The sequence below is a fragment of the Diceros bicornis genome, chromosome 9 (genome assembly GCF_020826845.1).
Source record: "Diceros bicornis minor isolate mBicDic1 chromosome 9, mDicBic1.mat.cur, whole genome shotgun sequence".
NCBI classification, from domain to species: Eukaryota; Metazoa; Chordata; class Mammalia; order Perissodactyla; family Rhinocerotidae; genus Diceros; species Diceros bicornis.
In genome coordinates this window covers 86,314,375-86,458,553 of record NC_080748.1, presented here as the reverse complement: position 1 = coordinate 86,458,553, position 144,179 = coordinate 86,314,375, and the positions used below count along the sequence as shown (strand labels likewise).

At 41.9% G+C, this 144,179-nt stretch overlaps 1 protein-coding gene across 1 annotated transcript; it reads left to right on the top strand.

Annotated features, from left to right (window-relative positions):
* The first annotated feature begins 51,004 nt into the window (after positions 1-51,004).
* TUBGCP3 (tubulin gamma complex component 3) lies at positions 51,005-130,751 on the top strand. The gene is made up of 22 exons (XM_058548504.1): positions 51,005-51,212; positions 59,404-59,511; positions 60,564-60,631; positions 65,509-65,586; positions 66,506-66,723; positions 68,039-68,211; positions 70,358-70,476; positions 71,191-71,316; positions 74,537-74,605; positions 74,978-75,110; positions 76,843-77,009; positions 90,979-91,089; positions 91,429-91,537; positions 95,324-95,513; positions 98,898-99,033; positions 100,112-100,180; positions 104,175-104,310; positions 113,268-113,356; positions 113,488-113,619; positions 119,939-120,079; positions 127,102-127,218; positions 129,655-130,751. Exons 1-22 carry the CDS (start codon positions 51,137-51,139, stop codon positions 129,811-129,813), a joined length of 2,724 nt encoding a protein of 907 aa, XP_058404487.1. The 5' UTR covers positions 51,005-51,136; the 3' UTR covers positions 129,814-130,751.
* Positions 130,752-144,179: the final 13,428 nt, after the last annotated feature.

The window sequence follows — 144,179 nt, the reverse complement described above, 5'->3', positions numbered from 1 at the left end:
TTACCTGCTCAGAGGGTCAGCCTCAGGCTCCTCACGGGAACCCAGCAGAGGCCAGGGTCATCTGGTCTCCCTCGCTCTCCAAGGCTCCTCCAAGCCTCTTCACCGGCCGGGAGTTATCTCCAGGGGTGGCCTCCCTTCACTGTGTCGAATGAAGTGTTTCCGGCTCCTACAGAACTCCAGCGGTTTCCAGGGCGAGATGTTTTCTCCAGCTGAGCTGGCAGCAGAAGCCTCCTCCAGCAGAGGCAGCCAGTGGGTTGGAAGATTAAGGTGAGTGCACTGCGTTCAGGAGCCCAGGATTTAGCCAGCTCTCCAGAGACCCATCCCTGGGCCCTGGGGTTTCTCTGATTCCAGGGCGGGAAGGGCAAGGCCAGGGCCTCAGCTGCATCTCTCCCGTCTTCCCCAGCCTCTTGCTCTCTGGCCTCCTCCTGGTCCCAGGCCACGGGCTTTTCCGCAGCGTCTCACTGCGTCTCTGTTGCCAGGTGACAACAGCCCTAGAAGCAGGCAATGAATCATTGTGGTTGTTCTCCTTTGGCCTTTTCCTCCTTCCACCATCTTCTGACAAGGCGACGCTTCTCCCTGGATACAGTGTGGATTGAGAGGACCGCCTGTACGCTGAGTTCAGTGATAGAAACACGTCACAATTCTGGCCTGTCATAAACCTGCTTGGGCCCCAGCCTCACCCTAGAAGACAAAGGGGAGCTCTGGGCTCCTGAGAGATGGCCTCAAGGAGGAAGGGGCCTTGTGGGGCTGGAGGGCCCAGCTGGGCCCTTGTCATCGACAGCCCCAAACCATTTGCCTTTGGTCTCCTGGTGTCCCCGGGAGCAAACTGGGAACCAGGAGCAGAATCTGATAGAGCTCAAAAAACTGGTAGAAAACTGGCAGATGACAGTAACTGTGTGCCTGCCCTGTGCCCCACACGCTCGTGTGAACGATGGAAGCTGACAGCCACCTGGTGAGTACAGACAGTGGGATGAGGTGGGGTAGTCCAGGCCACTGGGGGCTTCACACCTGCTCTACCATCAACTCACTGGATGTTTCTGTGTTCCCAGTTTTCTCGTCTGTAACATGAGAATTAGTAATCGTTCACGCTCTGCAGGATTGTCGTAAGAACTACACGTGGGAACGTGTCTTGCACATGGTGACCACCCTATAAGCCTTAGCCGGTCTCATCCCCACTCTCCAGGGGAGGAAACTAGGCGCTGATGAAGCCGCTTGCTCAGCCCACAGCCACGGAGGGCCACGGCCATCCACTCCCCATCCCTGGCGTACCCACTGCAGGGAGCCTGGATTCTAGAGTGGGAGATGGAGAGAATTGCAAGTGTCTGTGGGTGAACCACCCAGCTCCCCAAGCCCACAGGGGATGTCTTCCCTCCCCTTGGCTGGGTTTCTGTTGGTTGCAGCTGAAAGCATTCTGACCCATACAGCTGCCTTTTCTTTGCACGCAGTCACAAGCTTAAAATAAAAAGGGAAACCCAGTTCCTCTAATTCTGGATTGGCAACTTAGTTAATTTGCATAACTAAATGACAGAATTTGAGCACTGGCTTGACAGAAACAGCTAGCAGAGTGCCTCAAATAGAAACGAGACAGAGAGAGAACCGTGGGGAAGGACAGTAATTTAAATGCTAAATTAAGGAAAATACAAGATCCGATCTTTGAAAGAGAGGTTGATTTTTTCCATCAGAAGAACATAAGGGCAGAGTATAATTTGGAATCCACCCTAAGTGAATAATCAGTATCAGCTAGATCAATTCTCATTTTAAACATGTGATTTCTTAAACATTTTTTTATTTTAAAAAAGTCACTCATGTTCTATTGTCATAATCCATAATGCTTCCAAGGCTTTCAATTTTTCCTTTGAAGATTTCCAAATTCTGAAGTAACTGGATTTAGCCCAGAGTTCAGATAACCTGGAATTACATAAATGTCACCTAAAAACTGGTCTTGGATGTTTTTATCTAGGACATCCCCACAGTTTATAAGAGAATACTATGAGAAATTATATGCCAACAAATTGGACAATCTAGAAGAAATGGATAAATTCTTAGACTCATACAACCTCCCAAAACTGAACCAAGAAGAAATGGAGACTCTGAATAGACCAATCACAAGTAAAGAGATTGAAATCGTAATCAAAAACCTCCCAAAAAATAAAAGTCCAGGACCAGATGGCTTCTCCAGTGAATTTTACCAAACATTCAAGGAAAATTTAATACCCATCCTTCTCAAACTATTCCAAAAAATAGAGGAAGATGGAACACTTCCTAAATCCTTCTACGAGGCCAACATCACCCTTATATCAAAGCCAGGCAAAGACAATACAAAGAAAGAAAATTACAGGCCAATATCGCTGATGAACATTGATGTAAAAATCCTCAAGAAAATATTGGCAAACCGAATACAACAATACATTGAAAAGATCATACACCATGATCAAGTGGGATTTATACCAGGGACACAGGAATGGTTCAACATCCGCAAATCAATCAACGTGATACATCACATCAACAAAACAAAGAACAAAAACCACATGATCATCTCAATAGACGCAGAGAAGGCATTTGACAAGATACAACATCCATTTATGATAAAAACTCTCAACAAAATGGGAATAGAAGGAAAGTACCTCAACATAATAAAGGCCATTTATGACAAACCCACAGCCAACATCATACTCAATGGGGAAAGCCTGAAAGACATTCCTCTGAGAACAGGAACGAGGCAGGGCTGCCCACTCTCACCACTCCTGTTCAACATAGTACTGGAGGTTTTGGCCAGAGCAATTAGGCAAGAAAAAGGAATAAAAGGAATCCAAATAGGTAACGAAGAAGTGAAAGTCTCACTATTTGCAGATGATGTGATTGTATACATAGAAAACCCTAAAGAATCTGTTGGAAAACTATTAGAAACAATCAACAACTACAGCAAAGTTGCAGGGTACAAAATCAATCTACAAAAATCAGTTGCATTTCTGTATGCTAATAATGAACTAACAGAAAGAGAGCTCAAAAAGATAATACCATTTACAATTGCATCAAAAAGAATAAAATATCTAGGAATAAATCTTACCAAGGAGGTGAAGGACCTATACAATGAGAACTACAAGACATTATTGAAAGAAATCCATGATGACATAAAGAAATGGAAAGACATCCCACGCACGTGGATTGGAAGAATAAACATAGTTAAAATATCTATATTACCTAAAGCAATCTACAGATTGAATGCAATCTCAATCAGAATCCCAATGACATTCTTCACAGAAATAGAAAAAAAAATACTAAAATTTACATGGTGCAACAAAAGACCCCGAATAGCTAAAGAAATTCTAAGAAAAAAGAACAAAGCAGGAGGCATCACAAGCCCTGACTTCAAAACATACTACAAAGCAATAGTAATCAAAACAGCATGGTACTGGTACAAAAACAGACACACAGATCAATGGAACAGAATTGAAAGCCCAGAAATAAAACCACACATATACGGACAGCTAATTTTCGACAAAGGTGCTAAGAACATACAATGGAGAAAGGAAAGTCTCTTCAATAAATGGTGTTGGGAAAACTGGACAGCCACATGCAAAAGAATGAAAGTGGACCATCTGCTATCGCCATTCACAAAAATTAACTCAAAATGGATCAAAGACCTAAAGGTGAGACCTGAAACTATAAAACTCATAGAAGAAAATATAGGCAACACACTATTTGACATTGGTTATAAAGGAATCTTTTCAGATGACATGCCTACCCAGACTAGGGAAACTAAAGAAAAAACAAACAAGTGGGACTTTATCAGATTAAAGAGCTTCTATAAGACAAACGAAACTGGAATCAAGATGAACAGACAACCCACCAGCTGAGAGAGAATATTTGCAAAACATACATCTGACAAGGGGTTGATCTCCGTAATATGTAAAGAACTCACACAACTGAACAACAAAAAAACACACAATCCAGTCAAAAAATGGGCAGAGGAAATGAACAGACACTTCTCCAAAGAAGATATACAGATGGCCAATAGGCACATGAAAAGATGTTCAACATCACTAATCATCAGGGAAATGCAAATCAAAACAACACTAAGATACCACCTCACGCCCGTTGGAATGGCTATAATCACCAGGACAAAAAACAACAAGTGTTGGAGAGGCTGTGGAGAAACAGGAACCCTCATACACAGCTGGTGGGAATGCAAACGGGTGCAGCCTCTATGGAAAACGGTATGGATATTCCTCAAAGACTTAAAAATAGAGATGCCCTATGACCCAGCCATCCCACTACTGGGAATCTATCCAACGAACCTGAAATCAATAATCCAAAGAAGCTTATGCACCCCTATGTTCGTTGCAGCATTATTCACTACAGCCAAGAAGTGGAAGCAACCTAAGTGCCCCTCGACTGACGATTGGATTAAGAAAATGTGGTGTATATATACAATGGAATACTACTCAGCCATAAAAAGGACAAAATCTTCCCATTTGCAACAACATGGATGGGCCTGGAGCATATTATGTTAAGTGAAATAAGCCAGAAAGAGAAAGACAAACACTGTATGATCTCACTCATGTGTGGAATATAAACCAACACATGGACAGAGAAAACTGTACTGTGGTTACCAGGGGCAGTGGGGGTGGGGGGTGGAGGGTGGGCACAAGGGGTGAAGGGAGTCATATATATGTGATGGACAAACAAAAATGCACAACCCAAAATTTCACAATGTTAAAAACCATTAAAACATCAATAAAAAAAAAAAGTCACTCATGTTCTATTGTCATAATCCATAATGCTTCCAGGGCTTTCAATTTTTCTTTTGAATATTTCCAAATTCTGAAGTAATTGGATTTAGCCCAGAGTTCAGATAACTTGGAATTACATAAACGTCACCTAAAAACTGGTCTTGGATGTTTTTATCTAGGACACCCCTACAGTTCTGTCTGGCCCTTTCCAATAAGCCCGGAGTGGTGTCTGAACTCCGAGTCCCATCATCAGTGGCCGCAGGACACGGAGAACACGGGACGGTGGTGTGGGGCCGTCCAGCACTTCTCTGTCTGTGGACCCTTGGCTATCAGGAGCGACAGTGTCGAGCTGCCTCATCCGGGCCTGGGGTGGGGTTTGGTGTCCCTGAAGTCCTCTTTCTCTTCCTCGTACCCCTGTCCTTCCAGGGCAGAAAAGGAAGGCCACATGGAGGCCGTCCAGGGCCCACGAGGAGCCCTCTGCCTGCAGGCATTAGCCCAGCAGGAAATTCAGGAAAGAGTTAGGAGAGACCGGGCGAGGGCTGTTGATGCCCTGGGTTCTGCCTTGCTGGAGAGAGCGGGTGGCCCCTCAGCCCGCATGCATCCCACCCCAAAACCTCTGCGGCTTTGTGACAGCAGCTCTCCCTGTCCCGCCAGACAATAGCGCCAATGCCATAGACGCCTCCTTATTGTGCAGAAAGCAAACGCTCCGGTCGACGCTATAAAAGGCAGAGGAAGGCTGCGAGTGGGCCAGAATAAAGGAGAAAACCAGAAGCAGTGGATGACTCTGGAATAGATCCTGCTGTAGGAAAAAGTAGGATGAAGGACGTTATGGGGTCAGTGGTAAAACTGGCATTCAGGCGGTAGATTAGGTAAGAATAGTGTGTTGATGTTAAAGGTACTGAAATCGATAGCTGAGCTGTTATGTCAGAGAGTATCCTCATCTGAAGCAGCAACACGGAGACATTTAGAGGGGACATTAAGTATACAGAGGCTGTGATGTGTGCAATGTACTCTCCAGTAGTTCAGGGGAAGACGTACAGATATTTATATACGATTATAGACAGAGAGAGAGAGAGAGAGAACCCAAACACCGGAGCAAACCGGCAATGTGCTGACAAGGTGGATGCGGGCAAAGGACCCGTGGGTCTTCTCTGTACCATTCTCGCAAATCTTCTGTCAGCTTGCAAGTTTTCCACATAAAAAGTTTAGGATCTCGGGGCCGGCCCGGTGGCGCAAGCGGTTAAGTGCGTGCGCTCTGCTGCGGCGGCCCGGGGTTTGCCGGTTCGGATTTGGATCCTGGGTGTGCACCGACACATCGCTTGGCAAGCCAAGCTCCATATAAAGTGGAGGAAGATGGGCACGGATGTTAGCCCAGGGCCAGTCTTCCTCAGCAAAAAAAAGAGGAGGATTGGCAGATGTTAGCTCAGGGCCGATCCGCCTCACAAAAAGAAAAAAAAGTTTAGGATCTCTAGACGGAATTGTAATATCTCTGGGAGAAACCTCTCTCTGAGACACACCACACATGGCATCTTCTCTCTCACTTTTTTTCCTCCAAGTATCATTTCTCATATGTGACAAGGACGTGGTTTTTCACGACTCTGTTTTACCTGCAGAGTTGGTTTGCGAAGGTAGGCAGTTACACAGACGAAGCAAGAACGTGGCATATTTTCCTCCATTGGGTGACAGTTCAGTCTCTTTTGAGAAGTCTTTCATAATTTTATAAGTGACTTGGCTGAGGGAATTAGATAAGAACTTGTTGGAACTAAAGACTAATACTTTGCAGAACAGTCCATGACAGAGGGAGCATAAGGCAGGCAGCAGATCCAGTAGAAACGTGCTCTTAGCTCCTTAGGGACAATGACAACAAACAGGTGATCAATGAGGGCCCAGAGCAGGGTCCCTGGGCACTGCTGGGGGTCTCAGGCCAGTGCAGAGCTGACGTCTGACATCCCCAGTGTCCGCTTGGAGCTGCTGCTTTCCATGTTCCCATCACCAGTGCGTCCACAGCACTTGTGTGAGCCAGGCTGAAGACACACACCCACGAGGAAGGCCCCTGGTGTGGCCAGCAGGGTTGCTCGTTTATCTCAGTTCAGATGATATGGGAGCTCGGACAAAACCCTGATGCCCAGGCTCCACTCCAGACCAGTCCACCAGAACCGAGCTCACCGACCTTCCAGCCCAGCTCACACCTCTGACCGTGCCAGGCCCAACTGGAACCTTTGTGGCTGGACGATGCTTCTCCCACCGAGACGTCCCTGTTCTGACTCCTGGCAGCAGGACCTGCCCAGGTCTTGGCCGACTGCCTGGCTGTCTCACTTGGATTCCCAGCCTGAGACTTCGGGGAGGCTTTTGTGGGAGAAGCTTATCTGGAAGTGTGACTCCAGGGAGCAGGATGCAGGACAAGGGGAGAGAAGCTGAGAAGGATGGAGAGCCAACCCAAAGATGGGTGGTCTCATTGCTACTTATGTAAGAACTGGCTGCCTGACCCCCTGGGTCCTCTGGGGAATCCCTGTGAAGCACATTTCCAACATACGGACCAGGGGGAGAAAAGGGGAAGCCCCATATGATCGCCTCTCACTCCTGTCCCACAAGGGCTGCCCCTTGGGGTTTCATCCACCACACTTCAAGGGTGCTGAGCCAATGCCCGCAAGCGTGCAGGCCACGGCATCAGAGGAGCTGGGCAGGACGAGAGAAGTGCAAAGCCCAGGGGACACTCAGCTTGTACTGACTGCATGGGCACAGCCTGAGAAGAGCCCGTCACTGCCGCAGCAGCTGGAGGGGGTGAGCCCTGGGGACCCTGAGCGGTGTTTCTGACTCAGCCCCACCTAGAGCAGCACTCCGGGGGCTTCCATCCCAGTAGCCTGCATCTCCTTCTCCCCAGGGCTTGTTTCCACAACTGAGCTTGTGTCAGAGCAATGCTGTGTCAGAGCCCGCGTGCCCTTGGTGGGCAAGTGAGCTGACCAGTGTGCTTGTCCCTCGCCCGGGAGCTCGACCCCAGACTGCCCCCCGCCTCCTCTCGCTGCCCCGCGCTCTTCCCGGCCTCTGGTGCCAGAGCACTGACTCTGGGACCCTGGACCCTCTCACTCTGTTCCAGCTCTGGCAGCTCCCAGGACACTGCAGCCCCTCCCTCTCCTCTACCTCGGTGACCCATCCAGCCACCACAGCCTAGGCCCGGCCCTCCCTGACCAGCTGACCGTGCTCTTCCTCGTCTCTCGGTGTTTACTTGTGTACTGTCTGTCTGCCTCCTTGAAGGACAAGTTCGAGTAGCCATTGGCATGTATTGTATTGTGTTGTACTGTACTGTGTTGGGTTGTACTGTGCTGTGTTGTGTTGTATGGCATCCTACTGTATTGTCCTATACACAGTGCTGTATTGATCACCATTACTTAAAGCACCTGGCATGGTATCTGACACACTGTGGAGATCCAATACGCGGAACAAATGAAGAAACCACTGCCTAGTTCATTGTTGCCCGGGCCTCCCACCACCACACGTTTTCCTCTTGCATTGCTTTCCTCCTTCCTCTCTCCCTACTGAAACAATACTGAAAACTCCACTTTCTGCATGAAATTCCCTGGTCTTCAATGTCCATGGTGTTCTTCCCTCTTCTGAATGCCTGTAATGTGTACTGTGTGTTTCACTCGTGTGGCATGTATATCCTCTCCAGTGGCTGCGACGTGAGGGCATCCTGTTTTCACTCCGAACACACAACAGCAAGCATTCCATCTTTTCTCACTCAGACACCCCTGATCTCACTAGCCTGTAGCTGTAAGTGGACAGATATTAACAGCAAGGACTCAATTTTGCTCATTCAACAGTTTCCACATCCACTTCCACATAACTTGCCCGTCACACAACTCCCCTTCCTCATAACTTCCCTCCACATAACCCCCTGCCACATCACTCCCCTTCCACATAACTCCCCTTCTATGTAACTTCTACTTCCACGTAACCTCCACGTCCACCTGGCTTCCCTTCCACACAGCTGTGAGACTCCCCAGGCTCCACGTAAACCAGAGGTCCAGACAGGCGCTGAGCAGGAGAGCGGGAGGAAGGAACGTGTTGTCCAGCTTCATTCACCACGTGTGTCTATCTGAGCCACAAAGCTGGGGGCGTGGTCCTCCAAGATAGTGCTCTTGTCTTAGTCAGCTTGGGCTGCCATGACATAATGCCACAGACTGGGTGGATGAGACAACAGACGTTTATTATCTCAGTGTTCTGAAGGCTGGAAGTCCGAGACCAAGGTGTTGGCAGGGTTGGTTTCTCCTGAGGCCTCTCTCCTTGCTTTGCCGATGGCCACCTTCTTGCTGTGTCCTCACATGGCCCTTCCTCTGGTGCATCCCCCGTGTCTCTTCCTCTTCTTATAAGGACGTCAGTCCTGTGGGATTAGGGCCCCCTCTTATGACTTCATTTACTCTTAATTACTTCCCAAAGGTCCCATCTCCAAATACAGTCACATTGGGGGTTATCACTTCAGCAGATGAATTTGAGGGGGACACAATTCAGCCCATAGCAGCTCTTAACTGACACTTCTCCTTAATTGACGGTGAACTGACCACTGCTGGGGTCTTTGCTAATCACCTCATGGCAGCACTTAAAGGCACAGCTGATCCTGTGTTCCCGTTTTGGCCACTGAGGAGCAGCATCCAGCCATCCCGGGGACAGGTGCCCCTGCCTGTGTTACTGGCGCACACCCTGGAAGCCTTTCCACTCAGGCACTGCCCCTCGGGGTTGTGGATTGGGGCCATGCATGAGGGAGCCCCAGAGCGCAGTGTTAGCTCTGGAAACAGGATGAAATAGAGGGTCTTCCACATGCATTGCTGTCTTTCAACTCCAGACTTTATTTGCATTTCGTCAGTTTTTTTACGGTCATTCTCTTTTTATTCCAGAATCCCATGCAGGTTACCACACTGCATTTAGTTGTCATATTTCTTTAGTGTCCTCTGGTCTGTGACAATTCCTGTCTTTTTTGTCTTTCCTGACCTTGGCAGTTTTGAGGACTGCTGGTCATATATTGAGAAGAATTTTCCTCATTTTGTGTTCATCTGTTAAGTACTCATAATTGGATTGGGGTTATGGGTCTTGGGGAAGAACGCCACAAAGGTAGATGTGCCTTCCATCACTGCATATCATGGGGCACCTAATATCACATGACGTCCTGGGGGTGTGGACCCTCCTCACCGATTAGGGTGGTGTCTGCAGAATTCTCCCCCGTAGAGCAGCCACATTTCCCTTTCCAGACCCCGGTCTTTGGAAGTGGTCACTAAGTTCAGCCCACACTCCTGGAGGGGGAGCGTCTACACAGCCATCTGGATTCTTCTGTAAGGAAGAGTCGTCTCTTCTCCTGTTTCTTTATTGTGTGATCATTTATTTACGTTGGTGTGGACTCACGCGTCTTGACTCTGCACCTTGAGTGACGACCCCATACTACGTTATTTGTTGCTCAAATTGCCCTGGCTCTGGCTGTTGACGCTCTTTCAGGTTGGCTCCTGTGTCCCTTTCACAGGCCCCATCCTTTTGTTTTTCGAGCAGTTTTTTATCTTTGGCTACTACAAGATGCTCATCTGGTATTTTTTCCTGCCCCAACTTGGAGAATCAGCCATTTCTCCAAGGAGCCCTTGTTCCTTTTATTGGAGAATGGGATCAGAAACCAAGATCTGGGCTCCGGGGTGTCACCGCTCCTAGGCCCTCTCAGCCGACAGAGCAAGAGGACATGTACGCGTGTGTGCTGACCCACGTGTACACACGCTATCTCTAGTTGTGTCTGTATCTACCCACCTGCACACATGTTAAGCCAAGCGAGAGCTCACACTGATGTTTCTGACTCATCCAGAACCACATGGGGCGCTCCAGCCTTCCCTTCTTGGTTGTCTGTAACTTCCAGCAGTGAGCAACCGGCTCCCCCAGCCCCCACCCACTTGCTGTCTCTTCAGCCTGAGTTCACATGCGAACCAGTTTCAGAATTGTTGACTCATCCTCTGTGAGAACAAATTTATCAACTAGAGTACAGTGCTTATGTACGGTTCCTATGTCTTTAGCTTTACAGTTTCCAGACGAAACAGTCTTCCAAAGCTTTTCAGTCAGCTCCTTTGCCTGCCGCCTGTACGTGCTGTCAGGTCATTTTTAATACGGTTAGATTAGTTTCTGACAGCCTGCATTCCAGCCTGGGGGCCCCACATCCCGGCTAAGCCTCCCCCTTGGTTTCGTATCCTTGTGATGCTGTTGGTTTCCGGAGCACACAAAACTCAGCTCCGTACCTCCAACACCTTCTCCACAATTCCCACCTTGGGCGGGATGAGGTAGTGGCGTTCTCATTTTGCACGTGGTGTTGGAAAGGGACACGGTGCGCCCAGGGTCCCGCTGGAAGGGAGCGGCCTAGCTAGGGTTTGGGCCCAGTTCTTCTGCTTTTCCTGAACGCTGTCCTGCTATTTAGTGTCATCCTTCACGTGTTTGATGGCCCAGGACAAAGCGGAGATCCTAAGTACAGCGCAGAACGCATGACATGTACACCACACAGGCAACAACTGTCCTTTCTCGGAAAGAACCATCCTTCTCTCAATACCTTTCCTGATAATTTGGGGTTAAATGACCTTTCTACGACAGACTGATGATAAAAGTAAATTGTAGTATTTTTAAATGTTACTTTTTTTGCAAAATAAATAATTGGCAACCTTATGTTGATCCCCCAGATTATTTTACATTTAATGATCCACGTGATCCAACATTTGAGAATCCTTGCACTCTATTACGCTGCCTCGCCAACTGTCTACGAACTGGGAAATTCCTGAGAGAAATGAGACCCCAGAGGAGGATGGGGGCGCCTGCCAGCCCCGTGTGATACTGTGATGTGTAACGAGAAATATATACTTGATCTCTGTCCCTGTTCCTGGCACAGAGCTCCTAAAACCCTTGAATTTCCAAAGTAATGAGCAATAAAGGTGTCTTTTGTTATTCGTAACAATCTCCTTCAACCACATCTGAGTTCCTGTTAATGAGATGATTTGGGAGCTGGTTGCCAAGGGAATAGACCATGTGAGTAGAGGATTGGAACTTTCAGTCCCCCCCGCCCCCCACAGCTGGGGAGTGGAGAGGGGCCGGAGAATGGCCAGTGATTTCGTCAAGCACGCCTGTGATGAAGCCTTCGTAAAACCTGGAGAGGACAGGGTCTGGAGAACTTCCGGGAGGGCATTGAACCTCGGCGCCCTTTCCCACATAGCTTGCCCTGTGCATCTCTTCCCTCTGCTGTTCCTGAGTGATATCCTTTTATAATAAGCCTGTGATCTAGTAAGTAAAATGTTTTCCTGAGTTCTGTGAGGAGCTCCAGCAAATTGATTGAACCCAAGGAGAAGGTCGTGGGAACCTCTGATTTATAGTCCAGGTCAGAAGCACAGGGGACAACCTGGGCTTTGGACTGGTGTCTGAAGTGGGAGTGGGGCAGTCTTGTGGGACGGAGCCCTTTACCTGTGGGGTCTGAGGCCATCTCCAGGTAGATAGTGTCAGGATTGAATCAAATTGTGGGACATTCAGCTGGTGTTAGAGAAGCTGAGAAATTCCTCCCCATACACACACATTTGGTGAGCAGAAGTGTCAGAGAGAAGCACTGAGAGCAGGGGAGACACATGGGTGTGTTTGCACTCCATCACCATCACGACCATATCTCCATATGGGTGAAACTGAGTGATCTTCCACACAAAGCTCTTCTGTCCAAGGATAATTTTTTGTTTTTTAGGGTTTAAAAAACCCTGACTTATGTTTATTTCTTCTTCTTATGCTGCCAGACACCTGGCATTCTCTGCCCCCTCCCCCTCCCCAGTTCCTCCCATCCCCAAAGCCAAGTTACCAGTCTTTCCCACTGACACCCCTACGGACACCTAACTTGCAGATGGTTCTCCATCTGTGCCCGCTGAGCCCATCCTCAGGCCCCGAATATCCTGCTTCTCTCAGAATTGTTCCCAAGCCCATTAACGGAATCATCAATCACAGAAGGTTCAGAAAGTGGCCAAAGGGGATGTTTACCTAGCACGTGCCCTGGCTGGCGCTGTGCAGCACACTATCTACTGATCGAGATATAGATGTTCTCGTATCCATCCAGTAGACACTGAAGCTCAGAGAGCATTGACGTCCTCGGACACCTTACCTGGGGCAGGTGAGAACCAGGACTCCTGCTCTGCCCGAGACGCTCTCCACTGTGCCCTGCCTTGGACTCGTTTCTGTTCAGGGAGCGTCCGGTTTGGGGGCTCAGACTTTTCTTTGAAAAGGCTTTCCTCTGTGAAGGTGACGTGTTGGCTGTCCCTGGACACACCTGACAAGAGATTCTCACATATTGAGGCAGATGGGGTAACTATTCGGGTTCAAAACCGATTCAGCTTGAACTAAAAAGCCTGACTATGGCCTATCAAACACACATTGTACTTCTGCTTAACCACTAAAGTAAAGAATGCACTCTCTCAAGATAAGAATGCATACTTTCCCTCCCGCACCCTATTGGTAACGCCCAGATCGCTCTCCTGACAACACGGTCACGTTGACCTGCTAATTTGCAACTGAATACCTCTTTGAAGTTTTGATGAAAATGAATCCTGGGTGTGTTTAATGTATGTTCTTTGTTCCAAAAAGATATAAGACTGTCCTGAAAACCATGCTTCTCCGGAATGCTTTCTAAGGGCTTCCTGGGTCATAATCCTTGCTCTGGCTCAAGTCAACTCCCCTTATTTCTCTTATCTGTAGAATGGTCGTTGGTGATTTTGCCTTGACACACCCTCCCTGCTTCCCCCACCCCAACTGTGTCCTTTCCGTCCTAAGCAAGAGAAGTTCTCCAACCTTCTAAAAAGGGGGCAGTGCAGGGGTGGGGGTTAATTCTAGGCTGAGAGGAGGCCTGATGCCAAGAGACACTTTCCGCGACATTCCCCACGACCCTGATGCTGGGCGCAGCGCGGCGCCCCCCACAATGACACGTCCTGGCCCCTCAGGGCCTTTAGAAGATGGAGCTGGCACCACGCCAGGAAGTCTCTCTCCTGCCTCAGCTCTAGGCTGCAGCCGCAGCTCCACACGGAAAAGAAGGAACTCAACGGCGATTCGCACAGTCAACGGCAAGCTGTCCTGGTGCGTGGAGACCGGTCTCTCCTCCACGTCTCAGCCCCAGGACAGTCATTCACCTCCCGTGACTGTGGGAGTACAGAAGACAGTGGCGGTGCCTGCCAGCTTTCTCCTGCCAGCAGTTGGACGCGATTGAAACGAAGACGCTCCAGCACGAGTCTCTGCGTTTGCTGCAAAGCCCTGAAGAGTATTTTGGAACATTGTCTGCACTTTCTATGAGCAATTCTCATTCCAAATGAATGAAACATAGACCGGTGCTTCCACATATGGGAATTGTTCCATGGTGAGGCTTATCTGATCAATCAATAATGGCTCCTAGTGGAGGGGAATTAGGCTCATGGGTGCTGTTAAAAACTGAGGTCAGAGTGCAGGTGGTAAACATCTCTGTATTTCCCAGCTAGTGTTTTTTTTGGTTTGGTCTTGGGCTATTGTTCCTAGAACAGCAGTTCCAATCATCTGTCTTGGGAGCTTTTGGATGCCACAGGCAGTTCCTCGAACCCAGAATTTCACATACAATTATTCATGCTTCCCCCCTTTTAGCCTCTAATATTTCCAGTTATCTCTTCTTTCCCCAACACAAGAAAAATGGTATTGGTTGCATGCTTTTAAGTTATTGCTTTATAATTTCCATCCAGCATTTCACATCCTGTCTCTCAAAGGCCTGATCTTTTAGGTAATGACACCCCACATTCTGTCTTTACAGCTCTGGGAAAGTGGGAAAATAACTCGATTTGAATTCCTCATGACAAATGTTCCCATAAGATACTAGGAAACATTCCTTCTAATGCAGGTTGATAGTAAAAATCCTTTAAACTTGAATGCCCCCAAATCCATACTATTAAAGCAGTTTTCTTACAAATGAACTGGTTACCAAAAATTACCTCAAGGGATAATTTACTGTAACCTTTATCTTCATCAGAGCCGTGGTGACATTTCACTAGAATATATTTTTTCATAAAATTGTCTTGATCACACAGATCAACCACACTAGCGTGATTATGAAGTCCTGCTGCCTCCAGAAGAGATTTTAAAGCCAGAGGTGCCTGGCTCTGTGCAGGTGACAAACGCTCCCGGCCGAGGAAACAAGAGGCTTACTGAGAGACAGTGAGCCAGTGAGGAACAGGACCCCATGGGAGGCGTAGCCGCTCACCGCTGCAAAGCCCCCTCCTTCCCGGCTCAGACACCGAGGCTGGACGGAGGGGATGCTGTCGGCCAGGCCTCAGGTGCGTGAAGTTTCCTTCATGGCTGTGAATAGGTTTGTTCCTTTTTTCTGAGCAGTGCACAGGAAAACACACACGTATCAAATAAATGTAGGCAGAGAGTAGATAAGAGTATCATTGCTTTTTTACTGTCTTGGCTCTTTTCTAGTTATTTGTTGAAAAAGCTCCTGTGGCCACACGAAAGGTGACATGCTCAAATCAATGAATAAGAAATTACTATTTTTATTGGGTTGAAAACTTCTGAAAATATATTGTCTGTACAACTTATTTTAGAAATAAGTTCTCTCCTCCCCACCCTCCATTCAAAGTAGCTAGAGATCTTATTCCTTATGAAACTTAGATTCCTAAGTAAAAGGAATTTTCTCCTCTGTGCATTCACTCCTTCATCCCCTATTTATCGAGTGTCTCCCTGTCCCAGACGCTGTCCCAGGTCTGCCTGTCCCTGTACGAGGCGTGGGGGGTAGTGAGCCACAGACACGTCAGTGTTCAGAGAGCCAGAAAGGCGATTGGGAGGCCACCATGAAGTGAAGGCTATTGACCCCATCAGAGCAGTGGGGAAACTGAGACAGACGCGATTTCCAAGGTGGGCCTTTTCAGGCAGAGACACAGTCTCTGTGTTCCTTTAATTCTCCATCCTCCACTCTGCTCTCTGCCGAGTCCCAACATTTCTAGCCATTATTTCACACGGGTGGTGGGAAAACGACCTTTGAGTGATAAATAGGGCAGCCCCTTGGTGGATCACCCACAGTGTTCTGGCACCCACACTAGCGTGGGCGGGGTGGGATCCGTGGTCAGGTAGGTTAACCTGCTGGCTGTTTCCTGTTGGCCTCACAAGACGTTTGTGCTTGGTGAGTCATTAGGGCTTAATATGTGGTCTTCCCCTTTTCATAGTCAAGAAATCTAATAGTAGTTTATATTATAATTATAACACTAAATTTAATACTAGTTTATAGTACAATTATTTAAATATAATATTAGTTTATGCTAAGTTAATAACCTATCACCTTAACCTAGAACAAGGTGTGTAGACAGAATCTAGGCGCTGATTTCTGGGGATGGGACAGGTGCAGGACCCACCTGGAGCCCTCCAGCTCGGCAGGTGGGTGTGGCTAGCTTTCCCTGGGCATTTCTAAGATGTCCTGGTTAGCCTAGGGAACTTTCCTTTACCCATGTGGGCACGTTTTTTCCTCTAAAGAGCCAGGATTGGTCACCTAGAATAAGAGAGCCCTTTCTTCCACAGTGTTGAATAGACGCTGGTAATTTTCTAGCATTCCGTATTCCAGATAAAACCCTAAGGCTGTCGCTTCTCTTCCGCCCAAGCTCCTAGAATGCGTAATATCCGGCAGGATATATGAACTCAAAGCCAGGCGCCTCTTCCTGGGAAAGTCAGAGAGTCACTGGGCCTGCATGGGTTCGTTCTGGCTCAGGGGTGAGTCTTACTGGACCTCAGAGATCAGGACCAAGAGAAAAAGACAGAGAAGACAACGGCTGGGAAACATAGGCTTAGCTTCAGGACCAGCCCTGGAGGCCGGGTTAGCTCCAAACTCAGGCCAAGTTTGTAGGAATCAGGGCTGAGTCTGGGAACGAGCTAGACCTGGCCCAGGGGTGGCAGGGCCAGGAGCCATATTGGAAGGAAGGCATCCTTGAAGGAAGATGGAGGGGCCTGTGACTGCACAAAAGTGTGACGGAGGGGCTGTAGCCCCCTGACTCCCTGCCTTTTCCTCCTGCAGCTGGAGAAGGGGGTGCTGGTGGGCAGGTAGCGTCCGTCTGGGTGGAGCTGGGGGGTTGACCTCAGCTTTGGGAAGAAAACCAACTTGGTACATAAGGAAGACAACTTTCCAAGTCGTGTCCTCACTGTGCTGACGGAGCGAGCGAGTGGTGGACAGGCCTGGGTTCAAGCCTCAGTCGGCCTCCTGTGGGACATCTCAGCTGGGCAGCTCCTTACCAAGCTGAGGCTTAATTTCTTCATTCACAAACGGGAAATCGGATATCGACCTCACAGGTGATGTGAGGATTAGAAATAACACAGGTAAAGCATCCAGCACGGTCTGCAGAGCACAGCAGGTGTGCAATGAACGACAGCGGTCTTGAGCTGCTTCTTGTGGAAAATGAACCGTGGGAGAACAGGAGAGAACCACAGCCAGGGTCTTCACTTGAGCCCTTTGGTGAGTAAAATGTTGTTTAAATATTTTTATCCCTGCGAAACTTTTCACGATTTATATCTTATTTTCCTGATAAGATCATATACTCTTGGAGTCATAACAACAGTAGAGCACGTACCCTGTGTCAGATGTGGACCCTTTGCCTTATTTCATTGGATTTAATGCGCACAACAACCTCATCAGGTAAAAACTATTGTCATTCGGTTTGCAGATTAGGTGAGTGCGGCAGACTCTTCGTCTCTGCGTCTTTTGTCCTTTCTCCCTTCTCCCTCTTGAAGGTTTTCAATACTCGTTATTAAATCCTCAGTTAAGCATCGACTTTGCTGGGAAGGATTCTTTGAACAAGCCGAGCTAGTAACACCTTATTCTTGGCACAGCTGATGGCACCTGCACATACCTGAGATATTCAGTGACTGTGTGTCATATTGCCTGGCTTGTGAACGCCTTGAGGACAGACACTGTCATTTACTTCTTTTTAGATTCCTGGCACCAGCACAGCGCCTGGCCTATTGTGGGTACTAAATAAACCTTTTGAATGAGTGGATGGATGAACGGGGGTCTAGCAATGGAGGTGGAAAGGAAAGGGTGGGTTTGGAAGGAAGAATGGATAAATCTGGTGACCAGAAGTGGGAAGGAGGAGTCAAGATGAGCTCAGGATTTCTGGGCTGAGTGACAGGAAGGACAAAGGTACCAACGCAGGAAGGCAGGCGGGAGAGATGATGAGGCTGCTTTGCAGATGGTGGGGTTTGAGGTTAAGAGAAGCATTCGACTGAAATATTCCAGGCCAGGCAGATGAGATCGAAACCCAGCATACTGCTGTGGTCAACAAAACAGTAACAGAATATTGCTGTGCATCACCGGGACGGATGCTGGAAACAGAGCAGAAAATAACCTCCTACCAATTTCTGCACCTGAAAATCTATATGTTCTTTTGGTTGCCAAACTTGAGAAATAAATAATAAAGCTTGTAAAAGTCCAGAAAGCTGTTAATCTTCTCAAGCACACAGAGATTTTCATAAAAAGACTGATGGAGGAAAATGTTTTACTTTATAGTTTGAAAATAAACAAAAGAAAAGATATCTCTTAGGAAAATGTAATGATCAATAGATTAAGCAAATTCTTGCTGATCTAATTTCAGAACAGGAAGAGTGGGGAGCATGCCTGAAGGCTGTAAGAGGTTCAGTTCCATATGAATGAGTTTAATGAAAAAATATATCCATGTACACACGGAGAGCTCACATTACGCCACGACTCCATGGAGCACTTTCACATCCATCATGAAATTAAGTGCTCACAACCTCCCTGTGACACTGGCATTACTGTCTCAATACCACCCACGAGGAGATGGCATCCTAGCAAATTAGGTTGTGTTAGTCACCACATCATGGCAGGTGGGACTTATGTAATGAAATAAGTATTACTTAATACATCCAGCAATAAAGCATTTGAAATTTGTCAATCCCAAGAGATAGATTAGAGCCAACATTTCAAACATTTATAGATATATAATGCAATATAAATGTAAACTATCTTATGTTACTTTCTTTCAAACGAGAAATATATGGCTCTTGCTTGAAAGAAAAAAATAGTGTGGTTCCACAGTTTCACCAAAGTATTTTTTAATTATGTTATTACTTAAATATCTACGGGTATAAAATTATGTATGAACTCCTTATATTTATAGCAAATTAAGGAAGAGAAAACTGTAGAATGAATAAAATCCCGATTAAGAACATCTCTTTGTAATAGGTGAGTTGTTTTGGTTTGTCTAAAATACTGATCAATTTGCATGTTTTGTGCTTCACTGGCCCAACTAATTCTTTTGATTGTGAGCATAATACACCATCATTGAGTCATTGTGATTATATTTTTCTTTTTCCCCAACAAATCCATTTAACCACTGATTCATTATTTAGATGAGCTAATCATTTAACAATGTGCCATCAAAACACAATGCTGAAAAATAAAAATAACAGCTTTTATGAATGTTAGTACAAGCAAAAAAATCCACACAAGACATCTACTTGCAAAATGAATGTTACAGAAACCAAGATGCACCTTTTTAAACTTTTGCTATTCCTGTCTTTTTGTTACATAAAATAAGTCAATTCTTTATCAAATTCCTGTGAAACCATACTCCATGTAGTAACCATGAATCTTTTGGCCTTTACTGGGGGTTATTGCATTTGTACATTCAGTTTTATCTCTGTTCTGTTTTCTTGTCCCTCAGCATTTGAGGAGGTGTACTGTTCTCTCATACAGTGGCGTCTTCCTCGTGTCACGAACTGAGAAGACCAAGTCTTATTCTAAGAAAGTGTCTTTTATAATTTTATTTATTTATTTTTCCCCCAAAGCCCCAGTAGATAGTTGTATGTCATAGCTGCACATCCTTCTAGTTGCTGTATGTGGGACGCGGCCTCAGCATGGCCAGAGAAGTGGTGCGTCGGTGCGCAGCGGGATCCGAACCCGGGCCGCCAGCAGTGGAGCACACGCACTTAACCGCTAAGCCACGGCGCCAGCCCCAGAAAGTGTCTTTTAATAGCAAAAAATAAGTTTTGACTTTCTAACTCGTCCAGGGTTTTAACACAAGCACGGTGAGTATGGGATCATCATTGTTTTGAATTTAGGACAGTCAAGTCTAAGGTGGAAAGACACGCTTAGTCCACACAAGCAAGTAGCACTGTCTCTGGGATGTTCCTGCTGTGACCTGACCGTGAGCCGACAGTGAGGAGGGTGCAGGACTCCAGCAACGCTTGTTTCTAAGGCGGCTGTACAGATGGTCCCCATGTACTGAACATTTTCAGATTAATGTTGAAAAGAAGCACAACACCATGTAATGGATCTCTTGGACTCTGCAAAACAGAGCGCAATCCCTCTCATCCATCTGTCCAGAACATTCACAAAGGATTTAGAGAACCTTATTGGAATGGACCCACAATTCCAAGAAAGAGCCTTAATTCCCACATAGGAAGGCACTCATTTCTACCGTGGAGTCAGAGCCAGCCTGCCGGCCTGGACGCTCTCCAGCCGTCTGATTTTGGGCACTCTGTCAGCTTCTTGTGCCTCAGTTACCTCATCTTTAAGACGGAGATGATAACAGTACTTATCTCACAGGGCTGTTGTGAGGATTAAATAAGTTAATGTCTGTAAAGCATTTAGAACCGTGCTTGGTACAGACGACATGCCTAGTTGTTAGGCATTCTCTAAATTGTAAGAGAGTCTTTGATCTTTACTTTACAGCAATAAAGAATACAGAATCATTGAAGCAAATATATTCCTTAAAATGACTCTCATAAAAATGTGGAATGACAGAGAGCCATATTTATTTTACTGTTGTCATATAATTCAATTAATCCCAGCTGTTTTATAAAGCAGCCAGTCCAATAACCATAAACCCTGAAGGTTTAGGAAATCCAAGGCTGCCAGTGCAGACGTGCCCAGAAGGACAATCCCAGCATTCAGCCTAAACTGGCACATCCACGGGCTACCATGAGTGTCAGAACGAATCTTTGGAAGGATAACAGTAGAAACCATCAGAATTTGTCACCACCCTGTGACATCAAACTCTAGAGTTGAGGACATAGTTCACGGAGACACGTAATTCACCTGGGACCAGGCGACTAGAAAATAGTGGACCTGGACTTCAGAGAACTGCACGCCTGGCCCCAAGCCCCTGTTCATTCATTACCAAGCTGCCTCGGAGACCAAGGATGGGGAGGGACAGACCATGGGCTTGTTCTGGGGGCTGTGCCCCCTCGTCTCCTTTGCCGAGGCCAACTTGAGGCTCTGGGGCAGCTTTGGAGGCCACCCAGGAGGGCACATGGGGAAACACTTGGAGCTCTGAGGGGGTCTGCTGACGCGCTCTGTGCTGGGCTGGGTTTCTCATGATGCCTGGGTGAACGTGGGGTGGGAACTCAGTCATTACTTCTTGGCTGATTCGCATCATAGTAGGGACACGAGTAGGGAGTGTGCGACAAGCCCTGTTTGTCTCGAGGGTAAAGAGGAGCGTGTGTTGGGAGATGAACTCATTGAGCTGCGGTCACCAGGGATTCCACTCTAGCACTGTGCTGCCGTGAGACGGTCCTTTTGCACTTGCTGTGGGAGAAGGTCTGTCCGTGGAGTGTCTCCAGTGTGGAAGGTGAGGCTCTGAGATGGTTGCATCTGGAGACGGCAGCCAGCAGGCAGCTGAGTGAAGCCTCGGGGCTGCATCTTCGCTCGGGGGTGTGGGCTGTCTCCTGACTTGAGGCTCGCCTTCTCCATTACCCGGCCCTGAGCTCGCACATGTGGAGTCCGAGGGTCTGATGCTGTCTATCTTATAGCAGAGTCTGGGCTCCCACAGGCAGCTCCACCGCCACCTGGCCGGGCTGGGTCTTCTGCTCGTTGCTCTCCTCCATCTGCCTCCTGCTCTAGGAGGGGTCACAGAAGGTCGCAGAGTAAGGGGCAGGCGCCCCAGGTCCCTCTGTTTCTGCCTGAATCTCAAGGCCTGAGAGTGGGGCACGCACTGGAGTGGGAGTGGTGTGCGCACAGTGAGCTCTGGGTACATTCCAACAAAGACAACGAAGGCAGTTGGAATCTGGCCAACAACATCAACTTCCAGCTACGGGGCTTGATCAAGCCACCTCACCCAGACAGTGGGAGGGAGCGCTCTGCACCTCGACTTGGCAAAGGATAGGGGAAATAAACACGTGGATTCAGGGTATAGTTGGGGAGAAGTTTCCTGGCAGAAACAATTCCTCAAGATGGGCTTGATGTATCCAGGCTGCACGAAGGAGATGTTCCAGTAAGAACTGATTGCTGGAGGATGTGGAATCACCTTCTCTGAAGGCTTGTAAAGTTGGATGCATTTCCCCCTGTCTGCAGAGGGTTAAATAGGTCCTTCTGGAGGGAAGAGAATGAGTCAGAGTGATAGTCAAAGTCCTTCCTTGCCCTGCGATTCTGTAGCTTCTCTACCACTGGAAATAGAGGAAGGTTCAACTCTAAATGCATGTTGGAAACCTGAAAAGTCTGGATGGGCTTTGCCAGGTCTGGTATGTGACCTGTTTGTATATGTGGTGGAAGGTAATTCAGATGATAGAAAATACTCTGTATTTGGTCTCTTCCAAACACCAGTTTATGGGTACAGTGAGTACAGCAAAATGCCTTAGGTCAGCCAAAGAGGTCTTAAAGATAAATGCAACACTTCCGCTTACTCTAGGACAAGCCGCGTAAGTCCACTTCAGAAATGTAGAAGTTCCAGACACTCTGCCTCCAGGCACAGAGGAAGCGAGAGGAATATTGAGGGAAGACCACTGCAATAGTCACTTCTTGGAAAAGAGTTGCCTAGAAAGAGTTATCCGTCTGGAGATAGGAAGCCTTCATGGGCAGGGCTGAATTCTGTAAAACCATGAAGATCAGAGGTAGAGAGAACAGACTGAGTGCTAAACCCAGGATCCCAGAATTTGGGGGAAATTTCCTTTAATTTGGAAGAAGCAAATTTACTACTTTTCAAAGAAGGCATTAGTTTTCCACAATAAATATATTCATGGAACTCCTTATTCTATAATCAGCAATAGGGAGATTTAAAGGGCCTGAAATGAGTTGGTGGTTGAGACACAAAATACCTTGAAGGGAAGTGCGGATTTTTAACCATCACGTCAGCAGTGAGAACAATTGTGCCGCCCACAATGCGCTGTCCTGTACGTTATCGTGAGAACTCAAGCCCTGGCTGGAGGACCTTGGGTCGCCACCACGATGACTTAAGAGACCTCGAAAAGACAGGCTGCCTCCATCTCCAAGGAAGCTGCATGCATTTAAGGCGGATTGAGGTCCTGGTCAATTCGAAGAAATAACCATGTTCAAGTTATTGGTTTTATGCCAAATGAATGTCACACATCACTTGTTTTATTTCACGAGGCCAAAATTCGGAAGGAAAGTGCCTTTTCTGAGCCTTGTAAAGTGCTTAAGTGTGCTTTGGCCCTTCCTCCAAGTATTTATGATTCACGAATGGTCTTTCCCCTAAGTGCCTTTTGAGTCATATTTAATCAGCATTCATTTATTTATTCATAGCAAACCCTTATTGAATGGCAGTGCATTGATATTGGGACACAGATATTAATAAAACGTGGCCTCTGCCCCCCAGGAGCTCACAGTCAAGTGCATAAATCATATGACGAGTGGGGAGGGTGCTGTGCAGAGGGTGCTCCCAGCCTGGCCCCATTCCAGCACTGGCCGTTCCTGGGCACCTGAGACCCCTTCCCAAGGTTGATAAAAGAAGCAAGCACTGGAGGAAACAAAAACAATGATGAACTGGTTTCACAGAACCAGAAAAGAATGGTGTTCCCGATACCAAGAAAAGAGTTTTCAGAGTGGCCGTGGTCCAGTCTGGGGAGAGCTCCAGTGGGAGGAGAACTCAATACAGGCTTCTGATCTGGGTAACTGGGATCACGGTGACCTGGCCAATGCCAGCACAGTGGCTGTCTGAAGGGATGAGGACAGGATGAGAGTTGGGAAAGTATCGCCCACATGGACCTTTCCCTTACAAAGCTTGCTGGGAGGTCTGTCTGTTGGAGTGAGTGCTACAACTCAATTATTCAGCGTCTTAGCGTCACAAAAACATTGTGCGTTTACTGTACTGTGTGCTCATCACAGCCCAGGAGGTAGACAGGGCAGCTATCTTCATCCCCAGTTTCCACAGAGGTGGTCCACCAGAAAAGAGAGTGCCGAGTTTAAAAAAAAACATTGCTAACTATCATTTTAGTTGCATTTGCATTTGTTTTCCCGGTTAAATATCAATGACCTGCCCAAACATTTAAGGATGAGCTGGTACAGCGTTTGAGATTTGCCTCATGGTCGTCGTGGGGAGGGTGGGGGCCTCAGAGGGAGGGCGGACAGGGGAGGGCACACCCTGGGGCCAGGGCGGAGAAGCAGGGTGTCAGTGCTACAGGGCTCAGGGGTGACGTCTAGGGACACTGCACAGCAGGTGCATGTGGACCAGAGTGTGCAGGCTCTTCTTTAGTGAAACGTGAGACGGAGACAGAAAGAAGAACCGAAGCCCTGAGGCAGGTAAGAGCCGAGCCCGCGAGGAGGAGACGCCGCGGGAGGAGGAGAGCCCGGGCTGGGCCAGGCTGAGGGCTGGGGTGGCTCTGGGCTCCCCCGGGATGAGGCCCTGGCTGCACGTTAAAATCACTTGGGGAGATTTTAGAAACACTCATCCTGGCCCAAGCTCCAGGGATCCTGTTGGTATTTGAAAGAAGTCTTCAGGCAATCGTGCAGCCAGGATTGGGAACCGAGGCTGGCATGTTCTCAGAGATTGCTTCGAGGATACTTTATGTGAAGTACCTGGCGCTTAGTGGGCACACAATAAATTTTGGTTTCCTCTCCATCTCTTTTACCTCCTCCTACATTATTTAAATAGATGACCACAGCTTTTTTTTTCAACCATCTCCCGTATATCCTCTTACAAGCCTCGCAAGAAGTGTGTCCTTGATAACAGTGTTGTGACCTATGAGATCACTGCAAAAGAAAACCATTTTTTTAACCATCATTTTATTTATTTTGCCAAAATTGCACTTTTGAGTGTATTGTTGGCAGAGACTGCAGCAGCATTTTTAAGCATTATCGCATAGTCGACATTGGCATTGAGGAAACCTGATATAAAACACTCTTTCTATCCTGCTTTGATATCGATTTAATATCAGAGGACCATTTTCTCTTCATCTCAACCAGATGCTAAAAGGAACTTGGGGTAGGTGGGAAGGACACTTCCTGAGCAAGACATTTCTTATCTAACCCAAAATAAAAGACAATTTTGTTCTTTCATTTGAAAGATCTTGTTGCATTTTTTATATCTAGATAGGAGCATGTAACTCTGTCTTAGGTGACAGCAGGATTCTAAATGATAAAAATAAATCTGAAGACGCATTTTGCCTATTTAATCGATGTGTATCCTTCATTTTTCCAGTTTTATTGTGACATAATTGATAAATAATAGTGTGTAAGTTTAAGGTGTACAATGTGATGATTTGATATACATGTATACAGTGAAATGATCACCACATTAATGTTAGTTAACACATCCATCACCTCACACAGTTACCAGTTTTCGTGTATGTTTGGCAAGAACATTTAAGGTCTACTGTCATAGCAAATTTCAAGTACGCAATACAGTATTGTTAATTATAATCACCATGCTGTATGTTAGATCCCCAGAACTTATTCATCTCATAACTGGAAGTTTGTACCCTTTGACCCACATCTCCCCATTTCCCTCACACCCCAGACCCTGGAAACCACCAATTGACCCTCTGTTTCTATGAGTTGGACTTTTTTAGATTCCACAAATAAGTGAGATCATGCAATGTTTGTCTTTCTCTGTCTGACTTATTTCACTTATCATAATGACCTCAAGGTCCATCCATGTTGTCGCAAATGGCAGGATTTCCTTCTTTCTCATGACTGAATAATATTCCGTTGTATATATATACTACATCTTCTTCGTCCATTCATCCACTGATGGGCACTTAGGTTGTTTCCATGTCTTGGCTATTGTGAATAATGCTGCAGTGAACAGGGGGTGCAGATATCTCTTTGAGACAGTGATTTCATGTCCATTGGATATATACCCAGAAGTGGGATTGCAGGATCATATGGTAGTTTTATTTTTAATTTATTGAGGAACCTCCATACTGTTTTCCATAGTGGCTGCACCAATTTACATGCCCACCCACAGTGCACAAGCGTTCCTTTTTCTCCACATCCTCACCAACACTTGTTGTCTCTTGTCTTTTTGACAATAGCCATTCTAACAGGTGTGACGGGATAGCTCCTTGTGGTTTTGATTTGCGTTTCTCTGGTGATTAGTGATGTTGAGCACCTTTTCATGTATCTGTTGGCCATTTGTATGTCTTCTTTGGAAAAATGTCTATTCAAGTCCTTTGCCCATTCAAAAATTTTGTTTGTTTGTTTTGCTACTGAGTTGTATGAGTTCTTTATATATTTTGGATATTGTTTGTTATACTGGACTCACAAAATCTTTCCTTCTCTGCTGTTTTCTAGAAGCAATTGTGTAATTCTTCTTTAAATGTTTGGAGAAAGTTTTCAGTGAACACGTGTGGATCTGGCTATTTCTTTTTGAGGAAACTTTAATTGCAAGTTCAATTTTTAAAAAAGGTTATCTATTTAATCTTCGTTGAATTTTGGTTGTTTGTGGCTGGTTTTTGAGGAACTGGACCATTTCTTCTAAGTTGTCATATGTCTGAATATAAGTTGTTCGTGGTATTCTATTTTTATCTTTTAATGACCACAGGATCTCTTGACATATTTGTTGTTTTATACCTGATATTGGTGATTTGTGTATTCTATTTATCTTTCTTAATGTTTCTAGAAGTTTATTAACTTTTTCAAAGAACTAACTGCCTTTACGTTTCATCGATTTTCTCTATGTTTCTTTTTCTGTTTTCAATTGTATTGATTTCTGCTTTTATCATTATTATTTCCTTCATTTTTATTATTTTGGGCTTATTTTGGCCTTCTTTTTCTAGTTTCTTGAGTTGGGAACTTATATTACTGATTTGAAACTTTTCTTCTTTTCTGATGTAAGCAGAGCTATGAATTTCCTTGTGAGCACTGCTTTAGCTGCATCCCACACATTTTGATATGCTGTATGTTCATCTTCACACAGTTTTATGTATTTTCAAAATTTCTTTTGAGACTTCCTCTTTGGCTCATGGATTAGAAGTGTGTTGTTTAGTTTCCATATGTTGGAGATTTTCCTATTGTCTTCCTGTTATATCTAGTTTGATTCCATTATGGTCAGAGAACATAGTCTATATGATTTCATTTCTATTAAATTTGTGACCTAGGTTATTGTTTATGTTGATGATTTAAAATAGTGGTGCTTGAAAAGAATGTATATTTTGCTGTTGCTAGGTGCAGCATTCTAAAAATGTTAGTCAGATTCTGTTGGTCGATGGCGTTATTTAGTTCTTTTGTATCCTTACTGATTTTCTGTCTAGGGAGTTCTATCCATTTCATTGAGTAGGGTGTTGAAGTCTCCCGGGATCATTTTGGATTTGGCAATTTATCTTTTTAGCTCTGTCAGTTTTTGCTTAATGTTTGTTAAAATTGTTTTTTTGGTGTCTGCATATTTAGGATTATATATGTTCTTGATTGATTAATCCTTTTATCATTATGTAATGTCCCTTCTCTTCCTTGGTAATTTTCTTTGTTCTGATATCTACTTTATCTGATGCTAAAAGAGCCACTCCTGCTTTTTCAAAATTAATGTTTGCATGATATATCTTTTTCCATCCTATTCTTCCAATGTACCTATGTCATTATATTTGAAGTGAGTTTCCTATAGACAGCATATAGTTGACTTGTGTTTTTCATTTACTCTGATGATCTCTGTATTTTAATTGGTGTATTTAGTTCACTTACATTTAAGGTAATTATTGATATATTAAGGCTTTAGTCTGCCATTTTATTATTTCTGTCAGTTTGCTCCCTCTGTTTCTTGTTTCTTTCTCTTTTCTTGCTTTGGGTCACTTGAATAATTTTTAGAAATCCATTTTAATTTATTTTTAACATTTTTGGGTATATCACTTTGTAAAGTTTTTGTTTTTCTTTTTTTTTAAAGATTTTATTTATTTATTTATTTTTCCCCCAAAGCCCCAGTAGATAGTTGTGTGTCATAGCTGCACATCCTTCTAGTTGCTGTATGTGGGACGCGGCCTCAGCGTGGCCACAGAAGTGGTGTGTCGGTGCGTGCCCGGGATCCGAACCCGGGCCGCCAGCAGCAGAGCACGTGCACTTAACCGCTGAGCCACGGGGCCGGCCCTGTAAAGTTTTCTTAGCGGTTGCTCTAGCTGTTCCAGTATATGTTATAAGTTATCACAGGCTCCTGGCATTCAAGTCCTGGAATCTTGCTCCCATTTTACCCTCTCCACTCACCTGCTCCTGGCCTCCGTGGCTTCAGAGGAGAAATCTGCTGTCATTCAATCGGTGTCGCTTTGTAGGTTGTGCTTCGTCCCTCTCTGCCTGTTTGCAAGCTTTGCTCTGTCTTTCAACAGGGTTATTACGATGGGTCTTGAGCGGATTATTTGGGGTTTATCCTGATTGATGTTCACTTCCCTTCTTGAATCTGTAGGTTTACGTCTTTTGCCAAATTTGGGTAGTTTTCAGCTATAAGTTGTTTTTTAGAACTTCTCTTACAGGGCTCTGATGATATGAATGTCAGACCTTTTGTTATTCTCCCACAGGACCCTGAGGCTCTGTTCATGTTTTCAGCCTATTTCCTTTCCATTGTCCAGATTGTGTGAATGTTCTTGATCAGCCCTCAAGTTCACTGGTTCTGTGCTCTGTCATCTCCACTCTACTGCTGAGCTCATTCAGTACATTTTCACTTCTGTTATTCCTATTCCATTATTTCAATCCTGTCATTTCCACTTGGTCCTTTTCAATAACTTCTATTTCTTTGTTGAGATTTTCTATTTTTTCACGTTTCAACAGAGTTCATAATTGTTTGTTGAAGCATTTTTATTACGATTGCTTTAAAAACTTTGTCAGACAGTTTTATCTGATTGATTTTGGTGTTTATCGACTTTTCTTATCAAGTTGTGTTTTTCCTGCTTCTTGTCATGACAAGTGATCTTTGCTTGTGTCCTGTGCATTTTGTATATTTTGTTGAAAGACCCTTGATCCTATTCAAGTCTCTTATTTTATCAGGCAGTTGCTCTGGTTATGTTTATTATTTAGGGCCTGGCCTACTTTTGTGAGCTGTAATTCCAATGACAATTTAGTTTTGGGGCCATTTCAATGCTATTCTGGTAGGCTTCATATTTCAGCAAGGTTCCAAAGTTTAGTAAACATGTATTCACTTTGTAATTAAAAAAAAGAAAACTCAATATGGACGTGTATTTTATATCCCAGGTGTTAGCATGGAAGACACCAGGATCCAAGTGAACATCAGAGTCAAAGTAATGACCAAGACTCATGGCCAGGAAAAGAAGGAGCAAATAAGTGGTTCTGGGATCAAGGAAGGAGGGGGGCAGTCTGACTTAATCCCAGGTAGCAATAGTTTGCTGGTAGGGGGTTCTTTGTGCCCACTGGGTTAAGATGTGTCCATCTCAAATATACTCTCCAGCATCTGAGAGGTGTCTGCCCAGTGGACAGACTTAGATTCAAATTTAGGACTCCAGGCTCTGAAGCCGGAATGCTCTCTTTCAGAAAGCAAGATGCAGGACAACACAATCTTATTTAATTAATTAGTTAATTTTACTTGTTTAAGACATGGTTATAGAAAGTTTACCTAATCTATGTGATTATATGTGACTCACAGGTTTCAAGTGGACAGTGATGTTCTGGAGCGGGATTAGTGCATCATGTAGACAAAACCACCTTTGCTGCTGAGTCAGTGACTCTGCAGGCCAGGCCTTTGCTCATGGATTACGGCTACTGAAATAATTGTATATATTTAGGGTTTTTGCTACTTTTCAATTTATCTTTGATTAATTTTTAATACATGAAATAATACAATCTTCACGTAGGTGTAATGCTGAATTAGGTTTTATTTTTATTATTATTATTTTATTTTATTTTTTGTGTGTGAGGAAGATAAGCCCTGAGCTGACATCTGATGCCAATCCTCCTCTTTTTTTTTTTTTTTTTTTACTGAGGAAGATTGGCCCTGAGCTAACATGCCCATCTTCCTCCACTTTATATGGGACGCTGCCACAGCATGGCTTGACAAGTGGTGCGTCAGTATGTGCCCGGGATCCGAACCTGTGAAGCCTGGGCCGCTGAAGCAGAGCGCATGCACTTAACCACTTGCGTCACCAGGCCGGCTGCAGGTTTTATTTTTAAACAGATTCAGATAGATAAAATGAATCTCTCTGTTGGTCTTTTTATTTATTTATTTATTTTTTTGTGAGGAAGATCAGCCCTTAGCTAACATCCATGCTAATCCTCCTCTTTTTGCTGAGGAAGACCGGCTCTGAGCTAACATCTATTGCCAATCCTCCTCCTTTTTTTTTCCCCAAAGCCCCAGTAGATAGTTGTATGTCATAGTTGCACATCCTTCTAGTTGCTGTATGTGGGACGTGGCCTCAGCACGGCTGGAGAAGCGGTGCGTCGGTGCGCACCCAGGATCCAAACCCAGGCCACCAGTAGCGGAGTGTGGGCACTTAACTGCTAAGCTACGGGGCCGGCCCCCTGTTGGTCTTTTTAATGTAATTTCGAAAAAATTCAAATAGTGAAATCTATCAATGGACATTCTAGAATCTCTTTTACAGCTATGATATTCAGATGCTTTCCAGGTATTTTTAAAATTTTATTTATTTATTTATTTTCCCCCCCAAAGCCCCAGTAGATAGTTGTATGTCATAGTTGCACATCCTTCTAGTTGCTGTATGTGGGACACGGCCTCAGCATGGCCGGAGAAGCTGTGCATCTGTTTGCGCCTGGTATCCGAACCCCGGGCCGCCAGCAGCGGAGCAGTGCACTTAACCGCTAAGCCACAGGGCCGGCCCCCAGGTATTTTTTAAACATTAACTTGTTGAATCCTCTCAAAATCTTGCAAGGGATATATGTTCTATTTTAAGGCTTAGAAAACTGAGGTTCAAAAAATCACTTGCTGAGATTCACACAGCTAGTGGCAGGATTTGAACCCGAGGCTTTCTGAAGAACTTTTACTTTCTGAAGAACTTTGCAATACACTTGGCTGCCTCCTATTTTCTCTTACTGATGGCAGAGTGGAACAGTCCTATGCGCATTCTGAAAATGAGAGAGACTATTCCAATAATAGCTTTTCAGTAAGGCAAAGATGTGGACTAGTATAGAAGACACTTATTTGTAGAATTATGAGACTTCAATTAATGATATGATGCTTACTAGATTTATTCTCTAAAACCAGTTGGTACGATTAAGCTGCAGTTTCCATGTCTCAGGCTAGCAATTCAGCCACTCTGGCAGGCAGAGGGCAGCACTAGGCCAGCTCATGGAGGAGGGACCAGCGCAGTGGGGATGTCACCTGGCCTGTCTCCTAATTACCTGGGTGTAGTCTGTCTCAGTGCCCCCGGAGGAAACCAGTGGCCTGGCGCTATTAAGGTGTCAAAGGCCTAGTGGGCTCCAGGCGGAACAGGGGCGTCCTGTCTGGTCTTCTGCATGTTTACAGAATGGAGAAAAGAGTTGAGAAAATTCTGAACTCAAAACACGTTTTCTCAAGCCCCTATTCCATCCAGTGACCCCGTCAGTAATTGGGAGGGTGTTTTTTATGCATCAAATGCATTGAATGCTATCTTCAAAAATATTTCTGACTGTATGTCCTGCAGCAAGAATTCCAAATGATTTCCCAGGAGCTAGATAAAGAATTACAAAGAAGCTTAAATTTCCATGCAACACACCAGGAACTTTTTGAAAGGAAAAAGTGCTCACTGGGAAGAAAAAAAAATATGCTGCTTTACAAAGACATACAGAAATAGCAGCTTTGTGATATGGTAGAAGTCAACTGGTAAAGATTTTTTTTCGTAAGGAAGATTAGCCCTGAGCTAACGTCCGTTGCCAATCCTCCTCTTTTTTCCTGAGGAAGATTGACCCTGAGCTAACACCTGTGCCCATCTTCCTCTATTTTTGTAGTGGGACATCTGCCACAGCATGGCTTGATAAGCGGTGCATAGGTTTGTGCCCGGGATCCGAACCTGAGAACAAACCCTGGGCCGCTGAAGCAGAGTGTGAGAACTTAACCACTAAACCACGGGGCCAGCCCCGTAAAGATTTTTTTATATACAATTTTGCATTGCTTTTATCCCCTAATTTTTTAAGTGTTAAGATAAAAAGTATTAATGCATTTTGTAGACCATTATTATTCACAGAGATTTTAAAATTAAATTCCAATTGGTAACTTAAATTTCTATTACAAAGTTACTAGTAGGTAGTGAGCTAGTGAGCTACAGCAGACAGAGCATCCGCCTGGAAGAGATGTGAATTCTAGTCTCTGGCTCTTTACTGCTGTGTGAGTTTAGGCAAAGCACTCAACTTCTCTGAGCCTCAGTCTCCTTATTTCTAAGACAGAGATCATAACATCTGCATCAGGGAGCTTTGGTGAGGAAAATTGTCTCATCTCTAACTCTATGTTGAGAGTATAAATGTAATCATATGTGGATGCTCAGTGCTATTAAGAAGAGTTTAGTTTGTGCAACACTTTATCAGTACAGTTATCTTCCCAATGCACGTGCCAGCCGCTGTTCCGACCAGGAGGCCACCATTTCCAGTGTGTGCGTGCCTTTGCAATGCTCATACAGATGGCTGACGGCAGAGCTGGGGTCTAAAGCCCGGTTTCTGGCTCCAAATCCTGTTCCCTTTCTGCTTCATGGTGCTGCATGGTCAGATTTGTGAAGGGTTACGTGGAGACATAAAGACTAGAATTGTTCCCAAATCATTCCGACTTCTGACGCGATTGGCTCATGGAGAATTTCATCTTCAAGAAAATATTTTTGATAGAGCGATTGTGTACTCCAAATTCATGGCTTTACAAATGGACTTCGGCCGATGATTTGGGTCCAAAGCTATCTTTAGAATGTTTTTAGTGTTCTTTATATATAATGCTGAAAAACTTGAAAACAAACTGGATGTCCAAGATCGTGAAGAGGGAAATTACTCATGTAAATTGTGATATTTGCATAGGATGGAATATCATGCAGCCATTAGAAGTCAGGCTTTAACCTATTTGATGACATAGAAAAATATGAGATATAATATTGAGTGAAATGGGGGTTACAAATAGTGTGTGTAGTACAATTTTATGTACATGTTATATGCACACACCCCCAAAGGAAAAAGATTGAGTGTACAGATACTGAAACATGAATGGCGGCTATCTCTACAGGTGCGATTATGCCTGATTTTTATCGTTTACGTATTCTTTGTGGTTTCTCAATTTTTCAACGTACATTTGTTTTCTTGGGAGCAGAAAAAAAATTTTTTAAAGAATTATGTGTGTATAATATTGCCAATAAAATCAAAACAATTTCTCAGGTGAATTTCTGGAGATAGTTTCCCAAACTAAAAGATGCCAAAAGAAAACGTTAGAAATATAAAAAGAATGCATGAATTGAAAAGAAAAGCCCACGATGCCAAGATGTTAAGGAAAATGGAGTAAAACCTAATAAGACCTGGTAGAAATTAGAGTAAAGCATTTGAATTCGATTGGGTTCAGGAAAATGGAATCCTATTAGTTTATCTCTAAAATGCTTTTTGGAATTCTGGAAATAGAGAGAGCAGTGACATCTTTGCCTGGAAACCTGCTCTAGGGTCCCAGGGAGAAATGCTAACCCGAAGAGAGAAGGTCGGCGTTCATAGTCACAGTGAGCGAGTTGGAGCGTCCACCTGGAGCAGAGCAAGTGAAACAAAATCCCAACCCTGCTGAGCAGAACCCACGTCTCCCCTCCCCGCCTCCTCGCCTGCTCCGCGTTCCCGTCTCTCTGCACGTCCTGACTTGACCCCGTTCCATAAAGCAGAGAAGAAAGGTAAGTGTGATAAATTTGTGGCTGTTAATAACATTTAGGATTGTTATATTGAATTCTTAACAGCTTCTGAGTATAAAAACAAAGCAAAACAAATATACCAAATATAGAGAATTAGTAATTAAATACAATTATCAGGAGAGAACAAAGATTTATCCAGTTTTAGGGTGAGTAAATTCTGGAACGACTTACTTCCACCACAAAGACCACCTTGGAAACGGCAGAGAGCACCTAGCAGTTGTGGGCATGAGATCTGGGGTGCCTGATGGAGGAGCCTGACATGTAACAGCGAGATGGGGTCAAATTTCAGGGGACGTGATCCATTTGGTTCTTTCAACAAGAATCTGAAATTAATAAAATCTACCGTTTTTGTCTTTCATATTGGAAATGAGGCCAGAGGAAGTTAAATGATTTGCCCTTGCAGGCAGCAGAGCCACAAATAATCCCCATCTTCCATTTCAGTGTTCTTTCTGTACTTGGTTAAGTCTGTTGCTTTTAAACTGTAAATTGAGTTTGCAGGCAATGAGACTTTAGACTCAGAGCTTGCCTTGGGAATATCTATGGGGTAGTTTTATATTTGCATTATACACTGAATGTTAACAGTAGCGAGGAATTACCTAAGAATGTAATTTGTGTAAATTAAAGAGTTAATGGGGGCCGGCCCGGGCCCCGTGGCTTAGCAGTTAAGTGTGCGCGCTCCGCTACTGGCGGCCCGGGGTTCGGATCTCGGGTGCGCACCAACGCACCGCTTCTCCGGCCATGCTGAGGCCGCGTCCCACATACAGCAACTAGCAGGATGTGCAACTGTGACATACAACTATCTACTGGGGCTTTGGGGAAAAAAAAAGGGGAGGGTTGGAAATATTTGTTAGCTCAGAGCTGGTCTTCCTCAGCAAAAAGACGAGGATTGGCCTGGATGTTAGCTCAGGGCTGATCTTCCTCACCAAAAACAAAACAAAACAAAACAAAACAAAAAAACAGAGTTAATGTGTAAAACACAAGATAGGGAGATTTCCTTGGTTTTGATTCTGTATCTCCTATTGTATGGATTTCCCTTGTATATTCCAGCTGTATCTTTAAAAATACATTCAAGCTAATTTTATGTAAAACGAACAAGCAGTAGTTGTTGTGCATGAGAGGCCACTGGTCCCTTCCGTTGTTTTCCGAGGCACATCTAATATAAAACCGTGACACAGGACAAGCGTATTTCTCCACTATGCAGGGACGACTTGAATTCTGCCGCTGCCAAGGCAATTTATAATAGGTATTTATAGAAACAAATGAGCCACCCGGTCATTCATGCTTCAGATCAATCGCTGAGCATAGAGCTGGTGCAGAGGAGGAAGACCAACGCTCGAATGCCGGAGACCCAGGTGGCCTCCACCGCTCCTGGAGGAGCTCGCAGCAGAAGGTCTTGTGGTCGAAAGAGGCTCCCTAGCGCCACATTATTAGCTCGGGTGAAGTATTTGTTGAAGCAAAAGGGAAATAAGCACTCTAATCATCCGGAAAACTAATTAACTTCTTTTTTTTCAAAGGCATTATCAGATTTCTCCTTGGCAGCTCTCCCCGAATTCCGCAGCACTGAAGGGCTGAAGGCATTGGGGAGAGATTATCAACATGAAGCAACCGAAGATGTCTAGATGAGAGGCGCCTTTGCTGTGCTGAGGAGCACCGGTCTCCGGGGCTTGCAGTGTGGATTTGCGCCCTGGGTCTTCCCCGCTGTGACCTCGGACGGGTTATTTATAAGTCACATTGCGGTTTCTGCTTCTGGACAATGGGACCAAGAGGACTGACCTTGTGAGGCGGTTGTGAAGATTAGGGACGTACGCCTACTGCTCTGGGCGCAAAGAGCGGTGCGCAGCAGCGCTCACAGTTGATGTGAAGGAGCAACCACCTACAAGGTGGCTATAGCAGCCTGATGGAAGTGTGTGACCCCACAACCTCCAGGACACAGTGTTCCCTGTGGATGTGGCCCTGAGGGGCCTGGGAGTCGTGAATTGGGACAGAGACGGTTTCAGTCCCAGAAGCTAACAGACTTATTAGGCACATGGTTGTCTTGCCATGGAACTCAAACCATGTTTTGGGGCAAGCCTGGTCCAGTGAGAGTCTTCTGCAAAGAAACAAGTCCGGAAAGGAGAGGACACCTAAACCACCTCCTATGCCTGGGGACCAGGAGGTGAGGGTACAGAGGGACCTACTCAGGAGGGCAACTCAACCGTCACCTTCAGCCTGACTTGAAAAGTGTTGTCCTGGGGCTGGCCTAGTGGTTAGTTTGTGCACTCCGCCTCGGCAGCCCAGGGTTCTCAGGTTCGGATCCTGGGCTTGGACCTAAGCACCGCTTGTCAAGCCAGGCTGTGGCAGGTCTCACATATAAAGTACAGGAAGATGGGCACAGATGTTAGCCCAGGGCCAATCTTCCTCAGCAAAAAGAGGAGGCTTGGCAACAGATGTTAGCTCAGGGCTAATCTTCCTCACCAGAAAAACAACAAAAAAAGTGTTGTCCTGTCCTTAATCTTCGAGGTAGGTTGAATCTTCCAAACAGAGTAAACTTTGAAGTTAAAGTTCATGGTAAATGGGAAATATGACGAGGAACAAGATAAGAGAAGGATCGAAAGATTAGTCATAGAATTTTGTACCCCAACAAGGATATTTCATCACCATTATGAAAATTCATTTGTATTCTTTTTTTGTAGTGTTTTAACTTCTTCTAGAATCAAAGAAGCAACATTCCAGTTGAACACCACGCTAAAAAACATAATGTGTTTCAAATACTGCAAACGTAGCCCCGAGTAATAAGACAAAAGAACACGGGTAATAATTCTAGAAAAGAGGGGGCAGTGGCTTCTGCTTCCTAACCTGGTGTTATGAGAGGTTCGGGGATTCGATCGGAGACGTAAAAGAAACTTTCCACTCCAAACGAATGGACCGAAGGTATATTTTATTATATAGAGGATAGTAAAGGCGATAGTCCGCAAACAGATCCGAATAGGTCAAATAATAAGAGGGAAAAAACACCAGCTCGACTGGAAAAGGAAAACATCCACATTGGCTGAGATAGCAGCAGATCCGAATAGGTCATATAATAAGAGAGAAAAACATCAGATCAATCGGAAAGGGAAACACCAGATCTACTGAAGGGAAATGACACAAATCAACCGGAAAGAGAAACACCAGGTTGACTGAAAAGAGAACATATCAGATCAATTACTTCACAATAAATCAATTACTCACAACATCCACGCCCCACTGCCGGGAGAGTCCTGTCAATCGACACGGCTGGGCAAGGATCACACGTCCTGGGCAAGGCGTCTCTTCCACAGGTGGAACTCTCACCAGGTCTCAGGTCCCAGCAGTTTATATAAGCAGTTACAGAGTTTACAGAGCAAGCATCTAGTGTTCCCATGCGCAAATGGTTATCAGTGGCCTACGCGCACTGAGCCCCTTGGCTAACGTCCCAGCCCAGTAGTTGTGTACGTGTATTGTTCTCTCTGGTTATCGTCTTAGCCCGGCACAGACGGCCAGTCCGTTCCATGCTATGACGCCCAAAGAGCCTTGAAATGTTACAACTTGCAACTCTCTCCGTGGGAGAAAGGCCAGTTCCCGGGAAAAGGCCAGTTCCCATCACGCAGAAAGCAGCTTTTATGTTTCTTTTTGTGCTGGTGGCTGTAGGTCAATGGAGCAGACAAACATGGCTGTACTCATGTCAAGATACCTGGAGACAGAGGCAAAAGCAGCATGCAATCCTGGTGATGTTTATAGGAAAGCCTTGTCAACTGTGAACCTTTGAAAGTCAATGCCAATTTTAAAAAAGTATAAGAAGAAACACTACCTGCCCACAAAACAAAATGACAGAAAGGACAGTGGCTCAAAAGACTTTTTGACTCCTAGAGTAATTTATCCATCTACTTACAACATTTAAATGACATTTTCCTGAAATATATGAGTTTTAAAAGCCTAATTGGAGCGTCTTTCTGTTGATCTGATGTCAGAAGAATAAATCATTATGATCTCAAAAAAGAAAAGTGAATATCAATTTATAAATGAGTTGTAATTTGAAAGATTGTTCACTGGTTTTAGTCAATCAATCATTAGAAGGTCATTATAACAACTGAGTTGGGTACTGATAACCTCATTAATCATAAAGCTTCCAATTTAGGCAGCTTGAATGCATTTTTTTCCCTGCAATATCAAATGTGACATGAAAGATAGAATATAAAAGAACTTGAAATCTAGCCCATATCAAGGAGAAGGGAGACAGACCTGCCCTAGTCTTGTGAGGAGCAGCGTATTCACTCGGGGATGAAGGGATTATGAAGAGCTGGATGTGGAAACTATCTACTTAGTATCCCATACAACCTTGCCTCAGAGGAAGGGGCCCATTTTACAGAAAAGACGAGGCAGTGGTGCACGGCCACAGAATTCATTGTCTTGCCACAATATCCCATCACCCAAGAGCACTGGGTTAATGTGAATGATGGACTTTAGCAGATAATAATGTGCCCATAGTGGTTCATTAATGTAACAAACGTACCACACTAATGCAGGATGTTAATAATAGGGGAAACTGCACACCAGGGGTGGGTGGGCATATGAGACTTTCTGTACTATCTACTCAATGTTTCTATAAATCTAAAATGGTATTAAAAAAACATAAAGTCTATTAATTATATTTTAAAAACTCATCATGTTGAGCGAGTGTCAAAGGAGTCAACTGAAAGCTTTAAAGGGTCAAGTCTGGAACAATTTGAGCAAGAGAGTAAATAAAGTAGCATAGGGTTATAACCTTGATATAAAGTCAATATCCATGAGTACATACTGATATAAATAAACTACCGAGTAAATTAATAAATGAGGGAGAATAAACAAACCTCCCATGCAGAAGAATTCCCAATAATTTATGAAGATATCCCACACTTAAGGAAGTGGAGCCTACTACTCACTCCTTACACTGGGCTGCACAGTGACATTCTTCCAAAGAGCACAGTGTAGGAAGGAAGAGAAATGGAGTAACTTTAATTTGGAGAACCTGACACAGGCTACCTGAGGCCAGGCAATGAAGGTCAACACCAACAGTGGAGGTCGTGTGGACAGACTGCAGCCTCCACATGATGTAATTGGAATGGTACTTACCTCTGTGAACCTAGTGCGTTTATAGTCAATGTAATTTGTGAGATATTTTGGTTTAAGTATATCATCTTAATATGTTTTCTCTTGTCCCTTCTGTTCTTTGTTCATCTTTATTTTTTTTTGATGGATGAAAATTTTTTATTATTCTACAGTCTACTCTCAATTAGTTTGGTAATCATCAATATTTTTATTCTTCATTTAGTGGTTTCCCTGGAAACCATAACAAGTGTCCTTAGTTTATTAAAGTCTAATATAAAGTAGTACTTTTGCCTCTTCCCAGGACATTTTAAAGACATCAGAACACTTTGATTACATTTATCACCTTCTTTATTTGGAGGTATTTTTGTTATTTATTTTAATTTTATGTATTTTAAAACTAAAAGCATTATTGTTTGTTACAGTCAGTAGTCATTTGTGTTTACCTTGATTTACCCTGTGCTTTGTGTTTCTTCCTTCTCGCAGCTCCAACCTTTCATCTCTTGTCATCTTCCTTTGTCTGAACAATATGCTTCAGCATTTCATTTACTACAGATCGGCTGATGGTGAAGCCTCTCACTTTTGTTTTTCTAAAAATGTATTTCCCTTTCTTTTAAAAACGTATTTTGGCTGAGTAGAGAATTCTAGACTTGCAGTTATTTGCTTTCAGCACTTCGGAAATATAATTCCATTTTCATCTGCTTCTGTTTTTTTCTGCTGAAACGTTGGCGCTCAGGCTAATTAACGTTCCTTTGAAGGTAATCTGTCTCCTTTTCTCTGGCTAGTACGAGTTTCTCTTTGTCTTTGGTTTCGGGGGTTTTGCTAATATTTGCCTTGGTAGGACTTTGCTGTCGCAGTCTGTTGCACGTCTTTTCCCATTGGCCTGGCGTCTTTGGTCGTTTGGAGGGTTCTTCGCCATTATCTCTTCAGCTATTGTCTGCCACATTTTCTCTGTCCTCTCCTTCTGGATTCCCATTATATGAATGTTAGACTTTTTACTCCCTCCTCTACGTATTTCATGCTCTTTCTCATATTTTAAATCCTTCTGTCCCAGCATGCTTTGTCTGTTTTATGCTATATTCACTTCATTAATTACCTTTTCAGTTGTATCTAAGCTGCTCGTAGGCCCACTCATTGACTTTTCATTTCCATCATGTTTTTCAATTCTAGAGTTTCCACTGATTTCTTTTTATTCTTTTTGTCAAAGAATTTATTCTTTTCTTTGATTTCCCTTGAACTTCTTATTCATCATGCATTATCTGCAACGCCCATGCAGCTTCTATTTTCTGTTGTTTCTCTTGGTTTTCTGTAACCCTGCATCTGTCTCCTCGAGAGACTGGTGAATTTTTATTGTGTGAATGACAATTTATGAGGGGAGAGTATCGAGTCTTTCATCGCCAAGTATGAGGTTAGCATTAGTTCCTCTGTAGATGCCTTCCCCAGGTTAGGGAAGTTCCCTTTTATTCCTGCTTCAGTTACAGGTTTTTATCAGAAATGGATGTTGGATTTTGTTAAAGCGTCTGCATTGATGGGGACGATCACACAATTTTTCTTTTTTAGTTTATTGATATCTTTAATTGCATTGATTGATATTCAAACGTTGAACCAGCCTTACATTCTTGGGTGTATTAGTCTGCCCAGGCTGTTAGTATAATACCACAGACCAAGTGGGTGGCTTAAACAATGGAAATTTATTTTCTGACAGTTCAGGGGGCTGGAAGTCCAAGATCAAGGTGCAGCAAGGTTGGCTTCTGGTGAGGGCTCCCTTCCTGGCTTGTAGATGGCCACCTTCTCGCTGTGTTCTCATGTGGCCTTTCCTCCGTGGGCATGGAGAGAGAGAGAGAGAGATCTCTGGTGTCTCTTCTTATAAGGGCACCAGTCCTATTGGATTAGGACTTCATCTTTATGACCTCATTTAACCTTAATTACCTCCTGAAAGGACCTATCTCCAAATATAGTCACATAGGAGGTTAGACCTTCAACATAAGAATTTTGGGGGACACAACTCAGTCCTTAACACTGGGATTAAGCTCATTTGGTCATATGTGTTATTCTTTTTACAAATTGTTGGATTTGATTGATTAAAATTTTGTTTAGAATTTTGGCATCTATGTTAAGAGAGATGATGGAGAGTAATCTTTTTTTGTAATATCTTTTTCAGATTTTGGTATCAGGATAATTCTGCCCCCATGGAATGAATTGGGAAGTATTCTCTCATCTTCGATTTTTTGGAAGAGTCTGTATAGAACTGATATTATTCCTTCCTTTAATATTAGACAGAGTTCACCAGTAAAGAGTCACCTGGGCCTGCAGTTTTCTTTGTTAGGTTTTTGTGTGTGTGTGTGTGTGTGTGTGTGAGGAAGATCAGCCCTGAGCTAACATCCATGCCAATCCTCCTCTTTTTGCTGAGGAAGACTGGCCCTGGGCTAACATCCATGCCCATCTTCCTCTACTTTGTATGGGACGCGGCCACAGCACGGCCTGACAAGCAGTGCGTCAGTGCGCGCGCGGGATCTGCATCCTGGGCTGCTGCAGCGGAGTGCGCGCACTTAACCGCTACGCCACTGGGCTGGCCCTGTTTTTGTTTTTTAATTTCAATTTATTTACTAGATATAGGATTACTCAAGTTATTTGTTTCTTAAGCTAACTTCAGTAGTTTGTGTCTTTCAAGGAACTGGTACCTTTAATCTAAGTTGTCATATTTATTGGTATGATGTTGCTCATAATATTCATTTTCATCCTTTTAGTATTTGTAGACCCTGTAGTGATGTCATCTCTCTCGTTGTTGTTTCTGGTAATTTATCTTTTCTCTTTTTTCCTCTGATCAGTCTGGCTAGGGGTTTACATTATAAAAATTCTCGAACAGCCAGCTTTGATTTCATTTATTTTCTCAAGGACTTCCTGTATTTCATTGATTTCTGCTCTGATCTTTTTATTTTTTTTCCTGCTTACTTTGGGTTTCATTTGTTCTTCATTTACTAATATTTTACATCAGAAGCTGAAGTCATTTTCTTGAGATCTTTCTTCTTTTCTAATACAGGCAGACCTCATTTTATTGCCCTTCACAGATACTGCATTTTTTATGAACTGAAGGTTTGTGGCAACCCTGCGTGGAGCAAGTCTGTTGGTGCCATTTTTTCCAACAGCATTTGCTCAATTTATGTCTCTGTGTCACATTTTGGTAACTCTTGAAATATTTCAAACTTTTTCATCATTATTATATTTGTTATGGTGATCTGTGATCAGTGATCTTCGATGTTACTATTGTAATTATTTGGTGGTGCCATGAACTGCACCCATATAAGACGGTAAACTTAATCAATAAATGTTGTATATGTTCTGACTGCTCCACTGCCCGATCGTTCCCCTGTCTCTCTTCCTCGCCTCAGACCTCCTTATTCTCTGAGACACAACAATACTGAAATTAGGCCAATGAATAATCCTACAATGGCCTCTAAGTATTCAAGTGAAAGGAAGTGTCTCATGTCTCTCACTTTAAATTAAAAGCTAGAAATGATTAAACTTAGTGAGGAAGGCATGTCAAAAGCTGAGATAGGCAGAAAGCTAGGCCTCTTGCACCAAACAGTTAGCCAAGTTGTGAATACAAAGGAAAAGTTCTTGAAGGAAATTAAAAGAGCTACTCCAGTGAACACACAAATGATATGAACGTGAAACAGCCTTATTGCTAATATGGAGAAAGTTTTAGTGGTCTGGATAGAAGATCAAACCAGCTACAACATTCCCTTAAGCCAAAGCCTAATCCAGAGCAAGGCCCTAACTCTCTTCAATTCTATGAAGGCTGAGAGAGGTGAGGAAGCTGCAGAAGAAAAGTTTGAAGCTAGCAGAAGTTGGTTCATGAGCTTTAAGGAAAGATGCCATCTCCACAACATAAAAGTGCAAGGTGAAGCAGCCAGTGCTGATGCAGAAGCTGCAGCAAGTTCTCCAGAAGATCTAGCTAAGACAATTAATGAAAGGTGGCTACACTAGAGGACAGATTTTCCATGTAGCCAAAACAGCCTTATATTGGAAGAACATGCCATCTAGGACTTTCATAGCTAGAAAGAAGTCAATGCCTGGCTTCAAAGCGTCAAAGGACAGGCTGACTCTCTTGTTGGGGCTAACATAGCTGGTGACTTTAAGTTGAAGCCAATGCTCATTTACCATTCCAAAAATCCTAGGGCCCTTGAGAATTATGCTAAGTCTACTCTTCCTATATATAGGAAGTGTGCTCTATAAATAGAACAACAAAGCCTGGATGACAGCACATCTGTTTACAACATAGCTTACTGAATATTTTAAGCCCACTGTTGAGAATTACTGCTCAGAAAAAAAGAATTCTTTCAAAATGTTACTGCTTTTTGACAATGCACCTGGTCGCCCAAGAGCTCTGAAGAAGATGTACGAGATTAATGTTATTTTCATGCCTGTTAACACAATGTCCATTCTGTGGCCCATGGCTCAAAGAGTCATTTTGACTTTCAAGTCTTATTATTTAAGAAATATATTTTGTAAGGCTACAGCTGCCATAGATAGCAATTCCTCTGATGGATCTGGGCAAAGTAAATTGAGAACCTTCCAGAAAGGATTCACCATTCTAGATGCCATTAAGAACATTTGTGACTCATTGGAAGAGGTCAAAATATCAATATTAACAGGAGTTTGGAAGAAGTTGGTTCCAACCCTCATGGATGACTTTGAGGGGTTCAAGACTTCAGTGGAGGAGGTAACTGCAGATGCGGTGGAAATAACAAGAGAACTAGAATCAGAAGTGGAGCCTAAAGATGTGACTGAATTGCTGCAATCTCATGATAAAACTTTAATGGATCAGGAGTTGCCTCTTAAGGATGAGCAAAGAAAGTGGTTTCTTGAATTGAAATCCACTCTTGGTGAAGATGCTGTGAAGATTGTTGAAATGACAATAGAAGATTTGGAATGTTACACAAACTTGGTTCATAAAGCAGCATCAAGGTTTGAGAGGATTGACTCCAATTTTGAGAGAAGTTCTACTTTGGTAAAATGCTATCAAACAGCATCACATGCTACAGAGAATTCCTTGGTTAAAGGAAGAGTCAATCGATGTGGCAAAGTTCATTGTTGTCTTATTTTAAGGAATGGTCACAGCCACTCCAGCCTTCAGCAGCCACCACCCTGATCAGTCAGCAGCCATTGCATCGAGGCAAGACCCTCCACCAGCAAAAAGATTATGACTTGCTGAAGGGTCAGTTGATGGTTAGCATTTTTTAGCAATAAAGTATTTTTTAATTAAGGTATGTACATTGTTTAGACATAACGCTATTGCACACTTAATAGACTACAGTATAGTGTACACATAACTTTTATATGCACTGGGAAACCAAAAACTTCGTATGAATTGCTTTATTGTGATCTTCACTTCATGGTGGTGGTCTGGAACCAAACCCGCAGTATCTCTGAGGTGTACCTGTGTACACGCTTATTTTAATACTATAAATGTCCCTCCATGTACTGCTCTAGGTGCATCCTACAAATTGTGATATCTTGCATTTTCATTTTTATTAATTTCTAGATTGTTTCTAGTTTCTCTACTGTGACTTATGCATTACTTGTTTCTTTTTCATCCTTTTAACATATTTACAATAGCTGCTTCCAAGTCTTTTTCTGCTAAACCCAATCTGGGCCTATTCTGCATGGGTCACACTTTCCTGTTTCTTTGAAAATTTTGTAAAATTTTTTTTTAGGAAACTAGAAATTTTAGATAGCATGAGATAGCAACTCTGAATTCTGAGGTGTGCATGTGTGTGTATGTGTGTGTGTGTGTGTGTGTGTGTGTATGTGTGTGTGTAATTTGCCTGAACTTATGCTGTGGAATTTGTCTCCCCCACAGTGTAAAACTGCTGATGTTTCTGCTCAGCTTTTTAATTCCTGTTTTTATTTTTTTAGCCCGGTTTCTTAGGGCTTGGCCCTGTGTCTGCACGAGGTAGTAATCAAGCAGTGACTTGTGAGAATTTTGTCCTCTGTTGACAGATCCCTGTGTGGGTTGGAAACACATTCAAACAGTCTTCACGTCTCCCTTGGACTCACTGTTTCTCCAGGGCCTCTTGGGTCCTCCCAGGTGTCACGTGGTTCCCCGTCAGTCAGACATTTGTGGGAAGCTCACCTCAGCCATTCTTTGGCTCTGTCATTTCTAGGCTCTCCCTATTTGTATTGGCCAGGGTTCTCCAGAGAAACAAAATCAATAGATAGATAGATGATAGATAGATAGATAGATAGATAGATAGATAGATAGATAGGTGGATACATACAAAGAGTTTGACTTAAAAAAATTGACTCACACAATTATGGAGGCTGGTAAGTCCAAAATCTGCAGGGTCAGCTGACAGACTGGAGACCTAGGGAAGAACTGATGCTGTAGTTCAAGTCCAAAGGCATCTGCTGACAGAATTCTCTCTTGCTCAGAAGTCAGGCCTTCAACTGATTGGATGAGGCCCACTCACATTATGGAGGTTAATCTGCTTTACTTAAAGGCTACTGATTTGTTAATCTCATCCAAAAACACCCTCACAGGATCATCCAGAATAATGTTTGACACATAGCTGGGTGTCATGGCCCAGCCAAGCTGACACACAAAACTGACCCCATTCACAGCATTAAAATCCTGGCTGGTCTGCCACTTGCTCCAAGTGGGACCCCAACCCTGGGCTAGTGTAGCTGTGAGTGTCATTTCCTACCAACCGCCCCTTAGCTGGTGAGCCCTGGCTTTTTACTTCTTGCCCCCAAATTGAGCCGGCCCCTTCTAGGGTAAAGCTGATGGCTTGGGCAGCCAGCCCTGCACTGGGGGCACTATGGTTCTCCCCATCAAGTTGTGGGGGGGCGGATTGGAGCAGCCCTGGAAAGAAGACCACAGACGCCCACTGTTCTCACTGGAAACCAGATCGTTTTTTAAGAACGAATGCTTCTCACTTTGTTGTTTCTCTTTGGTCAATTTCCAGTGACTTGATTTGGGTCATTTTGACAATTTGTCCAGTTTTATCCTTTTTTTTTTGTGGAAAGTATTTGCTTACATCTTCACTCACCACCTCTGGAAGTCCCCCTGGCTTCATGTGTTTTGGAACTCTGTCATTGGGCGCACGCACATTTACAATTGTTATGTCTTCCCAATGAATTGACCCTTTTATTGTATGAAATGGCGGTGCTCCTCGTCTTGAAGTCCATTTTATTTAACACTAATGCAGCCACTCCAGCCTCATTATACTCATGATTCTCATAATACGTCTTCTCTTCATCCGTTTACTTTCAATCTATTTATGTCTTTATATTAAAATATGTCTTATATATAACCTATAATTAGGTCCTGCTTTTTTCTTTTACTCATTCTGACCATCTTTGGCTTGTAATTAGAATGTTTCATCAATTAACATTTGTTGCAGTTATTGGTTGATTTAATATACCATTTAGAAAATTTGTTTTGTGTTGTCCTTTTTTATTTTTGTTTCTCTGTCCACCCTCTCGTTCCTTCATTTGGGTTATTTGAATCTTTGGAATTCCATATTAATTTATTTGCTAATGATAATAGCCATTCTGATTGCTTCAGGAAATTGGGGACAGTCCAGTCCCTGCGTACAGAGGAGGGGAGGGTTTGTGTTCTGTTTAAGAAGGTTCAGGGATTTCACTTTTTACCCAAATGTCTCCATCCCAAATCTCAGGGTCCCACTTCTCCCAAATTAATGAACCACCTTAATATAAAAGATTTTGCAGGGCTGTGTGTTCAACTTGAATCAAAATTTACAACTTGAACAATTAGGTTTGGAGTCTGTTCCTCAGTTCTGATGACTTTGCAGGTCCAACAAGAAGAGATTCCTTTTAGGGTGGCTATAGGAGCTCTCTGGTTCTATGGCCATACCTTAAGCTAGAAATGTAAAGACTCGAGCTTTCTGAATGCCCTTTGGTAGAGTCCATCCCACTCTACAGTCTTTGCAGTTATCATCGCTACCAACGCACCCGACCACAGCAGCTACTCAGTGTCCCAGGTTAGGCTCTCAGCCAGCGCTTTGTCCCACGCAGCTGCATGTGGTAATGTGAGCCATTTTGGTGCTCCAACGTGCCATGGATTCCACCGTCAAAAAGATCTCAGTGTACTGCAGCTCAGACATGTGAGTAACCAAATCCTGGAATCCCATCTGAGGCTCTCTCCCCTGGGATCAGTCCTGTTAGCAAGGACTGTATAGTAAGCACCACTCTGCAAAACAGAAACCACTCTAGCAACTTCAACATGGGGGATTTAATACAGGGAATTATTTACGTGGGTGGTTGAAGCAGCTGGTGAGGACTAGGAGATTAACAAGTGCAGAAAGTGGCTACTTTTCACAGGGCTGAAGAGACAGCAAGAAGACTGATGTTACTGTATCCCACATTCTGAAACCTTCCAATGGGAGTGAGATCCATGATGAGAGTTGTACAGAGGAGGTTGGAACCACGAAAGAGGGGGCTGACTGGTGGAGATGTTGCCAAGAGGGATACTCAGTTACCGTCATAGGCAAAGTGAGAAGCAGAATGCTGTGAGGCGATAACTTTGGTTGTCTCCTCCTGACCTCCAGTTTCTACCAGTGACTCCCATCTGCTGAACCTGCCAGTCGTCCAGGGAGTTCGCATCACAGCCTTCTCTAGGATGTAGGGCAGATCAGGGAAGGGCAGGTAATGGATCTGAGAGCAAATAGGCAAACGATGGGCATGTCCTCCATGGAGCCATGCTTGAACCCCACCAGGCAAAGGTAATTTGTACTAGTTACCTGTTGTGTAACAAATCATCCCCAAACTTGAGGGCTGAGAACAATGAACATTTTATTTGGTAACAATTCTGCAACCTGGGCTGGACTCAGTGCGCGTTCTGCTTGCTTTGCAGTTTCTCTCTTGTGTGGCTGCATTTAGCTGGAGGGTCGGCTGGGGGCTGGGATAATGGAATAGCTGGGCCCCTCTCTCTCATTTCATGGGGTCTCAGGATCTTTCCCTTTCCATGTGGCCTCTCTCCATGATCTTTCCTGTGGGGTAGCTGGACTTTTAACATGGAGGCTCAACGCTCCCAAGAGTGCTAGGAGGAACCTGTCAGGCCTTCCAGAGGCTGAGGCTGGGAACCAGCACAGCGGCTCTCCCACAGCATCCTACTAGCTAAAGCAAGTCAGAGATCTTCCAAGGCAAGGGGAAGGGGATTATAAAAGGTGAGAATTCTGGGAGGCACAGTTTATTGGGGGCAAGAAATGTAGAACACTACCCCATAGCTATTTCCTCTACTATAGCATATGGGACCTGTTTTTAAGAAGTCTAATTTTAGGGGTTAGACTTCTGAAAAGTTTTTATTTTTTGCCAGTTACGTTTCCCCAAGTAGGCCAGGTAGATTCTCCACTTCTCGTCTGTAGTGACATCTCAGGCAGACCCACGGCCTTTTAGTCATATTTGGTTTTGAAAAAAATTCTGTCCAGTGTTGATGCAAATAATCCATAATCAATCTATAAATCAAAATTGGGGTGAGTTTATTACGAGCCAGATCTAAGAACTAGCCTGGGGCCTTCCTTCCCCAAGGAAGGAAGGGCGTCAAAGAAGTGGGGTGTACAGAGAGGTTATATACCGTCAAAGAGCATGTATCACATATGATTGGAATGTCCCTTTTACAGCAGTCACGTGACTGCCTAGCCTACCTACCTGGCACAGCGATTCACATAGCAATTGACGAACACAGCAGGTAGCAGGTCTGTGGTCTCAAGCTGGGTGGTCATGGCAGGTCAGCAATCAATCCCTAGCCTAGAGAGAGAGATACTTATCCTTAAAGAAATGCTGATGTGGGGGAAGTTACTTTATCTTAAGGGTATTGTTCTTGCCTTTGGGCATAGTAAATATTTAAAGCAGATATACAATGCATGCTCAAGGGTCAGTCAGGCCGTTTTGGAAAAACAAGATCAAGCTGAATTCCTTTTACACCAGATGGCTTCCTCATATACTCCAGTATATCCTGCTGCTTGTCATTTATTTATCACCAGGCAAATTCAAGGCGTTTGTGCCAGATCCAATCTACAGCTCATGACTTTTCCTCATTCCTGTGCACCCAGACCTCATCAGCCTAATGTATCTGAAGAAGGGAGGGGACATCAGTTGCCCTTCTATTTTCCTCCACCTCCCATTACTAATTTTAACTCTCTTAATTTGAGTCACAATGGAAGGATTAGGGACAGAGGTTAAAAATCTTTTAATTAACTTGGCACGAGACCGTGGCCTCTGTCAGTAGTCCTCACTTTCTGGTTAACCTTGAGTGGCCGTCAATGCCATCTCTGTGGCAGGTGTCCCAGGCCAACCCTCTTGTGGAGCACATGCATGACTTTTCCTGCGGGTTCCATGCAGGGGGCTCACCTCTGCACGGTTCCGGGCAGGGTAGGTCCTGATGTCCCTAAAATTGTCTCAGGACCTCCAGAACGCCCTCCTTCCCCACGGTCACTGAGCAGCTGTAGATGGACTTTCAGGAATGGGAGTGATGGTTGGAGAATTAGCAACGCCAGCGTGGCTGCGTCCTAACAGACCCCGAGGCAGTGTCTGCCTCCCACTTTCTATGGCTTTCTTTAAAATGTAGTGTCCTCAGTTTTGTATCTAGTTGCCAATTCTTGGACGAGTCCTTCTCTACATCCTGTTACATGCCCACTGTGTATTTTAGTTATTTTATTTCCATCTTTAGATCAGAAGAGCAAAGGCACACGCAGGTAAGTTTCAGTGACAGGAGCTGGTTGTAAGGACACATGAGCACATCGCCCACTGTGCTGGGCCTTGTGTTCTCTAATCGCCTTCCCTCTCTGTGCCGCTTGCTGTCTTTGCACCCTGTGACGTTGCAAGACTGCGGCTGGGGCTCCATGACCTCGAAAGCCTGGGCAAGCACAGCAGGACGGCTGGGAAGGAGGAGAGCTGTGGATGCTGCAGTCTGAAGCTGCGGTTCTGCTCTTGGTGTGAAGTCCTGGCCTCCAGTTGCCTCACTCAGACACTCTTTTGGCCTTTGTCTTGTGACTCTTATGGTTTTCCTATTCCTAGAACTCAAACGATGCAAGGCAGGTGTTAAAATGTGCCATCAGATGAATAGTGTTCCTTTAGGGCCTTGGCCCTTCCTCCGTAGGCTCCCATTAAGGCCCATTTGACAGCCCGAGTGCTAGCAGGGTGGTCTTGTTTGTAAGGCTTGGGTTCTCCTCTGACCCTGTGGAGGGGAGGGGTGGCTTTTTCTCTGCTTACTTGGTTGTTGGAAGTTGCCTGTTTTTCTGTGTTATAGTTCAGGCCACTGGAAAATACAAATTCTTTTGATCTTAATTCCAAATTCCCTGGAAAGAAACTTAGGTTGGTCCAGCGTGAGACAACTACTCGCCCTTGGTCTAATCTACTGACTTGAACAGTATACTCCTGGTTGCCGGGATCCCATAACTCTGACCAGCCGATGTGTGGACTGGCTCATCTGGCCCTGGACTGGGCCATTCTCAGCACCCGGCTTCTCCGCACACTCATGTGACACGTCTATAAGTTCGTGGAGAGTGACTTGTCCTAACTGCCTGTTATTCCTCCTTTTCAGGCCTCTCCCCTCTCTCACTCTTCATCTGACTTGTCTCTCATGACTGTACTGGTCACCTGGGATCAGGTGGGGACGGGCTCTGAGATGGTGAGCAGCCACAACACACTTCTGGAAAGCTGGATGATGTGCAGGTGTCACGCTCGACCAGATGTAAAATCGTAAAATTCTTGTACTCCTTTACACAGTCTTCTTCCACTGAAAGTGTGACAAGAACCGATGACGTTTTTAAAAAAGTAGGGACTATGGATGCGCTGCTGGGCACCAAGCACTCCCACAGCAAGTCAGTGGTCGTCCTGCTCTCGGGGACGTTTGGGGACATTTGAGGGTCTGAGCTGTCCTGACACTCTGGGGACGTCTGGGGGTCTGAGCTGTCCTGACCCTCTGGGGACGTCTGGGGACGTTTAGAGGTCTGAGGCGTCCTGACCCTCTGGGGACGTCTGAGGGTCTGACTACCGGGAGGCGATGAGCAGCGAGGCCCAGCGCGCTCGGTGCCGGAACCTTCCTACCCCGCCGGCGGTGGTCGGGGGGAACCCTTAGGCCGGCGCACCCGCGGCCCCGAGCGCCCGGAAGAAGCGGCGCCTTGTGGGAAGAGCCCGCGGTTTCGGCGGGTTCCGTTAAAATGGCGCCCTGGTCGCCGGCGGTGGCCGCGGGGCCTTAGCCTGTCGGGGACGCGGGAGCCCGGGCGGCGGGGTCTCCGGAGCGCGGCGGGCTCGGGCAGGCGGGCGAGGGCCGGGGGCTCCGCGGGCAGTCCCGGGCGAGGATGGCGACCCCCGACCAGAAGTCGCCCAACGTCCTGCTGCAGAGCCTGTGCTGCCGGATCCTGGGCCGGAGCGAAGGTAGCGGCGGGGCCGGCTCGGGGCCGGCTCGGGTCTCGCAGGCCGCTCCCCGCGCGTGCGGCTCGGCGGCGTCCCCGGGGCGAGAGCGTCCCCGGGGCGGCGAGGGGCGCGGCGGTCGCGGAGCTGCGGCCCCGGGCGAGGGCGGAGGGCAGGGCCCGGCCGGCTGAGTCACCGCTCCCCGCGCCGGGGCCGGAGTGGCGCCCGCGAGGACGGCTCGCGGACGCGCCCCTTGTCTGAGTCCCCGCACGGCGGGCGCTTGCGCGCTCACCGGGGTGGGGAGAGCGGCGGCCTGGCCGGTCACGCGTCTGTGGCCGCGCGCAGGGGGCGCCGGCGGGGCCGAGCCGCGTCAGGGGCCCTGGCCCTTAGCGGAGGTGGCAGCTTTGAGGCGGAGCGAAGGGGGTGCCGACGGCTGTCACCTGCCGTATTTTTCTGTAAGGGGCTGAGGGTTGAATTTGATATGGAACTGTTTTTGGGGAGTTTACGTAGGGAACACTGCTCCCAAACCCAGTCCTGCACGGTGTGGAAAGCCATTCTGTGGTCGTGGTGCTTGTGAAAATGGCACAGTGTGTCGTTTTGGTGGGAGGGAGGGAGTAGTGGGGATGCAGCGCGAAGGAATAATGGAGGCAACTGGGTTACTTATTCCTGAAGCACCGTAACGTGGAGAAGAAACTGTTCAGTTGTTGTGGGAAGACCTTAAACAAAATTACATCTAAAGTATTGGGACTACACTTTGGCCTTCAGGATTCATGGCAATTAGCTGACATCAGTTGTTTGATGTTCTATGATAACCTTAGGGGCAAAAAGTGAAGTTTTCTGTCAGTCTATTCAGTGCCACTGCCTTCACGCAGTTCTTGCTGCGTTTCATAAAGTTTCAGTGTCACTTTACTCATCTAAGACATTTTTGCTCCCACCCCAGCGCACTCCAGGTACCGTGTTAGGTGCTGGTGATGCAGAGCTATGCCGACAGGTCGTTCCTCCCGTAGATCTTAGATTCTAGTGGAGGAGACGTGATAAAATAGGTAAACGTATAATGTTCATTAGTGATCAGTGCTGTGATGAAAAATAAAGTAAAGGGATGTCGAGGGAAGAGGTGAGGGAAAGCCTCCGAGGACATGAATGGAGTGAGGGAGGGCCCTGTGAGCATCTGGGGAGAGCTCCGGGTGGAGGGTGCAAAGGTCTTGGGGTGGGTGCGAGCTTGGTCTGCTGTCTTCTGCGTTTGTCTCCAGCTCTTCTCTATGTGTCTCTCTGCACTGGGAGTTACATTCTGATTTGATGTTCCGAGTCATGGGAGAAACCCAAGAGCTAAGGTTGTTGGTTATGACTCGCTCACTTTAATGTCAGTGTTTTCATTAGACCGGTGGGTCCGCGGTTTTCCTCCAGGGATAAACCACATACGTTCCCATTGTCACAGCTGGACTTGGAAGGCCATTCATTGTGAGGTACCATGATGTTTCTCAGTTGAAACAAATTTTATATTTGCAGCTCCTTTCGATTGACTTAGTTTCACTGCTTCCAGGAGGTTGAAATGTCTCTTCAGCAAAGTTCTGCACCCTCCTGGCTCTCCATTTGGAATTGTGTCTAAATTAAGAGTGGGCAGGCTCTCTGTGAGATCCTGAGGGGATCCTCTCGGAGTAAAATATATTATAAAATCCATTAACGACAATGCTCTCTTTGTTCTGGACAGCTAGGATTGCCAAACAGTTATTATATTCATAATTCCAAATTATGCTACTATTTACAAAAGAATTTACAACTATTTAATAGCTTGCCTTGTTTTAATTTGTTCCACCTTAGTGGGCAAAGGAGCAATATAAATTGCTGCCTTTACAGTGTTTGACATTTGAAAAATTTTTTTTTTCATTAGTGGGTATTTTATCTGATAACTAAGTAGAACCTTTGGTTAATTACTTCATTTTTTAATGACATGTTACAAACAGTTGCTGTTATGCTTTTGTAATATATTGCTTTTCTAATACTATGAAATTGAGGCATAATAGACACGTTACTTTTAATGTGAATTTCATATGAATCAATTTTTCATAAAGAACCTTTTAAAAAAAATTTTACGGTTGGCTTCAAGGGACCTTCGAAGCAAAGCACCTAATGGTAGTGGTGCTTGACATTTTTCTAAAGTTAGTATAACCATTATTCCACCTTTTCCATCTTATAACACCTGTGAATTTGCTTGAACCACAACTGTCCACCAGTGGCAGGAGAATTCTCTCTCCATGTCTCTGCCTCTCTCCTGGAGCACATTTTGCTTATTATATCTTTGGATAGTCATTATTTGTCTTTGGAAATGATGTGCGTGATCTTATAGTGTTTTAACTCTTGTCAGAGGCAGCGTTCCTTTTCATACCTTGTAACCCTCTTTTTAATTATGAGATAAAGAAGAAATAAGGGAGTTTTTATTAGTAAATATTTCAACACAAATGCTTAGGTGTGACTAAGTACACTACATACTAAAGTAAGGTGATTGCCCTAATCTGTAACACCACCGTGAGTGCACTGTGAGCCATGTGTAGACAGATAAAGAAGTGTTGTGTGCTGATTCTTGGGCCACACATGGTGTTGCTGTTGGTTTCATGATTTTCCGAAATGGTGAAGAGCTCTTGATGAAGTTTTGAATAAAGTATGGTCTTCCCTGGATTATATGCTTGGGAAAATCAATGTATATTAAGTATACATTAAAAATTATATTAAATGTATGTTAAACTGTTCACCAAATGTCTATTAATATGTATATTGAAATTTCAGAGTTTTAGGCTTCATTTGAAAGTTGTACTTAATGTGTTTGTTGTTTTTTTTAATGAATTAATATTTAAAAATAATCTCGATTTAAATTTCTAATATAGTAAATATTGATAGCTGTAACCCACATAAATACAAAAAAACTTTTAGGAGGGTCCTCAATCTTAAGAGTGAAAAGGGGCCCTGAGTCCAGCAAGTTTGAGAACCACAAACCTAGAGCAATGTTTTTTATTTCGATTTTGTTTTAGAGCCTTACTTTTCAGCTAGAGCTGTGCATCAGAATCACCTGTGATTACACAAGAAACTGATAACATTGGTTGCTTGTGGGGGCGGAACTGGTGGCTGGACAGTAATTGAGGGAGGAAGCCTTTTTACTCTATTTAACATGATGCCTTTTCATTTTGAATTCTCTAAATGTAGTACTTATTCACAACTATATCATAGGCCCCATCTCCAGAGATTCTGGTCCCATAGGTCTCTGTTGGAGCTTGGCATGTGGAACATTAAACACACAGTCATCCTGAGCTGCGTCTGGAGTGGGGAATTGCTGGGGTAGGTGCTGGAGAGAGCACTTGTGGTTGAGCTGGCACACCAGTCCTGTCTTTAGGAAACAGCGTGGTGTACGTACAAGCCAGCACAGGGGAGACGCAGGAAGGCGGAAACTTACATCTTACAAAGCAGTTCACCTTTCCCCCACTCACTTTCTGAATCCATAGAAAGCACGCAGTTGTGGAGTTTTTGTGCACTTGAGCTGCACTTGGTTTTGTGCATCTTTAAGTTCAGTTGTCTTCTTTTACCTGACTGTGTACATAACCATTTTGGGATACTCAAGGCAACTGTCTTTCATTTACAAACTCTTGGGCCCACGTCTAAGTGTTGCTTGGAGTTTTCACATTTGGGATTGAGACCCTGCAATTCCACTGTGTTTCTTGCCCTGGTGTTGTGCCTCCTCTAGTTCCTTTTCTACTCTGCCAAGAGTCCTTTCTAGAAAACAAATCTAGTCAGATCTGTTGAGGAGACTTAAGTTATTCTTGGTCTGTAATCAACACATTCTCTGTTGATACAGTGGTGTTTGAGAAAGACTGCATGTGCGTGTGTGCGTTTGTACCTGCTTGAGATAGGACGGCATTCTGAGGAGGTGTCATTTAAATAGAGAACCCAGTGATGTGATGGAATGAGTCCTGGGACGATGTGGAGAGTATGTCAAGGTTCTGAGCTGGAAGGGCGGTGGTGTGCTCAAGGAATGGAAGACTACAAAGTGTGGCTGGTGTTGGTGAGCACAGCTGGGAGGTGTATCACGCACATGGGATCATCCAGTCTGCACTCTTGAGACTGGCTTCTTTCTCTTAGCCTGAAGCATTTGGGCTAGGTTCATGGTGGTGTGTGTATCGCAGTTCATTCCTTTCATTGCACAGTGGTGTTCCATTGTGAGACTGTACCACAGTTTGTTTATCCATTCACCCATTGAGGGACATCCGAGTTGTTTCCAGTTTTTGGTGATTATGGGTAACGCTGCTGTAAGCATGCGTTTACAGATTTTTATGTGACCATAGTTTTTAGTTCTCTAGAATCCATAACCTACACGTCGTATGGTAAGTGTATGCTGAACTATTTTCCTGAGTAGCTGTACCACTCTCATTCTCACCCTCAGCGTGAGCGCCCCAGGGACCCTGCATCCTCACCAGCTCTTGGTGGCGCTGGTATTTTTTTATTTCAGCTATTCTTATAGGTGAATTATGGCATCTCATTGTGGCTTTAATTTGCTTGAGGATCTTTTCATGTGTTTCTTTGCCTTTGATCTTCTTGGTGAATTGATTGTTCAAAAGTTTTGTTTATGTTTTTATTGGACTGTTTTTTTTTCCCCTTAATGAGTTTTGAGAGTTCTCTATATATATCTGGATTCAAGTCCTTTGTTGGATATGTGTTTTGAAAATATTTTCTCAGTATTTTCATTCTCTTAACAGTGTCCTTTGCACACAAAAGTTTTTAATCTTGGATGAAAGTTCAATTTCTCAGATTTTTTTAAGTGGATCTTGATTTTGATGTCTTATGTAAGAACTCTTTGCCTACCCTAAAGGCACAAAGATTTCTTCTCTTTTTTTTCCCTAAGTGTTGTAGGCTTATGTTTTACACTTGTGATCTGTCTGAGTTAATTTTTGTATATGGTGTTTGGTATATAGGCTGAGATTCTTTTTTGAGTTTGCCAAAGAAAGCTTTTTTCACATTTAAGTTGTTTTATTCTTGTCTTGAAGACTAAAGGTTTTAAAATGGAGCTTTAAAAAAATATCTATACCATGGCCCCACTCCAGACCAATAAAATTGTGATTTGTGAAATATGGGTTTTGGAATCAGTATGTGTTTTAAAACAAACTTTTAATTTTAGAATGAGTTTAGATTTAGAGAAGAATTGTGGTGATAATAGAGTTCCCTGTACCCCACACCCTTTCTCTGTTATTAGCATCCTACATTAGTATGGTGTAATTGTTACAATGAGCGCATCAGTAATGATAAATGTTAATATTAACTACACTTCATACCTTGTTCCGATTTCCTCAGTTACTACCTCATGTCTCTTTACTGTTCCAGGGGTCCATGCAGGGTACTGTTTTACCTTTAGCTGTCATGTCTCCTTGGGCTCCTGTTGGCTCTGACAATTTCTCAGACTTCAAAACTGATTTTTTTTAATGACCTTGACAGTTTTGAGGGTTAAAACTCAGGTATTTTGTAGAATGTCTCAATTGAGATTTGTCTGTTGTTTTTCTCATGATTAGACTGGGGTTATGTGTGTTTGGGAGGAAGACCCCAGAGGTAAAGTGCCCTTCTCGTCACATGGTGTCCAGGGTGCGCACTCTCTGTGTGGCTCATTGCGGTGGATCTTGACCTTGGTCACCTGGCTGAAGTGTTTGTCAGGTTTCTCCACTGCGCAGTACTCTAGTCTTGGGAAGGAAGCCACCGTGCAGCCCACCCTTATGTTTTATGCACCTCCTTAGGGGGAGATCTACATGAATTATTTAGCGATTTTTTTTTTTTTAAATTTCGGTGGGATCAGTGGTAGTATCACCTCTTTCATTCCTTAATTTGTGTTTTCTTAGTCACAAATTTATGTTTATGAATTCTGTTAAGTTTTTTTTTGAAGAACCAGCTTTTGGTTTCATTGATTTTTTTTTTTTCTTCCCTATTTTTGTTTTAAATTTGATTGATTTTTGTTCTTATTTTTATTGTTTCTTAATACTTTGAGTTTAGTTCACTTTTCTTTTTCTAGAGTTTACTGAATAAGCTGAGATGATTGATGTGAGACCCATCTTCCTTTTTTTTTTTTTTTTTTTTGGTGAGGAAGATTAGCCCTGAGCTAACATCTGTTGCCAATCCTCCTCTTTTTGCTGAGGAAGATTGGTGCTGGGCTAACACCCGTGCCCATCTTCCTCTACTTTATATGTGGGACGCCTGCCACAGCACGGCTTGATAAGTGGTGCGTAGGTCCACACCTGGGATCTGAACCAGTGAACCCTGAGCCGCCAAAGCGGAAGGTGCGAACTTAACCACTACACTGCTGGGCTGGCCCCCCATCTTCCTTTTTATTTTATTTATTTATTTATTTTTTTTAAAGATTTTATTTATTTATTCCCCCCAAAGCCCCAGTAGATAGTTGTATGTCATAGCTGCACATTCTTCTAGTTGCTGTATGTGGGACGCGGCCTCAGCATGGCCAGAGAAGCGGTGTCGGTGCGCGCCCGGGATCTGAACCCGGGCCGCCAGCAGCAGAGCGCACGCACTTAACCACTAAGCCACGGGGCCGGCCCCCATCTTCCTTTTTAATAAAAGCATTTTATACTATAATTTTTCCTGTAACCACTGCCCTAGCTGTATCCCACAAATTTCAATGTGTTGTATTTTTTTTTTTCATTCAGTTCAAGATATTTTCCAATTTCCTTTGAGACTTTCTCTGGTCACCATATTACATAGTAGTATGTTGATTGACTTCCATATGTTTGAGGATTTTTCAGATATCATTCTGTTACTGATTTCTAGTTTAATTCTGTTATTGATAGAGAACATACTTTGAATAATTTCAGTTATTTTTTTATTTAATAAGGTTTGTTTTGTGACCCCCAAATGCAGTCTTTCTTGATGACTGTGCCATGTGCATTGTAAAGAGAATGTGTGTTCTTTCATTGGTGGATGGAATGTTCTGTATCACTTAGGGTTAGTAGGTCAGTGCTGGTGTTCAACACTAAATCCTTTCTCATTTTCTTGTCACTTATTTTCCCGGTTACTGAGAAAGGCACTTTTCGAGGTGGAGCCTGTGGGACTGCCTGGGGTTTTAGTTTTGTTACAGTTTTTCCCTGGTGGGGATGGGCGTGCTTTAGTGGGAGGTGGAGGGGCGCTGCATTGTGCTGGCATTCCCCGATGCAGGAATTTTGATTTCCAGTGTCTGGGAAGGAGGGCTGGGGTCCTTAAGTTCGGTCTGCTACTTTTACTTCCTATTCTTTGCTGTCCTGGTATTCCGTCCACACCCTCTTTGGTTTGCCTGGGTGGGGCAGTAGGTGGTCATCTGGTTGTATGGGACGGGGTAGAGGTCCCAGGAGTCTGTTTTCCATCCCGACTTCCAGCTGGTCCTCGTTGTTCTGCCCCACTTCATCCACGTCTTCCGAGGTATGGAATTTCCTCGTTTCTGGAGCTGCCCTGGGCTTCTCAGAGGGAACCGTTTCTCGTGGCTTTTGTCCCCCACCCCTCTGACCCAGCAGGCGTTGAGCTTCTCATTTCATGTCCTCCTGAAGCAGTTCCCACCAATCCATTTGCTTTCCAGCTTCTCATATTTTGTTGACTTCTCTTTAGCTTTGTTCTGATTTGTTTTCTTGGCCTTTGTGGGTTTATGCCCTTTTTTTAAAAAAAATCTCTTTATACTCAATTTAGTGGGGTTTTTGAAGGGAGTAGTGTAGTAGAGTAGTTTAAGCCATATCTTTATCTGAAGTGCACAGTTTATAAAGTAATTGCCCATTTTGATTCCTTCATGGCCTGCTCCTGGTTTTTTCTGTTTGTTGATTGATCCTGGAGCTTCACAGAGGCTCTCTTGAGTAGGCTTACGTCGCAGGCCTCCAGTTGTGGGCTGTGACTTTGCCTGTTCCTTTTCTTATGATGGTCAGTCCAATTTGTTTTCTGTCTCCTAGGACTTTTCAGACTTTCTGGCCTCTTGCTGTCTCCCTTTCTTATTTTATAGAACTGTTATTTCTTTCTTATTTTATGGAACAGTTATTTCATTCATTTATTCATTCATTTTGTTTTGATTTCTTAATAGCTTCTGTGTCCTCTCAGTTAAAATCTTGGCAAGGTGGAAGGTGGATCTATGCGCCCAGTCCACTGTCTTGAACTTGAAGCTTCAGGTGATCAAAGCTTAATCTGATTGGCAATAATTTGCATCCCTTTTTTATTTACCTTTCAGCTGATGTGGCCCAACAATTCCAGTACGCTGTGCGAGTTATTGGCAGCAACTTTGCCCCAACTGTTGAAAGAGATGAATTTCTAGTAGCTGAAAAAATCAAGAAAGAACGTACGTATTTTTCTTAAATGTTGGATTCTTAAACATGTCAAAGCTTAAGACTATATCTACACCTACAGATATATATATATTTTGTATATATATTTTTATATAGCTCTGTATATATGTAGTTCCCAAGCACATTTTAATTATAGGTACTCTTACATGTATATAAAAATATATATTAAAAATAAGGACAGCTCAATTCTGTCTTTTATTAGAACATTGTGAAAGAGGATTGTTTTAAATACTATTAAAATGACATAATTTGGTTTACGAGTGTGAGAAAAATAAAACGGCTTAATATACTTTCCTGTTTATCACGTGGTTTACAGTATTTAATATTATGCACCTTTTGATCAGATAACAGAGCACTATCTTGGGAGTCAACAACTCTTAGTGAATCCAATATTTCTTCTACTTTTTTTTTTTTTTTTGTGAGGAAGATCAGCCCTGAGCTAACATCTGATGCCAGTCCTCCTCTTTTTTCTGAGGAAGCTTGGCCCTGAGCTAACATCCGTGCCCATCCTCCTCCACTTTACATGGGACGCCGCCACAGCATGGCCTGACAAGTGGTGCGTCGGTGCGCTCCAGGGATCCAAACCTGGGCCGCCAGCAGCAGAGCGCGCGCACTTAACCGCTATGCCACGGGGCCGGCCCCATGTTATTGCCCTTTAAATTTAGGATTCCAAAGATATTTTTACTTCCCATCCTTCCCTCTGGGTAGCCATTATTAACTAGTTAAACTGGTGGTGGTTTGCCTCACTGTTCTGTTTATTAATATTTGTAGAGAGAATCTAGAAGATCTCATCATTTCTATTACTTAGCTAATTTTCACATAAACTCTTTGATTCTAGCCTACTATTGTCATTTCACAAATGTCAGAGAGAGTAAATGAATTGACCAAATTCATAAAGCTGAAATGTCACTTATTGTCTAGTTATTTTGATTCTTAAGCTCAGGATTCTTTTCAGAGTTATCTGTTACTGTAGGTAAAATAGTATCATAAAAATGAATTTTGGTATGTGTGATTAACATGCTTATTTTCTTTTCTAACTTTTCAGTTATTCGACAAAGAAGAGAAGCAGATGCTGCATTATTTTCAGAACTCCACAGAAAACTTCATTCACAGGTATCATACAAGTGTTCTGAAAGCCATTCCACTAATGGTGATGCTAGTACTAGGGATCTGGGAACATTTTAACCTTTTTTTGTGGTATCATATTAAACTTTTCCATATTGGGTAATGGCTTTTAATTGTAGATAATGTTTGCTTTTTAAACATTTTCAATATTAGAAGTAAGTTTTAGCTGGATTTAACGCTAAATTGCTTATAAAGATGAATGAAGCTACGTTGGGAAAGTGATCAGACTTAAGTACACAATAAGTTTGTATTACAGAGGCGTTAATTGTGTTACTGTGAGGAAGCATTGGTAGAAGTCTTGACTTGTCTGCGTATAACAGCAAAAACATCTTTTTGATGTACTTCATTGTTCATCAGGTCAGTTTTGTACTGTTATAGTCAATAATTAAAAAAAATTGATGTTGAACATCTTGTGACTGGATGTTGATACTTGCACACGAGTGGTTTTTCTAACCTATTATTTTTATAAAAGATTCTGCCAACCTGTACACCAATAAATTAATTGAATCATAGGGTGAGGTTTTTGTGATTCTGACTGTAAAGGAACTTAGTTCACCTAGCTCTCTCCCTCCTTTTATAGAGAAGAAAGTGAAATCCAGAGAAGTTTAATGCTTTGCTCAACAAATATTAAGTTAGTGTTAACAACAACAAAAATTACTGAGTTGAGCATAATGCTGCTAGTAATTAAACTCATAATTTTTTCAGGTCTTTCTCTTTATTTGAATATTATACCCTTAAAAATAAGGTTAAGGGCCAGCCTGGAAGCATAGTGGTTAAGTTCACGTGCTCCACTCTGGCAGCCCGGGATTTGCAGGTTCAGATCCTGGGCGTGGACCTACGCGCCACTCATCAAGCCATGCTGTGTTGGCGTCCCACATACAAAATAGAAGAAGATGGGCACAGATGTTAGCTCAGGCCTAATCTGCCTCAGCAAAAAGGAGAGGATTGGCAATGGATGTTAGCTCAGAGCCAGTCTTCCTCAAAAAAAAAAAAAAAGCTTAAATTCATTTGTTGACCATTTTGATTCCTTAATTTGATGTGGTATACTTGGATTACTATTTTAAGTATGCTTTTCTAAAAATATTTGATAATATTTATAAAATTAAGAAACAGGAACCGTTTTTTGTACATTCATTTCCAGGCAAATAGTTTCAAACTGCTGTATCTTTTGTTTTTCTTAAATCTTTCTCTGTTTTTCAAAACAACTTCTGTACATTGAAAATTACCAAGATCTGCTTATCGGATATCACATTCCCAAGATGCTTAGCCTCACTGAGGTCCCAGAAGAGAGATTTCATCAGTAAAAGCTGTTGTGTCTGTTAATATTGGCCATTAGATGAAAACATATTTAGGAATTTTCTAATTTAAAATCATTGTTTTCCAAAATTTTGTTTGGAACCCTGAATGTTTATTCCTAAACATCAATTTTTTAAATAGTACCCAGCTTCCTAGGGCTAACCCAGAAAACCAGCTTGGCTTATTGCGTGAAACATGATGAAAAACATTAGGAAACAACAGTGTAACACTAGTAGTTAAAGTAGAAGAATCTGTACAGATTAGTCGCCGTTCCATCTTTCTGCTAAGATGTCCAGTTCCTCAAACCCGCGGAGGTGGCTGATGTTTTCCTCCTCTGCTCATTGAAGGCTCTTCTCTGCAGTGTGCGCTGTGCGCACCGGGGGAGGAAAGGTTAGAAGTGCGTTTACCCTCTGCTGTGTTGTTTCTAGAACCCCGGAGTGGCGGAAGGGGTCTCGTGTGCGGTGGAGATGTTGGGAAGGTGTCTTGGTGTTCCTGGGCTCGACTCTGGGTGTGGCTGACAGCTGAAGAGGAGAAGGATGGGTTGTCTGGGGGAGGCAGCAAGCATGTCGTGGACGTGGGACTGATGAGGAAGGGCCTTGGCAGGGAGGGGGCCCTGAGGGTCTAGTGGGTGACTGGCTCCGCTGAAGAGGTGACCCCGGCTGGTCAGGCGCAAATGCTGGAAGAAGCTGTGTTGCGGACTAGTTAAATAACCACTTTACAAAACCACTTGTTTTGATGTTCCTCTAGATCTTAGGGAGCCCTAATATGTGTTTTTACATTTAACATTCAGTTCTGCACAGTGTTTAAAGTTTATGTCTAAATTGAGGTCCTTTAGCTTTCAAAATCTTAGATAACAGGGTCTGAGGTGGTTTAGAATCATTTAAAACATCTGTGATGCTAGAGTTGTTTACTCTGTCCCACGAGATCTGTTCTTTACCCTTTTCTGCCCTGCTTTGGGCTCTGGAGGGCTGACGGGTGTGGATCACAGTCCCTGGTTGGCTTCAACTGGAACTGGCAGGGCGGGAGAAGAACGAGGCCGAACTGGTACTCCCCTTCTGCCAGGCAGCAGTTTGGCGATGGCTTAGCTATGCCCACAGGCTATTCGGACAGTCCCTCTCACATGCCCCCAGGCCTCCATGTCCTGCCCGCACTGGCTCTGGTGATCCCTGTCCGCCCCGCCCCTTCAGGCCAAGGGAGAGGAGTGGCTTCTTGCTGGTGGTGCTCCCTGCCTGCTTCCTCCACTCGTTTCCCTGTCTCTGTCCACGCCTCAGTGCACAGTCCCCCATCAAACCTTCTTCAGCAGACGGATCTGGGTGTTTAATATGTGTTCTTCTTATGTTAACAAAAGTGGTGCCTCCTCCCTTACATATGCCTTTTGCTGATTTCTTTGTGCAAATTTTATTTGTTTTTGGAACTTTCTCTGCTTTCCACCCTGTATACATCTTTATTTTTCTTAAACAAGAGCTGAGGTTCTGACCCAGGACTCTTGCTGCACAGGGAGAACTTCTGCTGTCTTCCTGATGTCTGCTGGTCATTTCTACGCAGACACTCCTTAGGAAGCTCCCACAGGGACTTGCAGCTTGGCATCCTCAGAACTGAAAGGAGCATTTTCATTGTCTTTTTTCATACCTCTAGGCATCCATTCACATCTACCCATGTACAACCTGCTTTTTTTTTCCCTATGTTATCCCTTTTGGTGAATGATAGCACCATTCATCTATTGCCAAAAACCAGAAACCTGGATGTCATCTGGACTCCACCTCTCTCCCCAAATTCAGTCTGTCCCCAAGTCTTCCTGATTCCTCTTGGGTACACCTCTCATCTGTCCTTTTGGAGTGAGGCATACCTTGGTTTGAATCCTGGCATGTAGCTTTGTGATTCAGGTAAGTTATTTAGGTTTTCACTGTTGTTTCTCTCATTTATGGAGTGAAGAGATTAAAGCCTGTGTTGCACATGGTTGCGATGATTACAAGAGATGATGTATGTAAGGACTTGGCCCACGTGGGCTTCCTTTAAATGGCTCTGCTGCTGCTGCTGCCGGCGCTCCAACGCCTGTTGGAAATGGGGTTGGGTAGAGAGCGCTCTTGGAGGCAGGCAAACGAGGTTGGGCTCCTTTTTGTCCTGTGCCTGAGGCAGTCATTTAGCCTCGGAGAGCTGGGTACCTGATTATGGGGGTTTTCAGGGCTACCTGAGGGCTACCTGAGTAGGTGCTCGGTCACTGGTCCTTTCCCTCCAGATGACTGTGGTTTCCTAACCAGGCCTGTAGTGTCCTTGGTCTTCCCTCCGGTTCACCTCTGCAGGACTGTCAGAGAGGGGTCCAGTCGCTCCCCTGCAAAGGCTGCTTGCTGTCTGCAGCCTAAAATCTAAATTTCTTGGTATAGTATCCAAGGCCCCCTTTGATCTGATCCTTCATTCCATTTTCAGTTTCCATTTTCATGTCTAGCTTTAGCCAAATTAATCTATTTTCAGTTCCCTCAAGAGGCTGTGCCCGTCCCCCTTCCTTACCTTTGCATCACCCATCTTTCTGAGAGACTCACGTCTCCTCTGGAGTCCTTCCCTGAGCCTGGATCACTCGAGTGATCCTCATCTGTCTGAAGTGCAATTTATGGTACCACAGTGTTTGGCCCATCCTCAGTCCATTACCACTGGACTGAGGACTCCATCAGGCTGGGCCTCCTTGTCTGTGTTGCCCCAGCTGGGGAATTTGTTGTTTCTGAAAAATTCTGAATAAATCAATTTTTAAATTTAAACCATATTTTGGGATGAGCTTATTCTTTAAAGAAATTTTTAAAGGATGTTTTATATAATGAAGAACTTGTATAATGTAAGTACCATAGTTTGTTTTGTAAATAAAGGTATTTATATATTCTAGCCTGTGCATCCAAAAGGTAAGGCTATGTGAATAGAGTAGAATGCTCTGTAAATTTGGGATAAAACGTATTGAGAGTGGGCTACTGTTAATGGTTGTGAATCGGGGCAGAAGGATAGACAATTATGAGAAATAAATGAGATCTGTATGATAATCTTCGATAGAAACCTAGGGGTTAGTTATCCTGACAACGAAGTGCTTCAGAGCCTCTAGCGTAGGGATGCATGATGCTGAGACTTACCTCTTGCACTGCAGAATTCTTTTGATTATAATACTCTATTTTATGGCCTAAATGGGACTTTGATAAAGGGGGAAAAATCATTCACATGTTTTATGATGGCATTTTTCTTATAATCACCATGTTTGGGAAGTTGGTTATTATAAGAATTATTTCAGGGAGGAAATACTGTTATTCAGAAATAGGGTAATTTAAAAAACATGTTTTTGTTTGGGACTTTGGAGTTAGTTTTCAGGGGGTTGGAAGTTCCAGGGGTTTTGACCTCTTGAGAACTTGATCTCTAGCCTTCAGATGGATAGCACTATTTGCAATGCCTGAAAAATGAACAAATTTAGATTTGATATTACCATGTGAATTTTAAAATGCATTTCTGTTTTGGAAATAAGAATAGTTTAGGAAGGAGGAAGGTAGAACTGGGAAATAGTATAAAGTTGTTCTTGTAATATTTTTTTTTCTAAACAGGGAGTTTTGAAAAATAAATGGTCAATTCTCTACCTCTTGCTAAGCCTTAGTGAAGATCCGCGCAAGCAGCCAAACAAGGTGAGAGAGGCTCTGTTTGGGCAGCTCAATGCCTTTTTTAAAGGACACTTCGTGTCTTTTGTTGGAAAAGTTATACCAAATTTTGATAGAAATCCGCTTCTCTTCTTAAGAAAATGATGTGAAAAAAGTAAAAGAATGTGTCTGGTTTTCTGGGCAGTCACAGAAGATCAAGAGATTGCTTTTTGTTTTTTTTTAAGGGCATTTTTAGTGAGTGTGCTCTGTTTCTTTAAGATGTTTTTCAGAATTATTGCTTCAAATAGAAGTGTGTAAATAGAGCATAAACTATCAGTTTTCAAAATTTTTACTGTGTGAAGTTATTACTGTCAGCACAGCTGCATATTCTTTGAGTTAGAAGGCCTTTTAGGATTTTCTTGTGTTTTCAGATATCCTTATGAACATTAATTACTGTTAGACCAGTGAAAACTCTGTTGTCTCACGGGTTCAATTTTTGACCTGTGCTGTGTTTGAAAAAGCAGTTTGGCGCCTCCATGTCCCAGACAGTCTGGTGTAATAAAATATTCTACTACAGAAATTTGAGTGTTTAAAAAGTTGAAGAATGTGGGTGAAAGAGTCATATTTATCTCTAAAATCTTAGTCTAAGTAATGAGCATTCTTTGATTATATTATAATGCCAAACTTTTAAAAATATTTGAGTAATTATTTGAGTTTTAGTTTACATGGATTCTGAATAAAGTGTTCAGTTATCAGACCATGGGGAGTTTTGGAGTTCAGAAAACTTCCTACAACTTTATCAGTTCTGGCAATTTCAAAAGTATAACTGATTTACTGTTTAATAAGTGCAAAATCCAGTTACAGAAACAGAACTAAAATCTGAATATAAATTATCTTTGTTGATTTGGAAAAAGTGTTCTGTAATTTTATATCTCTGTATTGTTAATGCATTTTAATTGATTTTCAGGTTTCTAGCTATGCCACGTTATTTGCTCAAGCGTTACCAAGAGATGCTCACTCCACTCCCTACTACTATGCCAGGCCTCAGACCCTCCCGCTGAACTACCAGGACCGCAGCACCCAGTCGGCGCAGAGCTCTGGCAGCGTCGGGAGCAGCGGCATCAGCAGTATAAGCATGTGTGCCCTCAATGGCCTGGCCCCAACGCCACAGTCCCTCCTCCCGGGGTAAACGAACTTACCAGCATAGACCCCTCTATTAGTAGAAACAGGAAAACCTCAGGCTTTGACTCAGACATTTTGTGTTCACTGAAACCATCTTTAGAGCCTTGTGTGTTCTGGAATGTTCTAGGCACTGTGTCTGATATGCTTTATCTTAGGATTTTACTCTTCCTAAGAACTCTTTTTCAGATAGGAATTCTTTCTACTTCTAGTCATAGTTGACTGTAAGATTTTTGGCCAACTCTTAAGCTATTAATGCACATGCGTATTAGTAAAGGACCTAGTTCCTAAGCACAATGTGCAGAGCCTTTCATTTTGAGGTGACTGATTGACATTTCTCTTTCTGTATGCTCATATTTATGTGACTATTTTCCCCTTCACTAACATGCTATTCTCTTCATTGAATTATTTAAAAATTAAGTGAAATAAAGCTGTCTTATCCTCAAGCGCTAAGATCTTCAAACTAAGAATTATGGCATCTTGCAGTGCATGTGAATTAAGATGAGGAACTATAGGAACACACAACTAAAATGTTACTTTACTGTTGTGTTGTCACGTGTTGTCAAATCTAATCATGTTTTTAGGAAATACATGCACAAAATATAAATATAAAAATATACATTACATCATACATGATACGTATTAGTGCCATTGAGGTTCTCGTTTTTGTCATTTGCAGTCCCAGGAAGTGTATTTCTGTTACAGTTGTCGAAATGTATGTCCTTAGAAGTCAGCCATCAGGTTCTTAGATCTTCAGAGAGCAGCTTTACATATTCTCCAAATTCATTAACAGCTTTCTTAACCTGGGATGTGCTTTTAGCGTAGATTTTATGTTTGTACGGTTTTGAGATTAATTGAAAATTATGGTATTTCTTTTCACGTTGAGCACCGTGAAGACTGGGAGACAAGTGAGGATAGGGAAGAGGGTCCATATTCCAGGGTTTTAACTCCTGTGCTCAACAAATGCTGAGTGAATGAAAGGTGTTAATTTTGAAGTTAAAATTAGTAGTGAATTTCAAAGTGGTTTCAAATGGGTAAAGTATGTTATGTGTTTGTAAAGAAAAATAAAATAGATTTTGATTTTTATGGTTAGAAATGTGGAGGTGGCAGTTGGAGGCTGAATGCCAGCCTCAGGATTCCAGGGAGGCCTTGGACTGATCGTTGTTAGAATGCTGGAGTAGGGTTATGTCACTCATGTGTTGCAGTCATAAGATTAGGTAATTCCATATAGTAAGGTAAGAAAAATTTCTGGAAGTGTTTTTGTCTCCTCAGTGAATAGCCTGGGTGTTTGGAGATATGAGATGTCCCTTCCTTCTTTTAGACAGTCTCATCAAGCTTCAGGAGTAGGAGACTGTCTTCGACAGCAGTTGGGGTCGCGTCTTGCCTGGACTTTAACTGCAAACCAGCCTTCTTTACAAACCACTACCTCAAAAGGCATCCCCAACCCTGTTTCTCGCACCGGGACAAGGCCAAGAAGAGAAGGGGATGCGGGTGGTGAGTAAGGATATATTTTAATGTAGCTTTTCTTTGGACATTTAGAATTCATGCTTCCCTTACTTTAAAATACTGGTCAGGAATCCCCACTTTCAACCTTTGGGTGGTTTCTTGCTCTCATGATGAGGCTCAGAATCCTAACTGTGGTGTGTGACGCCTTGGGAAGTTCTGGCTTTATCACTCCATGTCGCCCTGACCTTGTAATCTGCACCGCCATTCACTTTTCAGGTCCTTGTCCAAGTGGATTCCCCCATCTGGAGCGCTCTTCTCTTCTCTTCCTCATCACATCCCCCGTCTCTGTTTTTACTCTCTGCCTTTCTTCCTGGGACAGTGTCTCCAGGCTGGGCCAGGCTTCTAGTACAAGTTACCATCTTTCCTGACAGTCTAAGTTCCACCAGGGAGGGGCTGTTTCTGTCTTGTTCACCATGCTGGTGAAGAAGCTCGTTGCAGATTTATTTGGTGGTTAAATGAATGCCTCATTGAGAGTTCTAAAGTTCTGCTAGATTCCAAAGAAAGTTTGAGTTTCTTTCATGAGAACCACCTGAATAGCAGTGTTTGGAACACGAGTATCCTGAAAATAGAAGAAGGGGCTTTATGGTTCATAATCTACAGATTCTGAAATTCCTCTAGCTGTGGTCTGTCCTTGCATAGAATGTGAGGATGCGCAGTGTCTTTTAGACTTGTGAGGACAGCTTGGAGCGTAGAGCTCAGCCTACCCCTGTGTAGCTGGACTTGCCAGTCTTGCTCTGTCCTGTAACAGGTGACAGCTGTGTGCTTGGGGCAGAGAAGCTGGTTTCAGATGGGGTCAGAGTGCTCTTCTCTGCTTGCTTCCTGTTTGTGTGACTCCTGACCCCTGACCTGCCCTCAAACCTATATTCTGTACAAAGCTAAGAGAGAAAAGGACTGAAAAATATACTTGATTAACCCAGAAGAGCAGGAGAGGAAGTACAAACGAAGAAAGAAGAGTGGGATAAATAGAAAACATACCGCAGTAAGGTAAATTTAAATCCAAACATATCAGTAATTACACTAAATTTATATGCATTAGACACTTTGTTTAAAAGACAGATTTTTAAAAAAAAATGCTATTTAGACAATTATGTACTGCTCACAAGAGACACATTTTAAATATAGAAACACAAATAGGTTAAAAGTAAATGGATGGAAAAAACACCTCTTGTAAACACAGACCATAGGAAAGCTGGGTGGCTGTCTTAATATCAAGTAAACGGTGGTAGAAGTGTTGCCAAGGACAGAGGGACATTGCACAACAGCGAAAAGGTCAGTGCTTGGGGAAGAAGTCATATTCCTAAATGTATGTTCACCTGCCGACAGAGCTTTCAATGCACAAAGAAAAACCAACAGAACTGTAAAGAAGACACAAACCCGCAATTACAGTTGGTTAACTCAACTTCTCTCAGTAATTGATGGAAAAAGTAAATAAAAATGATCAATGATGATAGGTAAGATTGGAACAATACTACTAGCAAATTGATGTAATTGATATTTGTAGAATATTATCCCCACGACTATGAAATACAAATCTGTCCTCACCTTCTGACTCTGTATGCCTAGTTCTGAGAGTCCTGATGCCCGACTGTGTACTCTGACCATGTTTCTTCTCCCGCTGATGAGATCTTGGATTTCTGGGCATTGCCTGCTTGTCATTATCTTGTCATTATTTTGGGTAACACCTTAATTCTAACGTAGCTTGTCCAAGGTTTATGGAAACCATAGTAACTTCTATGCTTTTAAAACTCCTTTTTACGTGCTGTTGGGAATGGACTGAAGTTTGTATGCTTACTCTGTAATAAGCTGCTTTTTCCAAGCACCATCTAAGAAATAATTACGCATCCCTTTGTGATTGATTTGTGCTGCTCCTTGATTATATATTAAGTTCTCACACATAGCGTTGTCTTTTTAGAAGACTTTTGTATAAGAAATTACGTGATCTCCATATCCTTTTCAGAAAATCCTGTGTTTCTTAAAACTTCATACTCTCTTTTTCATCTTAAGCTCATTTATTTAGTTTTAAAATTTTGTCCTGGTTGCAAAATATATACTCTAAAACTAATTGTGTCATAAAATTGATTTCATTTTAAATGTGTTGTTCAGTAATTACTCTCTTATGAAAACCATTTTACAGGTATCGTGGAAGTTACTGAGGCAGCCCTCGTCCGAGACATTTTGTATGTTTTCCAGGGCATAGATGGCAAAAACATCAAGATGAGCAACACTGAGAATTGTTACAAAGTGGAGGGAAAGGTACAATAGCTAAAACCCTGCATAAAATATTCAAAAAGAAAGAATAAATGTCATGAAGACCAGATAGGAGCTGTTAATTTGAGATGTTATTGGGGTAATGAGGGCTGGAGGTACAAAATCTGATGTCCAGTCAAGTGGTACTATTAAATTCTGGCTTCTATTTCCCTGTGCAGTGTTTGGCTTGTGTAATCTTGTTATGGGGCCCTTTGTCATCAATTCTTGCTTCCTTTCCCTTCTGTTTCTTCGTTTCCCTTCTGTTTCTTCGTTTCCTCATTTTCACTGATGCAGCCACCCCACTACCTGGTTTCTGCATGCCAGAGGTACCTCAGTGACAGGCACGACTTGGCATGTTTGCACTGATACAGGATTCCAGATGAGGTGGCTCTGCTTGCTTTTGCTTTCCTCTCCCACAGCCCTTCTTGTTGATGTTGTGCTCTTCTGCAACTCACAGCTGTTTCACGAGGTGACGAACGACACAGACTGTCCCTGGCCAGTCCCTCCACAGGGGGACGTGACCCAAGTGGTGTTTTACTTTCCTGCCTGTCACCTGATGCTTTTTGTTTCACTTTAATGATGGTATATTATTTACTTTTAAATTTCATGTGTTGAAGCCTAAGAATTATAATATTAAAAGTACAAATGGTTGAAAAAAATAATAATTAAAGTTCTAGTGTAATTTTTTTATTTTTACCTCTTGATATATTTACTTTTTAGGCAAACTTAAGTAAATCCTTGAGGGATACGGCAGTCAGACTTGCTGAACTGGGATGGTTACATAATAAAATCAGAAAATACACCGACCAGAGGAGTCTAGACCGTTCATTTGGACTCGTAGGTCAGGTATGTTCATTATTACTAGAACATTCAGGATGCCGTTCACTTTGGGAAATGCTTCATCTACTTAAAATCTTATGAAAATAATTCTTAAGAGGCTTGTTTTTAAATAAAGAAGCTAATAGACGACAGTATCAGTCATGGTCCACTCGAGAATAGAAACCACGGTAGGTATTGACAAGGATAACCAAATACAGCAAATTGTTCACCTAGCTGTAGGAGGACCATAAAAGCAAAAGAATACAAATGCTAATTTAAAACAGAGATAGAACTGGGGAGCAGAAAGAAGAGGTTGGGATTATCAGAATCCAGTAGCTTCGGGGAGGGGCTCCCAGCAGATGCAGCCCTCTGAGGAGGGGCCTGCTAGGACACAGACCTGTGAGCAGGGGACTCCCAGCTGCTGTGGGTGCCCCAGGTGGCACAGTGAGACTGGATTGGGGAATGCTCCAGAAGGCAGGCAGCCAACTGCTGCTGCTGGCCAGCACGGCCATGGCTGGGGCAATGCCTACAGGGTGGCAAGTAGTTGGGAAGGAACTGGTCCTTCCCCTCCTCCTCCTTCTGGAAACAGACAGGAGGCAGCCAATAAAGAAGTGAAGTTTACAGAGTCCCAACTCCTTTTAAAGGTTAAGCAGCATAGGATTTTGCCCTCAAGTTGATTCTTGGGCAGTAATTATTTCCTATGAAAACTCCAAAAAATTATTGAGGGGGAGAGAGAGTGACAAGTAAGTAGACTGCACGTGGGCACAGCATAGCATGGCAGCACGGCTGGTGACAAGGAGCGGCTTTGAAGTGAGACCACCCAGGTCACATGTTGGCTTCACCCTTTAATAGTTATGGCATCTTGCACAGATTTCCTTCTCTTGGCCCTAGTTTCTTTGTAGAATGGAGGTGATGATAACGTGCAAGATGATGTTCTCCAAGGTTGTGAGCACTAGGATACAGTGCGTAGAACGCTGCTTGTCCCTAGCCCAGCGCTGTTGCCTTAATCCTGTTCACCAGTGTAGACAGACAGTTGGCTGGATGGGCCAGGTCCCCTTCTCCCCTCTCACTGCAACAGATGGGAAAGATGAAGCCTTCAGGACCGGGCTCCACCTGGCATTAACGACGCGTGGAGTTCGCAAGCCAGGTGAGCCCATTGGCCATCCATCCTAGCAGCATGCTGTGGTTTCTGGGAGTCCTTGCCTCTTTTCCAAAGGACCATCTTATCATGTCTTTGTATCATTCCCTAATGAATGCAAATTCCACTGATGTGTCCTAGTTACCTTATTAGATATGATGCAAAACAAACAGAAAATGAAGACAGGAAAACTGAATAAACTATTATATGGTTATCTGATTGCAGCAGATTGATTGGTAATCACTGTGGTAGTGTCATACAATATTTTATAGTACTGTATTTTAAAATCTTTTCTCTTGTTTTTGATTCTCTTAACAACCCTCTAAAATTAGCTGGGTAAAGGTTAATTGTCCCCATTTTGTGGATATAAAAGTTAAACCTCAGAAAGTTTAATTGATTTGTCCACATTGCCCTGACATATTGTGTGGGACCAGAATATGATGTGTAACTTCTGCTGAGAAGCTGTTTCCATTCCGCTCTCATTCCCTGCTTTTTAAATCATTACTCTGTACTGTCTAGTTACTGAGGAAGTAGTGGTTTTGCTTATTAGAAGAATGATTGGTGCTCTCCTTGGGGCGACCCTGTGTCCCAGTTAGCTGGGGAGTCCCCATTTTTGCCTGTTGTCCCAGTGTGGTTATTATCAGCCCCCTTTCACTCTCAGAAGTGTCCTGGCTCTAGACATGCTAAATGGAACAAAGTCTTATTTATAAAGGAAGATAGTGTTTCCTAAGTATGAAACTTGTATTTGCTTTTTAATAACCCAGGGTGAGAACAGCCTCAGGTAACTGAACCCCTCCGTGTGAACACACAGGTGCTGAATTACTCAGTGTAATTCCGTGATCTTGGTTGGAGACCACTTACAGGCTGACTGGTATACTCCTGTATATATTTATCTTCTACATGATAGATTATGATTTCATTATTTCTAATGATCAGCAGTTTGGGTATTGTTTTTGCTTTTAACTTTTATGTGTTTGTGTATGTCTGTCTGCCCTGGGCACTGGGATGGGGTTTTTGTAAAAAGAGATGCTGGGCCTGCAAAGATGCCATGTTGTTTTCTCTGTGAATATTAGTTAGGAAAACTGACCTGAAGTGTCAGCAGCTCCCGTGTCTGCCTTGTGCCATGTTGTCTCATTTATTCCTCCTGTGTAGATGGGCCGGTGATGCTTGGGGACAGGGAGGGGCTGGCCCAAGGTGATATGCCCAGGGTATGCCCAGGATTTCACGCTGAGGTCATCTGGTTCGAAAACTAAGAGAGTCCATCTTGCAGCTCTCACTTTTGACATGTTCACTGGAGTCTGCAAAAGCAGTGTTTTATGTTCATTTTTATAGCCTACTGTAAGGATGAAAATGTTTGTATTAGACCCAATCCACAAAACATAAATACAGTAAGTATAAACCTAGAGATGACTGATTATGTATTGCTTTAAAATATGCAGAAAAGCGTGAAGCCTGATATTTAAAGAAAACAGATTTTATCCTTTGCAAGTTCTGTCTGTTATAGGTTCTCTTGGAAACCAAAGCTTCCCACTGAGTATTCCTGGGTTTACATCCCATAGTTCATTCCAGAAAGTTCTTGGACTATGTGAAGGTCCTTCTTACAGCTTCTGACTTGACACCTTTTTAGCATTTAAGATTGGAGAAGTACAAAGAAGTTTTTAGTAATATGAAAGGGAAAAATTAGCAGTATAGACTCCCTCCAGAATTGGGGGAAATTGGTGTAGAGTTGCCAATTGTAAAATTTTGCCAATTAAGAACATTAAAGAAAATTATATTTAACTCTAAAAATTTAGAAGGGATGTAATCTTAAAATAAAGGATCGTTGTTCAAAGTGAATACGCTTTTAGCTTTATGAGATACGTACTCCATTTTCTTCATTTCTCTTCTGCAAAGTTCATGCTAAAGGACACTTCCCTAACATTATTAAATATATATATTGTGGTGGTTAAACCTGCTAGAAGACCGTTGACAGAACCAGAATTTAAATCATGCAGAGCACCCAAACTTTGTCTTAAAGCATTGTGCTTGTGCAGTTCAAATTTTGTGTAATGACTATGTCATGTGTAATGACTGTGTTGTACTTTAATTATACTTACTCTTTCTACACAGAGCTTTTGTGCTGCCTTGCACCAAGAACTCAAAGAATACTACCGATTACTTTCTGTTTTACATTCCCAGGTAAATACTTTGTTTTTATTAATTTGTTCATGATTTGAAGTGTTACAAAATGGCAACTATATAGAATTTTTAAGTTTCTTCATAAATTACTGTTAAAAGATAAAAATCTGTTTGATAATACTGCTTGTAAGATCTGGAAATCTATAAAGTTTCAATGTATCCTAGAGCCAATTAGTGGCTGATTTTCAGGGTCCTGTCTACCATTTAAACAGCTCACTTGTAGCTTGAAGGAACTGTTGTTCTCTCAGAGGGGACCTTTTGTTTCATTTTTATGAGAATAATCCCTTTCCCATATTCACTTGACATGGATTAAGAAATGATTGACGTATTTAGTGACCTGTACTTACACAATACATTATTATTGTTTTTCAGCTACAGTTAGAGGATGATCAGGGTGTGAATTTGGGCCTTGAGAGTAGCTTAACACTCCGGCGCCTGCTGGTGTGGACGTACGACCCCAAGATAAGACTGAAGACCCTCGCGGCCCTGGTGGACCACTGCCAAGGTTGTTTTGTGTTTCATGGACCCGCTGTATTTCAAAGCAGGTTTTAAGGAACGTCATCTAGGTTTATTTTTGCGCCTGCTCTTTTGTAGCCTTAACAACCATAAGTATGCTGCTTGATAAAAATTAATAGATATGAACTTAATAGGGGAAAATAACCAGTTGTCAACGTGGCCCAGTATTTGCACTTGTAGAAGCTCAGGATTTCGTTGAAATGAGGGAATAAAGGAGGAGAGTATCTGATTTTTGAAGATTTCTCTTCTTTTTGTGGTCCTTGGTGTTATAACTGTTTTTTTATTTCTTCTTTTACTTGACTCTTAACTAGCAGCCTTTCCTAGCATTTCATTCTTCCTGAGGTCATGGTCTCTGTCTGGGTTCACCAGCTTTATGTTACAACTTCCCATGTTTGCGTGTCTGGCTTTGGCCTCTTCTGGGCTCTCGGTCTGTATTTCTAGTTGCCTTCTGAACGTTTTTTCTCACTGTTTGTGCTACCTTGGCCAAGAACCTTTTTCTTTATTTTTCCTCGTCTGTAACATTGGGACACTAATAGTCTGGACTTCTTAGGATTGTTAGGACTAAATGAATTGTGAAAAGCCAGAGGTCTGCCCCGTAGTTCATGGCTCACTGTTCGTTGGCATCCTCCTAATGGGCGATTGACAAGAACCAGAACTTCAGCATGTCTAAATCCAAGTTCATTATGCCGTCCGTGCTCTGCCTCCTCCACTGCCTGGCACTTCCCCTAGAAAAAAGTTGAATACAGTGAATAAATATCTCCTTTTTCTCCAATTACCAGCACTCCCCCATAATTGGACTCCTACCAGACTCCTCCTTTATTTTCGTCCCACTGCCCCATCTCTTTCAGTGTCCAATTAGCCACAGACGTCCTGGTGCCCGACTCCTTTGTATGTTTCAAATCGCTGCCGCTCCGTCAGATGCTGTTTGAACCCTGCTCTGTGCTTTCTTTATGCACCACTGTATAACCTGCTGACTGGCTCTGTCTTTGGTCTCCATGCCTCCATTTTTGTGCATACATGCCAGAAGAATCTTATTAAAATTAGATCACGTCAGTCCTTTCCTTCAGATCTTTCAGCAATCTAATAAAATCCTGAATTCTTAATATGACATAAGGAACTCTTCATGGGCTTATATTTTTTGGACCTGATTTTTGCTACTCCCAAAACATCATACTGAGCTGTGCTCCCAAGACACAGGGGACTGTTGTCTCAACATAGAGCAGTATTTTTCAAACTGTAAGTTGCAACCAGTTAATGGGTTATGAAATCAACTTAGTGAATTGAGACTAGCATATTATGCCAAAAGAAAATAAAGGAAGAAAATATTTAAGTGTAAGTATTGTTTTGTAAAACTTTTATTTTTTGTGTATGTTTGTTTGTATACTGGATTGCAGTATAAAATATGAATCTTAATGTGTGTCTCAGTCAAAAAGGTGAAAAGTCATGTTCTAGGTCATATAGCGAGTCAAGTTTTTTGCTACTGACAAACCCCGTAGTGGTCGTGAAGAGACGAGGGACTCGCTTTGGCTTGTGTAAAGTCCGGAGTGGACTCTTGATCTCTTGGTTCCTGATCCATGACATGTTTACCGCTGCTTCTAGGTCCAAAGGGATGTTAGGGAAACAAACACACTTTATCTCAATTATTTGGCCATTTTGGTTAGTGTTAAGTTTTTGGCTTCTACTGTGAGTGTAAAATTGGGTGTTTTTCCTGTATCCCCCAGGAAGGAAAGGAGGTGAGCTGGCCTCAGCGGTCCACGCCTACACGAAAACAGGGGACCCGTACACAAGGTCCCTGGTGCAGCACATTCTCAGCTTAGTGTCGCATCCCGTCCTGAGCTTCCTCTACCGGTGGATATACGACGGGGAGCTCGAGGACACTTACCATGAAGTAAGGAATGCTACTCGAGTCTCAGACTCAAATTGTAGAAGCACGGGCACTCCATTGCTCTTTTTTCTGTTAATGGTAATGCCGCCACACTTCACTTGAATGCCGTGCACATTTTGTACAGTGCTCTGAAAGCCAGTTATCTCATTGATCAGCAGAGCTGTGTTTAGTTAGTGGAAAATTGTTATCCCAATTTTAAGAGTGGGAAACTCAGCAAGGTCAAATCACTTATCCAGGTATACAGGCAAGTTGGCAGCAAAGCTAGGATTGGGTCTCCTAAGTGTTAGTCCAGTTTTCCTTACAGTGCAGTGTTGCGTGTTCCGTTGCTTTGCGTGGTTACTGTATAGACTAAACTTGCTTTGATTAACTATGATGTTAAAAATTTTAACAAAACAAGTTATTTGTATATATGTATATATACCATAATGCAACATATGTGTTCCTCAAATGCAACATATGTGTTCTGCCATAATGCAACATATGTGTTCCTCAAAGGCACATAGTAAAAACCACAGGACTTCTGACAAAAAGTAGAGTGAGGGGCACCACACTCAAAACCTTGTCACTGACATTAAATAAAAGGGTAGAACTTAATAGAAGTTCTAGCACAGTTTTTAACACGTTAAATGGTTAAGAATGTGTAAAGCCTAGAATAAATATGGCATTTACCTTAAAAAGGCCTGATGTTGGCTTGTGGCCGTGGGCAGGAGGAAGGTTATCTGCAGTGGAGTGGAAGGCTGTGGCTGCTGATACACACGATGAATTCAGGTGACTGGTGGAGTTGGAGATGTGTCTGTGTGTGTGATTTGTGGATTCCCACGTGGCTGTGTTCCTGTTTTCTTCTGGTTTCTCATGGATGAAATTGCACGTATGCAATCATGAAGTTTGTGTTATGTTCAGATTGTTTCTTGATGTATCAGTTGTGCTGTAACAAGTTGTTTTTAAACAAGCATGATGGCAGAACTGACTGTACATGGTGTTGTTTCCTGGTTACTTTTGAAACACGTAAGTGACAGTCTCCATGTGCATATGTATCGTGTGAGTCACTCAGTATTTCCTGGAGCTCCTGCCATGACGGTGTTATCGTTGGACTTTATTAACCGCATCTTATTTCACTGTATAGACATCCTTTTTATATTTAGCAACTCTCCCATTGATGGAGATTATGTTCTTTGTAGTTTTAAATCTTATAAATATTGTTAAAATGAATATCCTTTTATGTGCCTCCTTGTGCATATTTGTCAGTTTCTCTAGGGAGAGTGCTGGGATTGCTGGGTTGTGGGCAATGCATACTTTAAGCTTTGATTCTGCCATTTCGAACTCTGGAGTGGCTCTACCAGTTTACCCTACAGCCAGCTTTCTATTGTGGTTCTTGTTCTTCCACCCTGTCAGCACTTCACTTTACCCAACTTTCATAGAAGTGTTTTTAATCTAATATATGAGATGCGCTGTCTCCTATGGTATTTATTTGCATTTCACTGGTTACTAGTGAGATTGACTAGCTTTTCGTGTTTATTGGTTATTTTTATTTCTTCTACTAATTGCTGTTTGTATCCTTTGCCCATTTTTCCTGGGGATTTGTCTGTCCTTTTAGAATTGACTCTTGGGATAGTTTTATACATTTGGATATCTTGTATCTGTAATTGCACTTTTTTCGTTTAATTTTTTTTAAATTGTTTATTTTCACATTATTTCAGACTCAGAGAAAAGTTGTAAGACTGGTGCAAAGAATCATAGCCCTGACTGAGACCCCCCAAATGTTGGTTTTGCCACATTTTATCATGTACTAAATTTCCATATACACCTGAGTCTGTTTCTGGACTTTGTTTTTTCTGATTTTTATTTTTTGTTGGCTATTTATTTGTCAATATTATTTAAATAGCCATAGCTTTATGGTTTGATATCTGGTAGGAGCAGCTTCTTTTCACAGTTTTCTTTGCTTTTTTGCACATTTCTACTTGGATATGAATTTGGAATCAGCTTGTCAGTTCTGCCAAAAGTTACTTTGTTATATTGATAGGAATCGCACATTGAATTTATAGATTAAGAAGAAATGTTTTTATGTTTCCTATATTCCTTTTGCTAAATGAGCTATTTTCTATGAATTGAAAGCTTTGAAAGGTATTATGTTTTCATTTTACTAATGGTAACCTTTAAGTTTTTCCGAACTTTCTTTAACCTGAATTTTTCTAAATGCTAAAGTCAAGAGTAAACTAGTTTCTTTAATCTGCTCCTGCTGTTAAGATGAGGAATTTGTACCTCCCCCATTTTCTGCCCTGCCATATAGTTAATCTCTTTAGCTTTTGTTTAGATCTTAATTTTATAATTTTTCATTTTTTGATATGCAATTTATAAAAATTGCCTTCTCTTTCAGGATTTTCATTTGTTTTGCTTTGCCTTTGGATTTGTGTCAGTTACTTAGACATATATCTCTTATGTTAACTGATATCACTCCTTACCACCAAGCTCAATTATAACTCCTGTTATTGAGATATCCATACGGAAAAGTACACAGATCTCAAGTGTAAAGCTTAATAAATATTACAGAATGAGCCACCATCCAGGTCAGGATAGCACCTCAGCAGCACCTCCATTGTTATCTGCCCCCCACCACTGCCCCTTCCGTATTCCTAAAGGAATACACTGTCCTCACTTCTAACACCATAGTTTTGTCTTATTTTAAATTTTTCATAAATGGAGTCATAGATTTCGTATATGCTAAAAAACATTTACATGCCATCTACAGGGAAGCATACTTTGTGTTCATCATAGTTAAGTATGAATCTTTAGTTTTAGGTACTATTTCTGGAAAGTGCCATAAAGTTGTTTATTTAATGAGAAATTTAAATCAGACTTAATTGTTCAAGATTAAATGGAGACTTTAATGCTTGTACAGTTCAGTTTTTATCCATCATTACTGTTGTGATGAGGAGACTTTTAGGTAATGCCTTTCCTTTGATAGAGTGAGACTTATCATTTTTAATGCATTTGAAGTCTTCTGGAATTACAGGATGGGGGGAATTTTGGAAACTTTAAAAACTTGTGTAACTGATTATTTACAATGCTTATTAAATCTCCTGACTGTTATCATAATAAAAATTATCTGAGTTTTAGAAATTTGTTATGTACTTGAGAGAGTCTAAATGATTTTGTGGGTAAGAAAATAAAAAATGAACATTCTTTTCAGGATGTATGTTCTTTTTATATTATGATTTGTATATGATGAACCATGCTTAGCTGTGTAAATTTATGAGAAATACCTTGACCTTGTATCCTGGGCGAATGATTTAGCCTTCCACAGTTTGCCCTCCACAGTTTTCCTCAGTTTGCTTTCCACACCTTTCATATGTGCACAATAGTAGTGCCTGTCTCCTGGGATTTTGTGTGTCTGTGAGGATTGAGTCAGGCAAATGGTAAGTGTGCAATATATAACCTGCTTTTAATTAATATAAAAAGAGCATTGGATAAAATATGAATATATGATGTCCCTAAGATGTCTGTGGCCTTTCTCTTATTAGTGTTGTCCTCTGTCTTCTCTGTCTTCTGTTGAACCCTAAATTTATGAATATTCATTGAAATCTTTGCTTAATTTTGGGAAAATTCTCTTTAATTTACTCTAAATAATATATTTACCATAAGAATTTGGTAGTTTAGACAATTGCATTGTGTGTTTGACTTGTATGTAATTAAAATTTGGGAATTTTTGTCTCTTCATTACCTATGTAGGTTAGTTTTTCCTCAGTCTGCATAATGAGTTATAACTGGGTTGTAAAATCGTATTTCTTTAAGTGTGTAGCTAACTCTAAATAGCTATAGGTGAGCTTTATAACCACGCATTTAATATTAGTTAATTAAGTGTCTGCATAGGGAAATGCTGCTTTCTCTTTCTCTTGCTCTTTCTCAAAAGAAAGCACAAAATATGAATGAACAGATAGAAATTGTAAAAAGGAACCAAATAGAAATTCTGGAGTTGAAAAGTACAAAAACTGAAATGAAAGACATCACTGTTGGGGCTCAACAGCAGATTTGAGGAGGAAGAAGGAAAAAGGACTTGAAGATGGATCAACTGAGACTATGCAGTCTGAGGAACAGAAAGGAAAAAGAAGGAAGGAAAATGAAAAGAGCCTAAGAGACCTCTCTGGTACTTGAATTTGATGAAAAACATTGATCTACACATTCAGGGAGCTCAAAAAATACAAAGGAGGATAAACTCAGGGAGATCCACAACAAGACACTTTATAATCAAACTGTGGAAAGACAAAGAAAGACAAAGAGAAAATCTCGAAAGCATCAAGCGAGGAAAACTCATCACGTAGAAGGGACCCTCAATTAGATTAGTAGCTGATTTCTCATCAGAAACTGTGGAGGCCAGAAGGCAGTAGGGTTTTATATTCAAAATACTGAAAGAGAAAAGATATCCTTCAGTAATTCTGTATCCTGCAAAAACTCTTCTTCATAAATAATGAAAGAGAAATGAAGACATTTCCAGATAAATAAAGCCTGAGAGTTCCTAAGAAAACTATCAACCTGACTCATGAAGAAATGGAAAATCTGAATAGACCTATATAACAGATAAAGAGATTGAATCAATAATCTAAAAAACTTTGCAATAAAGAAAAGCCCAGGACCAGAGGGCTTCATTGATGAGTTCTACCAAATATTTAAAGAATCAACACCAATCCTTGTCAGACTCTTCCAAACAATAGAAGAGGAAGGAACAAAACTCATTTTATGAGGTAGTATTACTATGATACCACAGACAGAGACAACACAGGAAAACTACAGACCAATATCCCTTATGAATATAGATGCAGAAATCCCCATAAAATACCAAAAAATGGAATTGCTGAAGAGGATTGTACACTATAACCAAGTGACATTTACCCCAACAATGCAAGAGTAGTTCAACATAATCAAAATCAATATAATATGCCATATTAATAGAATGAAGGAAAAAAACACACCAACAACTCAATTGATGTAGAAAAAACGTGATAAAATTCACTATTTCATGATAAAATGTCCAAACTAGAAAGAAAGGAACTTTCTCACCTAATAAAGGGCATCTATGAAAGACGAACAGATAACATCATACTTAATGGTGAAAGAATGCGTGCTTTCTCCCTAAGATCAGGAACAAGACAAGGGTGTCCGTTTTCACCACTTCTCTTCAGCATTATACTGGAAGTTCTAGCCAGGGCAGTTAGGCAAGGCAAACAATTAAAAGACAAAGACGTCCAAAATGGAAAGGAGGTAAAATTATCTCTGTTCACAGATGACGTGATCTTATATGCAGAAAAATGAAAGTATTCATGATGTTTATCTAATAAACAAGTTTGCCAGATTAGCTGGATATAATATCAATACACAAAAATCAGTTATATTTTTATATACTTGAAATAAACAATCTAAAAATGAAATTAAAAAAACAATCCCATGTACAGTAGTATCAAAACCAGTAAAATACTTAGGAATAAATTTAACCAAGAAAGTGCAAGATGTGTACACTGAAAACTACAAAACATTGTTGAAAGAAATGAAGGAAGACCTAAATAAATGGAAAGACACCCCATGTTCATGGATTGGAAGACTCAATATTGTTAGGATGGCAATACTCCCCAAACTGATTCCAGATTCAATGTAGTCTCTATCAAAATTCCAGTGGCCTTTTTTGCAGCAATGAAAAACCTGATCCTCAAATTCATATGGAAATGCACAGGGCACTGAATAGCTAAAACACTCTTGAAAGAAAGAATAAAGTTGAAAGACTCACACTTCCTGATTTCAAAACGTATTACAATGCAAAGTAATCAAAACAGTGTGGTACTGTCATAAGTATAGACTAGTATATCAACAGAGTAGAATTGAGAGTCCAGAAATAAACAGAAATATTCATTTGTGTTTGATTGATTTTTCAACAAGAGTCCCAAGACCACTCAATGGAGAAGGAATAGTCTTTTCAACAAATGGTGCTTGCACAACTGGATAGCCACATGCAAAAGAATGAATTTGGACCTCAGTTGCATACCGTATATAAAAATTAACTCAAAATAGACGTGACACCTACAGCTGTAAAATTTGTAGAAGTAAACACAGGTGTAAATCTTTGTGACTGACGATTAGGCAATGCTTTCTTAGATATGTCACGTCCAGCATAAGCATAAGCAAAAAAAGAAAAAAATGGATGAATTGGATTTCATCGAAATGAAAAACTTCTGTACATCAAAGGACACTATTGAGGAAGTAAAAAACAACCCACAGAATGGGAGAAAATATTTGCAAATCGTATGTGTGGTAAAAGTCTAGTATCCAGAATATATAAAGAACTATCACAACTCAACAACAAAAAGATAATCCAATTAAAAAATAGAGTACTTAAGTAGACATTTTTCCAAAGAAGATATACAAATGGGCAGTAAGCACAGGAAAAGATTCTTATCATCATTAGTCATCAGGGAAATGTAAATCAAAACCACAGTTAGATACCACATCACACTCACTTGGATGGTATTAAAAAACAAAAGCAGGAGCCTGCCCGGTGGCGTAGCGGTTAAGTGTGTGCACTCCACTGTGGCGGCCCGGGCTTTGCAGGTTTGGATCCCGGGCGCACACTGACACACTGCTTGGCAAGCCATGCTGTGGCGGCGTCCCATATAAAGTAGAGGAAGATGGGCATGGATGTTAGCCCAGGGCCAGTCTTCCTCAGCAAAAAAGGAGGAGGATTGGCAGATGTTAGCACAGGGCTGATCTCACAGAAAAACAAAATGAAACAAACCAGAACAAAACAAGTGTTGATGAGGATTTGGAGAAATTGGAACCCTCAAACATTGCTGGTGGGGATATAGAATGGTGTAGCCACTGAGGAAAACAGTTTGACAGTTCCTCAAGAAATTAAAACATAGACCCAGCAGTTCTAGGTATATAACAAAGAGAAATGAAAACATGCATTCACATAAAAACTAGTACATGAATATTCATAGCAGTTACTCGTAATCATAATAGTCAAAAAGTAGAAACACCACCAATGTCCATCAGCTGATGAATGGATAAGCAAAATGTGGTATATCTATACAATGGAGTAGCATTCAGCCTTAAAAAGGAATGAAATTCTGACACATGCTACAACGTGGATGCATCTTGAAAACAGTAGGCTGAGTGAAATAAGCCACACACAAAAGGTCACATATTGTGTGATTTCATTTATATGAAGTGTGCAGAATAGGCAAATTCATAGAGACAGACAGTAGATTAGTGTTGTCAGGAGTTGCAGGGAGAGAGGGATAGGGAGTCACTGCTTAATGGAATTTGTCTTTGAGTGATAAAAATTGTTCTGGAATTAGATAGTGGTGATGGTTGCACAACCGTATTGCGAGCAATACTGAAAGTCACTGAATTGCACGCTTTAAAATGGTGACTTTTATGTCATGTGAAGGGGTGCCAGCTACATCGGACTCCTAAGATTTAACTTTCTCCCTGGTTCCTTTGCTGAGTCCTGCTTCAGCCTCACTGCTGGTTTAGGGAGTCCTTGCTGTCCACCTCGTGTTCACCAGGCCTAAGCAGAGCCCGGTGGTTCTGTCTGCATGTCCCTTTGGCTGCACTTGGGAGCCTCGTGGGGAGTTTTAACTTGGGCTGTGATGTGGATATGAGGATTTCCAAGGCTCCCCAGTGTTTCTGATGTGCAGCAGCGCTTGAGGACCCCTATATGCCCACCCTCTACTCCCTGCAGCTCCAGCCAGATGCAGCGTCAGAGTTTGTCTTAAGGGTTGGGGATGACGGAAGGGAGATGGATTCAGAGCGCCTCCTTGTTCCACACCAGCTCTCCTTTGTAGAATCGCTTCTTGGGAGTTTTTCTGTGAGGAAAAAAAGTTTAATAGTCAATTAAGAATAGAAAACACTGCATACTAGAGAAAAATCAGTAGTAAAGAACTCTTTAAATTTCCTTTGCTGAGTGTTTCCAAGCCTAATAGTAAATTAGTGATGCAGTGATCAATGTGTGTTTTATTAATAGATTCAGTGAGAAGGATTCATTGCTGTGTCACGATCTGTGCACCAGCTTAACATGTGATGTGAAAATATGTGATTTCTTTTGGTGACAAAGTCACAGGTGCTGTGGTTTGTTATCTGCATTTACAATCTAAGGAAAAGCTAAATTTTGGATAGAATTGAGTGCATATCAAGGTGTAATTACCTTCCTTTCCAAGTTCACAGACCCCTCTGCATTCTGTGCCCGTGGACCCCAGGTCAAGAAACCCTGAGCGAGAACAAAACCCACAAGAAGAGTCCAAGTGGTCCTGACACTGTGGCCTGAAGCTGGTTTTCTGCAGTTAGCCTGAGCGTGGATGTGTGCATCCGTCTCTAGTTTTCCCACCTCGGGATTGGTGGGATGCCGGTCGGGGTGGGGACAGGACCCTCTCTCCCCTGTCTGTCCTTGTTCTCTGATCTTCTCTGTGGCCCGGCCTGCTCTCCTCAGGAACTTGCCTGCATTAGGCTCCCGCTGACTGCAGTGAGTTCTCCGTCTCTGTTACTGGCTGTTCAGAGCTCACTCGATGTGTCACGTAGCTTTGTTGTCCTTCCAGGAAACCCTTTCAAATACCCCGGGTTTACTTGGTTCCCAGGAAAGGCTTTTCTCTCCTTCTGCTGCTCTGCATCCCACCTCAGCATCCGCCTCAGTGTCCACCTCAGTGTCCCTACCTTGGTGTCCTGCCTTAGCGTCCGCCTCAGTGTCCCACCTCGGCGTCCTGACTCGTTGTCTACCTTAGAGGCTTCTGGGTTTGGCTGATTTGCAAGCTCAGGCTTAGCTATTATCCGTTTTACCTGAGAGAAAAACTTCCAGTGCCCTCAGAGCTTTGCTGTTCCTGATGTGGCGTCATTAGAAACTGCTCTGGGTCCACCAGCTGGGATTTTACTTTAATGGTTATGAAGACGGGATCCTTTAGCCCAGAGGTGCAGGGGCTGGTGTCCAGCTTGTATTTTATCTTGTGTGACGCTGAAAGGCAGTGGCAGGCAAAGAGAGAGGGCTGTAAGAATTCACAGATATCCCGAATGGTTAGTGTGGAGAGTACTTTGAACGTTTGGGGAGAAGTTTCTAAGTATTTTTGGAAGAAAAGTGATATTATACACATTTTCTCTCATTTGTTACCAAAATATCTAGAGAAGCCACATCCGTCTGCCTTTTTGTGGCTCATAGGGCTCTGAGCCCATCAGCTGACCGAGGAACAAATCCTGCCTGTTGTGGGAGAGAACCAGTCAGCTCGGCGTTAAGCCGATGGACGGTTGGAGAGGCTGCAGGATAAACTTGCCAGAACTCTAAAGGCTCAGAGCTTCAAACCGGCAAAAAAGAAGGGGAAAGTCAGAATTGAGCTCTCGTGCTTTCAAATTCGAAAATTTTCAGACTTGCTTCAAATGTTTACTTAAGAACTTTAATAATTCTCTCAAAATCTCCATCCTTGCATTGGAAGGTAGTGGACTAGCAAGAGATAATGTGGTGCCTGCTTTTTGGAATATCCGTCTCTGTTGATCCATTCAGACTCTTGTTATTTTGTTCCTTTTATACTTCTGCTAGAAATTATTGAAATTTAAAAGTTTACCGTATAAATATCCTATTGTTTTGGCACTTTTATGCCGCACCCCTGAAATATTGTAATTTATCACTTTGCCTTGTCAGTGTCCTTGTCATCATCCCCTGGTCCCAGCAGGTTAGCTTCTCTGGGTGTGGCTGGAGGTAGGTCTTTTCGTAGCCATCTGCCTGTTGACAGGTTGAAGTTGGGGTCCTCTCTGGTCTGTGTTAATGGATCTGATTCTTAGAAACGAAGTTGCTTGCTAAGAAAATTACCCTCTTCATTTCTGTTTTTAATAGGGAGACCTTGGCCTGTGTCCAACAGTTAATGGGAAATCATGGCACAATTATATTTTATTTTTTCCCTTAGTTCTTTCTGTGTTTGACGTAATGCTGAAAATTAAAGAACCTTGAGTGGAAAATGCATCAATAAAATAAAAGCATATTGCAGTTATATTCTGACCTTGATTTTTTTCCCCTCTATAACTGTATTTTTCGCAAGATTAATTATATTCTAAAGTGTGCCTACGCCTCTCAGTGTTTGCTGCTAGATGTGTGCTAGAGGGGTGATTGCAGGCTACTTTGCCCTCAGATGAAGTGATGCTTTCTGAACTTGTAAAGACGACTGAATTGTCTGAGGTTTTTTGTCTTTTGAATTAAATTTTCTTATTGTTCATACTGATAAAAATCCAGCTGCACTCCAACTATCAGGATAAATTAGTGTGTTGTCTGTAGAAACTGGCTCTTCTGTTTAAGGGAATAACAGATAAATACAATTTATATGCAATTAATCTAATCTGTTGAATGGCAGGCTGCAGAGCGATCAAGCATGGTGCTGAGTAACCTTTTAGATTCCTCCTAGTGGGCCTGTAACGTCCTCTGTTTCCCTCAGGGGTCATTGAAGTCTGGTCAAGTGATGATAGCCTCCATTATAGCAGTTCTGCTTATCCCTCAGAGCCATCATTCGTCTTGTGTTTACATTAGAAAGGGAATATAAATCAAAAAAGTCTAAAAAATCAAGATCAATAGATACTTAGTCATTTAAATTGGTACCCTAAAGATAAGAAATTTGAGTTGAAAATAAATGTAGCTATCTTATCCTCATGGTCATAAAAATGTTGGCATTTACTCAAATACCTACTTATAGAGGAGATTGGCTGTACTTAATTGATACCATCTAGCCCTGACTTACAAGGATCAAATATAAGACCTTGACATCATTAAAAATTTTGTTTCCTTAAATATTTACCCTTGGGAGAAGGTTTCTGTGAACAGAAAAAAAAATCTTTTTTAGTTAGTTGCCCTGGGAAATGATGTTACTAAAAAAATTTCTACTGGTATCATGTTCACTCATTGGCTAAAATTACTGAATTCTTTTGAACAATGTTTTTTTTGATTTAAAAATATTTGTGCAATTAAAAAAATTTTGAGCCTATAAACACAGAGGAGAAAATTAAAATTTATTAGTAATCCCATCATGAACAGATAACCTCTGTTAATATTTTTGTATATCCCTTTTTTACAGTGTATTCTTATATATTTCTGTGTGTACTATGCATAGTGTTTGTAACCTTTGTTTTTTCTTGAAATAAGTAATGAAAATAATTTTATGCCATTAAATATTATTCTTCTATACCAAAGATTTTTAAAATGTGATCTCTGAAACTCCTGAATAGTACATAAAACTGTGTATTTTATGGATATATATTTTTTTCCTAGGAAGAAGGTCTGTACTTTTTATCAGATTCTCAGAAGGGTTTGTGGTAGTTAAGAACAAACTTTATTTTTAATGACTACATGATAATAATTTATAATTCCGTATATATTCCCTTGTTTTTAGCCATTTAGTAGTATTTTGGAAGTGTAGTATACCCTGACCGAAAATATTTTAATCTAGTAATGCAAGGATAATATTTTATTCAGAATTTCTTTATCTGTATTCACAAATGAAACTTGCCTATAGTTTCCATTTTGGATATTATTTTTATCAGGTTTTGCTCGAGTTATACTCGATTCATAAAATAAACAGGGACATTCTTTGGTCTAGAATACTTTATGTAACATAAGAGTGGTGTCTTTTTTTAAAGTTCAGTAGGACCTGTGCCTTAGTAATAGCATTCTACGTTTCCGATATCTTATAAAGATATTGCTCTTTTTAGAGTCCTCTCTCTCTCCTTGGGTCAATTTAGGTTATTTACATTTTGCTAGGAAACTGTTAATTTTGTATTGCTATATAATTGCTAAAAATATTTTTTAAATTCTTTAAGTCCATTTTGTATCTGTGAACAGACTCATCTTCCTAGTCAGGGTTGTGTGTTGTTCACCTATTGGTGATTTTGAATTTATGTAAGAATCACTAAAAAGACACTTTAGGTATGTTATGACTTAAGTGGATTTTGCAGTCCTCCTGGGGAACCAAGCTGCCATGTGTAACATAGCAAGTATTGAGTCTTAAACCATCCAGCTTCTAACTTAAAAAACTGCAAGGTACTGACGTTATGGTCCAAATGCTATTTCTCCCTAAAAGAAACTAGGGCTTCTTGGAGAAGTGGCTGATTCTAGGTCTGGGGGAGAAATGAACAAGATGAGTCTAGAGCATCTTCCAAACCAGAGAGCAAGGAAGACTACTCGGGTGAGGTCTAAAGGAGTCAGGAGCCAGCTTGAAGAGGCTTCCGTCATCCCAGAATGGAAACATGGAGCGCCAGTGAGGATAACACCTGTAATGGATTGAAACACCAGATACAGTTAAATCCATGTTCATGGGGATAATAAAACAAAAAACTTGTCACCATTGGAGGATGATAAAGACGTTATCAAATATCTCTTGATATAGTCAGATTTTTTCCCCTTTTAATCTATTGATATAAATAATTATAATAATAGTTTCTGGTGAGGCATCCTAGCTCAGAGGAAAGGATGGTGAATTAAATAAAAGGTGCTGGCCTGGCTGATAAAGAGAAAATGCTGCCCAGAAGGAAACATAGACCCCTACATCATACTCTGCCCCAAGATAAAGTCTAGAGGGATGAAAGAGCTAGGTAATAAAAAAAACTCAATAGGAATACTAAAAGAAAATCATGGATAATATTTCTGTAGTCTAGGAATGGGAAGATCTTAGGAAGACAAGAAACTCAGAAGCCATAAAGGAAGACATTTACCGACTTAACACAAAAATGGAACAAAACAGAAACATGGAACGTACTGTAAACAGTGGTATATGATTGACTTGGAAAAATTAAATTTGTAATAATGATTCACAAATGGTCACTATCCATAATAGCATCCCTATGTATTGATAGGAAAAAGACAAAATTAATAGAAAGACAGGTCAAGGATATGAAAAGACAATTCACAGGAGAAGAAAAGAAATGGCAATGGTGTTGTGAAAATAGGCCCAGCTTCCTTTGTGGTCAGTAAAACAGCAGTGCAAGCAACCATGATTTCACCTCACTGATCAGCAAAATCTAAAATGAGCTGGAATGCAGAATATAGAGCATCCTGTTGGTGGGAGTGTTAATCGACACAACTATTTGGAAAGGAAATATGGCATTGTCTACAAAAATTAAAAATTACTTTGACTCAGCAGTTCTGCTATTAGAAACTGAATTTACAGAAACAAAAGCACAAGTCTGTTAGGACATATGACTGGAAAATGAGAATGGCCTCGTTGTAGTAGCCAGTGAACTGGGAACAACAGTAATTTAGTTTTCTCCTTACCACCCTGTGTCCTTCCTGATGCCAGTGATCGGGCTGGTTGGTGGGGGTGACGAGTGTGAGAAGCACAGTGGACAAGGGAGAAGCTTCTGAGCGTGAGTGGTTCTCTGGGAGAGCCATCAAGAAAAGATCACTTCCTGTGGGGCCATTGGTGGACTGGGTGCTGGCCATTTGTACAGCACAGTCTACCTGTAGCTGACAGTCTGAGCAGAGTACGTTAGCTTAGGCATCTCTGTGTTCCAGGTGTGAGGGACTCGGCAAGTGAGAGCCTGTGAAGCAGAGGGCGGGCACGCTGGTCGAAAGAGCTGCAGCTGCGTACATGACAGGAGGGCAGAAGACCTTGGAAGCAGGCGTGAATTGAATCTTCAACAGCTTTAGGATTCTGCGTGTTTTTACTGGGGTGGGAAAGAGCTCCATATGGACTAGGCAGCCCTACCAGATCCTGGATGTTCCTCAGCAGAGGCTGTAATCGATATTCATTATGATCATAAGTCTTCAAGAAAAAGCTCAACTTGGTGATTCCATTTAGAGGGATATGTATCCAAAATACTTTTTAAAACAAGTTTTATGGTATAGATGGTTAAGTCTCTCTGTATCTGGAGAACTTTGCTGTCTAGAATAACTTATTCTTTGATGTTACTGTTAGCTACTATTTTGCCGTAAATATCACTTTTTAATGTTTCAATGCCTCTTTGTTTTCAGTTTTTTGTAGCATCAGATCCGACAGTTAAAACAGATCGACTGTGGCATGACAAGTATACTTTAAGGAAATCAATGATTCCTTCATTTATTACGATGGATCAATCTAGGAAGGTAGGGTTAAAAGAGGTTTGTGTGATTTTGATATTTTAATGCTATATCTACCTGGATCATGTGACAAAACTAATCTTCAGTTAAACGCAGTTTTATTGTATTTTAGGATTAACATTCTTGAGATCAAGTATGTATTAACTGAATACATCAACATATTAATATGTTTGTTAATAATATATCTTTTCAGTTCCCAGAATTCACTTGATACTATCCCAGATGTTCTTGTTATTTAGTTTTTAATCAATAGTCAATTTATTTCTTATGAATATTTGTAGTGGTTGGACAATTGATCATTTTAATTTTATATAAAGATAACTTTAGGATATTTTCGTTTTTTAGGTTCTTTTGATAGGAAAGTCCATAAATTTCCTGCACCAAGTTTGTCATGACCAGACACCCACTACAAAGATGATAGCTGTGACCAAGTCTGCAGAATCACCTCAGGATGGTATGATGGTGATGATGATGATGGTGACAGTGATGATAATGTGATGGTATGATGGTGACAGTGGGTGATGGTGACAGTGATGATAATGTGATGGTATGATGGTGGTGATGGTGACAGTGATGATAATGTGATGGTATGGTGGTAGTGATGATGGTGATGGGGACAGTGGTGATGGGGGCAGTGATGATAATGTGATGGTATGATGGTGGTGGTGATGGTCATGATGATGATGGTGGGGTGGTGATGATGGTAATGGTGGTGGTGGTGATATATATTGCTTGAAGTATTTTTTGTTCAACAAGACTGACAGATTTTCTGAATTATTATCCAAAATACCTTAATACACAGTGTGATATATATAAAATAATCTCTTAACCTGTAAATTTTGAATTCTCTTTTTTTATACAGAGTTAAACAATAGATATAGGAATAGATGTAGCTCTTTTACCCTTCTTAGTAATTTGTGTTACTGTGATAGAGTGATAGTATGCCAAAATAAGAACAGAAAGGAGAAAATGTAGCTAACGGTAGCCATACTTTGGAACTCAAAGACTTGTTCAGAAATCAGCAAAGATTTACAAGTCTGTATGCAAAATGCTGCATTAATTGCTGTCTGCAGTAAATGTCCTGTGGTTTTTCGTCATTCACTGCTGTCCTCTCTTCCGTTTTTTCCATTTGCTGCCTGCCTCTACTCAGTAGCTTCATGGTGTTTTGTGTGTGGCTAACCTATATAGCTTGCCAGTCTTGGGTGCATTTGCTGTTTATATTGTCACCTTGGTTCATTCAAGTTCACTTTGTATAGGACAGTGTGCTAGCTATAGGGGAGTAATTCACCACGGCTATGCCTTTCACGAGCTTAAAATGTAGGTATGGAGATAAGACGTACAATAAAATGAAATAATAAGTAATCAGTCAATCATTAATAAAAGAAAGTAATCAATGAAATGAGATGTACAGTGAAATTGCTTTAAGTACACAGAACAATATTGTCGGCTATAGGCACTGTGCTCTAATACATATCCAGAACTTACTCATCTTGCAGAACTGAAAGTTTGTACTCTTTAACCTTCACCTCCCTGTTTCTCCCTCCCTCTAGCCCCTGCAGCCACCATTCTGCTCTCTATTTTATGAGTTTGACTATGTTAGATTCCATGTATAAGTGGAATCTAAAGACACAATATTTGTCTTTCTTTTGTCTGGCTTATTTCACTTAGCATAATGTCCTCCAGCTCCATCCATGTTGTCACAAATGGCAGAATTACCTTCTTTTTAAAGGTTAAATAATATTCTGTTGTATGCATATACCACATTTTCTTTAATCATTCATCTGTCAGTGGTCATTTAGGTTGTTTCCACATCTTGGCTATTGTGAATAATGCTGCTGTGAACATGGGAGTGCAGGTATCTTTTTGAGATCCTGATTTCAATTCCTTTGGATAAATACCCATTGGTGGGATTGCTTGATCATACGGTAGTTCTATTTTTAATTTTTGAGGAAGCTCCGTACTGTTTCCCACGGTGGCTGTGCTGCTTTAGACTCCCACCAGCAGTGCACGGGGTCCCTTTTCTCCATGTCCTTGCAGCGGTTGTTATCTCTTGTCTTTTTGATGACAGGTGTGAGGTGAGATCTCTTTGTGGTTTGATCTGCATTTCCCTGATTATCTGTGATGTTGAGCATCTTTTCATGTAGCTGTTGGCCCAGTTTGATTTTCGGTATCTGAGAGGACCCACTAGAGGAGATTTCCAGAATGTATGGGAAATGCTGTACTGAAATCTGGATCAAGGTCGGGGCTGACTGTAGCCACTTGGGAATCACTGTGCTGGTTAAGGACAGGGCCACAGGGCAGAGCGGCAGCTCTAGCTGTCGGGGTCCAACGCCTCTCCCTCTCACCCCTCCTGCCCCCCCACAACTGCATTTAACACACAATTTTTCATATACGTTTTAGGGATCCATCGACCCAGGTTAGTTCCTAGGATAGAGAGAGATGTGACCCTAGTACAGATTTCGGGAAATACCTATGTTTAAGAGGTGGAAAAAGGAAGAAGAGCCAGGAGGAGTTGCCTTGATAGCTTTTGACATTTTCTTAGTGCCTAGAGAAGACAACCAACTTGAGAGGCCAAGTGGGGCGTGCCCAGGCCTGCTGTGGAGACCCACAGGCGTGGACCGTACAGCGTCTCGTAAAGGCTCGGCGTGCAGGAGGCTCCATAGAGATTGCTGCTGCTGTTAGATCACTGCCAGCACGGTGTCCACTGCCATGCCCGCTGTCCTCTCCACTCCATAGTCTGCAGAACGAGGGTGGTTTTTGCTATTAAGCTTATAGTACATTAGTGAAGATAAAAGATACAAACCCTGAAGGACTGCTAATAATACAAAAAACAATGGAAAAAGTCAAATTTATATTTCTTATATGTGAAAAAATTTTGATGATTTAAAAGTATGACTAAAGAATAAAGAGTAAATTTTTACAAACGGGAAGATAAGGTACACCTAAGCCATTAAGGAACAAACCGTGTACAAGGAAGCTCTGAATCACATGTCTTCTGATAGGCCACTTTGGGCTGAAATTGGTGAATATTAAACCTTTTCTTTGGAATGAAAATCCTTAATGACTCAAACAATGGTACAGTAAAAATATTTCTGGGGGGAAATATTTACATTTTTAAAACTAAGTAGATCAACAGAAATATATGCCCCACCCCACACCCCAAAATATGCCCATGGAGCAGCTCACCGAGGGTGTCCTTGGGTGGCTGTGTCCTCAGGCTTCACTGCTGCAAAGAGTGCACGCTCTCCTCACTGGACATGCTGCGGTCCCATATGCACGTGTAATTGGAATTGTAGCAGTACTCAGAACACTCAGAAAACAAGCCTAACGTCTCTCGGTCTTCAGGTTGGTAACTGAGGTAGTGGGGATAGACTTCAACTGGACCCTAAAGAGCTTGCCTCTTTATCTTGCTTAACCTGGACAAGTATCCTACCTTTTCTTAATCCTAGATTGTTTCTCAACAGTGGAATTGTTTTCTAGCTTGTGTTATGGTTTTTAAATAAAATCAAGTATTTAGATATATTTCATGAATAGTTTTGTGCTATACAGATATAAAATAGCATTAAAAAGCTCTGTTATGTCTATAATCTCCACGTGCTGTTTCTTTCCAATGTAAAGCTATGGAAATGCTTATTTTTTTTATGTTACTGCTTAGAGTCTTGCTTCCTCAGTGGTGACAGCCTGCTCTGTTACGTGTCCCTGGAAATCTCCACACCTGTCCTCAGTCTTTACTCTGATGCTCTGATATGGCCGCATGGCAGCAGTACTAACCTTTACACCGAATTTCACAGTTCACAAAGCTCATTACATGTCCCATTTGGTTTATTCTCGAGACTAGTTTTGAAAATGTCTCGTAGGTGTGTGCGGGCGATTCAACACTGACCCGCCCTACGCTCTTTGCACTTTTCACCAAAGTGTTTTAGTGAGATTTCGAGTTAGCTATGTTGTAGAAGGTAATTTGACCCTTAAATGCGTGCAGTGTTGAACAGTGCTGTTAGGGGTTCCTCCTGTAGGTCACAGTGCAGATGTCTGCTGTAAATCCAACCGGACATCAGTGTTTTGGTTTCAGGGGCTTGGGACTCCGGTTTGCCTTCCTGACCACGCTTGCGGCCTGTTTGGCCTGTCACCAATGCCATTTGCAGGCGTTGGCAAGACTTTTGTTCATGTGTGCCTTTAGTTTCTCTCTTGTTAGAATACAAATTATGTATGTATGTGTACTTTTCCCTTTTATTTTTTACAGCTGCAGATTTATTCACAGATTTGGAAAATGCATTTCAGGGGAAAATTGATGCGGCTTATTTTGAGACCAGCAAATATCTATTGGACGTTCTCAATAGAAAGTATAGCTTGCTGGACCACATGCAGGCCATGAGGCGGTACTTGCTTCTGGGTCAAGGAGACTTTATAAGGCACTTAATGGATTTGCTCAAGTAAGAAAACTATTTTGATTTTTATAAATATACAGTAGATTTTAACATGATAAAGTCTTAGAATTTTTGTTTAAAAGAATAAATGACATTAGAGGAAAATTTGTTGAATCTCATAGAACATACTGATAAGATAAAATTGAAAAGAGAAAATCATCACGTTGTCATGTTCAAGTCCCTTAATTTTTTAAATTTATTGTTATTTTTTGTTAATTGATGTTTTAATAGTTTATAACATTGTGAAATTTTGGGTTGTACATTTTTGTTTGTCCATCACCATATATATGTCTCTCTTCACCCCTTGTGCCCACCCCCCACCCCTATTGCCCCTGGTAACCACAATACAGTTTTCTCTGTCCATGTGTTGGTTTATATTCCACATATGAGTGAGATCATACAGTGTTTGTCTTTCTCTTTCTGGCTTACTTCACTTAATACCCTCCAGGCCCATCCATGTTGTTGCAAATGGGACGATTTTGTCTTTTTTTATGGCTGAGTAGTATTCCATTGTATATATATACCACATCTTCTTGATCCAGTCGTCAGTTGAGGGACACTTACATTGCTTCCACTTCTTGGCTGTAGTGAATAATACTGCAATGAACATAGGGGTGCAGAAGCCTCTTTGGATTGTTGATTTCAGGTTCTTTGGCTAGATTCCCAGTAGTGGGATAGTTGGATCATAGGGGATCTCTGTTTTTAATTCATTGAGGAATCTCCATACCGTTTTCCATAGAGGCTGCACCAGTTTGCATTCCCACCAGCTGTGTACGAGGGTTCCTGTTTCTCCACAGCCTCTCCAACATTTGTTTTTTGTCTTGGTGATTATAGCCATCCTAACGGGCGTGAGGTGATATGTTAGTGTTGTTTTGATTTGCATTTCCCTGATGATTAATGATGTTAATGATGTTGAACATCTTTTCACGTGCCTATTGGCCATCTGTATATCTTCTTTGGAGAAGTGTCTATTCATTTCCTCTGCCCATTTTTTGATCGGGTTGTTTGTTTTTTTGTTGTTCAGTTGTGTGAGTTCTTTATATATTATGGAGATCAACCCTTTGTCAGATATATGTTTTGCAAATATTCTCTCCCAGCTGGTGGGTTGTCTGTTCATCTTGATTCTGGTTTTGTTTGTCTTGTAGAAGCTCTTTAATCTGATAAAGTCCTACTTGTTTATTTTTTCTTTAGTTTCCCTAGTCTGGGTAGGTATGTCATCTGAAAAGATTCCTTTATGTCAAGTCCCTTTATTTTTGCTTGTGCTCTGGTTTGTCAAGGAGAAGCTTGTGCGCCTTATGAATACTGTATATTTTAAAACAAACATTTTGTTCCATATTTTTAGTTTACATTGTTTCTTGTAAAAAAAAAAATCCCCAGAAAACTCAAAAAACAGATGCTACTACTCTTCGTTTTGTTCCGTGACATTTCTCATGGCATCTTCCCTTCTAGAACTAAATGTATGTCCTTCCTCTCCATCCATGGAGACGCAGACAGCTCTGTCCCAGAGCCTGTCATGCTCCTGGCCCTAGACTAGACCATCAGACCCTCGGGGTGCAATCTGGGGCTCCCAGCAGCACTGGAAGTGAGCGTGCCGAGTGGGGGCCACCGCACGGGATGAGTGTTTCCACTCAGGCATATAAGAACAGAAACCATTATTTTTTGGCATTCCCTTTAGGACACTTAAAATGGCTTTACCTTTCAATCCTACCTGTGCTAGCCATTGATTGTTTCAGGCCTTTGGACCTCAGACTTCACTGTGCATCAGAATCCCCCAGAGAGCTTGTTGAAATGGGTCACTGGGTCCACCAGAGTCTGGTTCACAGATCTGGGATAGAGGCCAAGAATGTACATTTCTGACAGGGTCCCAGCTGAAGGTGATGCCACTGGTGTGAGGGCTGCTCTTTGAGAACCTCTGTTTCAGACACACATGCTCCTGTGGTCCCACCTCTAAGCAGGAGTCAGTCCGCACTAGGAAAAGTAATTCCATTTTTTGAGACACACATAGCGATAACTGACCTTCTGCATGCTCGTGGGTAACAGTGTTCCATCAGTTATCTCATGAAAGGGTCAATTATCTGCTAAACGTAAATGCTGTGTGACTGTGCTTACTGAAGTAGCATTTCTGCACTCTAGGTAAAGAAGGGGATCCCTAGTGAGGTGATACTGGTCGTGAGGTCGATGGTGGAAGTGTGAGTGGTGATGAGTTTTTAAAGGGGAAATGTTCTAGAGATGTCACAGGGCTGAAATGGGCATGCACATGGGGATGTGGGATGCGCAGATCCACAGGTGCAGATGTGCGGATGAGGTGAGCAGGCGCTTCTTACAGTTCAAAGTTAAAGTGAAATTTGAGGTCCCTGGTAACATTACAGATCAGATCATTTAGCTGACTTAACATATTTGCAAAATGCTGGGTTTTAATATTTACAGCGTCTTATTCTTGCTACTAAATGAAAAATTTATTTCTTCTCAAAGACATGTTCTAAGTTTCTAGTTTTAAAAAGGGAATGCTGTCCATCTCTAGCTTGCTTCAGATTTATTCGCATGAAGCTGACGTTGTGGGTCCTTTTTCACCCGTGTCTGATGTTTTTACTGCCATAAAGGCCTGCAGTTGGTATGGTTTATGTGCACACCTGGGGTGATGGGCTGTGTTCTTAACTCGGTCAGCTCTCAGTCACAGAAATGTTCGCTTCATATTTAGAAACCCAGATGAGTAAACCTTAGGAAATGTTTGCTGATAATGCAGTAGTTTTTAGCCTTTGGAGTCGTGATGCCCACGTATCCAACTGTTTTGATTTAATGAAGACCTCTCCTCCCATTGGATCTATGTAGGAAATAGCGATAGTTCATGCTACCAGAGGCCAGTCTTAAGTTTGAAAACTTTATTTGTTAACATGTATGACACATTTAATTATTTCCAATTTAAGCTGAATCAAATTTAATTTTTTTTTTGGTGAGGAAGATTGTCCCTGAGCTAACAGCTGTACCAGTCTTCCTCTATTTTATATGTGGGATGCCGTCATAGCATGGCTTGATGAGTGGTGTGTAGGTCCACGCCTGGGATCTGAACCCATGAACCCCAGGCCACCGAAGTGGAGCACGCGAACTTAACCACTATGCCACTGGCCCAGCCCCAATTTTTTTTGAGATTTTTAAAGAAATATTTTACTTCCCAAAATACTTAGTGAAATCCTATTTATAGTTAATTTTGTGAAACTTTTGTTACCTTGTTGTATTGGTTCCATTTGTCTTTTTAGTTTTTATAATTTTAACTCTTTTTATAATGTTAAGTTCTAACAAAGCTTATTAAGAATTCAAGTAACGTTAAGTTTTTACAAAGCTTATTAAGAATTCAAGTAACATTTTCTTTTATGTTAAAAAAATTCTGTTAAGACCAGAACTTGTCCGTCCAGCTACCACTTTGTATCAACACAACTTGACTGGAATTCTTGAAACTGCCGTCAGAGCCACCAACGCCCAGTTTGACAGTCCTGAGATCCTCAAAAGACTGGATGTGAGGCTGCTGGAGGTACTGCAACTCGGGGTTCTGCACAAAGCTGTGAGCTCTCGCTGAGCCCCGCGCGTTCTTGCTAATGTTTCCCATTTTGTGTAAGGCACTAGTTGCGTCTAGTGGGTAAGAGTTATTACTGGATGACTGGGCAACCTGAGTTGGAATCCCCGCTCTGTCACCTGCTGTGGTGTGATCTTAGACAAGCCACACTGGGTCTCCGTTCTCACCTTACAAAGGGCCCTTCACAGGGCGGGTGGGCAGAGGATGTGCAATGCTGGTCACGGCATTGCTAGCACATCGTGGGTGCTCAGTAAATCGTAGTTCCTGTTACTGTAATGTCGATATCACAGAGATGATGTATAATAATAATTTTATTAAACAGGATGTTTTTAGTTCAAGTTTGAGAGAAGATGGCATTTCTTAGGAGAATGAATATCAGACACGGCATACACTGTTTGCTTAGTTATGATGAAGGGCCATTAGCAGAACCCCTTGGGTTTTTTTTTAAATGTTGACTTTTAAGGATTTGAAACATAAAAGGCAGTGCGTTTTTGTCATTAAAAATAGTGATGGGGGCCGGCCGGCTGGCGCCAGTGGTTACGTGCATGTGCTTCGCTGCGGTGGCTCGGGGTTCGCTGGTTCGGACCCCGGGTGGGCACCGACGCACTGCTTGGCAAGCCATGCTGTGGTGGTGTCTCATATAACGTAGAAGAAGATGGGCACGGATGTTAGCCCAGGGCCAGTCTTCCTCAGCAAAAAAAGAGGAGGATTGGCATCAGATGTTAGCACAGGGCTGATCTTCCTCACACACAAAAAAAATAGTGGTGAATTTTAAACAGATTTTATGATAATCATTCAAAAGTATGCCATTTATTCCAAAATATTTGGAGAGTGCCTACCACGTGCCTGTCGTTTTGCAAACGCTGAGGATACAGAGAGTGACAAAGAGGTGCAGTTCTCTGTTCTCAAGCAGCTAACACTCAGGACTACTGAGAGGTTTTTAAAAATCACTGCCTTTTCTATGGGGATTGGACAGATGCTTCAGCAGCAGGCGTGGCCCTGGTGGAACATCCTGCGCTATCTGTTTTGCTCCTAGGTGTCTCCGGGTGACACAGGGTGGGACGTTTTCAGCCTGGACTACCACGTCGATGGACCCATCGCAACCGTAAGGCCCTCTCTGGTGTCACAGCTGTGCAGACACTGCTCAGGCTGCTGTGTCAGATTGCTTCTTCTCTAAGAACGTCTGTCAGAGTGGTCACTTGACCTTGAGAGTGTACCCCTGAGTGAAGACTGAAGCCAGAACTGTGTGTGGTTTAGATAATCATTCATGAGGGCTGAGATGCTCTGTTTTTTTAAGAATTCTTGAAAATATCATTGGTTCTATCATAGGTTTCAGCAAGTACTTAGTAAATGGATTATTCATTTTATTCCATTATTCTTAGACGCTAGCAACTAATTTAGGATAATTTGAAAGGAACCATAAAGTGTATTCTAGGGGAGTAGTATTTTTTACTACTTAGATAAAATTTGATATTTAGTATTCATTTAAACTGGTGAGAAAATAGCTGTACTTTGTTCATAGGGCTTTTACCGTGCTGAAAGAAATGTACTGTTTCTGTTAACAGTCACCAGATCGTAAAAGATTGACCCCCGAGTTGTCTTTTTATGTGTCTGCAGTTAAAATGCCCTTCTTAAGTGCTCGTTTTTTCTTTATTCAGACTTGAGTAAATTCTCCTTGACCAAGATACCTCTTTGAACTTATTTCAGTCATTTTTATACCTGAAATATTCAAGAAGGACATGCATTTCTTTTAGTTATTGGGAAAAATATTTTGTTAAGAAGTAATGTAATTTGGCTTTAAAATTTCTCCTGGTGGTTCTGGTAGAGTTAGACTCCATGGCTCCTTCTGCCTCTCAAGCTGTAAGTCACAACCCCCCTAGGATACTTTCATCACAGCCGTACTCTGCCTCTGTTCTCTTCTGGATTAACAGCTTTGCTGTTGACGAATGGCTCTGTCGTGTCTACTGTGAAATGGTACCCACTGGTGCAGTTTTTTTTACATATAAATTCCCGATGTTTAAACTCTACCAGATCAAAGCTACCACGTCTTAAATGCATGACTATTCTCTCATTTTTTGTCATATGCAAATTAGTTTTTCATCTTTGACTTATATCCTAAACAGTTTTAAATATTTATAATGTACAAAACAGGATATTTTCACAAATTATTTAAATTAGGAACTTTCATACTATCTACATTGTTCATATTGGTAATTACATACTACTTTTAGTAGTATAAGGTACTCATAGTGTAAAATATACCATAGTAAAGGCAATTACATTGTTTCACAGAATTTAAGTGCCTTGAGTAATGAGCATGGTCTGTATATGCGATTACTTAACTTTTTTCATAATACTGTAGACCTTACTAAGAGTATCAGAGTTAGCATTGCATACCTTGTGCATAAACAATTGATCATGCAACATTATATTTTTAAAAGTTTTAGATTTTTAAAAGCTCTAGTAGAAAGAGTCAAAAGAAGTTTGTATCTTGGGGGCCGCCTGGTGGTGCAAGCGGTTAAGTGCTTGAGCTCTGCTTCAGCGGCCCGAGGTTCGCAGGTTCGGATCCTGGCCGTGCCCGATGCACTGCTTGTCAAGCCATGCTGTAGTGGTGTCCATATAAAGTAGAGGAAGATGGGCACGGATGTTAGCCCAGGGCCAGTCTTCCTCAGCGAAAAGAGGAGGATTGGCATCAGATGTTAGCTCAGGGCTAATCTTCCTCACCAAAAAAAAAAAAAAAAAAAGTTTATATCATAGATTTATTTTAAAAAACAAATTTAAGATAGATCCCTGTCTATGGCTAATAGGTGCCAATTTGTATGGCCACTCCAGTGGGTTGATGGTACAACCTGAGAGGCTAAATTGGGAAGGAGAAGATGAGTAGGGTCTGCCAGGGACGTTGTATGAGAAGTGGTCTCCTGTACGCCTGGTTTTGCCATTCCAGTCCTGGGGTTAGCTTATATCCTGGGTTGGTGTATTTTCAGCTAAATGGCTATACCTATGGCCGTATTATTGTACAGCTATAGGTATTGGGGCTAATTTTAGAAATTGAAATAACTTTTAACTATCAGATTAAATTTTATGCAGTTGTATACAGAAATTACTAGAAAGATAAAAAGAGGACTATTTAAAAATAACTTTTAGGGTCAAATTTTGGCAGTAAATGGTTTTTTCCCCCATTAAATTTAATTTACCCTATTATCTCTATTCCCTTTCTATTCTCATTGAGATTATAATTTTTATAGGGTTTAATTATAATGGGTACATGTCTTATATTAGTTAATTATATCTTATATAATATAGTATAATTTTAACTTCTTACTAATTCTTTGTAGAAGGATATGGAAAGATTATCTTTAATCTTCTCATTTTGATAATGGGCAAAATAAAATCCATTTGTATCTGTCATTGATCTCATTGTTAGATGAGGTGTCAGAAGCTTATTTGTTTAGTATTTCTCTGAACTTGATTCTGTGGTAAGTGATGAACTGAAAGACCATATACGTAGCAATACTAAAATGTGGAGGATGTTTTTCCCTATATAAATGCAGTGAAATATGAATGTCTTCCTCTGAAACAGTTTATATTTCTAAAGAATTGTGATTAAACTGAATTTTTGTAAATCAGGTCATGTTAAATGTGCTCTGGGAGCTTGGTACTTAAAGGATCCCGGTAAGATATCATTTATCTAGCAAAACATCCTTGAAGTTATTTGTGAAGTTGTTTAATCTGGTAATCCTTTATTTCTGTAATAGCAAGGATGTTAATAATGTGGGCAGCACAGCAAAATGGATAATCTCCAAAAGATTCATAGTTGATTTCAGAATCCCTTCAAAGCAGCTCCTAACCGCTCATGTTTAGACATGTAATCATCAGTTAATACTGAGCATCTACCAAGGCTGGCACAAACAGGCACACAGAAGAATAAACAGATAGTCCTTGTGACAGGTGAGAAGTGCCAAGAATATATGAAATAAGAAGACAAGGTAAAGCAGTCTACAGTTAAGTGCTAAAATAGTAAGGGTCAAGCAATGAATGTCTTAAGTGTCTGAAGGAGAGGGAGATTGATGAGACTAGGGAAAGGTGTGTAAAGGGGCAGGTGATTTGGGCAGGAGAGAAGGGTGGACCAGGGCATGGGGCAGTACAAGAGGGTAACGTGAGAAAAGGCCCAAGGGCGTGAAGCAAGCTCTGCAGGAGTGGAGCACCTGCTCCTGGATGCCCAGCCCGGAGCTCTCCTGAGAGCACAGGCCCTGTCCAGTCGCTGTTTCCAGTTCTCTGTACCGGAAGGTGAACACTGGAAACACATGTGAATGGATTCTCTGCTCCAGGCGTCTAGAAAAGGATGAAAATGTGCCCACATTGTTTCAGAAATGTTTTTGGCTACAGTCTGCAGAAAACCCTGTTACCTTTATGCGTGGGACATACTTATAATAGAAAATTATTTGTGGTTTATCTGACATTCAGATTTAGCTGGGTGTCCTGTATTTTTTTTAATTAAATCTGGCCACCATGGGAGGGAGGTGGGCATAGAAGGTATGCCTCACCAGTCGCTACCTGCAGGGCTCATCCTCCCTGCTTGTGAAGCTGTCTTTGCAGTGAAGTGGTCTTCAGAAGCAATAAGCACATGTGTTAAAATCACCTGGAGACCTCTTTTTAGACTGGAGGTTCTTCTAGGCCTGCCTTCTATGAGATCACCATGTCCCCCAAGTGGGTTGGGGTAGAAAACACTGCTACACATTTGAGTTGTAGTTAAGAGCTTACATTTTAGACTAGGTCTAGGCTAGGTTTGAAAATCCTGGTAACACCATTTACTAGCTGTGTGGCCTTAGGCCCCTTTTTTCCTATCTGTAAAATTAGTGTAAAAATATCTACCTTCTGTTATTGTGAGTTTGCTTGACATGTTGCTTAGCACATAAATAATCAGTGTAGTTGTTGTGATACAATGATACTTCCCTAAAATGTACTATATTAGTTGCTTACATACTACTTAGAATTTGTTAGAGTTGATTGTGTGTTGGAAAAAAAAAGAGATTGAGACCTGTACTGCCTGGGAGGATCCTTGTGTCACAGAATACTATCAGCTTGTCTTCTGCTTTCAGGTGTTCACTCGAGAATGTATGAGCCACTACCTGAGAGTATTTAACTTCCTTTGGAGGGCTAAGCGGATGGAATACATCCTTACAGACATACGAAAGGGGCACATGTGCAATGCGAAGCTCCTGCGGAATATGCCAGGTAAACCCATCAGAAGGCAGGCGGGGTGAACTGCGTCCCTGTCTGGCATGTGCTTACCAGCAGCATCACACTCGGTGGTTTCCAGCAGCTTAACAAAAAATGAAAGTGTACTTAAAGTCATCAAACTGAAAAGTGATTCGTTATTGTGCTTTTGGATTTGGCTTTTGTGAAAAGGCTCATTTAAAATATTGCTTATCTTGACTTCTGTGCAAATCAGAAAAAAAACCCGTCACGTTAGATTTTTTTAGACCATGAAGTTTCTTTTAGAATCACATTTGTATTTCACTCTAGTGTTCACATATGTACTTTAATTTTTTAGAAAAATTAATTTTTAAGCAACGAAAGCTGTTTAATAAATCACTGGATCATTTAAAATTCACTTAATGTTTTAATTAAAGTCTGTTTGGGAATTGCTTTAATGTTTTGTTTTGGTTCATAAACCAGGACATGGAAATGGAATTATTTTATAATATTTTATAATATTATTTTATAATTGAAAGCTATAGTAAAAATTCTCATACCAGTGAAGTTTATTTTAATGTTATAAATATCAAATGACTTCAGTTATGAATAATTTTGAAATCTTTATATCAAAATAGATTCGTTCAAGACCTTTGAGAAAGTATTTCAACAAATGTCTCTAAAGAACAACTAAACTGTTATACTCTTAATGCTTTGATTGGTGGAAGTAATTATTTAAAAAGGAGCAGTTATTTGAAGAAAGGCGTGTGTGATCTCTACTCGTGTACTGGGTCAAGGCTGATCCTTGAGCAACTCCCAGAGTTCCAGAATAATGACACCCTAGAAGGCTTGAGGCCTGGTGGGGACTGGCCGTGTATTGACATATGGAATCAGCAGTTTTTATTGGGCGTCCATGCTTTCTCTGTTCCCAGCAGGTCTTTTCTGGTGGAGCATGATACTCTTATGCTCCTGGCCTAGCTTCCTCTAGACTCATTTTATAGAAAGTTAACAGTAGGGATCCTCTGCAATGGCTGAGAAGAAAGTGAGAGGGGGCGTTTTCTTTAAATACTGTAATGGTGTGGACAGTAAATATTGCGTTCAACCTCCACTTTCTGGTAAATGTGGGTTGCCTCTTGAAAGGAGCCAGGAGGAATCAGTTGCTGAGAGAATCTCGCACTACCTCCTGGCTCTGCATCTGTTCCTCTTTCCCGTTGTGTCACGAGCCTTTCTTGTGGTGTGTCACAGGTTACTCACTGGTTTCTCTGGGTGTGTACTTGTAAGTTATTCAGTTTGCTGGTGATGCTCCTTCTGTCTGCAGTCTTCTTAATACTAGTAAGTAGAGTGGTTCCTAGCTGTCACTTCTCTGTGCCAGCATCTTTCTTATTGTCTGATTTAGATCAATTCAATGTAATGCAAATACTTTGTCATGGTATCACTCTTCTCCTTTCAAAATAAGCATCTGTATTATTTTTAGCCCTAGGAAATCTGAGCTTCATAACAATTTTAAGTATTAGCTGGTCGTGATATATTTTTGTGATGTGAATATCAGCTTAGCAATGTCTATATGAATTTGCTTTTCTCTTGTATTGAATAAATAGCAATGAGTTTTGTTTTCTACTTGAAGATAACTAATACATTTGTTTGATCAATTTTCTGTGCAAGGGAAAAATATATATTTTTATCTTTTATAAAATTAGTAACTTTAACATTACTTGATCCTTGATACAGTTTAGTTTCATCTTTTTTCACTGATCCTTTTCCCTTTTCATTAAAACTTCTTCTAAAATATTTTTAGTAGCATAATATTGCCTCATGTGTCCATATCATTTTACCTTTTTTCTTCGGTTGGACATACATGTAGTTTTTTTAAAACTATTTTCCACTAATATAAATAATGTTATAAGGTTTTTATAAATATATATTTATATGCCTTTGAATATTTCTTTAGAATAGATGAATTGGAAATGGAATTGCTGGGTTAACAGGTATGAATTTTAGTTTTACTTTATATTTACTAATACTTAGTATTTATATTTTAACTCTGTTGGTACCTACTGTCAGATTACTTTTCAGGAAGATTGTACCAATTTAATTTACATCCCCATAAGCACAGCTCTCACTGCTTGAAAGTTGTCTGTATTGCCGTTTTTTATGGCTAACATTGGGTTCAAACAAATTGTCAATTTGATAGGTGAAAATGGAAGTTCATTTTAATCTTTTTTTTAACACTTTTAACGTTATTGATGAGTGTAAACACTTTTTTCTTCTTTTTCTTTTGCTATTTATTTGTTCATTTTTTTCCAGGAAATTGGTTTTTTGCCCATGTTTCTGTTGGGTTGTAATGTTCTTACCTTTAGTTTATAGGAAAGTGTTTTAAAGTTGTTAATGGCTAGGCAACTTAATGAGCAGAAATCAACCAGCTAGTTAGTTTTGTTAATACAGCAAATTTAGAAACGTCCCACCCACCGTAAATCTGAGGCAAAAATATAGAAAGATTCCATAAAGTGCTCCTGTCAGCAACCTTTGGAGGTCTTCATATATTCATAGTGTGTATAGAATGTTTGGTCATAAGTACAGCATCAATAATGATCACCCCAGATATCATTTTAATAATATTCACCAAAATAAGTTGTTTGGAGTAAATAGTTATACTTGAAAATGATTTGCTTAGGACAAAGGGTTTTGACAATGGTCTAGTAAGATGTTTATACACGTTTTTATATATTTGCCATTCAGCTGGACAAAAAACAGTTGTTGATACTAAAATGGTGTAAAGATTTCTTTCTGGTGGTATGGAATTTTTTTGTTAGATTTAATTAGTCTAAAAAGTGTCGCTATTAGTGGCAACTAAGTTTGTATTTCAAGAAACATTTAACAAAATGAAATAGACAAATATAGGTAAGTGAGCTTGTATTCTTTCTGAACTTTTGTGTACTGAGGGGAGGGAGTGAATGGAGGTTCCTCCTCCCCAAAAGAGTGGTATTAAAATAATCTCCTTTTTGGTCATTATTGGAAATAAAATTGAATGTGGTGGGAGTGAGAGGTGTAGGTGACATGTCCCCATGAGACTCTTAACGGCATTTTGTCAGTTAATTGGCAGCTGTTTTTCTTTCTTGGTGATTGATATAATAATGATTCATCTACAATTGACTGTTCTAGACTTAGTGAAATGATACCTTAAAAGATGAGTAGACATTTTTCTCTTTAAAAGTTTCTTCTTGTGTACATCATTTTTGTGTATATGGATGAGTCAGCAGTCCTCGGTAATTATACATTTATACCACATTCTCTCTGCTGGACTTGGAGGCCGAGTGGTTCCTTGTCAGCACAGATGCTGGGCCGTGTTGCCTGGGTTAGTCCCTCTCCAACAGCATCAGGCTGTGTGGCCTCAGCTGAGTTCCTGATCTTCTGCCTCAGTTTCCCTGCCTGGGGGGTGGGGATGATGGCAGCACTCCCTTCCCAGGACTGTCAGGATGAAATCTGTGTAAAGCAGTCAGACTAGTGCCACCCCAGGAGAGTCGTCGTGACCCCCTGCCTGGTGTAGAATGGACACCAGGGGTGTTTGCGGGAGGACCTGAACAGATGAGAGATTCCTAGCAGGAGCTGTGAAATATCCTGGTTCTTACCAACGTCCTTTGAGCCCTTAGTCTTGAGAAGTAAATCAGATGGGTGCTTTGATCAAGCCACTTTTAAACATAGTAGCATCAGTTGTAAGTACAGGTTGAAGGGGGGCTTTTGAAATTGTGAAGAAACTGTTTTAGGGTATTTTAGAAGAAGAAACTTTGATAGTTTTTAACAGCTCTCAGCACTATTTATAGTCTATCTCCAGATGAGCAGATGCTTCTGGCTGAAGATGCCTAAACAATGTGGTCAAGTCCTATAGGGGCCCTTTCTGTTTTTAAATCAAACTTGAAGTTCTTTCAACAACCTTTAGAGGGCAGTAGAGAATTACAAATGAATCCAACACTTAGATCTTGAATAGGCTAAAGAAAGAATGGTCATTCTTGATTTTGTGTTTAAAACTGTCTGCTGTTAAATTAACCTAGTGGGAGAGGAACTGTATTTATGTATTTATTGGACCTCAGTGCAAATGTTGCCTTGCTTTTAGGATTCTTAAAATTACATAGTTATTTGTGGGTCAGCCATAAAAACACAAGTACTTACGTTTTAAGTATGTTTTAAATGTATTTTCAAGGTGCTAGGTAAAGAGATTCAAGGGGTGTTGCAGGTGTAAGTTGTACTTTTTAGGAATTAAAGGACCAAATTATACCTTGTGAATTTGATCTGCGTATGAGTTGGATTTGGAGTTGGTTGTTAGCGCCTTAACCAGGCAGTGAGAAGGTCTGAAACACTTAGAGCACATCGCAGTTGACTGGTTTCTCACATGGAAAGAGAAAGACTTGTGGTGTTATAGGGATTTCACACGTTTGTTATGTGGATTATTTTTTTGAATTCCTTTCAGTAGTGTCCTCATAGCAGTAGCCATAGGTCTCTTCATCCTCAGAGGCTTTATTGTAGAAAGATGTCATTAAAGACCATCCTCTGTACTCATTTTAGACACAAGAAAAGATGATGATTTTTCTAGAAAGAAAATATATTATTTGGTAGTACTTTAAGACTGTAAAAGAAAAGAACACATATTTGAACACTGTTGCTGAATTTGCCTTGGTGCTGGAAACCTTTTGAAAAGCATGTAAATTTAGATAGTTAAGACATAGGTGAATGCAGACTATCTTCTTTCATTTTGAGGATTGGAATCACTCATTCAGTATGTAATTATTGAGGGCTTACTTTGTGCTGCCTGTTCTTGGTATCCAGTGATGGATATGACAAACAAGGTCCCTGTCGTCAAGAAGTTCATTGCTTATTAGGGCAAAATGGACATTTTAACAAGAACTTAAAATACACCGTGATAAGTTGTTTGATATGGGAAAGACCAGGTGCTGTAGGAACATGAAAAGGAGACACCTGACAGATGTGGGTAGGATAAAGAAGGCCTCCCAGAGGCGGTGACGACCAGGTTGGCATCTAGGGATGAGCGTGTTGGTCAAGGGAAGAGTGTGGGAGTGGGGGGTAGGGCAGTGGTCTTGTCAGAATAGCATATTCAGAAAGAGGGTGGGGGATGGGATTGGAGAGTGAAGCAGGGACCAGGTCTTGAGGCTGTGTTGGCTAGTTTGACTTTAATGGCAGTGGGAACATTGAAGGGTTTACACTGAGGAGTGATACTCCTGGATTTGTGTTTCTGAAAGTCCTTCTGGCGTCATTGAGAAAAATGGATCTGAGGGGCGAGGATGGAGGTGGGCAGACCATCAGTTGTAATCGTGTGTGAGGGACACTGTTGGCCTTGGTGAACACAGCAGCGTGAGGCTGGGAGGGTGGATGGATGTGAGAGAGATGTGGGAGGCAGGATTGGTGAGTGACAGTGCCGAGGTGAGGAGGAGCTGGAGTTAGGGTGGAAGCTTGTCTCTGACTTGAGGAGCTGGTAGGTGGTGGTGTCATTCACCAGGCCAGGGAGCGCTGGAGGAGGACCATGTTTGGGGGTAATGCTTCCAATTCAGATACATTAATTTGAGATTTTTTTTGTGTGTGTGAGGAAGATTAGCCCTGGGCTAACATCTGTGCCCATCCTCTTCTACTCTCAATGGGACGCTGCCACAGCATGGCTCGACAAGCGGTGCATCGGTCCATGCCTGGGATGTGAACCTGTGAACCCTGTGCTGCTGAAGCGGAGCGCATGAGCCTAAGCGCTACGCCACTGGGCCAGCCCCAATTTGAGATGTTTTTAAGGATATATGTATGCAACGCATTTGGTTCAGTTGATCTGAAGGCCAGACAGATCGAACTAGAGGTAAAGACTTTAGATGTCATTAGCTTAGATGATACTTGAAGCCATGGCATTAATGAGGTGGCCTAGAAATAGAGAGAGAAAAGAAAGAGTTGTGGAGCAAAGAGAAGTGGAACAGCCTCCTACAGCAGATGAGGAAGAACAGCCAGAAGGGTGGGCAGAGCACTGGGAGAAGGTAGTCTCTCTGAAGCTGGGGGAGGAAGTATTTCAGGGAGGATCAGATAGAGCAGAGCTGCAGGAAATCAGCTAAGGTGAAGACTGAAAACTGTTCCTGACAGTCAGGTGAGGTGACTTGGCTAGGGCAGATCAGTGGCACTCACTCTGCAGTGAGAAGACGATGGGCGATAGTCACTCTTGCACAGAAGAAACAGAGGTGACTGGAGAGCTTTGTTTAAAGAGTCATTTTAAATGCTGATGTGAAGAAGAAAATAGAGGTTGACAAAGGAAGAGAGGAAGAGGACATTCAGAGCATGAAAGTGGGGCGGAGATTAGCCTTAAAGCTGTGCTGGTGATGAGTGTGTGGGCTTGGAGGCCAGAAGGTGGAGGCCCCCACCTGATGGCTGCTCTCCCTTATGACAGAGGAAGGAGGAGGGAGAATGGAGAGAAGGCAGTGGATCAAGGATTTGAGGATGCTGACGGCTGAAAACAGCTGTTTGAGAGTAAGGGAGAAAAAATAAAGGATTTCCGGGCAGCGTGGGGGACTTGCTGAGGTTGAATGCCATCAATTTTAGGTTGACACCAACATTACGTGATGATTTTTTTAGCAGATGTTTTTGTTTTGAGTCATTCAGTTGCATTTTTATTTCTAAATGTGGATGACATTAAAGAATCTAGAAGATGTTAGCTCAGAGCCTGTCTTCCTCAGCAAAAAGAGGAGGATTAGCATGGATGTTAGCTCAGGGCTGATCTTCCTCACACACACAAAAAAAATCTAGAAGATTAATTGGTAGTGGAGAAATTTTGCACTCAGGTAAATCAGAGAGTATAACATAGAGAGTTAATGATTTAATCACTATACATCTATTATCAAGTTGTCTTAATGCCAGAGAAAAATTACTGGATTATGAAGTAGCTTGAAAATGAAATGTGAGAATATTAGCAAAAATGCCTAACACGCTACTAAATCTACCTGTTCTCCAACTGCTGTGGGCTGTCGGTGTAACTCCAGTGGGAAACTTTAGGGAGACCCAAGAAATTTAGAGTAAAAAGAGCATTAAAAACTTGAATTTTCGTGGAATTGAGCTTCTTCCGTTACGTACAGAAAATTGACTTGCAGCTAGATGATGGAGGGTAGCCACAGAAAAGTTTTTATGCTTCTGTAATAAATACAGGGTCCCCCAGAGAGAGTGCTGAGGGTAGTCGACTTAACATTTTCATAAGTCGTCTCTCAGGAGTGTGTGATGAAGGCTACAAGTTTGTCAGTGATGCTAAACTGCCTCTGGTAGGAAAACGTAGGGATGGTAAGTAAGTGTAAACTGCACAGTTGTCCCCCAGGCTGTATACTTAACCGAGGGCGTCGCTGTGAATACACGCAGAGCAGCGCGTTTTAGGAAATATTCAGAGCGTGCTAGAGACGGTGGATAGCACAGTGAGACCTGAGTATTGTTATGTATGATTTGTAAAGACATTACTCCGTTTGTTTCCTGATGAAAAAGTCCACCAGAATTCTGTGATAAAATTAAGAACAATAAAAAAAAAAAAACCTTCCACAAATAGTATCTAGACTGTTTCGTATAACTTGGATTGCGACGCTACAGAGAACTCAAATCACACCCAAGAAAGACCTTGAGAACCAGTGTGTGTTGTGCACGCCTGTGTGCATGTTGACTGCTTTTAATATACGCAGCCTATTCTCCAAGGAAGACTGCCGTTCCAGCTCTGGGTTAAAACCCAAAATAGAGAAGCTTACTTATACCATAATATGGATGAGTATCAGTTAAAACAGCATTTTATTATGCTCTTTTACATTGGAAAGTAATTTAGTTAAATAGGCTATGAGTATTAGGCTAGAAATCCTAGCCCCCTGTGATAGTTTTAATAGGGAAGAGTACATTCTTCATTCTAAGCTTACAAATCAAATTTAAAGCTTATAACCTGTTCTTTGGATGAATGTTTACCATCTTCATGGATTACAGATTCCTAACGTGGAAGATATTAGGTGGATTTGGAGCATGTGCTGATCTTCTGAGATGGCCGTGCTGTTTCTTCTCTGGCCAAATAGTGTATGTTAAACCAGGCCAGTGAAATCTGCGCTGTGTCACTTAATCCCTAACTTGTAGAAAGGAGTATTTTTTAAATTACATATTGCCACTATTTTTTTCACGCCTGTCTGTATATCTCACTTCCTCATTACTCTCTTAAGAAGGGACAGGAACAGTTTCTCGAATAACAGTGACAAATTATTTATCTAGGTAGCTTATTAAAGGCATTTGGAGCAGTAACAGAAACATGTCAAGTCTGACCCATATTGAAATCTCCTTGTAGTCATTCCTCTGATGGCCCATCTCTGATGAACCCTCATGTATCGTAGTGGCCCATGATACTCTGGTAGGGCTTTGAATGAAAAATGAAGAGTGTGAGCAAAGAACGGCTGCTACTTGGTGACCTTTGAGCTTTTTGATGGTTTTATAATCTCGTAAAGAATAGAAGCGGAGTCTGGGCTCAGGCCCATCTCCCTCCAAGGTTCATGTTTCTCTCAGGTGACAAGGTCACATTCAAGTACTTAAGGAAATGTTAATTTTTTCTCCAAATAGCTGGGGAATAGTAAATGTTTCATGCACAGCAGGCAGTCTGATTGTAAAGAAGCCAAAAAATTGCGCTTATATTTATTCAATATGTTGCATTATTATAAAATAAAATTTTTTTTATTTAGTTTTCAAATACAATTATTTCTTTTTATGCCATTTCTTTTTACGTCCTTATATTCTGTAAAATTATATAGTGCTACTTGATTAGATAGCGAAATCCTTGTTTAGCTTGAATGGCACAGAAATTGATTATGGAAAGGTTGTTTCCTGTTTTAAGGGGTCAAGAGTTAAAGCTAGTGATTTTTTTTTAAGGTAGATTGCAGATACATGAGAGGGAGAGCCTTGTGTTGGTCTTAAGTGTGCTCCCGATGGTGTCTAACATCAGTTCTGTGGCTCTCTTGCAGAGTTCTCTGGGGTGCTGCATCACTGCCATATCCTGGCATCTGAGATGGTCCATTTCATTCATCAGATGCAGTATTACATTACGTTTGAGGTACGTTCCCATCATCTGTTATTTTAGTTTAAATAAGTCATGCCTTCTGCTTGTGTGTGGTGTATTTTGTAAAAGACACTGTACTGGGAAGAACATGACCTTATCCCTAGTTTCTCATCGTTGTTTCCCAGGTGCTTGAATGTTCTTGGGATGAACTTTGGAACAAAGTGCAGCAGGCCCAAGACTTGGACCATATCATTGCAGCGCACGAGGTGTTCCTGGATACCATCATCTCCCGGTGCCTGCTGGATGCCGACTCCAGAGTAAGACTGATGTGTTGTTTAGAAACAGGAAGCAGAAATAATAATAGTCTTCTTTCCTTGGGTTCCTGTCAAATGGAGGATCTTAGAAATCACCTGATGCCCACATTAGTAGTAATTAAGGCAGTTTTATTAGTAGTTTGATGTTCCAGGAGTACTGTTTCTGAACACAATTGGAACAGTAGTGCTGAAACAAGACATACTCTAAAATGGATATAAAAATGGTGAAGGATATGATAATACCTGTCTATTTCTAGATATAATAATAATATCATCTTCTGGTTGTTTAAAAAAGAAGAATTAATCATGAGTGATGGTTTTGAGTTGCGGAGGGATAATATCTGAACACAATAAACCAAGTAGACTGCTGTAAGAACAAAACAAACGGTAGGTGACCTATCTGGAAGTTCAGGAGAACGGAGCCCTCCAGGCTGCATGTGCATTTTCTCCTGTAGGATGACAGTCTTCTCTGTTTTCTCTGTTCTGCCTTCGTGAAGTCAGCATCTTGCTGCATGAGTTAGAACGTAGGTGTCTGTGGAGGTGAACCCTAAGCTTCCCAGGCCCGTGCTTCTCTCCTTTCCTTTAGGCCCCTGTTCTCAAAGTTGCACGTTCCATGTGGCAAGTCTTCCTGGAGTTTTGATTTTATTCAAAGATCTAGGGAAATAAGGGACACGTTGCTTTCACTTGAAACAAATGTATCTTGAAGTAGGAGGCAAAATTTCAAGTGCGTTTTTGATGTTAAATGTGCGACTTCAGAGAAGTTTCAGGCTTGCAGAGGGCTGCTTCCGACTAGGCCTCCACTCTCTTCAAACACTGCTTGAAAGGGCTTTCGTTTTGTCTTCACTTTTAGTATATCTGGGTTAGTCACACATGGCTGGGAAAACATACTTTGATATGCCACATTTCATTATTAAAGAATTATTGATCATATGTGTTAAAAAATTGCTCAGATCAAAGATGCTTCTATATAGAATTTTTATAAATACATTGAAATAATGGCATAAGAATAATTTAAAATACTTTGAGTGTAAGTAGTAATTTAAGAAATGCACATCTTGGCATGATTTTATATATAGAAAACCCTAAAGAATCCACCAGAAAACTTTTAGAAGTAATAAACGAATATGGTAAAGTTGCAGGATACAATAATCAGTTGCATTTCTATACACTAATAATGAAGTAGCAGAAAGGGAAATTAAGAATACCATCCCATTTACAATTGCAACAAAAAGAATAAAATACCTAGGAATAAACTTAACCAAAGAGGTGAAAGAGCTGTACATGGAAAACTATAAAACATTGCTGAAAGAAATTGAAGAAGACAAAAAGAAATGGAAAGATATTCGGTGCTCTTGGATTGGAAGAATTAACATAGTTAAGATGTCCATACTTCCTAAAGCCATCTATAGATTCAATGCAATCCCTATCAAAGTTCCAACAACATTTTTCACAGAAATAGAACAAAGAATCCTAAAATTTATGTGAAACAATAAAAGACCCCGAATAGCTAAAGGAATCCTGAGAAAAAAGAACAAAGCTGGAGGTATCACACTCCCTGATTTCAAAATATACTACAAAGCTATAGTAACCAAAACAGCATGGTACTGGCACAAAAACAGACACACAGATCAATGGAATAGAATCGAAAGCCCAGAAATAAACCCACACATCTATGGACAGCTAATCTTTGGCAAAGGAGCCAAGAACATACAATGGAGAAAAGAAAGTCTCTTCAACAAACGGTATTGGGAAAACTGGATAGCCACATGCAAAAACATGAAAGTAGACCCTTACCTTACACCATACACAAAAATTAACTCCAAATGGATTAAAGACTTGAATGTAAGACCTGAAACTATGAAACTTCTAGAAGAAAACATAGGCAGTACGCTCTTCGACTTCGGTCTTAGCAACGTATTTTCAAGCACCATGTCTGACTGGGCAAGAGAAACAATAGAAAAAATAAACAAATGGGACTACATCAAACTAAAAAGCTTCTGCACAGCAAAGGAAACCATCAACAAAACAAAAAGACAACCTAACAATTGGGAGAAGATATTTGCAAACCATACATCTGATAAGGGCTTAATCTCCAAAATATATAAAGAACTCATGCATCTCAACAACAAAAAAACTACCAACCCAGTTAAAAAATGGGCAAAAGACCTGAAGAGACATTTCTCCAAAGAAGATATACAGATGGCCAACAGACACATGAAAAGATGTTCAAAATCATTAACTATCAGGGAAATGGCAAATCAAAACTACAATGAGATATCACCTCACGCCCGTCAGAATGGCTATAATTAACAAGACAGGAAACAACATGTTGGAGAGGATGTGGAGAGAAGGGAACTCTCATACACTGCTGGTGGGAGTGCAAACTGGTACAGCCACTATGGAAAACAGTATGGAGATTCCTTAAAAAATCAAGGATAGAACTACCATATGATCCAGCTATTCCACTGCTGGGTATTTATCCAAGGAACTTGAAAACACCAATGCATAAAGATACATGGACCCCTGTGTTCATTGCAGCGTTATTCACAATAGCCAAGACTTGGAAGCAACCTAAGTGCCCATCAAGGGACGAATGGATAAAGAAGATGTGGTATATATCCACAATGGAATACTACTCAGCCGTAAGAAACGATGAAATCCAGCCATTTGTGACAACATGGATGGACATTGAGGGTATTATGCAAAGTGAAATAAGTCAGAGGGAGAAGGTCAAATACTGTATGATTTCCTTCATTAAGTAGTAGATAATAACAGTAAACAAACACATAGAGACAGAGATTGGATTGGTGGTTACCAGAGGGGAAGGGGGGAGGGAGGAGGGAGAAAGGGATAATTTGGCACGTATGTGTTGATGGGTTGTAATTAGTATTTGGGTGGTGAACATGGTGTAATCTATGCAGAAATAGAAGTATAATGATGTACACCTGAAATTTATACAATGTTATAAACCACTGTTACTGCAATAAACAAAAAATTAAAAAAAAAATGCATATCTCAAGACTTTTAGCCTCTGACTATTACTAAACCTCATCTTTATCAAGCTGAGATCATAGAAAGTTTGTGAATTGTCTTTCAGTTGACACATTTATTATTCAGTAGATGTAGATGAGTATTGTCATACGCTGTTGGATGAGTTGATGTAGTAACGACTAGGACATTGCTCCTGGACTCAAGGCCTTCACTGCCACGTGTGTCCTAAGTGTCCTGGTCAGACAGCACAGGGGCTCTGCAGGCAGATAGACCGAGGTCTCAGTCTCACTTCACAGCTTTTGGCCCCAGTGTTCTCGTGTTTTAAAAGGGTACGATACTCGCCTCTCTTCTGTAGATTTTTGAGAAGTAAGTTACGTAATTCATGTAAACTGTTTCTCATAGTACCTGGTACATAACTGTTAGTTGCTACTGTTTTTAACCAATTAAAAGTCATCTCGTGTGTGTGTTTATGGAGATATTTATGATAGATTTAATTTTTTTCAGGATTATATTATCCTACTGAGGATTACACCCACACTGAAATCAGATTAATTGTGGTAAATAAGAACTCAGTTGGTAATATAGGAGTTTTAGCCCACTTAAATATGAAAATTCTGTATGAAACGAGTTCAGTAGTCACCCTTCTTGCCTCTAGAAGATTTCCACTGATATGAACAGAATCCAAGGAGAAAATATTTTTGCCTGTAACATAGTTTTCTTGTGATAATGGAATGTTTACATGTGAGTTGGTGCCAGCTAATTTCACTGAAGGAATCATTATGCTAAAGGCTTTGTAATCATTTCTGAAATTGTCCCTTGGCTGATGGTTTTACTTTTAATTTGATGGTTTATTTAAAATGACCACTAGGGATATTTTTGTTTTCTAAGAAACTCAATATTTCAAACAATCTGTTATTGATATAAATTAAGTATATTTTTATTATATCACTTAGTAAGAAAAACAAGCCTGTTTGATACACATAATTTTGAAGTTGGAGGTTGTGGCATGACAGTTGCAGGTGTATGTGTACATTTTGTAATTTGTGTTTATGCATTGTTGAGAAAAATCCTGAAGCACAGTAAATTGTAGCAAACTGGTGTCACCACAGACACACTTTTGCAGTTACCCTGTATGAACAAATTGCTAAATGAAGCTCATATTGTACCCTTAGCTTGAACGAAACAGCAGAAAATCACCTCATAGATTAGTTGTTCCAAAAATAATAAATTTTTATTTGACTATGGTAAAAAGCAAAGTAGAGGAAATATTAAAAACAAAAAATTAGACCGTCTCTATCTTTTGCTTTGCTTTTATGTTATAAAATAAGACGCCTCCAAGAGAACAGACCACTTTTGGGATGCGCACGGTGTTTGCTGTGTGAACCTTGGGGTCGCTGTCACAGCTGGAGGAGCAGCTTCACTTGCGCAGGTCCTGCTGTCGGCCCAGCCAAGTCTGCGCGCTGTTTGCCACAAGTGTGTTGTCGTGAGGGAGAGCGAACACGAACTGTTCCCTTTGCATTATCTGAGTTCTCTTGGATTAGGTTGTTCCAGGGGTTGTTTAGCAAATACTAGTCAGTTTTGTTTCACGTAAGAGTCAGACATTAGCTCACCTGCTAATGGTGCTGCCTCAACTTGGTAAATGAAATCTGAGCCTGCGTATTACTGTCCCTTCACAAAGGGGCGTGTTTTAGCAGGGTACGGGTGTCCATCAGATAATGGTGAGGGGAATGGCACTGCAAATGTCTGCACTAACTCTCAAATTGTCTTCAACAACGGAGTTAGTCCAAGGTCTCAGTTTCTCCCCAAATCGGCTTTGTTGTATCTTCCCATCCGTGAACCTGGAGCCTCTCCAGTTGTCTAGTTTCTTTTATGTTTCTCAATAAAGTCATACCATTTTTGGCCTATAAACATCTTACACATCTTTTGTTAGATTATTACTAAATTTGTGGAATTTGGCTGGTCTATAGGAATGCTATTAATTTCTTTACTTTGATCTTTTATCCATTTTTTTATTCCAATATTTTCTAGATCTGCTTAAATCGTATTTTTTACAAGGAAAAACAGTTTTGTTTCTTTCTTTCCACAGGGTATGCCTTCTGCTGTTTTTTCTTGCCTTAGTGCGTTAGCTAGGTTGATTAGGAGCACGGTGGGACTCCTTGTCTTATTCTTGAGATTAAGGAGATGTTGTCTTGTTTTGCCGTTGACTGTGGTGTTTGCCAAGACATCTGATAGGACCTTTATCAAGTTAAGGAGGTTCCCTTCGAGTCCTAGTTTGTTTACATGTTTTATATAAATCACGAGTTGGTGTTAAATTTTAACATGATTTTTTTCCGTGCGCTATTGAGATTATCTTTTGTCCCCCTCAAATTGTTAACGGATTTTTAAAAAGTCTAAGATGGCAGAGGATAGAGTTAATCCTCCTCTTCACTTGTGGTGCACTGTTGTCCACGTCCACAGAAGACCTCTCATGTTTGTTCGGTTTAATGTCACCTCCTTCACCACCTCCCCAGTCCCTTACCCCTACCCTACCATTGGCACCAGGGTTAGTGTGTTTGCTGTCTGACCTTAGGTATATACATGGTATTTTGCATGGATATATTTTATATTTACATAAATGATTTTCTGCGGTGGATCTCATTGTTTCCTCCTTCTTTCTGTGCCACACTAAGAACAAACAACTAAAATATGGTAGATTTATACTGAAGAATACTCTGCAACACTTACAAGCAGTGAACTAGAAATATGTACTGTGACACTGATACGTTTTCAAAACGTGTAGACTTTTTCCCCCAGTGTTAAACCATCCTTTCATTCCTGGTATAAAATACGATACCTATTTTTTAAAACCTCGCAGAATTTGTTTTTTATATTTTATTAAGAGTACCCTTTTTCATATTCTCCATGTCTGGTTTTGGTTTGTGTCACACACAAAAAAAATGAACATTGAGATGCTTTCCATTCCTCTCTAATCCTTGGAATAGTTCCACTCCTGACTCAGCTCCTTACTACTAGCTTTGAACTTTGGGGCGGCACTTGGGGTTTGTGAGGTTGTTGTGAGGCCCGGAGGTGATCTGCAGGGAGAGCTGGTGTTGTTCTGGTGAGACAGAGTTGCTGTGCTTTCCCGGGACCTGGTGCGGTGCTGCTGCCTGGTAGGTGTTCGGTGAACGTCTGATAATGAGTGAGTGAGCAACAGTGAGCACTGAGAACGTGAGCTGATAGCTTGTTTTGTAGTATCTTTTTACTAATTATCACTATTTTATTTGAAAAACTTAGTAATAAGCATGTTGAGGCTCTATTGATAAAAAGAAAGAAATTTGTCTTATCTCTTCAGGCACTTTTAAACCAGCTTAGAGCCGTGTTTGATCAAATCATTGAGCTTCAGAACACTCAAGATGCAATATATAGAGCTGCTCTGGAAGAACTGCAGAGACGATTACAGTTTGAAGAGAAAAAGAAACAGCGTGAAACTGAGGTATGGTTTTTAAACTGGTGGCTTTATCAATGTAAATAATGAACTTATTGCCACAGTAATCACAAATGCAACAAATAGCTTTCCTGCTGAAGTGTTCATGAAGCTAAGGCTGTGCTCACGTCTACCTCTGGGGTCCTCAGGAGGTATTGCCTGTTTTAAAGGGAGTGGTCGCCATCATTATCATCATGTTTTAAAAAATGAAGACAACAGTATTCACGAGAATCACAGATCTCTTGCCACTTTTCATTAGTAAATGTCGAGATGCAGATATCCGTCTGTATTGGTGTCTCTGCAGAGTGGTACCCTGACACTGCACCACTTCATTGTCTGAAGCTGGTGGATACATATGTACATATGGGAACCAAATTTCTGCACCTGTGGCTATTTTCATTGTGACCTTACTAAACTATTTTATGTCTTCCATGACCTTGAATTACAAAGATTTATTGAGCACGTTTGGTGGTTTATGGGATTTCTTGTATTTGATATAATCAGTATAATGTTTTACTTTTTTTTTCCCCCCGAAGCCCCAGTAGATAGTTGTATGTCATAGTTGCACATCCCTCTAGTTGCTGTATGTGGGACGCGGCCTCAGCATGGCCGGAGAAGCGGTGCATTGGTGTGCGCCCGGAATCCAAACCTGGGCCACCAGTAGCGGAGCGTGCGCACTTAACCGCTAAGCCACGGGGCCGGCCCCAATGTTTTACTTTTTAAAGATGCTTATTCTTGGGGTGGTGACAAATTTTTTGGTTAATATGGTTTGATTAGTTTATTTTTGAGTATTTGTTCCCTTAAAATTTGTGTTAGAGGGTCGTATTTAGGTTGGAAAATTCACAACTACTTAGAGCACATGTTGTTTCTTCAGGATAGTTTGGAAACAGGAATAGTACTTCATTTGTATTGCCAAGAGCAGTTGTTTGTGATTCTGAAATGTGAAAGTGTGCACAAAGAGCCTCCTGACCTGTGCTCAGGCAGACTGAAGATTCAACCCTGACTGTAACTCAGTGGCTTTGTGCCTCTGGGTGACTTGACTTCTCTAAGATGTAGTGTCCTTATTTGTAAAATGGGAGTGAGTTACTTGTTTACATGTGGGGATGTGTGCCAGTTATTTAGCATTTAGTGAGTATTTAGTAAATGCTAGCTAATGCTGTGATTTTTAAAACTGCCCCCATGTCCCAGAGAATCTGCCCTTCTGGAGGACTGCTAAACTATGTAAAATCTACAAAAATCAGTCCTTAGGATTTTCACACTCGGATGAAAGCATGGCGGCCAATTGTGTGGGAGCTGATGGTTCTCTCTCCAGACTGTTAACCGTGAGCGCTGGAGTGGAACAGATCTACATAATAAGTCAGCTTTATTCACTGTATTTTATTCAGATATGCTTAGGGATACAGTAGGAGATCTAAAAGCTGAACCTATATCTGAGAAATTATTTAAATTTGGTAGGCAAAATAATTTATGATGCAATCATTGAGACCTAAAGTCCACTGAGATTTTAAAGAGATTATGCAAGAAAACTCATAAAAAGGTTTCAGAATCCTGCGAGTGTGCTGTGATGTAAGTTGGCTCTGCCTGCTTTACAGTCAGCATTTTGCCTTTTCTTCTTCTCATCCTGCTCTTGGGCAGAGGGTTCCCAAGGGTCTTCTTCCTCCTTCAGTCCCTTGTCCTTAGTTCTCTGTTTTCTTTCAGCTTTTCTCCTCAAAACTCCTCCATTTATAGTGATACTTCCACTTCAAATTCGGGATTAAAGGGCTTTTTTTCTTTTAGTATCTTAGACATTGGAAATCTTGGTTTCTAACATTAGCATATGCAGTTATTTGCTATCCAACGACACTCACCCCATACATATCTATACACACACCTGTCTTAGAACAAGAGTCCTGGTGCTGCGCCCGGCAGTGTCGCAGCAGTTAGTCGGTGGCAGTGTGTCCCACCGGTTGAGCGCATCAGATCCCACATTGTAATGCTCCTGCAAACAGTTACTCCCGTAAGGTTGTGCCACCAACTCAATACAGTTAGAATGATTGGTCTCATTTGTGCTTTTAATTTTTAGGGATAGCTTTTAGTTATAAAACAAAATTGAATTTAATTATGTAACATAGTTACTTGTTTCTAAAGTCAAATCTACAAAACAAAGCATTTAGACAAGTCTGGCTTTTGTTGCTCTCCACTCTGTACTAGTCTCTGTCGTGAACGTGGGTGTAAAAGCCCAATAGAATATTGCCAAGCTGTGACGTATCAAAGGATAGGATGTTACCAGCGAGTGCCGGTTTATTCCAAGAATATGAAGCTCTTCTGTCATTCTAGTAAAAATATTGTAATTGACCACATTTACAAACTAAAGGGGAAAAATTATATGATCATCTCAATAGATGGAGAAAGTACTTTAATTCCAAGTAAGATCTGATAAAAGGTTTGTCTGAAAAATCTACAGTAAAACATTGTACTTCATGGTGCAGTGTTGGAAGCATCTCTCTGGTTGTGGGACCGAGACACCGTGCTGTCACCACTTTATTCAGTGTTGCACTGGTGGGCTAGCCAATGTTATAAACCAAGAAAAAGAAATACAAAGTGAAAGAAAGAAAGAAAGCTGTTTTTCTTTTTTTTGCAAAAGTCATGGTTGTGGACGTAGAAAATCCAAAATGATCTTTAAATAAATTACCAGAATTAATAAGTGAATTTATCAAGGTTTCAGGAAACAAGGTCAGTATGCAAAAGTCAGTTGTATTTTTTCCTATCAGCAATAAACATACTGAAATTTTAAAAGAAATGCCATTAAAAGAACATTAAAATGTAATAAAACATATGTAAGACCTCTATACAGAAAACTGTAAAACAGGGCTTGGCAACCTAAGGTTTGCAGGCCAGGTTTGGCCTCCCGCCTGTCTCTGGAGACAAAGTTTCCCTGGGACAGCTGTGTCCGCTCCTTTACATCTTGTCTCTGGTTGCCCTGGGCTGCAGCACTGGAGTTGAGTGATTGTGACAAAGACCATATGGCCCCCAAACACTAAAATATTTGCTATCTGGCCCTTTACAAAAAGAAAAATTGCTGACTACTGCATCCCTGAGAGATGTTAAAGCCACCCTAAATAAATAGAGATGTATATCGTGTTCATGGATCCCAATTCTAATCCCAACAGTTTATGCTTTTTTGGGGAGATAGAAAATGATAAGCTAATTCTAAAATTTATGTGGAAATACATAGGGCCTAGCATAGTGAAGAGAATATTGAACAAGAACAGAATGAGAGGATATACATTTATAATGGAGTATACATATATAGTCAAGACTTAAAATATAATTACAGCAATTAATGGTGTTGGCTCAAGGAAGGATGGGTCAGTGGAGCAGAATAATGTCCGGAAACAGCCCCGCAGGATTAGGGTCATTAGTTGCTGACGAGGTGGCACTGAGAACAGTGGAGAATAGAGCATCGTCAGTGGTGTTAGGTGACTGTCCTGACCCTGCCTCACTCACACACATGTAGAGCCACCACGAATCTGAACATGAAGGTGAAATGCTAAAGCTTTCAGAAGGCAACATAAACAATAACTATAAAAGAAATTAAAGATGAATTATTATGTTACAATTAGTAATGTCTGTCTGTCAGAGACACCCTTAAGAACATGAAAAGGCAAGGGAGAAGATATTTATGTACACGTAAGTGACAGCTCATCCAGAATGTATAAAGAGCTCTTACAAATCGATAAGATAACTCCGTTGAAAATAGGCCTTACATTTACGAAAAGGTACTCACCCTCTAATCGTCAGGTAAACGAAGATTAAAAACCCCAATGATATACTTTACACCCCCCAAGAGAATGACTAAAGTTTTAAAATAGACAACAGCAAATGTTGGTGAGGATATGAAAAATGGAGTACTGCCATGCCCTGTTGGTAGAGGCTAAGCTGTTATAGTCGCTTTGGAATGCTGGTTGGCTGTGGCCTAAAGCTGAATTTAGGAACACTCTGACCCAGCATGTGCACTCCTAGGTGTTTCCTCAACAGGAATGCATTCTTAGATGTCGCAGCTGTCATACCTCATAGCTGGGATACTTCCAGGAGATGACGGTGGTAGCGACGGGAAGGGGCCCCCAGAGGGTCTTCTGGGGCGCTGGTAATGTCCTGTTTCTTCATCTAGATGGTGGTGCCTGGTATATTCATCTCGTGACAGTTTATCATGCTGTCCACTTAGGATTCTTGTACTTCTTTGTATGGATTATACTACAAAAAAGTCGTATATTTTAAAAATTGGTTTAAAAAAATAAAAGAGGTTGGTAGGAGAAGAAGAGATAGGAAGTAATATTAAAGTTTTGTAATTTCATCATCTTTAAAAACCCAGCGTCAAAAAACATTTTTTAAAGCTCAAAAAGTAAATAAAACAGTTATAAATATATTAAAAGATATAAACATGAAAATAATGTCTTCTAAAGTCGGGTGGCAAAAAGAAGGAGGGCATTAATCATTATTGCTCAGGTTAGGGTGTTAATGCCATCCAAAGTAAAAAATGATGAAAACGGTATGTTTTATGAAGGTACAGTTATAAAGGTATCCGCTAGAACAAAAACGTAAATCTTCCAGATTATCAGAAGAAACACAGACCATGTGGTAAAAAATTACCACCCTCAAGTAAACCAGAAAGCATGTCATAAATATATAACAGAACAAAGACCAGACATACCGTCCTATCGATAAAGGTAACTAGATTGAAGCCACCTAGTAAAAGAAAAGCCCTCTCAGAGAGAGACACCGTTGGGTTGGTCCCCCGGTAAGTGGACTGGATTGCTTGTCGTTGAGGGTGGCTTGTTAGAGGACTGAAGGGCTAGTTGCCCGGGCCGACCTGCTAGTTGGGAAGTTGTGGTATGGAAGAGACGCTTGGAACAGAGTGATGCAGACAGTGTGAAGAGAAAAGAGCAGACAGGCACACTAAAGAAGTGAAATTCTGCAAAGGAAAGCAGGCTGCAGATCAGGGCGAAAAGCGGTAAACAAGATGAGGATGCCTTATTAACAGTGACAGGTGCAGGTCATGACGATCGAAACAGTCCAGTATCAGTGGTCACGAAACAAGAGTAGGAACTACAGGAAGAAATGGATCAAAACACATCAGTATTAGAATATAATCCAGCTTCTCTCAGACCATGAGAGCTCACGTGCACATAAAGAAGTAGCACACGGTAATGAAACGCCATCCTCCTCAATGCTTGTATTAATAACTAGAGAGAAAGTGAGTAAACTGGACACCCCACTCAACATTAGGAAAGCAACAGTGAAATACCCCTGAGGGGGCCAGAGGCCTTGTCTACTGGTGGCAAGAGCAAAAGTTAGTGAGGCAGAAAACCAAACAAAGGAGCTAATAAAATCCAAGAGCGGCTTTTGGGGTACAAGGGACGGTGGGGAAGTAAAATAAGCTATTAACTAGCCTAATAGGTAACGGGAGGAGAAAGCACAAATATACAGAATAAGTGAGAGAAAAACCATATATGATTTTGCTCAGTTCTGTGGAAATAAACCTACATCATTTGAGGGAAGTTAATGATTTTCTATAAATTTTCAAAATTGAGCCCCAAAGAGAAGGCAGATTCTAAACAGCACAACTACCGAACAAGAAATAAAGTTGTTGTGTAGTTGGCCACCTGAAGGGGACCAGGTCGGACAGCACCGAGAAATCTTACCAAACCTTCCAGCAGTGGTGAGCTCGAGTGCTCTGTAAATTATTCCAAGTCATAGAAGAGGAAAGCTTCCAAATTCTGTGTATGAAGCATTGTGAAGTTGACACCAGTACGCAAAAAGAAAGACCAAATCTGGGTTATAAATATTGATGGAAAAAATGTTACATAAAATATTAGTGGAAAATATTTAACAGAATATTTAAAGAATAATTAGCCAAGACTGGGGTTTATTTCAGGAATGCAAAGGTCAAGGAAATCTATTAGTGTAATTCAGCATGTTAATTGATAAAAGGAAAAGAATCCTATGGTAATTCCTATATATGCTGGTTGAAAAGGCATTTAGTTAAATTCACCGTTGAGTGCCGACCCTGTGGCTTAGCGGTTAAGTGCACACGCTCCGCTACTGGCGGCCCGGGTTTGGATCCCAGGCGCACACTGACGCACCGCTTCTCCGGCCATGCTGAGGCCACATCCCACATACAGCAACTAGAACGATGTGCAGCTATGACATACAACTATCTACTGGGGCTTTGGGGGAAAAAAAAAATTCACCATTGATTGAGAACAATCTTTTAAAAACAGACGTAGATGGATATATCTCCAGTACATACATCATGCTTAGGGGAAATAGTAAGAAGCATTCCCATTAAAGTCAAGAGTTAATGTGAGGTTTAAGGGGTGCCAGTACTTGAAACCACCTGGTTTCACTTTTATGTATACTGTCTGTATTAAAAATGTGTACAAGATGACAGAAAAATATAAGGCTATTTATTACAGCATTGTTGGTAATAGCAAAAAACTAGTGAGCTTGTGACAAGTTATCTAAATTGTTACATGTTATACAGTGTAATACTGTGGTTATTAAAAACAGAGTTCTCGGGCAGGCCGGTGGTGTAGTGGTTAAGTTCGCACGTGTCACTGTGGTGGCCCAGGGTTCACAGGTTCAGATCCCGGGCGCGCACCGACGCACCACTTGTCAAGTCATGCTATGGTGGCGTCCCATATAAAATTGAGGAAGATGGGCCTGGATGTTAGCTCAGGGCCAATCTTCCTCAGCGAAAAGAGGAGGATTGGCAACGGATGTTAGCTCAGGGCTCATCTTTCTCACACACACAAAAAAACCCAGGGAGTTCTATGTGTAGTCATATGTATTGATATAAAATATTTCCAGGGTACATTAGTAATTGGAAAAAGTAAGCTGGAGAACAATTTGGCATCAGAAAATGATCACAGTGTTTTAGCAGTCCAGGGGCACACAAAGCATGCATCCCCCCTCCTGACCTTCCGTCTCAGTCCCCTCTGACAGCCTCTCCATCCAGATTTTAACTTAATTTGGTCCTTCTGGTTCTTCAGGGCCAGTGGGGAGTGACAGCAGCAGAGGAGGAGGAGGAGAACAAGAGGATTCAAGAATTTCAAGAATCTATACCAAAAATGTGTTCACAGCTGCGAATATTGACACACTTCTACCAGGTACGTGTTAGAGGAACAAAATGCTTTCCAAATCCTCGCAATGCTCATTTTCTGTAATTGAGAGGTGCCATCAAAATGATTAAGAAGGAGTCATTTCCATCATTTCCTAGCGCTTTTTATGCACATGTGAGTAGCACCCACAGTGGTGTCCACCTTGGCCGGGACCCGTCCCAGGGATTCTGGTCTGACTACTCTGTGGTGCGGCCAGGACTGGGAACCCCGGCCTGGGATGGCTCTGGTGTTGGGCAGTGAGTGGGAGCTCTTGGAAGACGGCTCAGGCTTCTTTGTGAGCCAGAGGTGAGGCGTGTGCTGCAGGCACGCTGGGGAGAGGCGTGCGCTGCAGGCACGCTGGGGAGAGGCGTGTGCAGGGAGCTGTGAGGAGCTGGGGCAGCCGGCGTCGGGGGCGGTTCAGCTCAGGTGGCAGATCTGAAGTTGCTGAGGGAAGCCAATTGACAGGGTCCATGTGCTCTGCTCTTTATTTCTATGTTGTGGGTGTGGTTTCTGATTTTATCTGTTTCTCACTGTGATTTTAGTGATGGAAATATAGATGAAAAGAGTTTATAAAGGATTTTCCATTCAGTTACTGATGACTGTTAGACAAATCAAGCATTGACCCTCAGACCTTTAAAGCTTATGTTGTTGTGTGCTAGTGTCTTCATGTGGTTCAGAATTTAAAATGAAACACCACCCCACTGTTCTGTGGGCATCTAGTTTGCTTCCCAGGGTGGTTGTACATTTTAAATTTTGTATTTTTCTTCAGCATAACTAAGGGGGATATTTGTCCATTTTGCAAGTGGTCTTACTCTGACATTGGCTTACTAGTTCATTTTTGTTGAAAACATGTTTCATAAATGGTGGTAATGACTGGTTTATGCTCAGTGCAGACATATCTTTATTGGCTAGATGTTGTGATGACGAGCTGCCCTCTTGACCCCATGTAGTGTACATAGTGTGTATTCGTATTTCTTAAAGGTGGATACCTGGTGGTCATGTCCTACTGTTAATTAAGGTGTTTGTACAGCTGCACAAGGAGTGATTTATAACCTAAGAATGTGTCCATGCGCTCATTTCTAAAAGAGACAATGATGGCTACACAATTTCCTGATAGAGTTAATACATTTTTTAAAAAGTAATCTTAATCAGTATAATCCCAGTTTTACTCGAATTACGGTCTTAATCTTCTTTGTAAATCATTACCATTCAGATTTCTTTTTCTTAACAGAGAAAGTCCTTTTCTGTTCTCTTTGTGACGGTGCTTGAAACGGTAGGGTGATGACAGTCATTTACTGCTTGTGAATGGTCACCCAGAGTCCTAAACCTGTGGAAAGAAGTGTTCCCCAGATTTGCTTGTAGTGAGTTTCACACATCATCATATCTCAGTTTCATCGTTTAACAGGAAGTCACTGTCTATATTTTTAGCAATATCATCCTTAGGAACTTTCTCCTAAGTCTTCTTTTACCTAGGAAGACAAAGTGACGTTCGCACAGAGGCACACTGTGCTTGTTCAAATGTAAAATTGCTGTGTGTAATATATATGAGTCTCCACACCTACCAGCTCTCCAGGACTCCCCCAGAGGCAGGGAGAGGGAAAATGACAGCTGTTAGAGTTGAAGAGGATTGATAAGGATGTATGGTGTTTCAGTGACTTTTCTCTGCAGATAAGAACTTTTCCAAACTGAAGCTGCAGAGACAGCAGCACTTACCTTGACCAGAGAGATGTCTGCCAGCTGTGAGGCAGGCTGTGGAACCTGACAGGGATGGAGTTTGTGCTTACTGAGTGACTCTTTCAACCCTGAATAGAAGCAGTCAGTAATTTTGTCCTGTTAAAGCTTTCATAAACTTCTGAAAGCCCATCATCTTTACAAAGCCCCCTTGATGAGGAGGTGATACAGCCACATTCTGCCCCAGCCTTCAGGAAGGCGACCACAGCCTGACGTCCACAAAGGCCCTGGAACCCTAATGTCCTGGTGTGGAGCACGGTCTCAGTCTGTTCTCCCATCAGGGCTTTACGGTTACATACTCTCTCATAACTCATGTGAAAGATGAAAGTGTAACTAACACTGAGTTTTATATTCAAAATACAAAGGATAGAATGTTTTAACGTCAGTTGCTTGGCTGTTTTGCTTATTCTGTAGAACTTAGAGCAAAAAGGAACAATCTGTTGGTTAGTTCTTTTAAACAAAATGTGTGCATTGCTAATCTGTGTTTGTAAAATGGGTGTCTTCCCAATCCGGGCTGCGGTGGCTCTGTGAGCTCTGGGTTCCCGGAGCAGTTCCCGTTACCCGGCTGCCTGCCATGGGAGGTTCACGTAAGACTTGTGGATTTGGGAGGAAAAACAGCCCCAGATGAGATGAAAATGGCTGGGGCGTGGGTGATGGGTTTTGTGGATACTTCCTTTCTGAAATGAGTGTTTTATTCTTTGTGGTTCTTTTTAGGGGATTGTGCAGCAGTTTCTGGTGTTATTGACTACCAGCTCTGATGAGAGTCTCCAGTTTCTCAGCTTCAGGTTGGACTTTAATGAGCATTATAAAGCCAGAGAGCCAAGACTCCGAGTGTCCCTGGGCACCAGAGGGCGGCGCAGTTCCCACACGTGAGGGGTTTCGTATCCTTGCAAGGAGCTGCCCGTGCTGTTTATTGCATCATTGGACATAAACATTCATATTTAAATTCTCAAGGCAACTGGCATGCTGCGGGCGTCCACCGTTCCTGCCCCAGACACTTCAGTGTTGCGATGGCATGGCGTCTGGTGGAATCAGTCTTGTTTTTATACATCGGAGTTGAATATATTTGTAATATCGCTCAGTTAAATAGGCTGGTTTGCACTATACAGATTTATTTCTAAAAGTCTTCATGTTTAAAAGATGCCACACTTTGTTGAGGCTTCTTAAACTCTCCATGATATAATTTATGTTTGCCACAAAAAAATCAGTTTCTTTTAGCAAAAACTAGGGCGATGGATATCCATCAGTTGAGATGGTGATGTCATCGCTATTTTTTTAACATCCTCTTTAGAGGCAATTTTTGTTAATACAATCAAATTAAATTAAAACAAAATGTCCCTACTAAGAAGATATATAGAATATTTTATTTTGTTTTTAGTGTTGTAAAATATTAAGAACGTTTATATCTTACTGTGTCTACACATGTTTATTCTTTTCTCTTCCTTCAAAGTTTACATTTTTATATTTAATTTACTCTTTCAGATAACTTGTAGAACAGTGTAGAACAAAGTAGGAGTGCTATGGAACAAAAACATCCGTCACCTGAAGCAGTGTGTAAATATGGGTGACTAGAAAGTTAATGAAGTATTTTATTTTCAAAATTCTAATAAGCATTGGAAAGAAATTGACTTGAATAATGAAGATTTCCTTTTTCCTTGCCTATTTTTTCATTGTAAATATTTATATACTACTGATCAGATGTTGGAGGGAAATGTTTTTGTAAAAATGTCATATCGAGTCACATAAATCTGCCTTTATTATGTTGCATAATAAGTGAAAACTTAGAAAATTAAAAGCAATTATCTTTCACATGTATTGGTTATTTCTTGAATAGTCTGTGGAGAGACACGCTTCACTCACCAGGTTTGGAGGGCAGGGGTTGACAGGGTTTGATTTAATGTGCTTCAGTATATGAATTATTTAATCAGTGAAACCAAGAAATTAGGCTGTGCAGCTTGCATTGTAGAGCTGAAGGGAGTGCCACCACTCAGGGCTTGTGTGACATAGCCCTTCCGGTATCTGCTGTCCACACCTGATTCTTGGGGGCATAGAGTCCCTCTCAAGTGAAAGGGACAGTCGCGAGTCTTGGCTATGTGGAAGTGCATCTGTGGTGAACTTCTTAGGATGTAGATTTAATTTTAGTTTAAAAATTCATAAAATGAGAAATCTGGAGGAGGTTTCTCTGCTGCAAAGTGTCCCAGAAATGGTGGTGTTTTGTGTATCCCCAGGAGAAAGGTCCCAAAGTTTTTTGAACTTGGAGTCTGCTTTTATTTTATTTGAAGCTTTCTCCAGAGATTAATCCTCAGTGGAAACCACTCTAGAAAATGCTACTCTAGATTTGGGGACTAAAACTCTATTTAAGCTCAGGAGCCATCAAGTGATTAGGCTTGATTTGTGGGTTATGGAGGAGCTTCTGAGAAGGGGCCCTCTATGGAGCCAGGACAGCCCTGTAGGGCCGGGTCTCGGTTCTTGCTCAGAACAGAACTGTGCGTCTGGAAGATGGAGGCGTGGACCACAGAGGGTCAGGGCAGGCTGGGGGTGATGGGTAGAGGACACCTTGGAAGAACTCATTTCAGACCCACTGAAAATGTCACTTTAATGGATGGGCGGGTGTGTCACGGGGCAGGGTCTCATCAACCAGAATCAGCAAAGGCTTTGATGAGTGGGGCCCCGTACTGGGTGGTTGAAATGGGAGAGCCTGCCTCAGGGGGTGAATCTTCTCTGGAGGCAGGTGCCCCCGGCATCGCCCTGGGGAGGTCCCTTCCTCACCGGGAGAAAGATAATCATCATCACCTTTCAAGGTTGTGAAGATTGGAGATAACTTGATGCATAGGGTCTGGCTCACAGTGAGTTCTTAGTAAACGGTGCTCTTGTTTTGGTGGAGTGAAGCCTTTTGCCCTGGGCAGCTCAAGTACACCCACCCTAGCTTTTCTGTCATTGAGGATGCCTCTTATCCACCCAGGAAGTTCAGTTACTGTGGCTGAAGGCACGTTTATCCTTGGGCTGGAGGACTCTCTTCTGTCCTGTTGAGTTAACGGGCTTGACTGAAGAGGGGAGTAGGCCTGCCTTACACGTCAGCAGCAGAATTCATGGCATTGTGATTCTACCGTCTCTGGAGAATGTGTCCTTCAGACTTTAAAATACACAACAGAAAGGTACCGCCAACTTCAAAGTCCCAGTTATTAGGAAGAGAGCACTTTCACCAAATAGCATGGTCATACTCAAATTGTGTCACGAGGCACGAAGTCCATGTGAAGGGACGAGTTACCCGTAGGTCCTGTTGACAGCTGAAGCTGCCCTTTGGGCTCGTGGCCCATGGGGAACATGGGCTGCTCGTGGCTGGGAGTACTGGGTGTGGATGCTGTGGCTACAGGTGGCCGGGAAAAGCCTCCTATCCGGTCTTCCTGAAGAGTTCTGTAGGACTGAGAGTGGCAGGTGGCCCCAGGTGAGCAAGAACAGCTCCTTCCCTGTTCATATTCATCTAAGTAGAAGTGTGGCGTGGAACAGCATGTTGAAATTTAGTATTTAGAAATAACAACTATAGATATATGGACATAACCAGATGAATGCAATGTGGTATGTAAATGGTAGGGAAAGCTGGTGAATTCTGATTTGGTGACTTGGACCAGATCGCGAGGGTCTGCTGGAATTTGGGTGAAAACCAAGAGTGACGGGTGAGATGTGCTCAGAGATGTGCTCAGAGATGTCTGTTCTCAGAGCTCTGGCAATTGGTCAGAAGATCGCTGTCTTGAACTCGCCATTATTCTTCCTAGTGACCTGCTTAGTTTTAATAGTGTCCGAATTACGTGGCACCTTTTTAGTGGGTCGATTATGAACAACCATTTCATTTTCTGCTGTGGTTGCTAGACTGTTAAGATGTTCTAATTCTGAGGTCGTTTTATTTCCTAGAATATCACGCGTTTTCATTTAGAATTTCAAATTTGTTGACATTAATTTTTACATAGGTGCCTTTATAATTTTTGAAATATTCATATTTGAGTAATATTCCTTTCATTCCTAGCATTATGTATTTGTGTGTCTTTTTTCTTCCTGGTCACATTGACCAGTGTCATTACAGTTAGGTCTTGCAAAAATTATCTCTTTCATGGTGTTATTTATATTTTACTACAGATACATTTTTTTGGCTTTATTTATAAATTACTCTTCTATATTTAATACCTCCCTCTTTTGGTTTATTGTTTCCTGAGTCGAATACTTCTAGAATTTCCTTTCTCATTGCATTTCTGACGGAGTCGTCCTCTGCACTAGCTTTAGTTACATCACAGGTTTTCATAGAGTGAATTTTCCATGTCCTTAATTCCTAACTACCATGGGATTCTGTTATTTTCTTTTGACTCTGGATATAGTTAAAATTTTCGAATTTCCAGGAAGTTTTTTTTTTTTTCAATTTTATCTTTCTGAAAAAGAAGAATAAAGGGAAATTTGCCAAACCATATATCAAAATATAAGGCTACAATGTCTAAAGTGGTATGGCACAAGAATAGAAAGAAAGGTCACTGGAATGGAATAAAGTGTCCAAAAGATGCCAGTCTTCATGGGTCTTTAGTATATTGAAGTTCACTTCAGAGATACGTGAAATGTCTGATTAGTCAACAAATGCTTTGGGGTAAATGGTTTCGTGTAAACCATTTGGAAAAAATTTAAATTAGGAGCTTTAACTCATATTACACAAGAAAACAAATTCAGAGGACTTAGTTTAAATATGAAGAGTAAAAGCGTTACATTTACTGGAAAAAATGAAGCAATATTTTTATAATCTCAGAGTTTGTAAACACTTTCTTAACATGGCATCAAGGACAAAACTATTAAGGAAAATAATGACAGATTTGACTACCTAAGTGGAAAACTTACACATTAAAAGGCAACATTACAAGAGTTAAGACAAATGACAGACTGAGAAATCTAATTGCAACATTTATAGCAAAGTCTATAAATTACAGCAGGCCCCTATAAACCAATATAAAATCTACAGACAGTTCCAAGCATGTCAGTTAGTAATTTAAAGAAGAAATACAAACACGTGAAAACCTTTAACACCCCAAGACATGCAGTAGCAGCCTCACTAGTTAGTGTAACCACACACACATGGTTCAAGTCAAAGTCGGACAAGCCCTGACGTGTGTATGAACCAGAGAGCACCCCACCACCCCCAGAAGTTTCCTTTGTAACCCACCCCCCACCACCTGTCACTCCCCCACCAGGCAACTGCTAGCCTTTCCGTCATGGATCATTTACATTTTCTAGAATTTTATACAAATAGAACTATAGAAAATGTGCTTTGTGTGTGTCTGGCCTCTTTACTAACCATAGATGTTTTGAGATGCGTTCCTTTTAGTTGCCTGTATAGAGTTCCTTTTGCCTTCTTCCTGAGTAGTTTCTGTGGGTATATCATAGTTGGTTTATCTCGTCACCTGTTGATGGCTATTTGCATTGTTTCTAGTGTTTGACAGTTACAAATAGAGCTGCTGTGAACAGTTGTGTACAAGCCTCTGTGGATGAATGCTTTCATTTCTCTTGGGTGATGAGGAGAGGATGGCTGGGTCATCTATAGTAGGTTTACATGTAACTTTTTAAGAGACTGCCAAAGTGATGAGACCGTTTTACATCCTGAGCGCTGTGTGTGTGAGTTTCAGTTGTTGCACAGCCTTGTCAACACTTCGTGTGGTCAGCCCTCTTAATTGTAGATATTCTACTAGATGTGTAGTGGGCATTTCATTGTGGTTTTAATTTGCATTTCCCTAACCTCTAATGATGTTGAGCATGTTTTCATTTGATTATTTGCCATGACACAGTGTCTATTAAGTATTTGCCCATTTTTTATTAAATTGTTTCCTTATTGAGTTTGAGAATTCTTTATATATCTGGATATAAGTCTTTTATCATATAGGTGATCTGCGAATATTTTCTCCATTTGTGGCTTGTCTTTTTTTCTCTTGTTTTAATTGAGCATCTACGAGGTTTTCTGCTCATCAGCATAGAGATTTTTATTTAAGTCAGTCGTGTGGACAAACACTTCCCTGGGTAAAGTTTGTGGGAAAGAAACTCCAGACAAACAAACCTGCGAGGAGAATTACAGCAAAGCTGCCACTGCTCTTTTTGTTGTCATCTTAACAACAAAGTGACATTTGCCAGGGGAACTAACATCTATGTATTAGCCTGTCAGAGTCATCACCGTGGTTAAACTAATGTAATTGTGTCAACTTTAGATCTACCCTCTCCATCACAGATGGCTACTGAGCACTTGAAATGTGCCTCGTCTGAACTGAAACGTGTAAAGTACACCCCAAATTCTAAATATTTAGTAGGAGAAAAAGGAATGTAAAATAGCTCAATATTTTTTCATTACTGATTATGTATTGAAGTGACAATATTTTGTATATGTTTGCTTAAGTAAAAAATATTACTATTATTATTTTTTTGTGAGGAAGATCAGCCCTGAGCTAACATCTATTGCCAATCCTCCTCCTTTTTTCTCCCCAAAGCCCCAGTAGATAGTTGTGTGTCATAGTTGCACGTCCTTCTAGTTGCTGTATGTGGGATGCCGCCACAGCATGGCCAAACAAACGGTGAGTCGATGTGTGCCCGGGATCCGAACCCGGGCCACCAGTAGCGAAACGGGCGCGCTTAACCGCTAAGCCATGGGGCCGGCCCCCTAAAAAATATTATTAAAATTAATTTCAACAGTTTCTTTTTAATTTTTTAATATGACTACTAAAAATTTTTAGATTACATAGTGGCTCTTGTATATTTCTGTTGGACGGCGCTTTTTCTTTTCCAGGATTCCATCCAGGACACCACATGTCAGTTAGTTGCATGTCTCCTTTTTGCTGTGACAGTTTCTCTGCTTTTCTTGTTTTTGATGACCTTGACAGTTTTGAGGCATCCTGGTCAGACATTTCAGAATGTCCTTCGACTGGGTTTTGTCTGATGTTTTTGTCATGTTTAGACTGGGGTTGTAGGTGTTTGATGTAAGGTGCCCTTCTCGTCCTCTGGTGTGCAGGGTGCACACCATCAGCGTGGCTCATCACTGTGGATGTTGACCTTGGTCACCTGGCTGAGGTCGTTTTCTCCACCGCAGGGTTCCTCCTTTATTCCTCTTTTTCATACTCGAGGGGGAGATGTTTTACATGTTTAAAATTCTTCTGCATGGGAGATTTGTCTCTTCTCCCCCATATATTTATTTATTCAAGCATTTAAAAATATCAGTATGGACTCACAGATATTTATTTTATACTTTGGGTTATAGTTCAATCCTACTTTATTTATTTTGTTGCTTAAATTGTTCTTGAATTGTTCTCCTTGAGTGAGTTTTGGTAGTTTGTGTCTTGTGGGGAATTGGTCCATTTCATCTAAGTTGTTGAATTTATGGGTATAGTGCTGCTGATAGTATTTTCTTATTTTAGTGTCTGTAGAAACCAATGATCTCACTTCTCTTATTTCTGATATTGGTAAATTGTGTTTTTTTTTTTTCCTGATTGGTCTGGTTGGAGATAATCAATTTTATTGATCTTCTCAAATGAGCAACTTTTGTTATCATTGATCTTCTCATTTTTCTGCTTTGTATTTTATTGATTTCTACTCTGATCTTTATTATTTCTTTTCTCCTGCTTACTCTCAGTTTTTCTCTTTTTTTCCTTGATACAGAAGGTGAGGTAATTGACTTACGATCTTTCTGCAAATTGCATTCTACAAATTTTAATATGTTTTTTCATTTTTATTCATTTCAAAGTACTTTCTAGTTTCCCTTTTGATTTATTCTTTGACCCATGAGTTATTTAGAAGTTTGTTTTTAATTTCCAAATTTTTATGGATTTTCCAGATATCTTTCTGTTATTGATTTCTAACGTAATCCCATTGTGGTCAGAGAACATACTTTGTATGAGGTGAATCCATTCAAATTTATTGAGACTTTTTTTTTTTTTTTTTTTTTTTTTTTGTGAGGAGATCAGCCCTGTGCTAACATCCGCCAATCCTCCTCTTTTTTTTTTTTGCTGAGGAAGACGGCCCTGGGCTAACATCTGTGCCCATCTTCCTCCACTTTATATGGGACGCCGCCACAGCATGGCTTGCCAAGCAGTGCGTCGGTGCACGCCCGGGATCCGAACCAGCGAACCCCGGGCCGCCCCGCGCGCCAGAGCGCGCGCACTTAACCGCTTGCGCCACCGGGCCGGCCCCTATTGAGACTTTTTTTATGACCCTGGATGGAGTTTATCTTGGTAAATGTTCTGGGTGCACATTAAAAGAATGTTTTTTTTTCTGCTGTTGTGTTGTGTTCTTTGAAGTCAATTAGGTTAAGTTGGTTGGTTGAAGTCTTCCACGTTCTTACTAATTTTTGTCTACTTTTCCTATCAATTATTGAGGGAGAATTGTTGAAGTCTTTGTTTATAATTATGAATTTGTCTATTTCTCCTTGAGTTTCTCTCATTTTTTGCTTTATGTATTTTGAAGCTCTGTTATTATGTTCATAAGTGTTTATAATTGTTATGTCTCCTGGATGAATTGACCCCTTTATCATTATAAGGTGACCCTCGATCTCTGGTAATATTCTTTGCTTTGAAATATACTTTCTCTTTCTTACAACCACTTCAGCTTTTTTTGATTTGTGTTAGCATGGTATATCTTTTTTGATCCTTTTTCATTTAACAGATTTGTGACTTTGTATTTAAAGTGTCTTGTAGACAGCATATAGTTGGGTCACCCTTGTGTTTGTTTTTAATCCAATCTGACAATCTCTGCCTTTTAATTGGAATTTCTAGACTATTTACATTTAATGTTGTTATTCATTTGGTTGGGTTTAAGCCTACCATCTTGCTATTTATTTTTCTTCACTGATGAGACAAGACCCTTCTTAGTATTCAATAGTTTTATAATTAGCTATTTCATTCAACAGATATTTATTAAGCATTTATTATGTCCGAGTTTTAATTTGCACTTTTGGAATTATTAGAGAGAGACAACTTCCAGTTGTGCCTGAGATGGAATAATAGAGGTCAGATTTATTCTCCTGCCTGTTACAAACAAAACCCCAAAGAACCAGACAACGTGTAGCAATGGGTCTGATGACAATGTACACCTGGTAATGGAGGACAGAGTGATGATACCTAGGAGATTGGGAAGAAACTGAGGTAAGCCCTATGGTTGCCCCGACTTACTACCTGGAGAAAGTTTGCGGTCTGCAGTGCAGAGACAGAACTCAGGCAGAGCCTGGACATTCCTCTGAGTTCGGTGGAGGTGGTTATCCTGGGAGGCCAAGGTGGCTAGAGTGCAAGGACAGAGTGTCGGAGATGTTCACTAAGTGGTTGGATTGATGAGCCTGGGCCTCAGAGGGGAGGTCAGGGCTAGACATACACAGTTGGGGGTCACCAACATATTAAATAGTATTTGAAGGTTTGGGGTTCAGTGCAATTGCCCAGGAAGAAAGTACAGAGAAGAAGATTCAGGCCCCAGCCTGAAGTACTCCCAACATTGAGAGGCTGAGCAGGAGCCTTGGACTGTCACAGGAGCCAGGGGAACAGTGTTGCTATAAACCAGTGGTCAGCTCTTCTGAATGCTGCTAACAGGCGGGTAGATTAGGGTAGAGAATGGATCACTGTGTTCGGAAGAAGATGATTCTGATGAGCTATTTCATTGCAGTGCTAGTTTGTCCGTGTTAATTGGGTTTTTTAAAAAGGCTTTTGGGTACATGGATTTTTTTCTATGTAATTAATTTTTGTGTGTATTTAAGACACGTAGAGTTTAAAGATTAATTATAAAGATGGAAGCCACATTCCTACCCCCTCATTTAAAATACAGAGCATCTCTAGTAACCTGGGAGACCCCTTTGACGACTCCTGGTTCTGTTTCCTGCTTGCTCTGGGCAAGGAAGTCGTCCTGACTTTTGTGGCAGTCACTTTCTTGCCTCTCCTTATCGTTTTGCCACCTGTGTGTGCACTTCTAACAATAATAGATGGTTAGTGAGATCTTTAATTCAACATTTTACAGGTGAGATTGCATTGATACCTGTAATTTAAGTGTCACGTTGATAACCGATACCTCAGTTGTAACTGAGTTCACTCGTTGCTGTGTACTGTTCTATTTTTTGATCATACCACAGTTTATTCAGCCATTCTATTGTAAATGGATGTTTGGATTATTTGCAAGTTTTAGCTATTACAAAGCTGGCTGCTGTGAGCATTCTTGAATGTGTTTCCTCGGGCACATATGCAAGAGTTTTTCTAGAGTAAACACCAGGAGTGGAATTGCTGGTCCTACAATATCATCAACTTTATTAGGTAGTGCCTAATTGCTTTACAAAGTGTGCCAAATTATGTTCCTACCCCTGGTGTGTGAAGATTCCCCTGGCTCCGTATCCTGGAGCACTTGGCACTGTCTGACTTTAAAAGTTTTGCTTATCTGGCTGCTATAGGATGGCATCTCGTGGCTTTAATTTACATTTCTTAACTATTAATGAGGTTAGATATGTTTTTCTATGTTCACTGGCTATTGAATTTTCCCATTTTTGAATTGCTGGTTCCTGTCTTTTGCACTTTTTGGAAGGTTGTCTGTCACTTTGTTATTGATTTATAGGAGTTCTTTATATATTTAAATGTCTCTGCATTTTACATGCTACTCTTTTGTCAGTTATATATATTGCACATCTTCTCTCAGTTTCTGATGTGCTTTCTTTGTGTCGTCTTTCCTTAGTTTAAATTTCAATATAGACCTATCTATCAATCTTTGTTTTATAAAAACATGATGGTTAGCAAATGAGTTTTGTTTAAGAAATACTTCCCAACCCTGAAATCATGGAAGATAGTCTCCTATATTTTATTCTAAAAACCTAATAGTTTTTTCTTTTACATTTTGTTTTTAATTTACCTGGAATGAATTTTTACATATGATGTGAGGTAGGAGTACAGTTTCATTTATTTTTCATTAATGTGTCCAGTTTCCAAGCACCAATAATTGAAAAGTCTGATCTGAAATACTACTTGTGTCGTAAAGCAAAAATCTATATATTCATGTTTTTTTCCATTGGTCAAGTTATCTCTCCTTGCATCAGTACAAGACTGTCTTAATTTCTATAGTTGTATAATAGACATTGATGTCTCTTAAGCAGAGGGCTTCAAACTTCTTCTTCTTCAAGAATGTCCTGGCTATTTCTGAACTTTTTTCTTTCATAGAAATTTTAGAATCCAGTCCTCCCACCACCAAAAAAATTGATGTTTTGAACAGGATTGCATTGTATCTATAAATCATTTTGGTGAAAGTATGACATAGTTACAATATTGATTCTTTCATTCTGTGAGCATAGTATATCTCTCTGTGTTTACTTAGGTCTTTCTTAATGTCTTTCAAAGTCTATAATTTCTCCATGATAGTTTTGCACAACTTTTGTTAGGTTTATTCTTAGGGGCTTAATTTTAAAAAATGATATTGTAAATGATATCTTTCTTTAAGATATAATTTTCTACTTACTGATATACAGAAATGCAGTTAATTTTTATATGTTGATTTTGTATCCAGAAGTCTTGTTAAATATCTTATTATCTATTAATTCTAATAGTTCATTTGTAGGTTCATTGGATTTTCTGTGTACCTGTGTCTGGATCTTCCAGGAAGCAGATAGCATATGGAATTAGATACGCAAGAGATTTATTGGGAGGACTACTTGAGAGGGATGATGAGGAGGGATTCTGTGGAGCCTGGGAAAGCCAGCAGACCATGATTCGGCTCAGATCCTCGTGAGGAGGGGCGGGAACGAGGGAGGGAAGGTTGTGTGGAAGAGTCTCGGACTGCAGTGTGGGTCTGAGGACGTTTGGCCAGGCACCGGCAAGTCTCTGAGCCAGAGTTACCCATCAGAGGAGTCCTGTGTCTCCAAGGATGGGTCTATGTTAGTGTCCCTGCACCTCTTGGTCGTGGCTGGGAGTGGCCTGTGGGAAGCATGGCCTGGGCACGAGGCCGTAGTGGGTTCAGAGTGTGGCATTGGGTCTCAGATCTGACATTCTCTCAGGTGAAGATCTGGAGGCCCGTTTCCATGGCCCTTAGATCTGATTCCCCACACAGGTTTTGGGGGCTGCTGCTTTGTATTCCCATGAGCCTCTCTTCCTGAGGGAAAGCACAGAAGAAAGTGGTGAGTGGGGGGAGCCCCCGCCCTGTCACCGTGCGCCAGGCTGTGACTGGTCGTCCTCTCCCTCCTCCACTGTTCATTTTGAATTTTCCTCACCCCTAGGCCTCACTTTGGCTGATGCTGGTGGCTTGCTCACCACGTGGCCCAAACCTTCCTTCCTGAGGGGGCAGGGGGGAGAGATCTGAATCTTTGTAGTCCTACCCCTTTCAGGCCAGGGCTGCTGCATTAAAATGAGGCAGGGACATCTGGAGGTGTCTAGGTGGGGTCCCCGGGTCCCACATGTATTACTTCCTGTCCTGGTGTGTGTGTGCCATTCCCCCCTCCTGCCGTGTGGTGACTCCCCACCCGTGGTCCCTGTGCACGAGATGCCCAGGTGGCAGCAGCCATCCCCGTGGTCCTGGGAGCCTTGCTGTAGGGCACAGTGCCGTGGAGTGGCTCTCATCACTGTGCTCTGCAGAGCAGTGGCTCTGTGAGGAGCACCCGGGAGGCCAAGCCGTGTTCCAGACGGAGCGTGTGGCTCAGCCAGCAAGCCCTGGTCATGAGTCCACTCCCAACTTCCTGAAGCTCCCCTGGAGTGGCAGGCCCTGAGCCCTCGAGGGGGTATCTCTCAGTCTGGGCAGCTCACGTGTCTGTCCACGGCCTCAAGCAACGTAGACCGAGTGTCTGGGGTCGTCGTAGCTGCACTGGTTCGGGGCAAACTGGAAACTTCCTGAATGGCCAACAACAGAGGTGTGGATTAGTGAATTATTGTATGACCGTATGATTAAAGAGGATTAGATATTAAAACCAAGGCTATGGCAGGATATAATGATCTGTGATATTTTATTTATTTATTTATTTATTTTTTTGTGAGGAAGATAGGCCCTGAGCTGACATCTGCCAATCCTCCTCTTTTTCCTGAGGAAGACTGGCCCTGGGCTAACATCTGTGCTCATCTTCCTCCACTTTATATGGGACGCCGCCACAGCATGGCTCGACAAGCGGTGCGTCGGTGCACACCTGGGATCTGAACCGGTGAACCGCAGGACGCCGACGCGGAGCGCGCGCACTTAACCACTTGCGCCACTGGGCCGGCCCCCAATATGTGATATTTTTGAGACTGTTAAATGGTTAAAGAAAAACCAGACTTCAAAACAGAAAGTATGCTATATTTTTTTTTCAGTAGACAATCTGTTAAAAAAGTATATGTATACACATATATATACATGTATACTTTTAAATAAATATTCATATATGTAAGTATATATAAATTTTATTTACATATGTAAGTATACTAAATTTATATATAAATATAAATATTTACGTATATGTATATTAGCTTTATGGGGAGGGGGAGAGAGAAGGAGACTAGAAGATATGCCCCTAAAATAACAAGGGTTCTCTCTGATTACAGAGTTTATGGAGACTTTTGTTTTCTTCTTTGTACTTTTTTGTACTGCATGAATTTCATACTTTAATAACATGACGAATCATTTTTCTGAGTGAAATAGAAATAGGACCAATGTACGGGCTCAGAAAGCACAAGGGCGAGATCAATGGCTTGGGAGGGTCTATTGGACGCTGGCGTTGGAGGGAGAATCGATTGGCAGGGCGCTGTGAGTCCCCACGCCTGAGCGTGACAGGTTTGCAGATATTGACGCACTCAGTTCAGGTGATTTCCTCTTAGGCTGCACTGAAGAACCAGTAATATTTTTTGTTTACGTGTGTTTTTAGCTCCTCATCTCCCCGCTGTTTGAAAATACTGCAAAGTCTCCACAGTCAGCTTCGGGACGTTTAAGGACCTATTTGCAGTCTGGAGAGCCTGTTGTGTGAGCTTTCCGTGGCAGGTCAGCGATGCCCGGAGTGCGGCCGTCTGGGCTGGGACAGCCCTTCTCCCCTTCTGAGCAGCAAGGGGCTCTAACTGGGCTTTGGTGTCTAAGACCCTGTTGGATCAACGGCCAGACACCTGCATGTCTGAAGACACCTCCAGTGTCACCTGGCAGGTGTGTCCTGAGGGGTCACAGCCTCACCTGAGACCTTTTCTTCGTGTGTGGGCTCCCAGCATGCAGAGGTCTTGCTTACCCTGAGGCTCATGGGAGCAGCCTCTCCGTGGGAGGGACGGTTTCCAAAATAGTCAGCCCCTGATGCGTCCCAGGACCTCCTGCAGCTCGCCTGTCCCCGCACAGCCACCCCGAGGGGGTTTCCACTCCTGTGTAATTTGGGGACACCCGGGTACAGGAGGTGAAGTGGTCACCTGGCCTGGCACGAGCAGGCTGCCAGGCGCTCAAGTGGCTTCAGCCCCACCCCAGCAGTAAGGCCAGCCCTAGCTGGGCTGTGACCGGCACGGGTGCCCAGCCAGGGACACGCAGGGTCAAAATCCAGCCCAGCTCCCTCCACACGTGGGCCTGCTGCCTAGAGGAGGCGCTTGGGAGGGCCTGATGCTGCAGCCTCGTCCCTCCTGCCCCGGGGCCTTGGCACTCGGGCCCCCAGCCCAGCCTCTGCCCTGCTGGGAGCAGGGGCACATCTGCAGAGCTCAGCGAGGGGCCGCAGGGCGGCTCAGGAAGAAGCTGGGGAAGCATCACTTACACACACATCTCTCTGCGCTCTGAAAATATACCTCTGCTTTCCAGAAAATTGGCTCAAATGGAATGGAAATTTGGCTAAGTGATTATGGATATTGTTCTGTGGACGTGTTGCCAGGTGTCTCTTCAAGAAGAGAAATAAATTTGTATCTCTCTGCCTTTATTCTGGGCTTACGGTTTAGTAAAAATGCAGCGAGGGAATATGGCATAGCAGCCTGCCTGGAGCCGAGATCTACGCTGCTGACAAAAGCTTCAGACTGCCTTGTGTCACACGAGTTCGCAGGCTTCCACCCGTAATCTAACCCCATCACCCCTGAGAGACACCGGAAAGTCTGACAGCCTGCATTGGCCCCCACCCGGGGATGCAGGGGCCCAGCCTCCTCCCTCAGAACACCCTCTGCTTGTCCTTCTAGTCTGAAAGCTGGGGCTTGTGTCATTGGAAGGGCCTGTGAGTTCCCCGGCCACGGGACTTGGCTGGGGATGCCCGGGCCAGGTGTGGCCTGTCTCAGCCTCCACCCCACCTGGTGGGTGCCGCCCTGTCCTTCAGT

Bases quoted from the DNA above. Each gene is read 5' to 3' on its own strand.
- TUBGCP3 (XM_058548504.1), top strand. From the start codon at position 51,137: ATGGCGACCCCCGACCAGAAGTCGCCCAACGTCCTGCTGCAGAGCCTG. The intron at 51,213-59,403 runs GTAGCGGCGGGG...TTTACCTTTCAG, and splicing joins GATCCTGGGCCGGAGCGAAG to CTGATGTGGCCCAACAATTC. The intron at 66,724-68,038 runs GTAAACGAACTT...TCCTTCTTTTAG, and splicing joins CCACAGTCCCTCCTCCCGGG to ACAGTCTCATCAAGCTTCAG.